Genomic DNA, 141,228 nt, shown 5'->3' with positions numbered 1-141,228 from the left:
CTCACTCCGTCACCCGGCGGCTCCCGTCCTCTCATCAGCAAAGAAACAAACGAGCCGACGGCCCGGCGCTCGAAGAAGAGGGCAAGAAAAAAAAAAAAAAACCCAAAAGGAAACAAAGTCAATTGCGGTTGCGCAGAAAACGTCCAGGCTGTGGCAGAGGGAAGAGTGCTGCTTCCTGTTACCATGGAAACAATGTAAGGTGTTCTGTTGGCGGCGGGGGACTAAAGTGAGTCTCTCTTCTCTCCAGGCGTCCATCAGAGCGGTGGTCGTGTGTGTGTGTGTGGTGGTGGTGGGGGGAGGGGGAGTGCCTCTGCGACCGTTGATGGGTTTTAAATGTCAGAGGTCTGAAGTTAAGTTAAGTTAGCTGCCCCCCACCCAAAAAAAACACAACTGAAAACTCCTTCCTCCTCCAACTGGCTGTGCGGCGGCCACCTCGACCAATTTTGGCCCGTTGGGTTTTAGGTCAGATTGTCACAGAGGAAATGAGTCAAAGCTGGGAAAGGCACATTAGGGCTGCTTGCTCCCTCTTCCTCCTCCCTCTCTCATCGTTTGCCAACCAAATATTGCTGTCCGCGTTGAAACAGCAGCCACCCGAGATCAGGATCGCCCGACCGTGTTGGTTTCCTGCATGACTCAGGTTCTGGCAACAGTAAACACAGGGCATGGTGCAGGGAGCATGTTTCTTTTTAAACAAAAGGATCATCGGCAAATGAATGTTTGCTAATGCTCGGCCCTGTGTGAACGCTAATGGGTGATTTCGAGTATGTAAAAACACACAGACTAGGTTTTTCGGAGCAACAGCTGTCACGACGTTGGAGTCATTCTGAGTCAACAATAACAAGACCAAAGGCAGATCGGCGTTTGCCTATTTTGGCATGAAAATGGAATATTAAGCTGAGCCAAATCATTACTTATTGGTGTCTTTCTTTTCCACCAACACACCCGGGTCACATCAGTTCTCATCAGGAGGCTCCACAGCAAGGTGATTATCCCCATCATTCCATCTACTCTTCTACTTTCCTATACTGACAATTCACCAACCTGTGCGCCCACACCGCCACCTTTGAAATGCACAAATTGGCTTTTGTTCATCTTTCCTTTCCCCGTGGTGCTGAGATATGACTTCTGCTACTGTGCTGGTCACGTGAGTGTCAGTGTGAAGCCGGTCCGACCTAATCAGATCTCCCCGACTTCCAGCTCTTCCATGTTTCATATGTGTCCGAGGCAGGCAGGTTCAAATCAGCTTTTCTTATCGATTCTGATGTGCATCGGTCCGTTTTGATTATCACATTGGAGCAGACTGACGCCGCGCTGTTGGTTATAGTCCACCGATCGTCCATTTTGCTTTGCTGTCTTCATGTTTTTGTCCTTCTAATGTAACTTTTTAAGAGAAAAGCTAAAGCAAAAACAACAAGGATGCATAAAGGATGCATAAAGGATGCAAGGATGGATAACATCGATACCTGATTGCAAGCACGCCATCACGTAGCTCTCACGATACCCCACTGTGGTGTTCGTTAAGGAGGTGAAGCCCATTGTTGCTCATTCCAGCATTCCAGGCACCTGACTGTGTGTGTGTGTGTGTGTGTGTGTGTGTGTGTGTGTGTGTGTGTGTGTGTGTGTGTGTGTTTTGCATGCACGTTGCACCTAGCGACACAAAGTATGAAGTAGGGCAGCAGTCTGCAGCTTTAGAAACACACTCAGGTTTTGCCTGTGCTGAAAATGGATCAACTCTCCTCATCGGTCTACATTCCCTTCGTTGGACTCACAGCTGTTGGCTTGACTGTCAGTTGCATAGTTCTGTGAAAAAACACAAAAGCAAAAGAAAAGAAAACCAAACCTTGAAGACAATGAAATTAAAATGGAAACAGATTCTAACAGCTGGCTTGCCACCCTCAAGCAATCTCCAAAGACTTCAAAATAGTGAAAAGATTTAATTGCGTCTTACAGTGAATATTTATCGATCGTATTACAGTCAAACATATTCCGATAATAAATTTGTGAATAAATGCTTGCAGAGCAGAGTGCAGGCAGAATATTTAACAGTGTGTGAAAAACGTTGCTAATGCTGGAAGCATAAAAAAAAAGAACAGTGTAGAAATCAAATCCTCCGCCTTTTGCGCATAATTTTCAATAATTTGTAAAAGCTATGACAACTTTATTTTGTAAAGCTAAATATTCTTTTACGCCGTGTTTATTGCCTGTTTTGGTGAGTTAGGTCTGATATGTTGCCTTTTGTTTCCTCCTTATTTTCTTTGAGTTAGAATTCGGAACAGACATTTGTGTGTTATGTTTGGCATCACTCTGTTCCGATGGCTTTGTGTACTTGGGAACGGGAAGAGTGGAGGACAAATCATGTTGTGCTGAGGTTTCCCCCAGACCGAGGACATGATGATGATGATGATATGTTTTGTTCCAGTGCACATAGTAACTGTAATTGCAGGGTCTTGTGGCTGTGTGACATCAAAGACAACTTTTATCGTCAACTCGCCGTGCAGAGAACATAAATAAGCACGCACACAAACAAATATATATATATATTTAATATTGTAAGAAAAATAAGGAATGCTTCACGGCAGGGGCCGTGCTAATCTTCTCTGTATGTATATACATATGGCTGTCAGTGTTAACACATTAATTACCCAATCCATAAAGCGTTTTTTTTCCATTCTTTTTGTCCGTTTTACCAACCCGTTGTCAGCCCATCTGGCCAATTTCTGGTATGAAATACTTTACATTATGGGCTTAAAACTGCCTTGAAATGCAAAATAACAGAATTTTACACATGCAACTCAAACTGCAATTCATCGCAGTTAACTATGAACACTCTGCGATTAATCGCAATGAAAATATTTATTGTTTGACAGCCCTAATTCAGATCTCTCTCTCTCTCTCTCTCTCTCTCTCTCTCTCTCTATGTATATATATATATATATATATATATATATATATATATATATATATACATATGTATATATATATACATATATATATACATATATATATACATATATATATATATATATATATATATATATGTATGTATGAAGAGGAGCCCCGGGTATCAACAACTCCTATTTTTAATAGCTTCGGACTTGGTCAAAGCCTGCCGCTACATCAAAAGAGGAAAAATTCTTTTCATGTGCATCCGTGAGCGCACACAGGGCTGACGCAGGTTTACGCTCGCCGCGCACACGTTTTTAACGGACACTGTGGGAACTCACGGCCCGTAAATCAGAGGAGGTGTCTGAGGGATTACGTGGCGGGCGCAATCGCTGCTGAATGCGCGCCTCTGACGCCGAGTGCTGCACACACGGCCCATTTGGAACTAACAACTACGTCCTTTTACTGAACACTATCGAGTTCTGCTCCAAGGCGGCAGCGCCGACTCCGGCTGCACCCCCCCCCCCCCCCTCCCTCTGAACTCGCTGGACCGTTCCGCAGGGGCGATTTATGCCCCTCGCCCACTCTACCAGCAGCGTGTTTGTCTGTACGTAGCATCGCACACATCCTGCTCTCACCTCTCCACCAGGCTGCAAACACTTGAAGAATTTTCGCCCCCCCGTGACCTTCTGCTGAATAGCCAGGGGAGCAGGGGGACGGCGGAGGAGCTCAATAACTGCCACCCGACGGCGGATTTTATGGCGCCGTTAACTCTGTTTGTATTAGATTTCTGCCAAAGTCACCCGACACAAAGTGCGCCACGACACTGTGCTCGGAGGCCGACCTTTGCCCCCGCCCCCGCCCTCACGGGGTCTCAATAAAGGCCTATCAGTTGGTAATAACCATTAATTGATCCTCTTCCTTGTTTACTAAAAATCCACCGTGCAAGGGCGAAGCGCTGGCTTGCATCTGGCGGTTCTGCTTTTACTGCCTCGTATTTGGAGATAATTACCTGGGAGAGAGACTAACGAGAAGCAATAAGGCTGAGCGTTTGTGTGTTTTCAGCGGCCAACTCCTCAACCTCGATTAGAGACGCCTCCAGAAATGTACACGAATGCACTGAGCATGCGTAAGGAAAACAGGCTGTGCCGAGCTTACAAAGGGCCACAAAAGCTTTGAAATGCTATAGAAATACTCACAATCCAGAGACGGAGATTAGGCGGTGAGGATTTGAACTTGCCTCTGTCTGATTAGATGAGTTGAGATGAGATGAGATGAGACGGCCGTGTGTGTTTTCACAGGGACGAGGGATTCTTTGCTCCTTCGTCAAGGAGAAATCAAGGCAAGTCCGACTCTTGATTCGAGACAGGCGCAGTTTAATATTTCTCCCTTCGACACGGATGACATTTCTCACGCTTTCATTTTGTTTGTCGTTTGAAGACGCGATTTGCCACCGAGGCGGCTCACCGGAACCACCACTTCACGTCTTTGTTGCTCCTCCAAGCATGGCGTCAATCATTAAATATCCTGCAAAACTTTGATGGGCCATAAACAGAAGGGAACAACGACAAGGCAAAAAAAAAAAAAAACTTTTTGGGACAAACTGAGAGTTCAAGGCCTCAACAATCCCCCTTTTAAGCTCCATTAGAGCTTAAAAGGGTATCCAAGACTCTTCAAAACCTTTCTGTTGCACATTTGGAAAACCATTAGGCAAGCGTTAGTTTTTATTTTGTTTTTTGTATGTTTTTTTTGGTGCCCCGTTTAGAGCTTTTTTTACGAAACCAGCTAAATAATCTACTGGTCTGTAGCGTTGCCACTGTCTTTGCTCCTTTGAGTTCGTTCTTTTCACCCAAGCAGCTGAGCGGCTTCTCTGCATAGTCCAGCTTCCACCTCGTTATTACTAGAGTTTGTGTTTGTGTGGCCGTAGACTTTATTGATCTCCCCTCGTCGTCTTCAGCCGGTCAAACCAGCAGCGCTGCACCGGGTCGCCTCTGATTAATACAGGCGAATATCTCCATCGACAGGTACTCGGCTGGAACCTTGGTAGGCTGCTGGGCGGCAGGTGAGTCGATTCTGCGAGAACAGTGATCTGTCTTTGAAAGTGACCGAACCAATCAGCATCCGGTGAAACTACGTGTCGGCCTGCAACTATTTACATGCACATTTTGCAGCCCTTCTGCACTCAGAGTGACAGCGGGTTGGTGGGTGGAGCCTATACTACACTACCTTGGGTCGAAGGTGAGGTGCAGCCTGGACCTGCTGCCACCTTGTTTTGCATTACCGACCAAGCTGGAGGCAACTGCGGCGCCGATACCTCAGCGGCTCCTCCTGAGTGCCTCCACTGCTCACGTGCGTCTGCTTTAGAAACACTTCTAGTCGTGCCTGGACTCTTGATGAGCTCACATCAAGCTGATGGGGGGGGGGGGGGGGGAGGTTTAACACCTCAGTTGTCATGAAAAGCTGAACACTCTGGTGACAGGTTGCTAAAAGATCAGTCGGCTCTTGTTCCGAGTAGAGTGTTGAACTGTCACTCTGTTCTTTGTCTTGTGATATGTACACAAGGGAAGGTATAAAGAAGGTGGCTGTGAAGATCAGCAGCACATTGCCCGGATGATTTTCTTTTCTTTTTCATCTGACAGCTCAGAGCGCAGGCACCTGACGGAGGTTCGAGTCTCTGATTAGTGTGTGATTTTTTTTTTTTTTTTTCCTGTGCAGCTGTCATAGTCGATACTGCCAGCACTCATCCACGTCATAGTCTTACTCTGAGGAAACTATTAAGGGCCGAGCCGTTTATTTCCTGGCTGCACGGACTCAAGCTATCACGCCTAAATATTAAAGCAGAGTTTTTTTGTGCAGCTTCCTGTTTCTTCCTGGCTTTGAATTATGGACCCTTCCTTTTAAAACGTCTCATGTAATTGCCGGTGAAAGTTTAGAGACAGCGAGTGCTTATGATTTGCTGGCTGAGACAGTCTGAAAAAAGTCTGAACATCTAAAAATGATTTAATAAATATTAACTAAAAATAATTATGATCCTTTAACTCACTGCTTTTATGACCCATTGTACAGCACTTTGGCTACCCCTGTGTTTTTTTTTATATGTGCTATATAAATAAAGTTGATGATGATGATGATGATGATGATGATGATGATGATGATCCTCACAGCAAAATATTTTCTTTAATTACCGGTTGCTAGTGGTAACCTACAGTACATAATTGCGTAATCTGAATCCAGCTTTGTGCTCTCAGGCATTTGTTTTTATTTTACACCAGCTGTACCTGCTGGTTTTCGCATACATCACATAGAGATGTGTTGTTGGATTACAACTTGTCTTGTATCTTTATCAACGATTTATCATTACACCACGTGTATTAAAGGACCAATGTGCAGCTTTTAAACGAAATGATTTGGGTGAAGTGGAAAGCAGAATACGTCTTTGTGTATTTAATGACAAATTAATGAATCAACAAAACCACTAATATAAGAACACTCATATTGCTGTTACCAAATGTCACATATTACTAAAAATATATTCATTGAAGGGCCAGTGTGTCACATATGAAAGTGGAAGTGGAAGTGCAAATGTATGTTCTTAGCTATTGGTCACTAATTAACTCATAATAAGCATTTAGTATCCAATAGGAGCGGCCATGTTGCCCCACCACAGCTCCAGAACATGGATCTGCCATGTGGGTTTTGTCAAAACTTGTGAGACCAAGTGGAACCTCAGAAAACAGGAATTGTGACCTTTTCCCCTGATGGAATCTGCTGCAGAGAGTCTGAGAGAGGCTGAAGTCACCTGTTTATTCTCAAGGCACGTTCATTTATTTATCCGACTGCTGCAGCTTACGTAATGACATAGCCATGCATGACAAATTAAATTACCCGTATTCGTTTGCAGTACACTTCCTTAGCACTAGATGCTGCTAAATCTCACATGATGAGGCTTTAATTTGTTGTCCAAAAAGAGAGTTTTGCGCTATAGACCCTTCACGTCGGGCTCTTCTGCGATCCTGCCGACAGAAAGGTTCAAATGCGGTGCGATGTGAGGCCTGATGTTTCCTGCATGTCTCATTAACTAAATGCATGTGCTATTAAATGACTTGCTTTATGAAATGACCCTAAAAGCGGTGGCATGCTGCGAGATCCATCACCGGCCAGTTGGTTAAATGATGCCATGCTGGGTAAAGTTGCAATTGACTGACTGACTGGTGAAGCCCTCCTGAGCTGAGCCAAATCAGGGCAAGAGTCTGCTTGATGACTCCATCATGAAAACAGACGCGTTGACATTCAAATCCAAATAGCTTTGGAGGGAATCTTGGATCGTGGCTGTAAATTGCACATGAAATGAGTTTTTTTGGGGGTGATTTTGAGGTTCAAAAGATCATTCAAACGCTCAGGCCCGGCAGTCATGAGGCGTACGGGCCCGACACGTCGCGCACCTCCATCCATCATGCTCCTCGCTTCCTGCACGGCGCGTGATGCTACTGCGAGCCAGCGGCGGCGTACAGACAGCTGTTCATATGAGCAGTGGCGGCTCCTGCAAGTGCGACTTGATGGTTTATCTGCAGCCAGTAACAGCTCATAATTCACACACACACGCACACAGGCATGCACATGCACGATCATGATGAACAGTGTTTTAGTTTTCTTTGCAGTGAGAAAATTAATCAGCCTTGTCTAAAAACTGGTGACCACGAGTGCGCAGGCTACGTTCCATCTGGACGACTGTTAAAATGAAAAATTAGATAAAATACTTCAACGTTTGGCATAGATTCGCACCAGGCTTGTCCCAAAGATACACAAAGTGAATGTCGTATACATTCGCCGCTGCTCACACTGGTCCAGTCGTGTCTGTTTGCGTTCCGTTATCTGCTTAATGCGTGAAATGCGGCACGATGCAGCAGCAACCTGGTGGGAATGTTTACTTGGGCGAGTGAGTGGGGCTTAGTGGAGCTAATAAAGCCTAATCTGCTTTCATTCTAATTAACAATTTTTCTTCATCCTCTGCAAAGCCTGTTGTGCTGACCAGCCTCATCTCACCTTTCCAGCATCCACTTTTTTTTGTTGTGTAAAGGCTGTTATTCAACTGAGCAGAAAGCAGATAGCACCTTGACCGCATATAAATATGAACGCAGCCAAAAACCTGCATTCTCTTGTTTGACCAGCAGGGCCTGCCAAAAATGGTTGCGAAAAGACAAAAAAATGGAAAATGCTCACTGTTAACACAGAAAGTCGCACTAAGTTCAAAACTTCACAAACTGGTTAATTCAAAAAAATGGGTATAAAGTTGTGGGCATGGCTCCAGTTTAGTTGCCAAGTTTAATTGGCGACACCTAGCTTCTAGCCCATGAGGAACCCCGAAACCCTAACCCTAATTCCAGCAGTAACCCTAACCCTAATTCCAGCAGTAACCCTAACCCTAACCCTAATTCCAGCCTTATCTCTAACCCTAATGCCATGCAAGTCTATGGGGTCAAAAGTCAACTTTGTCCTAGAGACATGGGGCCACTTGCAGGTTCATCGGGATCCCTCAAGACACAGCCACGTCAAATTTGGGGCTTCTAGCCCATGAGGAACCCCGAAACCCTAATCCTAATTCCAGCAGGGAGGGGAGGGGGTCGGTATGGGGGAGAGGGACATGAAAAATTTTCTTCCTCCAAGGTGGGGCGTGACGGAGAAAGTTTGAGAACCACTGGCCTAAGACAATAAAAAGTTGAGATAAAGGGAAGAAAAATAAGCAACTAAAGTTTGAACAAATGCAGTGATCAAATCAGTCTCTTTTGTTCAGTTTGTGATTCTGCCGATGCTAATTTTCTGAACTAACACAAAAACAGACACACACACACACAAAGTCCTCACACGCAGCGACAAACTGCAGGTCAACGAGCACGTGCACGTGTGACAGTTGTTCCTTTAGTCGGCCGTGATGGACGCTATTGGGTGGCGGTATTAAAGGGGTCAACCTTTTCTTACTGAAGTCGGCCCGCTGCAGCCTAATTACGCCGTGTAACGTTGCACATGCAAAAATCTGCCCGCACAGCTGGCGACCCGCCGCCGTTCTGAGCTGCGCTGCCGCCATTGTGGCCGAGTCTCTCTGAAAATGACTTTTAGCGTCAGCCAGACAATGGGCTGCTCAGTCGGACGCTTTTGTGGCGTTTAATATACGTGCCGCTGTTGTTTGCATTTCAAGGTTGCCTTGTCTACAACACAACAGCAGGATTCCAATTTTAAATCCAGTTAGGGACGTTCAAACAGCCGTAATCTCCTGGTCTGTCCCGCAAAGGAACACCTTGAGCGGTGATTGGAGCTCCCATTGAAAAACTGCCGTGCGTCACATGCGACGTGTCGCATTTAACTGATGGGCAAATTTATACCATCAGTGAGGCAAAAATCATTCAGTCTGTTTGATGTGCCTCCACGTGTGTCCAGAGTGCTTTTGCAGTGTTTTGATTTTCGTGTGCGTCCACCTGTTGCTTGTCTGCCCTCCTCCGCTCCGATTGGTTCTCGTCAAGCTGCCCTACCACCGCACACCTGCGCTTGATGAGTCTTGCCTGCTTTGCGCGCACACCCTGTAACTGGTTCGGGTCTTCAGCTCAGTTTGTATATATATATATACATATATATATATATATATATATAGCTTTCTGTCATCGTTAGGAAAGCAACATAAAGGATGTGTGTCAATTTGCATGTGTGCAGTGTGTCATTCACTCGCTGCTGTCGCTCCCTGATAGTGACATTAACATTCAGCAACCATCAAAGGACAAAAGGGAAAAACGTTCCCGCTCAAAGGAAAATGCGGCTCGCATTGTGGTTACGTCACGGGTTCGGGGGCCTCGATCGGAAGCCGCCTCTGCTCCAAGTGCAATTTGACTGTGAATAATTGAATAATCTGTCACATGCTTGTGTGTGTGTGTGTGTGTGAGGGGGGTGAAAGCAGAGCGTTTCATCACGCCTACAAATCGAGGCCCCGTTCCGTGGGTGAAAACACTCCAATCATGTGCGCCGCCTCCAGTTCTAAGAGCGTTTACATGTTTTCCCCCCCGCATAACGGGAGGCGTGAACATTGTGTTTTGCTGCGTCCAAAGTGGTTTGCGCGGCTGAATAATGCATGCTGGGGGACAGCCGGCGAACCCTGACACGCCTGCTCCTCACACACGTCCCCTGGCCAACCGTTTTCCTTCATTATCCGAAACGCGTGAAGAAAAGAGGAGGAATTAAATGACGACTTCTCACCCCCAGGTGGTTAATGCATCACGGGCTCTCAATTGCACACGAGGAGTGTTTCGGGTATTTGAAGGTTCGTGACTTCACATCTATCTGCTGCTTTTTTTTTATCAGTTGCAGACCAAAAAAACGAAACAGAACAAAAATCTCTGAAAGAACTCAGTTTCACCGTTACCTTTTCTTAAATTCATACTTAGTTTCCACCCATGGTTTTATTTCTGCTTTCTCTTCTGACAAGAAATACGTTTCTTTCATCCCCCCCCCCAACATCCTATTACAGAGCGCTGTTCTCCGTCTTTATGAGCCAGAACTGTTCCTCGGTCTCTTTGTCTAATATTCCCTATCATTCAGAGAAACCATCTGCAGATCTCTGTCATCTTTATGGTGATACTTATCAAAGTGCTGCCGCCGCCTTCTTGACAACTCATTCTGCAGTTTATAAAATAATAATGGACCTGGTTCGCTGCGGGAATATCCAGTTTTTCAGTGCAGTAAATCTCTGCAACACTGCCGTGGCTGAAACAAAAACCCGATGAAAAGGGGATGGCCTTGCATATGTTACATTTATTAAACAATAATAAAGAGTGAGAACAGGTGCATATATTTTACATATACATCCTTCCTTGGGTTGTATTTAATGTATTGGAAGGATGAATAATTGAAGAAATGCAGAAGTCGCGCGCACACACACACGACATAAAATGACATTTACATTTTTCATCCTGCACAAATACTATAGCTCCTCCCTTATGTGAAAACAATGAATTATCCTCAGTGCCTGGACAAAAAATCTGTTCTAGCTTGCAGATTCTCCCTTTCGCCCCTTCAGCTATCGCTGATTGTCAAATATTTCATTAACTAAACTTAACTGGAACATCAAGTCCCTGCGGGAGTTCATTACACAAACCGCACAAAGCCCTGAATTAGTCATGAACCCATCGTATTGCCAGCTTTCTATTCCCTTAAAGTCTATGTCGGCAGGCTCAGAGCACTTCTTGGATCTTCTGACCGGGGCAAACAGAGCTGGAAGATCCTTTCATCCAAGTTCCGGCAGCACGGTGCTCAGTGACAGAAGCCTCAGGCCTCGACAAATATATCAGAGCATATCAGAGCGGCTGAACGTGAGGTTGGTCAGTCCTGTGCAGTCCCCTGATGTGCCAACGCCTTTATGTACATAAAGGCAGAAGCGAGCGGTGCTGCGCTCTGCAGCTTCATCACAAGGTGCCTGCTGGGAATCACACCTCCATCCCCAGAATCAGCGCGTGGCAGCGGCGGCTGCTCTCGCTTCATCTCGAGATGCCGTGTCAGTCCCCGTGCAAATAAAGCCTGGAGGTAACAAATGCTCTCTGTGTTGGAGCTAATCACGGTTTAATGGTCTAACTGTCATCCCCTGAATCCCGGGCGGATTCGGGGATAATCGAGGACGCTTTCCTAACAAAAACAGGAGGAAATTAGCCGCCAGGCCGGATAGAATGGGGTTTAATAAAGAGAGGGACGGGAGATGGGAGCGGGCGGGGGAGGTCGTCAATCACCATCCTCTCTGTGTATCCACATTAATTAAATTCGTACAGCAGCAGCAGTCTGGATCACACTGCGATCGATTGAACGTACAGGGAGTGGAAATACTCGCTTGGGGGCCACTACATTAGGTACGCCTGTTGGGCCGCTACGTAACGCAAGTAGCTAATCCAATTGGCCGATTGCGTGGCAGCAGCTCGGTGCCTTACAGTCAGGATGATCCGACGGGTGATCATGGTGAGGACCAGAATGGGGGGGGGGGGGGGCGGGATCAAAGGCGATCAAAGTGACTTTGATGGCGCGGTTGTCGTAGTTGGAAGTTTAGAAGCGAGGGTTTGCAGAGAATGGGCCGAGACAAGGTTCCGTCTGAATTTGATCCCTTTTTTCTGCTTCTCTACTGCCACTTTCAAATAAAAACACAGTGCATTTCTCCGTATATAATAATAATAGCCGAGCCCGGTCCTCCATTTATCCATCCATCCATCCATCCATCCTCAGACTGCTGCCCATTCATATGGTCTTTGAACTGGCACATTTTCCAGCCTGCTGTAAATGACAAAAAGGACATTCAGCTCCAAAAGACCTCGTCCTTGAAACCCTTTTGAATCCCCTTCAATAAAGAGGCAAATAGCCGCTGGGGAGCGATTCCATTTAGCGGGGATGCAGAATCACGGTCCTCCAACCGTTTCTGCGCAAAATGTGTTTTCCTGCACAAGTGTATTTGTTCAATAAAGGAAGAGTTCAATTGCTACTCTTCAGAATATGGTAGCAGCTAGATGTGGTTATTCGGTCAGTTAGTGTTGCCAACTTTCATTCGCCAGTAGTGGTAAATCATAACTTAAAATAGGGTTTCAAAAATTATATGGTTCACACAGTTTGAACTGCTTTGTTACCAATAGACATTAGAAATAAGCCAATGTTTAAATTCTATTGAAATATATACATATATATATATATATTTTTTTTTTTAATTGAACATGTTTTTACACAACAATCAATAAAGTGAAGGATGGATGACTTTTACAAAGGAACCAAATAAATAAAGCAAATACAAATAAAAAATATTAAGTACAACCCAGGATAGTGATGCTCCTTGTGCCATCGCGCATGACTTCATGTATTATAAGGGACGGTTGGCCACTCTATGGTCAGTAGCACCTCACAAAGGCCAGAGCTTTGCCCTCTTCTCAACCAGAGGTCTGTCTCTCACCATGTATGTCCATGCTTCTCACACAGATACACCAAAATGAAGACGGCCACCAACATCTACATATTCAACCTGGCCCTGGCCGACGCCCTGGTCACCAGCACGCTGCCCTTCCAGAGCGTCAACTACCTGATGGGGACGTGGCCCTTCGGCGACGCACTGTGCAAGATGGTGATGTCCATCGACTACTACAACATGTTCACCTCCATCTTCACGCTCACCACCATGAGTGTGGACCGCTACGTGGCCGTGTGCCACCCGGTCAAAGCGCTGGACTTCCGCACGCCGCACAACGCCAAGATAGTCAACGTCTGCAACTGGATCCTGTCCTCGGCCATCGGGCTGCCCGTCATGGTCATGGCGTCCACCACCGCCACCTGTAAGCACGCAACACGCTTTCTGCAGTTTGTGACTAACCAAAACAAAACAGTGACAGCACCAATTCCCTCAGCAGCCAGGAGCTTCGTGGACTGCCAGCTCATCTTCCCCCACCCCTCCTGGTACTGGGAGACTCTGCTGAAGATCTGCGTCTTCATCTTCGCCTTCATCCTGCCCGTCCTCATCATCACCGTCTGCTACGGCCTCATGATCCTGCGGCTCAAGAGCGTGCGCATGCTCTCCGGTTCCCAGGTGAGCCGTGGAAAAGTAACACAGGAAATTGTTTTTGTGGCCAGAGGGACAGTGACACTGAGTAAAAGACATTTGTAAGAAATTCTAATAGAAAGAGAAATTGAACGAAATTGGAAAAGCTACTCTGCTGCTTCTCTTTCTTCTGATATATATATAAATTTCTCCGCAAACAGGAAAAGGACAGGAACCTGCGTCGGATCACCCGCATGGTCCTGGTGGTGGTGGCTGTCTTCATCGTGTGCTGGACGCCCATCCACATCTATGTGCTCATCACAGCGCTGGTCAACATTCCCGTCAACACGCTGCAGACCATCACCTGGCACTTCTGCATCGCCCTGGGCTACACCAACAGGTAAGATCATCAGCATATTTCAATCACTTTGGTCAGACGGACCATCTGGTTGTTTGCGAAAAACTGAGGGTCAAATACCGATTCTTCGTCTGCAGCAGTCTGAACCCGGTCCTTTACGGCTACCTGGACGAGAACTTCAAGCGCTGCTTCCGGGAGTTCTGCACGCCGAGTCAGTCGGTGCTGGAGATACCAAACTCGTCCCGGACGGGAGCCACCATCCGCAAGCTGCCGCAGCACGAGCACCTCAGCGCAAACTTGGGAGACAGATCCAACCAGCAGGTAGGCACCCACATGTGGGCTTGTTAGAGGCCCATTGTGTGAGATCTAGCGCCACACAGTGGTGAGGAGGCTTCGTGCAGAGCCGTGTTGATTGAATCCCTGTTTTCTGATACCTGCTGAGGTCTCTGTCTATCATGAGGAAACAAAGACTATGTTCCAGGTAATTGAAAAAAATGGTTCTCATTTTGGAGCCTTTATGTGAATACATAATTATTTAATTAATTACTTATGAGGGGATGAGAACACAACAGCTACTAGTTACTATGACTCACGAAAACCTTGTATTTGCATTTCCTGTTGTTTTGAATGCCAGTAGATCCCTTTGAAAAATGACATCTTTGCCCTTTAAACTGTCTTTTAGCTCAGTCTCAGACCATGTGACCAAAAAATAATGATAACATTTTTTTGTGTGTGTGTCAGGTATGACTAGGCGTGGAGGGGTCGTCGCTGGAGTCTCGCGCATGTGCCAACGACGATCCCAACTCGGAGATCACCCAGGTCACAACAGGGCTCTGACCAAACGCACACACACACACACATCCACACACACACACACACACACGCACGCTAAGGGAAGTTCTGTGAAAGAGCACACACACACACACACACACACACACACACACACACACACACAGACACACACACACACACGCACACACACACAAATCACACAGGCAGAGAGTTAATAGAGGAAGTGGGTGATCCATTGAGCAGCATGGACCATTTGGGTGATGTGCTGCATCCTGTTTGAATCGACGGCTCGACTGCATGGCTGTGCGAAGCTTTAAACCCTGAGAGGAAGACGACGGTCAAGTCGTTCCAAGTCCAAGGTCCAAGTGAAGAACTCTGAACGCAACAACCTGTGGGCATTTGAACTTCAAAAATGTATTACACTAAGCTGTGCATTAATGTATTGATGACTTAAAATGATAATGACATGTTATTAATATATGACGATATTATATTATATTATTTCACCGTCTCCCTCGTTTTTTACGCGGCAAACCAAGAGAGATTTATTTATCTGAGATTCTCAGATCTCACATGAAATGCTAATAATCTATTTTTTAATGGCTCTCTTTGCTGTACCCGACGGTGCCTCACTGCCCTCTGTCATAACTCTCATCTTATCCTTGAATGTATATATAAATGTATATATGTGCATGTGTGTGTGTGTTTATATTTTATATATAAATGCATATGTATGGATACATATGCTTGTGTGAATATACATATATATATATATGGGTGTGTATATATATATATTTACACACACATATATATGTATATACATACACACACACACACACACACACACACACACACACACACACACATACACAATATATATATATTTATACCTGTATATAGTTTCAAAGATGTCTTTTTCAAAGGTTTGTGTTTGCAGGCTTGAAATAAATGGATGCCAGTTGTACAGTAAATATTTCTCCGGCCTGTGACAAACCTGCAAATGTACTTGAGGGAGAGCAGACGTGTTTATCCAGCGGATCCTGGCAAAGAGCAGCGGATCCGCTGCGACCAGCACAAGTCGGCCTGTTTGCACTGCTAATGCGGATGCGCCGCAAACGTATGGCTCCGCGCGGCGGTGTATCATTAACCAGCGCCGCTTGCATTAAGCATCGGGCCGGGCGTCTGAGTGGGGTCCCTCGGGAGCCGCGAGTCGGACTGTGCATCCGTCGTAGCCTTCTAGAAAATTTGCTTGTGCATTTTGAACGTGCCGTGCTGCCGCTTGCCTTTCGCCGAAGCGCCACTCGATGTACTGTGTGCCATTATTTCATCGGCTGCGAAGATGATTGTCATGATCGCACAATGTGAAAATACTGTAAAAAGTGTTGTGTTGTGACACACCATCCGCTTCTCCCCCAATGCCAAATCATGATTTTGACAGACCTTGATGGTGATGTGCTATTAAACATGTTGTTGGTCATATTTGATATTTTGAGTTGAAACTGTGTTAACCAAAAAAAAAAAAAAAACAATGTGTGTAAACGCTTGTATTTGTGGTTTCAAAAAAAACTGAATGTAGGATCTCACTTTTTGAATCACTGAAGGTTTCATATTTAGCCCATTGTTTACAGCCCCCTGTGAAAATGAGACTCCAGGTTAGCTGAAGCTCCTCAAAACAATGTTTTGTTGGACCTTTCACTTGTTTGGAAGGATTTTAACAGAATATCTCAATCGGCCAGCACCTGGCTGGTAGTGGACTTCGAGAGGCATAATTGCCCTTTGTGACATCACAATGGGCCCAATTCCAGAATCAAGTGTTGGTTTGCACACACTGTCTGAGTAGTAGAGGAAGCAAAACAAGTACAGGATAGATTTGTATTTATGTCGTGACAGACTGTATAGACCTATTTATTGAAAACAATAGCCATTGAGTTTATTTTGTGAAACAAAACAGCAGGGTGGCAGCCATGTCAAGCCATAATCACTGTCATTCAAATTTCAGGTACAAATCTGAAAAAATTAAAAATAAAAAAACCCCCAGCAGATTGTCAAGAGTTTAGCTTTCAGCTGTTCAGGCCATCGGCCAACATAGGAAGCAAGAGTTACATGTCTTGTGAGATCTGGATTTTTAGGTGACGTTCACCTGAAGGTGCATGTTGCTGTGGACAACATGATGTGCGTCAACCCAAGTTCCAGAAATGGCTCTTTTCTTGTGTAACCGTGACTCAGTCATTACCTAACCAGCTAATCCAAAGTACAGATGACCTTTTTTTTTTTTACCTAATGGATCCGGCAGCCTTGACTTCGTCGTTCGTCAGTGCAGTGTATTGAATTGTGGTCTTCAATCTTTCTGAATGCAAACATTTTTTTTTCTTTGCATCTGAATAAAGCGTCCTCTTACTGGTGGCTGGCCTTCTTCAATGATGTGCACATGGTCATTAGTTGGTAGTTTGGCTGCGGGGCAGCTGGGCAAGAAGACATCATCCTCTGCACCTGTTTGCCGAGATATGCAGCCATCGTGCACTCTCCTAATGGAATCCCTGTAAATCCTGTAATCGCAGTTGAAAAGCAGAGTCAAGCTCGGCGCAGATGGACGTGGGTGTTCTGGATAAGGAGGCGGCCGTCGCACCTGAAGGCGGAAAATTAGAGAGGCATCAGTGTAAAGAAAGAGTGTTTGACACCGAAGTCAAGTTATGTCACAGCCACACTGACGTTTTTTATTTTACACCGCAGGCTACAGCCGAGCCACGTTACATCATTAATTGTTTAAATAAATATTGATAGAACAACGCAGATCTCCAGGTATCCAGGTAACAGCACATTTAGCCCTCTGTTTACAGCCTGGCTTCCGCCTAAAACTGATTGGTTTGTTGGACCTTTCACGTCATTGTAAGGAGAGAAAAAAGAAAGCTATCTCAGGAGGTGGAGCCAACGCCGGTCAGAGCAGAGTGTTGTCACTAACCTGGGAGGAGATAGTAGTCGAGCGACGGTGCCCTTTGTGACATCACAAAGGTAGGATTTCCAGAGCCGTTGAGCAAGCAAAAGGAGTAAAGGATTGACTTTTCTCATTTTCTGATGAGTTCACTTGCTCAACAGAGACACATATTAATTACATGTCTAATAGCTAATTATTGCACATGTAATATATAGGACCCTTTAAATGTTTCCTCAATTTGGCTCGGCAGTTCTTTGCAGAACGAGCAATTCTCAGTTGTGAGACTTGAGGAGCAGCTCAGGACCTCTGCTTCCTCCCCCTCACTCAGCGAGTGGTTGCTCGCCAACATATGGCGCGCCATATACGTGTTACTGAGTGTGTTATGAACAGTTCATTAAGAAGGCGTAAACATGTTCCATAACCTTTTTTCACCTCACACAGGCTGGCAGGAGGATTTTTTTCCACCTCCTGCGGGAAGCTACTCTGCTGGTCTGCTACGCTGCACATAAAGAATACGCAGGTCGCTGCTGCTCGCGTCATTCATCCTCCTGCTGTTTGACCAATGGATGCGTTTAATCATAGTTAATGTGCACAGGCTGTTGGTGTGCTGCCTGGGTAGGATAAGGCGTGATCACGTCAATTACCCCGTGAGGATGCATGCGGATAATCGCTCTGCACGCATTTTCTTGCTGCAAGTCCAGGTGCACGCCTGGTACATCGTGTGTGATTGTACGGCGGTTTGGTTCAGTGGCTCGCTGTGCAGAGCTGCTGGGCTCTGAGGAAGGACGGATGGAGTTTTTTCATCTATTCCACACCATGTGTTTTCATTACAGCCCCCCCAAAAAGGCTTGTGCCTCAAGGAATATGATTATGAATTTCTGAAACATACACAAAATGCAGAGCGGTCCATTTCAGATTGCATTTGCACAGATCTGACGAATGCGGTTAGAATGCTAAAGTGTCTGATGCAGCGACTTGATTTGGAGCTCAAGCTCAACCTCAAGCTGCTCCAAACCCAGACAGGAAAAGAATCTCGTCATTAGAATTTTGGATGGCGCTGCTGTGAGTGACAGGTAATCCGAGGGGGCGGGCGGACTGACGGTGGAGAAACAATATCAGGAGCAGAGGTGAAAGTAAATCTGCCAAAGAAGAGGAAAAAATTGAAAGATGATTGGGCAAACCATCTGTCTCATTCAACTTTTCTTTTTCTTTTTTTTTTTACCACCTGTAGAGTCGGCTTTAGTCTTTCTGTTCCCCTTTTGAAGCCAAAGTCACATGAATTACCGTGGTTTCATCTTCCTTGCCCACATCGCCACAGCCTAAAATCCCTCAGGGCTTCTCTCTGAGAACCTGCTTGGATATGGAATTACTGGGAAACTAAAAGACTGCCTTGAAAGCGCACCCAGTTGGAGGCTGTCACGACGGATGAGTGAGGCTATGTTGGGCATGAAGTCTCCCGTCTTGCTGGTATTAAACTTTTATCCTTGGAGGACTGCGGGCTTCTGCTTTATCTTTTTGAATTTTTCTCCGCTGTCCGTCAATTTGGGGACGTGCGCTAATTTTTTTTATCCCTTGTAACAAGTTTCGGAGCTGCAATCAAAGTGAGCCGGATGCTGCGCAGGGTTGTGGACAGAGAGGAAACCAATCGAACACAACCAGCCAGGCGGTAAATCTAAAGCTTCGGCAGAGCCATTGAGTTTGACGGACCGCTGCCATTCATCTCATCGCCCTGCTCCAGAACCAACCGGCTGCCATAGCAGCCCTGCAGGGCGCTGTTTGGTTTTATGTCCCTCGCTCCGTGCACCTCAAACTTCACTGAATGAATGCGGCTCCGTCTGGGCCTCGCGGCTTTAAATCACATGACACATTGCTGACTCCACCTCAGCTTTTTTTTCTCCCCTCAATGAGGCAATAGCTCAGTGAGGAACAGGAGCCATCCAGTCAGGCGATATTCCCATCCGTCTCCCTGATTTCATTACCTTTTCCTCCTGCCAGCGCTTTGCTCTGCAGTCCACTGGCCGGCGTGCCTGAAAAAAATTGGCCATCAAAGTTTGATTATTGCGTGACTGAGAGCTTTATGGTAGCACTGCAGAGGAACAGTGAGAGGAGACTGCAGGGCGGATGCACTGAGGGCAGGCAGATGTGCGCCAAATGTACGGTAAATAATATTAAAAAAGAGAGAAGGAGTCACAGCTGTGCATGAGTGAGCCTTCAATGAGCCGTGCAAGCATGTCCCACAGACCTGGGAGCTTTTACACACCTAAGTGCCTCGCTGAGAAGCTTCGAAATGAAAAAAGGTACAAAGGGCAAAGAAAGGCAAACGGGGTGTTTGGAAGGTGATGTAACTGTACCAGCTACTGCTGCGGCGAGGGAAAAGTGTCGCCCCTCATCTCAAACCCTTCATGAGAAGCTTCTGAAAACACACTGTGACAAACACACAGATTAGACCTCTCGGGAGCAAGGTATCATATCGAAGAGGGGGATTGGAGAGTAGCTAGACTTATCAAAATGGATTTCTGGGTGCACTAGACTGTGTGTGAGGAGGGATTTTTGGCCCGGCCGGTAAACTGCAGAGATTAAACGTCAGTATTCCTCTTCAATGACGTCCGCAAAGATTGCAAACGCTTCACACTTTGGGCTTGCAGGCATGGGAACCTATAAAGGGCCGCCGAAAGATCTTCAGGGCACGCAGGATTCCCATCTCTTCTGCCGGGATCGCTGAGGCAATCTGTTTCCTTGCGAGGACTCTTGGCGCAGTGTGATTAGTGGTTAACTGGATCATCTCAGTCTCATCAGGTTACCTTTTTTTTTTTTTTTATAACACAAAAAGAGACCGCTTCACCCGACAACTAGTTTTTGCCCTTGCAGTGCTGTTCATCGGGCGTATGAAATCAGGAGGAAACGAGACGCGTTCCCTTTCTGAAATAATGAAGAAAAAAGTATTTTTTTTAATCCAAAATAATATGTGTTCAGCAGTATTTTTTTTAATTTAATGCACACAATGTTGCTTCTGCTCTGTTTTCTTCTGCTAAATAGCCTTTATGTACCACTTTGTTGCATTAACCTCACATTGCCTGTGAGAGTAATTCTACACAGTAAAATGTCAACGCATAATGGATGAAAGAAAAAGCTGCTGGAACTCGTACGCGCCAATCACTGCATGCTCCACTAATGGCACTTATTTTTCAAATTATGCAATATCAGTATAAGCAGAACCAATAATTACGAAAACGCCGACTGATTGCATCTCAAGATACCCGTGTTTATGAATGCGTAGGTAATTTCCTTCTGGTGTTGCTTATGGGCACACAAGCCAAAGTCAATTATCCATGCCCACATTTCCAGATCAGAGTGCCAATAAATCGTTGGGAGAGTTCTTAGAAAGGCAGAAAATTACCAGCGGGAGTGAATGCAGTAATGTAGTCACCCAGACAACCGTATCTCTGGGAACTATCTATTTGTCTGCCAGTGAGGGGCTGAACGGCACTGCTGTTACTAGGAGTGCAGCTTTTGTGCTTCCAGAGAGATAAGTCAAGGTTCAAAATCATTCCAATAAGGAAGGAAAACAGCAAAGGTCAAGTAATCATGCAAATAGAGAAAGTAGAATGTTCTCTGAAGGATGCTAAAGTAATATTATCTTTGGCCATTAAAAAAAGACACAAAATGAGACACTGTTAGTTTTGTATTTCCCATGTGACTAGCTAATACCACGGTCGTGCATTTTATTTTTCATAGAAGAAATAAAAAAAATGTAACATCATTATGAGCCAGATATGTCTGATTTGAATGGAGACCACGAAGCTCTTAGTGTGTGTCACTGGAGGCCTTGAGAGACATCATGGCCAGCTTTGTGACGCTAATGCCATGCAAGTCTATGGGGTGAAAAGTCAAGCTTGTCCTGGAGACATGGGGCTACTTGCAGGTTCATCGGGATCTCTCAAGACACAGCCACGTCAAATTTGGGGCTTCTAGCCCATGAGGAACCCTGAAACCCTAACCCTAATTCCAGCAGTAACCCTAACCCTAACCCTAATTCCAGACTTATCGCTAACCCTAATGCCATGCAAGTCTATGGGGTGAAAAGTCAACTTTGTCCTAGAGACATGGGGCTACTTGCAGGTTCATCGGGATCCCTCAAGACACAGCCACGTCAAATTTGGGGCTTCTAGCCCATGTGGAACCCTGAAACCCTAACCCTAATTCCAGCAGTAACCCTAACCCTAACCCTAATTCCAGCCTTATCGCTAACCCTAATGCCATGCAAGTCTATGGAGTGAAACGTCACGTTTGTCCTAGAGACATGGGGCCACTTGCAGGTTCATCGGGATCCCTCAAGACATAGCCACGTCAAATTTGGGGCTTCTAGCCCATGAGGAACCCTGAAACCCTAACCCTAATTCCAGCAGTAACCCTAACCCTAATTCCAGCAGTAACCCTAACCCTAACCTTCTAGCCCCAAATTTGGGGGAGAGGGACATGAAAAATGTTCTTCCTCCAAGGTGGGGCGTGACGGAGAAAGTTTGAGAACCACTGGCCTAAGACAATAAAAAGTTGAGATAAAGGGAAGAAAAATAAGCAACTAAAGTTTGAACAAATGCAGTGATCAAATCAGTCTCTATTGTTCAGTTTGTGATTCCTCTGATGCTAATTTTCTGAACTAAAACAAAAACAGACACACACACACAAATGTTTTCTGATTAGCTTTTTTGTTGGCTCCGCTTTCTGACGCAGGGGTGGGAGGTTGGGGGGCAGCATGGGGGAGAGGGGCATGAAAAATTGTCTTCCTCCAAGGTGGGGCGTGACAGAGAAAGTTTGAGAACCACTGCGCTAGTCCTTGTTTTCTGATGACTCACGTTATCTTATTTATTTCTTATACCAACTGTGTTTTCCACTGTCACTGAACTCTGTGCAGACCCACACTTGAGACTACTGTTCAAAATTAGTGGTGCCATAAGGCCACCTCTGCTGCTCTTAAAGTAAATATAAAAAGCTGCTCTTAAAGTAAATATAACATTTTATTGTTGTTATTGTGAAAACACAAATATTTATTTTAGTGACTTTGTTTTACTAAGATGAACATTTGCATATATTTGATTCCATTCTACACGATAGATAATCTTTAAATGTTACACATTCCGAGGCATTGTCCCAAGAGCAACATTTATTTATAGCCCCTCAAATTTTTTTAAATAACGCCCAGTTAACAGCGTATATTACAAAGTCGATTACTGGCATCAAAATAATTTATATATTACTAATTATTGCTTATTTAGAATTTGTTGTTCTTTTTATATTATATTTCTGATGGGAACGTTACTACATTTTGTGTTTCTCCTCGGCTGGTTTAGCCGACGGAACTTACCGGAAGTCAACAGAACACCATCTGCGAAGACTCGCAAGCGGTTCTCTTTAAAGTCTATATCGGGTAAATATCCACTCAGACTGTATTCATTGTGGTTTACGGGATGTTCTTGTTTATTCAACGCCACTAGGAAGTTGTCTGAGCTGCTTTCGTTTGACTTGTGTGAAAAGGTTTCGGTGAATAGTAGCTACGGAGCTAGGGAGCTACATGTTAGCATGCTACACTATCCCCTAGCGAGCGAAGTGTTTCATTGTGATGGTTACATGGTCGCTGATCCTAGGAGTAACGCGGGGGAGTACTCAGTGAATTAAGAAATTGCCGAGGTGAACTGAGGCTGCTTTAAAGTTTATACCTTGTCCGTAATGCGTTTTTTTTTAAATATATATATATATACCGTACCCGAATCGTCTCTAACCGAGCGCCATTTTTGAATTCGCTGTTTTCCCTGCCGCCGATTTCAGAGTTTGAAGAACCCTCATCTCGCCCAGGATGACGGACAGATACAACATCCACAGTCAGCTGGAGCATCTGCAGTCCAAGTACATCGGCACGGGACATGCTGACACCAGCAAGTGGGAATGGCTGGTCAACCAGCACAGGGACTCCTACTGCTCCTACATGGGACATTTTGACCTGCTCAACTACTTCGCTGTGGCCGAGAATGAGAGCAAAGCGCGTGTCCGCTTCAACCTGATGGAGAAGATGCTGCAGCCGTGCGGACCTCCTGCGGACAAACCCGATGATGCCTAGATCAGAAGGCACCCTCAGGCCTTTGGTTGTGAATCTCTGAATATGTTTTTGTCTCTTTCTTATTGCCCTATTACAAAATTCTTGGTTCAACTGTCTGAAAACTCTGGCCATAAATCCGAGCTGCTCAACGGCTTTCCACAAACCCTGTCTGAAAAGAGGAGCCTGGGCACCTTTTTCTTTGGAGAAGGACTTTGCAGAAATGAACTTACACCTAATAGAAAAGGACTCAAACATTCATTTTCCAGAGAAGATGCGTCATTCTGTCACGTGTGAAGTGATTTTTTTTTTGGAGTAACTTTTAAAACATGTTGATTTGATTTTCACTTTGAATAAACCACCTTTTTCTACTTTGCCAAGATAAAACGAGGACTGTGTAATGAGCGTAATCTAATCAGCTAAAATATGGTTTGGCTTCAAGTGCGCCTGCCAGCAGTAATGAGTGCGACTGTTAAGCTACGGCAGCCGCCCACCTCAGTCAGACTCAGTCTGCACTGTGTGGCACAACTGCGAGTTGAAACACTTCATTTCTGTAGTCAGGTTGGAAAGGCACTGATTCATCTGGTGTAGAATTTAAATCACTGCGTGCCAGGAGCGCTGTGACTGTTTTTGAAAATACTGCAATAAAAACTCCACTGTAGTAAGATGAGGTGTCTTAGGATACAGTTGGAACAAAGCTCATCGATTGGTCGGACTGATAAGCTGCCAAACAGTTGGGACCCGACTGGCCGGAAGTGAGCAGCAGGTTCTGTTCTTTGACTATGCTGACTTTAGGTGGTTTAATGCGGCCGCATTTAAAACAATCGTGGGGTGGCGGAGGACGCTGAGCGTGACTCATTTGTTGGGACGAGAGCCGCCAGCGGAGTCAGGCCGAGGCGCTCTGCCTTGCTGCACATCACGTCAGTGTGTGTGTGTGGGAAGGTTTCTTGGTGGGGCAAGTCCTCGCCATCTGCTCCTGCCGCGAGAGTCGTGGAGGCGCTTTGCTGCCAAGTCTGCCGAGGAAGCGTTCAGCTCGGTTCTGCTTGTCTCTCACGCACACACAGAGGCACGTTCACATAATCGCCTCCACTCGTTTTCTCAGACACAACAACTGCGTAAAAATAGACGCCTGCTCCTCAGCGTGTGGTGTGCACATGCACCTGCATCTCCTTGTGCACGTGCACACCATAAATACAGCTGCAGTACCAATTTATACATGGTGCTTTAAAAAAAAAAAAAAGTCTTTGTATTAAATAATGTTGTAGATGAAACAGGCTTCAAACAAAGATCAAAAGATTTGATAACTTGGACTGGAAAATCCCTGTTTGCGAAACTGAGCGACGTTCTAGTGGTAAGAAAGAGAATTGCCAAAAAAAAAAGGGTGGGGGTTAATGTTGATCCACCTTTTCTTGTTTTTTTGTGACTGCATCTATTATTTATCTGCTAACATCAGGTAAAAACCCAATATCATTTCTGTTCCGCCTCATGCCAACGGGTTGCTTAAGTAGTCATGGTTGAACATGGCAGAACTTTGGCTTCACAGCTTCTATTCGCATCCTGCTGCAGACACACCAGTCATAAGTGAAACCAGCTCCGCTGCTGAACACCAGGCTGCTCTGGCGGCTTGTTGCCATGGCAGGAGGTGCAACATCACAGTGAGAGTCTAAATCTGCCCGTCAGAGATGCTGCTCTGCTTTTATTTTTTTATTTATTTACTTTGTCACTGCCTAAAAACAGCAACAAAACAAACCTCTTCACTCTGGATTCAAGGCTCCTGCGACCGGCGGAGCTTCTTCTTCTTTTTATCTTCATTCCATCCTCTTATTTTTCCCCTGGCCACCGACCGCCACCCCGCTGACACCGCCGTCCTTTTTCCAACACATTTCTCTGCTCAATAATTTGATCTGTGTTTATGAGCGGCGGCCGAGACGGCGTCCACCTTTTTTCCTCCGCCTTTGCTTTGTGCTGCGACCTCGACTTCACCTCTCGTCAGATGCTCCCGCCGGACATTTGGCCTCCGCCGTCTGTGTTGCTCGTCTGTTTCAGCCATCCATCAAGCCACTGGCTCTGTTCTCTCTCTCTCTCTCTCTCTCTCTCTCTCCCTCTCTCTCTCTCTCTCCCCCTCCACCCACAGCCTCTCCTCCACCAACTCGTCCATCCATCCATCCATCTCTCCATTACTGCTTCTCCAGCTGTTTTCTCCCCTCTTCCGCGGGCTGTGGGTGTGAAAACCTCTCAGATTGATCGGAAAACTCACGCCGCGACTCGGCGGGGGAGGCACATGTTTCCTTTGAAAAGAGAGCAGCAGTTTTATTTTTCATGAAATCGCAAAGAGAAACAATGACTCTCAGCGGGGGGAACTTTTGAAGAGGCGTTTGATCCGGTTTTAAAGGATTTGAAAGGTCCCGCCTTCTAGTGTTGTAGTCATGTAGGCACCATCTGAGGCCGAGACAAGACCCAGACTGCACATGTCAAAGAAAAATCACAACAAAACACAACAAATTACCTTTTTCAAGTTCAAGTTTGCTTCTACATAAATGGAACAGCAACATTTCTTTTCAGCAAGGTATCTTTTCATCATTTTTTCTTTAACATTTTGCCGCTTTGGCAGCCAATTTGAACCATTTTCACAAAAAACCAACTGTGCTCCATAAAATAAAATAAAAAAAATTAACTAGGAATAATTGAAGTGAAAATGATGGCACGCCAAGCACAAACAAAAACCTTGACTGTCTGAGCTCAACACTAAAAATACGCTCATCAATCTCACCCACGGTGGTTGTGAAAGACCTCAAGTTCTGCATGGCTCTGGGGATGAGGAGGTGGAACAAAAACTTCCTTATCTGTTACTGTCTGTCATTGCAGTGTTGGCTGAGTCTCGACCGGTCTTGATCAAAAATCCGCCCAGTCCGAGACCGAGACAAGATCCAGTAAAAATGTCTCCGGGTCCGAGACGAGATCGATAACCTTAAAAAGACTGCGACACTACCGCCTTCTCAGTCCGCAGCCTATCAGTCAGCACTGATGGCTGTTTCGGCTTGGACACAGCACCAGCCAGGCGGTTGCTCTGACATTTTGTCTTGTTACCTTCCAAACGTGTGGAAGGTCCAAAGCATTTTAATTAGTAGAAAGTTATTTGTGTTTTTTAATTGGGTTTTGTTGTTTGGCAGAGGGTTGCAGAAATACTAGCACTCAATATTATGCTCTTTTCTCGGGTTGTGCGACGTGCCACAAGAACAGCAAAAGCCCGTTTCCTTTCTCCTGCACTCGATTGATCTTACACGCCGTCTCGCACAAACTGTGGGAGGAATTTCAGACTGGCAGGCTGGAATTAAAGCTTCCAAGAATAAGACTGTGAGTATGGTCGCAGGGCGTTTGACTGATGATTAACGTCGTCCTCTTCTTCCAGCTCAGCAGCAGACCAGTGCTGCAGCCCAGAGAGCTCCAGGCAGCGGGCCAGAGAACTAACTGCCTCCCTAACACGGACTGGAATTTAATTATGGGGCGGGAGGCAGGGAGCGACTTTTAGGGCTGAAAGATTGATTTTTTTTTTTTTTTTTGGAGGGGATTCAAATGAAGGTTTTGAGAGATGAAAAATGACCTGAGTGAATTTTTGGAGACGATGATGATGATAAAGATGATGACGAAGAGGAGGATAGATGGATGGATTGATGGATAGATAGATAGAAACTTTATTGATTTCCAGGAGAAATTTGCAAATGAGGATAAAGAAGAGAGAGAGGAGGAGGAGGAGGAGGAGGAGTAGAATTCCTGACATAACTAACTGTCAGGCTGGTGTTAAGTATGTGTGCATGCAGTGTTACTCAGATGGTCTTCTCTTAGATAAAGACGTTGACTGCTGCTGTTTTCTGGTCCCTTCATCAAACTCTTCGTTTGCTCCTTAAATTATGAGATATAAAAAACAAAGAACATCCATCCGTCCATCCATTTCTTTTCTCAAGCTCGGGTCACGGGGGTCTGCTGGAGCCTCAGTCATCGGGCGAAGGCAGGGTGACACCCTGGACAAGTGGCCAGTTCGATAAGAACAGCAGATTACTTTGGTGGCTTTAAATATTACATGCCTTCTTGCTTTTAAGTCCCTGATCTCCAGGTCTGAGTTCTGATGCCACCTTGGGGTCACGCTCGCCTCTGCTTCTGTTTGAACGCCTCAAGAGTTCAAGAGGAGAGAAAAAAAAAAAAGTCATTCGAAACTCACGGCATCGTCACAGGACAATCCGTTCAGTCTCGGCGAGCAGCAGAAAACGTCACTTTCAGTGTAAACCGGCCTCTGGGTGTCACTGAGGAACCTGATGTAAAACACTTGGCTCTCACGGCACATGCACTCTTAGAGCTGCGATGTGCTTTTGATACAAGGCAGGCACATCTGGAGATCAAAACGTCACACTCGCTGAATAACTCCCCATTTTTTAATGGGAACATTTGGTGTATTATGTAGACGCAGAGTGGCGCCACTTCACTTTTCAGACACTAAACAAGACCGAGTTCCGCCGGCTGGTAGGCAGTCGATTCTTGTATTAAATTTTCAAAGTGTCAAGTGTTAATTGAAAGAAGAAAATTGCGGTGAAAGACTTGCATACACTCAGAGTGTTTTGTGCAAAAAGCCCGAGTATGAATGTGAAAATGCAACGCCTGACTAAATGTAGCACTGCAAAATAACACGTTTTCAGAGTTGAGTTCAGAGCTTGGTGTTCTCGTTTGAACGATTTTGTTCCATCTCTCAAACGCTGCTTTCATTTTGAAGACGGAGCAGCGGCTCGATTGTCCGAGTTTGCTGGGAAACCTTCAGTTCTGCCAAATCTCCTGCATCACTATGTTCAAAATCAATTTCATGTCCTAATAAGCATCGGACCAGTTGAATGCTACGTCACATGTTTTTTTTATAAGAGAAGAAAAGTGTCTGAAAAGAATAACAGAACTTTTAATGCTGTTATTTCATTTCAAATGTAACCATGTTTAGTCTGGATCGATCTCGCACGTGCAGTTGCATGCCCATGGCTGGTGCGTGTGTTGCAGTGTAGCTATGTAATGATGATGTGCGAATGTTTATGGTCGATACCTGTGCAAGAATGTAGGCTTAGTTATTATGTGTGAATGTTTATGGACTTTTTACATCAGTTGTTTTCATCAATATGCCCTGTCCCGTCTGAACAAACTTAAAAAAAAAAAAAATGTCAAAAGGCTTTTTGTGGCTCCAAGTGGCTGTTAAGGTGGCAAAGGTTGCAGGGCCCCTGAGCCAGCAGGGGTGACTGAGACAGAAATCACAGAGCTGGGATCAGTTTCATGCATGTTACCAACTGGAACCCTGTCTGTCCTCACAGGTCCGGCTCTAGATCCACATTATCAAAGCATAAACACAGACAGACACAGTTTCATTGTAACCGTTTCTGCGGTGACAGAAAAAACAAACAGACACAACAGTTTTCCCACAATTTCCTTTATCTACAAAACAAATATACACCATTTGAAGGTTATAGTAGCCGTTGTTGGATGGGATCTAACACATGATCGGATGACGAGTTTGACAGTCAACTTATTAAGTGAAAAAGAAGAGAAAAAAGAAGAAGAAGAAAGAAGCCGTGTGAAATGGACAGTTTGACTCCTGAGCGCAAAGGTTAAAGGCCCAGTGTGAGCGACTGGAGTGGATCCATGTTCCAATAGAGCCGCCACTGTGTGTGGATACAAATGGTGGTCGTTAAAGGATGAAAACACACCGGTTATGTAATTTTATTCTGCTTTTATCCAGCCACACACGTAACTCGCCCTGATGGGTCGCTCTGTCCATGTCACACTGGGCCTCTCAAAGTTCAAACACTTCATATAAAAAAAAGAAATGTCGGTGTTTTATCACCAGCCGGAGTTTGATTACAGGCATTTTGTTGGGAGATTTTTGGGGAAGTTATAAAGGCGAGCATGAAGCGCTGATACACAACAGCAGGCAATCCTTCAAATGTAAACGTTTACATGAGCCGCCGGCGTGACGAGAAACCTTTTCAATCAAGACTTTTATTCTTTGGAGTCTTTTTCCAGCGATGGCATTTCCTGCACGGCGCGCTTCGCTTCGCTTGCGAAGGTGGAACGCGGCGCAAGAATCCCGAGATAGAGTTACGGCTGCCGTCACGACTGTCCGATCAGGAGACGAGGGAGCGCCGTCACGGCGTTATTACACGGCTGCGCCTCTGATATGTCGTCCGGGGAATAAAAAGCCATCATCCGCCGCATTAAAAGTGACCTCTGGCCATGCGCGAGCGGGTTTTATTGGCTGAAGAGCGTCCGCGCGGGTGACAGGGACCTCGCGGCGGACCAGGCGTGGCCAAACTATGGTCCGGGGCCCATACGCAGCCAGTTAAGGTTTTGAATCCGGCCCGCAGACACTGAACAAATGATATTGATCGTAAGAAAGTCGTAAAAAAGATGAATTCCATTCATTTTTCTCAGTGTTTTAGGAGTCATTTCAATAAAGAGCTAAATACCGAGGGGCTTCAAAGACTCAGAATTTGTTCATTTTCAATTGATATTAAAGCATGTTTTCTACATATCCCATGATATATTTTTCTCTCCTATATGGTGGGTCACCAAAACACTCCATCCGCTCCTGCTCCGGCCCCCTATGTCATATTTTACAACCCCATTGTGGCCCCACCAGTCAAGCAGTTTGCCCGCCTCCTGGTTGTGGACTCATCCAACAGGCATTTGGGATCATTTGAAAAGGCAACATGAAAGTCAGAGTGAAACACAGTCAACTAAGTCAAATCAGCTCCACCGTCAGAGTCATTTCACTTGTATGCACATGCTCGATATACATTCTGTACAAAATATTCACTATATAACAACACACACGCTGACATGGTGGAATACTGTTGGAATTCAGGGTCTCCGCCGCCGTTCAGTTCAGTTCCTTTGGTTTCCAGAAGACACGGAGCAGCTCGCAAGCTCCTCCGACAACCCCCCTTCGCTCCCACATCGCTGTCACTAATCGGAATTTGATGCCCAGACAGTTAAAAAACAATTCACGGTTGAGGAGCAGCAGCAAATTTTCAGCACGACTATTTGAGGAGGATCAAAAAATAAAAAAAATAAAAAAAAATAGAATCACACAAAATACAAAAAAAAAAAGAGTGTTCAGCTTCGAAAAAGAACTTAAGATGTAATCAAAGTCTTAGTAACGACTAAAAACATTTGGCTGTGTGATGACAACGTGGGACTTGTTCCGTTACATTGAGCTTAAACGTTTTCAGTTGGTCAGTGCAAATACAATTCATAGAGTGCATGCAAAAAGCTCCCACAGCTGGCAACCTGCTGGCACCTTTACATACAGGAGCTCATCATGGATCCTTCAGAGAAATTTACAATTGATTGATTTAGTGACCTAACTTTTGATCTCCAGCTGACAGCCTGTCTGCAAAAATAAGGGGCACCAGGGGTTGAGAGGCTTCAGCTGAGCAACATTGCACTGCAAAATATATATATATACATATATATATATATACTGTATATGTATACACATATTTTAATCTGTAATCTCTCCAAGAAAATCCATTACTTACATAAAATTCCGAGGAAAGAATTTGAGCGAAGAAATTTTCAAACCAAATGCAATTGTTGAGAGAGCCATCATCTGAACTTGGCTTACAGGTAGTTTCCAAACTGTGGCACTATAACATGAATTAATCCTGCAGCTCTACATCATTTCTGATATTTAAGAAACATTTCAAAATCTGACGTGAGAACCGCATCCAGCTCTGCACATCAGCAAATACGATGCAGGTTGGGAATTTTAAATCCGTCTTCTGATTGAATGCCATTAACAACCGAAAGTGTCCTAAAAGCTTAAGAGCTGCATTTGCTGCTAATATATCCTGATTAAGACCTTGTAATAAAAACACGCAGCTTTAGATAAAACACAACTCTGTATTCAGGCTGACGACCTGCAGCTGCAGGCTAATGAACGGCCAGGTTGCGACTGAATTGAAATGTTTGTCTGCAAATAAATCGCTGCCTTGATGAGGCTCTTTCAGCGAGGTGTCCTTTGACAAAAAGCTCCACAAAGGGAGCTTTCGGTGGGTCAAACCTTTTAGAACTTTCAATAAAAAAAAAAAAATGAGATAGCAACAAAGAAAATCAAGCAATTTCAGATGCCCTACTCTGACAAATTACAGAGTAATGGCAGAGGCTCAGACATAATTACTCTGAGTCCAGGTAGAAGCACATCCGAGTGCAATCTGAGTTCATCTCCTTCCTCACGTCTTGATGAAAGCTGCAGAGCCGCTTATGCTCAGGATCTATTTCCAGAGTTTTTCCATTTAAATATGACTGGGCTCCTTGTGTGTCGAGGGACCTGGTGGCCCAGCTTCTATTTCTGAGCATGTTGGAAAAAAAAAAAAAAAAAGGGGGGGGGGGGGGAGGAGGGGGCTGAAATTTGAATTGTAAATTTAAAATCTTTACCGGAGCGAGTTAAGATGCCTCAGAGGAAGAAGTTCCTTAAATCAAATCAGAATTTTTTTAAAAGCATAATTGAACTACATATCGACGCTGAGAAATAAAAAGAACATTCGAAGCCCTCTGAGCAGCTCCAGCACTTTGTGAAAGGATTCTGCACCCAATGACACCACGGAGTTGAGAGTAAATGATGCCAAAATATAATCAACAAGGAATTAAATGGGCTTGACCTGAATCGTGCTGAAGGGTCCACCGGCAGTTCCCCCCCCCCCCCATCTCTTTTCTAAATCCCCGGGCGTTACATTCTGTAACCTTTATGGTGCGAGGCCCCCTAGTGGCAACACGCGTAAACTATATCTGGTGCGTCTCCAGGAGGCGCATCAGAGCGGAACAAAAGGCCTCTTCCTCCCGTCTGATCTGTGACACAGGCACTGACATCAGCAGCAGAAACACCCAATCGAGCCTGCCTTCCGCTTCCTGGGGCATGCCCATATATGGTCACCGGGCTGTTTATCTCAAGGCATAGCTTGGCAAGTGCACAAACACTTCTCTTCAGCATTATTTAGCTGTTTCTAGGAGGTGGGGCCTGGTAGGGGGCCTCTTTAAGCCCTGTGTTTGACTGCTAGGAATCCTCCTGTTACCACTGAGAGGAAAATAAAAATAAAAATGTACAGGATTCGGTTCTGGCCATACACAATAAATAAATGAAGTACTTTACAAAACACTGTTCTGACTATACTCAATATGTGCAAATGCTCCACCGTTGTCCGTGGATGAGGCCGAGGCCTTAAGATGCACCTGCGGCTGCCACGACAGACGGACTGACTGACAGACAGACAGACAGACACGACAGGTGGTGAACGAGGAGCCCACAGACAAGGTGGACTGGAGTGGCGAGATGACGGTACTGATGGCATTGGGAGCAGAGGCGGAGCTCGCGTTGCTAAGGTCCAGCGGAGAGCGAGCGGACTCAAGGTCGATGGAACCTGCACACACACACACACACACACACACACACAGAAACAGGACGTGATCAATAACGACGACTGTGGATTTCTTAGCAGATTGAAATAGCAGCGATTCGGACTGTGGTTTTATAAAAATAAGGTGAGTTTAAATACTCTCGTTGAGGATGTCAAATGATTAAAGTTACTCAAGACGTTGGAGAGACTAAGTGCCAAATTAGAAGGAAATCACAACACTTTTATGGACCCCTTTTTCATGCAACCTCTAATGCCATGCAGGTCTATGGGGTGAAAAGTCAACTTTGTCCTAGAGACATGGGACCACTTGCAGGTTCATCGGGATCCCTCAAGACACAGCCACGTCAAATTTGGGGCTTCTAGCCCATGAGGAACCCTGAAACCCTAACCCTGATTTCAGCAGTAACCCTAACCCTAACCCTAATTCCAGCCTTATCGCGAACCCTAATGCCATGCAAGTCTATGGGGTCAAAAGTCAAGTTTGTCCTAGAGACATGGGGCCACTTGCAGGTTTATCGGGATCCCTCAAGACACAGCCACGTCAAATTTGGGGCTTCTAGCCCATGAGGAATCCTGAAACCCTAACCCTAATTCCAGCAGTAACCCTAACCCTAACCCTAATTCCAGCCTTATCGCAAACCCTAATGCCATGCAAGTCTATGGGGTCAATAGTCAAGTTTGTCCTAGAGACATGGGACCACTTGCAGGTTCATCGGGATCCCTTAAGACACAGCCACGTCAAATTTGGGGCTTCTAGCCCATGAGGAACTCCGAAACCCTAACCCTAATTCCAGCAGTAACCCTAACCCTAATTCCAGCCTTATCGCTAACCCTAATGCCATGCAAGTCTATGGGGTCAAAAGTCAACTTTGTCCTAGAGACATGGGACCACTTGCAGGTTCATCGGGATCCCTCAAGACACAGCCACGTCAAATTTGGGGCTTCTAGCCCAAGGAAAGTTTTCTTCCTCCAAGGTGGAGTGTGACAGAGAAAGTTTGAGAACCACTGCCCTAATAGATGAACTGCTTAAGGATCTAAGTGAAATTATACAGAGGGGAAATATTGGCTTGGAAGATTCCAAAGTGAAAGAACCAGCAGCAATAATACTCCCAGTGAAATTCCACAGACATGAAAAAAGCCCAAATTCTAACAGCAGATGTTCACTACCAGACAAAGGTTTGGACATATACTTCTGATTTTGTGGTTTTTCTTTCATTTTCATGACTCTCTACACTGTAGATTGTCACTCAAGGCATCAAAACTGTGAATGAACACGTATTGAATATGTATTAAACAAAAAAGTGTGAACTAACTGAAACAAGTTTTACATTTTAGATGATAGCCACCTTTCAAATAAAATATATATAACATAACACATTTCTGTATTTTTTCCTTTGCCACATTAATCCACGTATCTTGGCCATATATTTGATGTCTTCAGTCTGTACAGTGTAGAAAGTAGTAAAGATAAAGAAGAAGTCCAAACTTTTGACTGGTAGTCTAGCGGAATTTTCTTTTTGTTGTTGTTGTTGTTTATCTCTATCGACAGTCAGGGTCAAATATCAGCCAACGCCAGTGAATGTGAAGCCTCTGACTGCCTCCTAAATGTGCAGCCTGTGTGCTTACAATAAACACACACACACACACACACACACACACACACACACACACACACACACACACACACACACACACACACACACACACACACACACACACCAAAGAGTTGGGCTGCAGGGCATCAACACATCACAAATATCCAATAACACCCGAGCGAGTAAACCTGAACTTTATTGGCCGGATGCTAACGAACTGGAGTCCTGCCAGGTGTATATCACGTCTTCAACTTGCCTGGGAAATGGCTTCGGGGGAGCCGGTGTAATGTAAATATTGATCACTGTGATCTAATAAAGAGTGGCGATAAAGCACTAATGAAGGCTAAGTTATAGCCGGAGTCCAGCTGAGTGGTGGAGGCTTATTGACCGCTTGCCAGTCAGTACCTGGTGAAATGTTTGCTGTCTACGTGGACCTCCATCTCCCGGCTCTTGAACTCGTTCAGCTCCTTGCGGATGGCGGCCTGAGGACGGACACACGCAGGGCGATTAAATAAATACACACCTCATCTGAAACGTGCACGGTTTTTAATCGGGTCTCAGGGCCTCCATGATGTATTCCGAGCTCCTCGTGAGCTGAAACGTGAATTGAATGTGAAGTGGAATGTATTGCAGCGGCTTGGAGCAATACCACATTGAAATAAAATATATTGTTAAACCTGCTGCAGTTTGTACGAACTGTAATGAGCGACTGAATTGATGCCCTCAGGGTGGAGCTAACAGATTTTCAAGAAAGAGTGGAGGTTGTTTGTGTTGTTTGTTGTCTGGTGCCCTTTTTGTTGTACTTATGACTCGAGGCTGTAAACTGAACTGGCCTTCGGGGATTAATAAAGTTGTTTGAATTGAATTGAATTGAATGGAATTGAATTGAAAATGTATGCAAGTGAGTTATTGAAATCATAACTGAACTTGGAGCATTTATCTTTAGGAAACATTTGGAATTTCAAACCCAAACAAAACATTGCGTGTGCATCTATACAGAATGTGTTGTGCTGTGCAGTTCCACAGATGGACAGCAGAGGGCAGCCGAACGTGGAAACTTCTCCCCGCCAGCGTCATCAGCGGCAGAGGCACTTTCCGTTTCCACATCTTACTTATCACAGCCAGTTTTTATTGCCCAACCGAGCTAAAGCTCTGGAGGCTAAATATGAGCCAACACTTGTGTTCAAGCCATTAGAGCGCCTGATTAATCCCCCCCCCCAGGTTTGGGAAATAAGCCTTTAACAATAACACAGTGTAACGCTGAGACGTTCACGTGCTCCTTGTTCTTTGGGCGACACCGTTTAACCGCCTCAGAGTTCTTTCACGGAGCCACATTTCAGCAAAAAGCACCTTGTCGGCCGGCGTTAAGCGGGTCCACGGCTTGTCCGCTCGCCGGTCGTAGTCCTTGGCGTCGGTCACCTCCACGTACTCGTTGAAACGCAGGATCCTGCGAGCCACCAGCTCCGCCACCGTAGGCCTCACGCTCAACTAGAAGAAACACAAAGTTCTTGATTCTAAAAAACTACCACTGAAGTGTTTTTTTCTTTTTAATAAAAATAATAAAAACACAAACTTCAACCACTTCCTCGCTTTCTTTTTCGGTTAAGAGGTGAGATTTCTGAGACTTCTGCGTGACTTTGTTTCAGTATGAGACCGTGTGTCATTAATATCACTGTCAAATCACTGTTTCCTTTTATTAGTGTTGCCTGTTGAATCGTTTTTGATCACAGTCTAAAACAGGACTTGAAGTTACAGATCTGTAACACATTAAGAAGAAGAAAAAAACAACAAGACAAGAAATGAGAGAAAAAGCCACATTTCTATCTGTGTCCACTTGGTGGCCTAATCTATCGGACAGAGCATCTTTCTGCCTTCAAGCATTGCTAAATATAGATTCACTGTGTCCTGTTCTCTATCTGTGTGTGTGTGTGTGTGTGTGTTGGTGGGTCGGTGTTTACAGAACCTTTCTTGAGAGTCTCCTCTTAATCTCTTGCTTCTCTTCCTGCTCCTCTGCTTCATTCCTTTCTGCACAACGGAGAAGAAAAAAAGGGTTACTTCCAAATCCAAAATTGTAAAACTAAAGATTTGAGCGAGCGTGTTGGTTCCACTTGGGGACAGCGCCCGGGGACACTCGTCCACCCCCTTAACCTTTAGTGACCGTGGCCGAGAATGAAACAGCAGTTTGGCCAGCGCAGCGAACCAGTTCCCTTTTTTTGTCCCACAAGACAAACCAAACTTCCAGGATCCACTTTGCTCAGTCTAGTTACATCATTTTATGAGCATCAGTCAGTAATAAGAGTAAAGGTATACACTCACAGTATAAATATTTAATCACGGTCACAAACAATACAGTGTCCCCCTTCCAGGAAGACATTACTGAGAGAGCGCCAGTTTGATCTGGCAGCCTTTTGCAGAGGAACTGGGGGTTTTTATTGACTCTCGCGATTCTGCCGCATGAGATGTTAAAAGCGTTATTGGACTGAGGTGGTCAATTCAGGAAAATATAAAAATAAAGTTGTAGTGACATAAAAGGAGAAATTTCACAGGAGCACGTGACTCTGTCACCACCTCGGGAGAAACATCACACACACTCACGTTTGAGGATGTTCCTCTGCTCCAGCTCCTCCTTGTTGGGTCTTTGGCTGAGACGCCTGGGAAAGAAAAAACAGTCCAAAAAATCAGTCCGTCTCCTCCTCCGTCCAAACACAACGTGCCATTTCCACTCGAAGTGAACTGGTCATGTGACCCTGTACGTGTTTCCATGGCACTTTTGCAATACACCTCTATGTCGATACGTCGGAAAAACACCTTTTTTTCCCGAAGTTTAGGTGTTTCCACTGCCAGTTTTTTATCGCAATATTACGGTTTCTGTGCAATTGTAGGGGGTCATGGAAACGCACCTATCCTTGTATTCAAGAATTTGGTTCTCGTGTAGCTTTAGAAAACATCCAGGTTTAAGAAGAAAAGCGGTGAGACTCGGAAGGGGACATTCTGGCACGTCGGGTGTAAGAAAAATCATGAGGAGAAAAAAAAAAGACAGATCTTTATTGCGATATTCAGCTGTTGTGCAATTCTACGGGTAATGGAACCGCAGGCCGTCACAAGGTCTGCAGAGGGGATTCATTTCATTATTTCTACGATTCTGGATGGAAGTGCAAACCAACAAGAGCTCTCAGTTGTGAAAAAGTCGTTTTATAATTTACACCTTTTTTTTCTTGGTGCTCACCCAGGAGGCTTTTTGCCGCCAGCATCTCTGCATCTTCTCGTGCGAAAAAAAAAACCCCAAACTAAAACTTCAGCACAGACCAATCATGATTAATCTGTCCTGGAACACCACCCACAACTACACCTAAGAAATCACCCCGATTCTTTCACACCTAAAGCAACATTTTCACAACTCGTCGACTGTTTGGGTGTGTGTGTGTCTGTGTGTGTGTGTGTGTGTGTGCAGTCACAGCACCTGACGAGTTTGGAGCCTATCTGCTGGCGGAGCTCGTGCCTCTCCGTTTCCGAGCTCCGCGGCAGAATGTTCTTGTCCTCCAGCTCCCTCATACTGGGCCGGTTCCTCAGTTTGATGTTGAGGGTGTCCCGTCGACGGATCTTATTGGCCAGGGAGCCTTCCAAAGAGGAGACGCCGGTCAAAGTGTAGCGAGAACAAGAACCGACTTCTCCTGCGCCGATCGTATACGTACTGTTGGTGTACTCATCTTCTTCCTCGTCCTCCTCCTCCAGGTACAGGATTGGTCCGTCAGAGTCCGAGTCGCTCGTCTGGCTGTCTCTGGGCCTGTCGGGGATCACCGTCACCTGGGCCTGCTCCGTGTTCACGCTGGGACGCTGCGGCTTTTCGGTCGGACCCTCCGCCGAGCTGCAGGAGAATAAACAGATTGAATAGAGGCGTTTGATCGGAAGGAGTACATTCTGGGATTAGTAATTGTTTGCTCAACTGAATGAAATGAATGAATGAAATGAAATACATAATTATGGATCTTAAATAAGTTTTGCAATATATTCTTAAAAATAGCTCAAAACATTAAATTTAGTCAAGGAAAGGAATTACAAAAGAAGTTATTGGAATTTCCAGAAACAATATTTTTCTAGCGCAAGGAAAAAATAGATTTTTTTTCCCTCACCTTTGTTTAGTCTCCTGCGCAGACTGATCTTCTCCTTTCTTGACTTCTTCTGCCTCCTCCCCACTACTTCCCTCCTGCTTCTGCTCCTTTGAACAACCGTCCAATTGTCCTTGTGTGATGGAGCCGTCTTCTGCAGCCTTGTCATCGCTATGGAGGGACTGGTCTGCAGGAGCCGCAGCTCTGCTGGTCTCCTCACCTGCAGCAGAGGCCTTGGGGACACTTTTCGAGCCCTGACCCGGTTGAGAAGCAGCCTGAGGCTCCTCTGTCCTAACCCTTGAAGCAGACTTGGTGTCTGAGGAGGCCGGAGAGGACTTGAGGTCCCCGGGCTGACTCTGAGTCTCTGCGGAGGAATTCTCCGGGACGGAAGAGGAGGCGGCTGTGTCCGATTTCCGGTTGGTCCTGGCACCGTCTGTCGCACCGTTCCGCGGCGCACCTCGAGCGTCCTTGGCTGAGCGAGCCGGAAGAGTGGAGGAGGGAGCGGCGGCTTTGGTGGGGCCTCCAGTTTTCTTTGGATGGGTTGATTTAGCTGAAGAGGAGGAGGAGAAGGAGTTGAGAGAACAAAAATAACAGACAAAAACGACGATGGCAGATGAGGTTTTCCTCTAATTCCAAGCATGCTTGCGGTGGATAATCTCAACCTGTCAAATACTTTTGCTTTTCTTTTAAGTGAACATCTTGGGGTTGCATGCATCTTTTTGCTGTCAGCTACAAATTTAGGTGACAAAGGAGCAGTTTCAGAAAAAGCCGGACGCCTGTGGTGAAGTTTTAAAATCTTTCCGCTCTTCTGCAAACCAATCGTGTGCGGAACTGTGCTAAAATTGCAGTAGAAATCTAGAGTGAAGACCACATCAGCCCTCACAGTCACCCAGGCAGCATCTTCAGCCAAGCCGGAGTTTGTCACAAATTCTTGGCAAATGGTTAAATACATACATACATACACATACTGTAGATATATATGTGTGTGTGTATATGTATATATATATATATGTACACACACACACACACACACACACACACACACACACACACACATATACACATATATATATATATATACACATATATACATATACAGGTACACATATATATATATACATATACAGGTATATACATGTGTGTGCGCGTGTGTGTGCTTGACTCCACTGAAAACACTTCTTACAGATAAGACCTAATACTTTTGGTTATGCAGTATAACAGTGGAATAATGTGCGTTTTCTTCACGCTGTGTGCATTGCATTGCTCGTGCAGTTGGGAGCAGAGAAACACTTTTCCCATTGAGCCCACAAGTGCTGTGTATTTTAAATATCCATCTGCATCTTTAAAACAGACGCCCGAGGTGACGCCGAGCGGCATGATTCAAGCTTCAGCTTGTGAATTGTTCCTGTGTGCTGTTGAAAACTCGTGACCGCAAAATATCCATCCAAACACAATGAAGTGACTTCTTTCTTTTTCACTTCCCGAGCGCCTTTGCATAAAACCTCGATGAGAGAGGGAGAGAAGAGAGAAAAAAAAAAGAAGCCCTTCATGAACATCACATGCAACGTTCAGGGCCGTTAAACAGAGACAAGTAAGCTCTGGTGGATCATGCTTGAACAAACATGCCATCATGAAAAAAAAAAAGAAAAAAAAAATCATATGAGCCCGTCAGGGTTGATGGAAGCCATGTGGCTTGACTCGAGGGTGCTCTCTTTCTGTCTTTACACTGCGTGCACGCTGAGGCACTTGAACACGCTGCAAGCTTTTTCTAGAGCGCCAAACAAGGAGGTTTTCACTTCTGCTTTTGCATGGGGGCACTTCCACCTGGTCTCGAGTAGGGAAACCTCCACAGAAAAAGAAAACGCAACATTGAAGAGAAGCCAGGATAAAATAACACAACTGCGTGCGGCTGACGATTCCGACGGGTTCATGCTGGGTCTTCTTTGGCTTCCGTGACCTTGGCTCAAGCAAGGCGGCGCATGCAGGGCAGCAGGCGGCCACGGCGGGCAGGCTCCCGCCCCCGTCCAGCCACACTTACCGATCACACGACTGGAGTTGTAGGCGCCCCGCGGGCTAGCTTTCGCTTGAGCGGACGTGGCCGCCTTGCTGGCGGCTTTACTGGCCTTTTTAGTCCCCGTGGCACCATCTCTGTGCCTAACCGTAGCGCCGGTGCCACCTGCAGGTTTAGAGGAGGCGGGCAGGGTAGCACTTTGCTGCTTTTTAGCTTGCGCTTCTCGAGGACGCACCTGATTGGTCCGGGCGACTGGTTTAGTATCGGGTCTCTCTGAGCAGAGCAGGTGGAAGCAGGGAAGAAAAGAGACGCCGTTTAGAAGACGTGGAAGAGGGACAGAGGGACAGAGGGACAGAGGCACAGAGGCTAGGGTACAGACGGACATGCAGACAAGCAGAGGAGGGAAGACTGACAGAGACGGGCTGGGTTGATACAGTGTTGTAACACTCGAGATTGGGCTTGGTCTCGAGACCACTTTTAAAGGGTCTCAGTCTCCTCTCGGACTCGGAGGCATTTTTACTCAGTCTTGTCTCGGTCTCAGACTGGGCGGACTCGGGATTTTTGATCTAAAACCAGTTGAGACTCAGCCAACACTGCGATGACAGATCATTTTTTTCATCGCATTTCGTAACGCAACGCAAGCCCTTTTGTCCATTTCACTAAACCCGTAGTCGGCCCACCTGGCCGATTTCTGGTAAGAAATACTTTACATTATGGGCTTAAAACTACCTTAAAATGCAAAATAACAGACTTTCACACGCATGCAATTCAAACCGCGATTCTCACACACACACACACACACACACACACACACACACACACACACACACACACACACACACACACACACACACACACACACACACACACACACACACACACACACACACACAGTCTTGGTCTCGGTTGGCGCGGTCTCGACTACAACTCTAGGTTGATAACTGGAACGCACGATGTTTCACTTATGGCCCCTGAGCAGCTACTGTCCATGCGGTAGCGATCTAATAAAATCCCTCCATTAACCTTCCTGACCTTGCTTGTGAAGGTATGTGTGTGTGTGTGTGTGTGTGTTCCTCTGAGGATGAGATCTTCCAGATTATTGGCAAAGAAACAAATGGGCCTGAGCTCAATGCTAACAGGGTTCAGAGATGAAAACAGCACAACACTTTAGCAGCATCAGACAGAGCAACGTCAGGCCGTCTCCAGAGGGAGAGAGGGGAAAGACATTAGCAGATGGCTGCCTGCAGCGAGTGCCCGCCTGCCCTGCAGCAGGCTGATGGGCTGGAAGAGAGGGAATAGCGACTGGAGCACATTAGCACTCAGTCGGAGACGCCGCAGAGGATTCAGTGACGGCCGGAAAACTGATCCCGATAACCGTTCACCGGATTGACCAGGAAAAGACTCAGAGCTTAAAATAAAGCACACGAAAGCCAGAGTGTGAGGGTTCTAAAATTCTACTGTGAGAGTAACATGAGACATTTCATCACATTGCGTTTGGCGATATACCTCCATATCCATACGTCTCAACAACCACCTCACGAGAGCGTAGAATTGTCCGTATTTCCATGACCACTTTTTTTTTTTGCGAGATTTAGGTTTTTGCGCAATTCTAGGGTTAATGGAAACGACTGTAGCCACCGAAAACATCCAAGTTGCAGAAGAAAAGCGGTGAGACTTGGAAGGGAACATTCTGGCACATTGGGTGTAAAAAAAAATTAATCATGTTAAACAGGAGAAAAAGCGTGCATGTGAAAAAGATGAGATATGTAGTGGTCACCTGTTTTATCCTCAGTGCCATCGGGCCCGCTTTCTTCTTCCTTCTCCTGCTCCTGATTTGGACTCTCTGGAGATTCGATGTGAACTTTGACCTCCTCTGACGTCACGCCGGATGTGGCATGGCCGTTCAAATTCTCTCTGCTGATAGTTTCATCTGGGAGGCAGGCAGGGGCGTGGTTGATTTATACACACGTAAATATATATTACTCATCACATAAAAAACAAAACAAACCAACAGGGTTTTGTTTTGTTTTTTTTTTTAAATAAAGAAATGAAGCGGCGAACGCAAAGCCTGAGACGAACCTTGGTCGGGGACGAGAACTCCTTTCTTGATGAGCTCCTCCCTCGTTTGCCTTGTGGAGATTTTCCTCTCGAGCACTAGAAGTCAAACGGCCCAGAACAATCAGGAACGACTAGTGCCGCCACTCACACAGAAGCCTACACACGCACGGCACAACCGCAGGCACACTCTTCCCCTTATTGCGAAAGCCGTGGCTGCAACTCTCACCACTCGCTGCGCGAAAACGGCCTCGCGGATGCCGCCAGGGACGCATCTCATTCTGCGAGTAAATCGATTTCTATCGGACACTTAGTCTATTTGAAATATCCAAGGAATGCTCTGGTTGTTCCTGGCCTGCGACCCCGATGGGTGGAAACTAAATAAACCGATAATAAACGGCAGACGCGCAGCCAGGAAAGGAATGGGAGGAACAGAGGAGCTTTGAAAGAGAAGTTTCTTTCTAAAATTGTATTTCAGAAATTATATAATTGTATTTTTCTTAATACAATACTATAATTAGATTGATTCGTTTTGTTCCCCTCCAGGCAATCACTTTGGCAATGAATCAGGGAAAAGCAGGAACAGAGTGTTCATTCTCTTCGCTTTAAAACACTTCTAGGAGCCTCCTGTTAACGCTGAAGCTGCACCAAAAAAAAAAACAACCACAAGCCACCATGTTGACCGAGGAGAGCACACACACACACACACACACACACACACACACACACACACACACACACACACACACACACACAGATGTCATAAAATGCCACCAACCCTTGGATAGATCCTGGAACTTGTCGCTGGTCTTCTTCTTCCTCCACTTCCAGGGCTTGAACAGTTTTCCCAGCGAGGAGAGCTTGCCGCGCTGCTGCCGGGACGCGTGGGAATTCTGGGTGTTGGCGGCGCTGCTGTCCACCACCACGTCGCAGCTGGCCAAAGACGAGGACTTCTCAAGGCCATCGACTGCGAGGCGACAGCAGGAAAGCAGAGTTGAAACCTCGGCCTGTTAAATCATGACCGTATCTCGGGATTTGACTTATTGTGACGAGCATTGCTGTGAAAATATAGCACACCAGCGTGCAACAAGGGCAGAGTAGAGATGTTAACAACTGATTATTATTGATTAAGAATTTAATCAATTAAATTAAATTAGTCGCAGTTTTTTGAAAATATTTTACAATGTTTTTTTTTGTTAAATTCATTGTAAAATCTAGGTTCTCAAGAAAAATTGCTTCTCATCAATTAATCATTAATTGATCAATAAGGTCAATCAACTAACGATTAATGAATTCATTGATAATTTGCATCCCTATTTTCAAGTATCCGTTACTTGTTTCCCCGACGACTGTGCACTATTTGCTGAGTGCGGCAGTTCCACCGCTCCACCTCCTCTTCCTGTTGAAAGATTAGAAGTGCGGTGAACTCTCTGGAATACAGTGTGTTTGTGTCCTGAGAGGACTTTACAGAGGAAAGAGAGGCGGTACGTGATCCTTCAGATTCAGGCCAGAGGGAAGGATTTGGTTTGCTCACTGAAATCTCACGAGTGCTGGGAGCACCGCAGGGTCCCTGTATTTCCCAATGTTACGTTTTCGTCGCGAATGAACTACAGCCGACGCAGTGACGGTGCTTGCCAGTGAAGGGGCTCCACCATGACTACTATTTAAATCAGCAGTTTAAATTTTGAGAACAGGGCCAAAGAAAGTTGTCGATGTTTGCCAAACCAAGGCTACGATTAGGGCAAATCAAGTAAACAAAATGATAATGAAGCCTGTTTATTCCTTTTTAATTAACATAATCACAATTTTTTTTTATTGTATTGTTGCTATAGTTATGCAAATTTCCCCAAAGTCGGATTAATAAAAGGTTTCTTCTTTTTTAAATTTTCCGAATCTAAATGCTAATAAATTAAATCGAAAAAGTTTTGATCTTTTACATTGGTTATTCATTTTAAATAAATGTATATCGTCCAGAGGACAAAAGTTCTAATTGCCCCCTGGGGAAGTTTTTTCTTTTCTGAGTCTGAATAACAATAACATTTAGCTGACCTGCCAAAACCCATTGTGGTCGAGTCCTAATTCCTTGCAGGACTTCAGGAGTTCAGTGGTCAATAATCAGATCTTTTGTCAGCTTTTACTTCTCATAAACCTCATAAATGAGCACACGGCGTCAGCTAGAAGTGAAAGAATAGGACGGCAGGGTGGAGGGGGTCACAACGTGGACAGTGAGCGGTTCACAACAGGGTCTTTCCAGATAGCGATTACATGCTCTCCCACACAAACACATACACGCAGCCAACACGCTTATTTCCTGTTCCTGTGAGATATCAAATCACAACAATAGCAGTGTTTAAACAGCTAACGATGGGGGGGAAAGTAGAAAGAGGGAAGAAGAAAAAAAAAACAGCAACAGCAATAACCGTCACCATTATGTTCATTATAAAAGCTCAGGGTGGAACAACAAGCACCAAATGATTGTGTGGCTCCACACAGGACAGAAGGAAGAAGAAGAAAGCAAGAAAAAATATGTCAACTTCTCGCTGGGAAAAAAAAAAAAACTTTCTTTAAAAGTAGCGATTTACATTTGTAGGATTTCAGTCTTATTGTATGAAAAAAAAATACACACAGTGCAGTTGGCAGTACATCTGGAGAGGATGTGACTATTCCCCAGAGTCCTGGGGTGAAACAGCACAATGGTTCATTTTCTGGCACGTAGCATTCTGAAGGCAGTTAAAACCACAGGCTAAATAAACCTGGACAGTTTTAGGCGCGAAATGTGTCACCACACGCATTCATCTCAAGAATGACATTTCGCATCACAACTGTGTAACACCGCCAATCCATTCGTCACACTGGTGTTTTTTTTTTTTATTATTATTATTCTCCCCTTTGGCAGAGATGCATTTTTATTTCCAGAGTGATGACGTTTGACATTTTGCTGAGAAGGTGAGTCAGGACGAGGGAAGATGTATAGCAGCTGTGGGGATGGAACGCATCTCTCTCGGGGCTGCTTCTGCGCTATATTAAACTGCTTTGGACCGCGTCCATTTCTCTTCAGACAGTATAGCGGGAACACTTGTGGAGGAGGCAGAGGTGGTGGAGGAGGAGGAGGAGGAGGAGGAGGAGGGGAAAGGGAGAGGCTTCCTTTCCTTCCCTGACTGCGAGTGACCGGGGAGGGAGGAACCGGGAACCGAGGGATGGAGGTGGTGAGAGGACAGAGGAAAGAGGGAAGAAGTGAGAAAAAAATAAAGAGAAGGGAGGAGGGTTTTAAAAAAACGAAGAATGAGCGCAAAAGTGGGAAGAAAGAAAAAACAGAAGCAGCAAAGTGAGGGGAGGCAGGGCGGCGACCGCTCTGGGCACAGGCTGGAGTTTTAGCACTTGGGTCATATCTTCCAAAGCTTTCTAAATGTAGGCCAGAAAAACACAGTTGTGCTTAACCCATGACACTCACAGGGCCTGAGAACTTGCAAAGTCAGAGTGTAAAGCAAAAAAAAAAAACAACAACACGGACTGAGAAAATCAAAACAGGAAATGATGTACTAATGGTTCTCAGTGTCAGAGTTCGTTCAACCTTGGTGTTGTGTTCATGATCTTTCAGTGTGAGCTTGACAGCCCTGCTTCCCCTCCAGTTGCCCGACACCCATAAACCCCCCCTCCCCTTTCAAATCGATTAATTTATACATCCATGCAAGCAGGAGGTTCGATGCCTGCTGCACAAGAGGCCCAGTGTTGTTGTGTGTCACCTGGAGTCCTTCGTGGCTTCCTGTACCCCACTAACTTTACAGCTCATAAAGATGTTTACTTTTACGGCTGAAATCCAGACTCAAGAGCACAGATGACAACAAAAAAGTATTTTTAAGTCTGGAGGTACGGAACATTCCGGCTGTTTGGCTGTTTTGTTGGGCTCTTACTGGAAACCCTGGGGCCAATCCAGGTGAAGATTTTACTGGCCTTTCTGGGATTCTTGACTCTCCCTCGCTTGGATGCATGCAAACCATTGGAAAGTTGGCCAGCGAGAGTTTGTGCAACACATCTCACTCAGCGGCAGGAGTCGTGTATATGGAGCTCGGCTTGCAGAGGAGGGTTGTGTAACACGATCAATAGCAACAGGGAGAATTTGTGGTTTTTTTCCCCCCACATCTGGCAATGTAACGACTGAAACCAGGCGAAAGAAGGCAAACAAGACGAAAGATTCACCGTCAGGCTACTAAAACAGGACTCGCTGAATCGCTTTTGATAGGCAAACTATATGAATCATGCCATTTACAAAAACAAAAAAACAAGCCTTGGGGTTGTTGTTTTTTTTCTTCCCTCAACTTGATTTAGTCAAGGGGCATTTTGACGATGAGAGCTTTGAAGCCCCCCCCCCTGTGTGCTCGCTGAGCGTTGCAACTGTCAAACCTCCACCACTACGGCGGCCGAGATTTCCTGTTTAGCCCGACAAAAGATAAACACCAAACACGCCAACCTACTGACGCAGAGCATTCTCAGCTAGCCGTCCTTGACGTAAACCAAGTCAAATGCAAAATGTTCGGAGCCCCGAAATAGAACCTCCGTCCTCGAACCTGCGGGTAAACGAAGCAGTGAACCGCTTCCCCTCAGTTCATTCTGGACCGACTGGTTTAAAATCAACGGCCACCCGACGATTCAGCCTGCGTACACACTCAGACAGGAACAGCTCTCACTCCATCACTGGCAGCCCTTTCGAATGTTGTGTTTCGAAACCAACAAGATTAAAAAAAAAAAAAAAAAAAAAAAAAAAAGAAGAAGAAGAAGAAGATGAAAAATAAAATTCGAAGTGGAGACGATGGAAAGCGAAGAAATAACGGTCAAGTTTGAGTTTACTTGACTGTTGGCTAACTTTGTGTTAGCGCGTCGATTCTTCTTCATCTTCTTCTTTTTTTTAAATGCTGCCGTTACGCTTCAAACTGAGGAAGGAGTTTCGAGTACACGGCGAGGATAAGACGAGCAGACAAACCCAGTAATGAAGATAACGGTGTGTGTGTGTGTGTGTGTGTGTGTGTGTGTGTGTGTGTGTGTGTGTCGGACAAGAGAGGAGGGGACTACACACACTCACCGCTCGCCGTCTGAGACACGGCAGACACGGCAGTCTGACCCATATCCACCGGGCCGAGCCGAGCCGAACCGAACCGAGCCGGTGGGGCTGGACCGGACCGAGCAGTCCAAGTGAATGAAGCCCCGCGCTACCACGACGTCCTGGCGGGCAAATCCCGCCCGAAGCCTCGGCCGAGTGCGGCGTTCATCTTCCAGACACGAGGAGAACAAAAGTTGCAGTTGAGTGCGTGAGTGTGTGGAAAGTCCGGCAGCGACTGAGAGTGTGTCTCTACTACAGCGCAACTTCCCCTCCCTCCCTCCCCGTCTTCCTGCTGCGAGCCGCCGCCAGTTTGCCTCTCATTCCGCCGGCCAGATTAAGCGCGCTGTTTTTGGGGTCAAAGGGTGGCACCTACCGGCACCTCCAGCCGCCATTTGACACGGGGGTGGGTGGGTGGGTGGGGTAGATAAGGGTAATAATAGGCTGTCGATGAAAAATAGAAACAAATGCAGCGAGAGAGAGAGAGGGAAAATACGAGCAGCCACTCGTGTTAAAGAATTTGTTTGTTTCCTGAGGGACCACCTCCACCAATTACCGTGACATTTAAGAAAAGAAAGAAAAAAAAAAATAGACCATTTTAAAAGAAAACGTAATTTCCATGCAGTCAACTGAGAAGTCGTGTCACATCCACGATGTAAGATATGCTTTGCTGCCCACTTCAAATTCACTGGTTATGCACTATTTTAAGCATTATGTGTGGGTGCCATTCTATTATTTTTCTTAGAATGAGCACTTAAATGATATTTAAAAATAAACGTTAATATCTTGCTCATGCAACCAGGTTATGATAAACCAACTCCCAGTTGTTTAAATTCATCTGAAAGACCAGAGAAAGGCTGGTGGATTTATGTTTTAATTCAGTTGGTCCCAGCATTGAAAGTGACAGGGATCAGGAACCTATAACAGCCGACCGGCTGTTTCAGACAGGAAGACTGTTGCAGGCCTGTCAGGAGTTATGTGCGTATGCTGTGTTTTGGGGTCATATCACATATAAGAGGAGATACTTCAGCGCATAATGATAACACTTTTATTCCCATATCAGTGGACGTCCTAAACTTAGCCTGCAAGGCAGGAGTGTGATGAGGGGGAGGGGTGTTTGGCACTGCCTTCTTTTACTTGCGGCATTTTGGTTTGAAAAATAAATTAATTTTGAGTCTTGAATTTGGAGCTGAAATGGTGAATTTTTCTTCTTCCAAGGTGGGGTGTGACAGAGAAAGTTTGAGAACCACTGCCCTGATACCATTGCAAGTCTATGGGGTCAAAAGTCAAGTTTGTCCGAGAGACATGGGGCCACTTGCAAGTTCATCGGGATCCCTCAAGACACAGCCACGTCAAATTTGGGGCTTCTAGCCCACAAGGAACCCTGAAACCCTAACCCTAATTCCAGCAGTAACCCTAACCCTAACCCTAATTCCAGCCTTATCGCTAACCCTAATGCCATTCAAGTCTATGGGGTCAAGTTTGTCCTAGAGACACGGGGCCACTTGCAGGTTCATCAGGATCCCTCAAGACACAGCCACGTCAAATTTGGGGCTTCTAAAAAAATTTTTTAAAAATTGATCAAAAATATGAAGAATTTTCTTCCTCCAAGGTGGAGCGTGACAGAGAAAGTTTGAGAACCACTGGCTTAGACTGTCATAACAGGTGTTGCTTCTGCACAATGGTGTGGTTCTGCTGAGTTGTTCAGTGCTGCACCATAAGAGTTGCCTCGTCATTACAATGGTACCATGTGCTGTGTTCTTGTACTATCTGTATTAATTGTGGGCTATTTCTTGTACTGCTCATCGCTGAAAAAAAGCGAAAGCTGGTTTGCATGATAAAGCTCAATGTGTCCATTGAATATGGAGTAGCACAAGCAGTAAAATCCTATCAGAGGAGCGTCATTGTCCAGTGTGCCGCACTGTAAATCTCTCAGCTGGGTAAAAGGGGGCTTTAGGACTGAGAAAACTAAGTAATCACAAGGTTTGGTTGTTTGATATGTCTCCATAGCCATTGCTGTAAAAAATATTATTCGGGGTCAGCTACAGTTAAGTTATGGTGTTATTTATGTGTGTATTCATGGGGCGTGGTGTGTGTGTGTGTAGGAGGGGGGGTTATCTGTAAGAAGAGTCAACAAACTGCCCGTCGCTTAGTTTCAGATAACCCCTTACCAATGTTCACACACATACATTCGCAGTGAGAGTCAGGTCTCATCAAAATTTCCTGATCCTGAAATGAAATAATTTTGCTTTAAAGCCAAGACTGCCATCTAGTGTTTGATTTAACAAGTGAGAAAGATACTCATCCGTTTTGACAGTTGACTAATAAACATCCTGTATGCAGCCCACTTTACCTTTAACGTGAACTGCAAAATTAAAAATCTGAGAAATTCTTCATTTCTATTTTTTTTTTAAAGGTCTACCTCTTCACACCTCGCTTCTCTCTCAAGACTGCTCGTACAGTGAAGCTGTTAGCCAATGAGATCGGAACAGATAATTGGCACAGGAAGACAGAGCAGAAGGTGGAAGCGCTTAGTTCAATTAACAGAGGAAAATGACAGTGTTAGCATCACAAGGGCGGTAATGTCATTACCATGATGCATCATGAACATATGCTGAATGTATGTAAGAGACGCATTGAGCCGACCCTGCAGTTAACATGCGAAATGAAAGTCAAGGAAGAAAATTCAAGCCAGTGTTTAACCCCCTGCTTCCAGACTTTACTGTGCCCAAAGCCCAACGCATAACATGATTGTGCATTTCGAGCCTTGAGAAAACCGAAAACTACAGATATCTGTTTTCAGGTGAATATGAAAGTCAGATGCTATACCAAGAGGTTGAGACTCTCAAAGAAAAATGCATGGCTTTTAATCTCTGTCTTTACATGCATGTGTTGTGCTTTTGATTCTTGCAAAGACAGTAACACTAACTTTTGTTTTTTTTTTCTGTTTTCTAATTTCGCTTTCATTCGTTGTACATAGAACCAAGAGTCGATGGGCAAATTCAGCAAAAAAGAGGTGAAATGAAGAATGTCAAAGCTCATCTACAGGAAACTGTTCAAGGGACTGGTTATTGACTCATCTCTACTTCAGATTATATCCTCCATATGAATTAATAATTACTGACTGTCTTGAGTGACGTGGAGGACTGAAGTTTCTAATGTGAGGTTTTACAAGAGTGTATTGACCTTAAATGAAAGTCTTTTCTTTCCGACAAAGGAATGTGTTTCAAATGAATTCTCACGTCTGTGTTGATGACCCGAGACTTTTCTCAAAACTACGCCTGTTTTTCCCTGACCTCAACTAACAGGGATCATCAGAGGGAGACCTGACCTTTTCACTGACCGGAACTGCCAAAGGAAAAACAAGAGAGGCGAAAGGAAGGGAGTCATCAAATATTAAGTAGTAACCTCAGCAGGACAAGAGGTAATAATTGTTTAAGTGCTCCTTTTTGAGCCTCTCAATCCTCCGTGCGATCAAGTCATACCAGGTGCTGTCCCATGATGCTGTCATAACCACACGGCAGGGAAGCAAATTTGCATGCGAGCGCAAAAAGGTAGGCCCTTCGATTTTGCATGAGACGAAGTAACAAACCTTTTTTTTTTAAATATCTGGGATGACAGTCTGAACAACAAAAAGCAGGTGTGAAAACAGACGAGCTGTGACTCAGTGAGGAACAGGCTCAGTTGTAGAGGCAAGACGAGCTGAAGAAGACTTAAAAAAAAGGACTTCAGCATCTATCTCTCATTTTGGACAAATTCGAGGTGTTCGAGTGTTCCAAATAATTGGTGATAAGTGAAACACTAAAGTAGAGACCGTCCATTGTACAGTGGAATTAGGGGTTCGGGGTGTCAGAGTCGAACAAAGGCTGGCATTAATTCTGCAGTGGGGTGCAATCAAACTGCTAGAGGAGAATTGTACAGATACAAATTAATAAGCACTTGTCAGGCCCTTTAACAAAGAATTCCCTGTTTAAAAATAAACTCCATTCAGCTCTGCTTTAAAAGAGTGCATGATTTTGTCTTTACGTCTTAATTCCCCACAGAAAAAAAACTAGATTGCTCAATCAACGACATATCATCTTGCCTCGGCACCTTTATAGGCCCACCTTAAATTTAAGATTTAACTTAATTTAGCTCCCCTGATATTAACTTTACACTCTCTAATTGCAGCAGTACAGTATTGCCTCATCTCCTCCTCCTCCTACGTGCTCGTCAGCCGGTCTGTAACCCGATCCCTTGTTTGTTGTATTCTATTCGGCACAAGCCATAAGCCAGCATCACTGCTAAAATGTTGCTCGTATAAATCAATAGCTGACATCCTGCCAGACCGGCGGCCAGAAAGCCTGAGAAGAGACAGGGCGAGAGGCGGAGAGAGGGTGGAGGGAGGGAGGGAGGGAGACGAGGCGAGTAGCGACGTGAGCGGCAGTCGTGTAATAACCACATGATTAAGGCTGCAGGAGGAGGGAGGTATAATGGCAACATCAGTCTGCAGAGAGCAGTTTTCTAAGGGAAACAAAAGCCATTGTGTGTTTTGAAGAGGATCTCTTGTGAGGAGAGTAAATGCTTAGCGTAAACAGACCTTCACACCTTCCCATCTGGCCCACAGGAGGCCCTACGAGCACATATTTACTGTAGAGTTGCGGTCGTGTGTCATTTAAAAAAAAAAGAAGAAAATACAGCAGCTGTCAGTCATGTCTGCTGAGTCGTGTCAGCCGTTAAAACAACTTGTTTTTTTTGTTGTTTATTTCAAATGCACAGAGCCACCGGTTGACGATGGTTTCTCTGACCAGCCTCTGTCTTTTACAGATGCGCTGAGGTCTGTTACCACACTGTGGCTTCAGGGGTCTGGCTTTTGGCTAATTAATAAAATGCACACGATTGCCCTCTAATCACTGGCTGTAAAATTCACATAGTCAAGTACAAACCATGGCGGTTTAGCTGTGCAACTTTAATATGTGAACATCTTCAGGTCTTGCAAGAAGGAATAGATTTAAAAAAAAAAAATGGGAACAGCAACAAAATGTCTCCTCAAAAACGGCAACAGAATGTGTCACTTTGAGATTGTCGAAGTTGCAAATAAACTCTCATTTTTTCTCTATTAAGATGACAGAGTGTGAACGGAGCCTGTCGCCATGGAGCACCGACCGCACTTTGCAATCCTCAAGTGAAATTTCCACATGCAAATGTGCACCTAGAGCCCCACCTGGCAACGTCTCTTTCTTACCCTTTTGAACCCTGCTCTATTCTGCAGGTCCCTTTTCTCCTATTGAACAAAATAACATGACGCGACGACCTCTGTAAACAGCAATTATGCTATATTAGATAACATGGGCCTAATATAGCCTCGCCGCTTCCACTAGGCAGCGTGGCAACGCACTGTCACAGCCGTTTAGTCTGAGTTGGCCAGCGGCCGGGCCCACCTAGAAGCACAGGTGCTGTGTTACCTCAGAGGTAAAACTCACATCATCGGGTCGAGGAAACTGTGACGCGATGCCGCAAACCGTGGGCGCGATGATTCGCGTCTGCTTTTCAAAGACAAATACGCAAAATGTGTCAGAGCCAAAAGTGGACCTCGCAGTCCACCAGGAACTTAGTTAAGTGAAAATATAGACACTCATAATCTTATTAAGTGTTTCACTCGCAGCATTAGCATCTTATTAATATTGCACGGTGCAGTCGCTTGCACCTCCGAAAGTAGTGATCATGCACATAATGCATACTTTGCTGCTGCAGCTGATTTATTTTGGATTAGAGGAAGTACAGGAAAAAAAAAAATACCCCTCTGGTCAGCACAAGAGGCTACAGCGGACGAGCCAGATCATCTGTGACAACAATGGTCAGATGCCCATACAAATACTGACTCATGTGCATGATTCAGTGGGACACATGAGTCTCTCTCCTTTAAGTGAGTGGTCATCGCAAATATTTCAAGAAGTCACCAAACGGGCTCGAAATCCATATGACAAACAATCTGCTGGAGATCTATAAGCTGGTGCGCCTGGCTGACCACCAAGAGGCAAATTCCGACAAGATCATTAAAGAGCTCATGGTTGGAAGATTTCCTGAGCGCGAAACAAGCTTTCTGTTCTGTGAAGACGGTCAGGCAGGCGAGACGCTGGGACAACACGCACCAAGACAAGGAGAGAGATGCGCCGGCGAGCGCAGTGTGTTCCGGAGGAGGAGGAGGAAAACTCACCGTCATGTTCCATGACTTGACCCAGGCGGCGGTATCGGCAGTGTGAGTTGATCCTTGCCTCTTCCCGACACACCGCCTCACTGCATCCCTCCCTCGTCGCCGCTTCACCCTCCCTCCTTTCCCCCTCCTTCTCCCCCTCCATTTGTCTCTGTTCCTCCCTCCCGCAGCCCTCCCCGCTCCACTACAGAGCATTAAAAGTTAATGTTTGTTTCCATCTCAGCGACTCTTTCTCCACATCCACATGTGTCTCTCCCCCTTGCATCCATCCATCTCAATTCCTCTCCACCTGTCAATGTTTATTTTCTATTTTTTTTATGGTCCTCTCACAGCTGTCTGCCTCCCTAGCCTCCACATCTCCCTCCTGCGCTGAGGTCCCACAGTGACGCAGGGAAGAAGAGATCAAGGAGAGGAGGGGAAAGAGCGATGGAAGAGGTGAGGGGGTCACATCAGGTTTGGAGGGAGGAAAGAAACAGCAGGTGCTGCCGTGTGTTTGCTGTTTGTTGTCTGTGTGCTTTCTCAGACCCCCTATTTTTTACTGCACTTACTCTTCAAGCAAATGCAAATTGACCTTTCAAGAAACATAATTGCATAATATGCTCTAGAGGTGGATGCAGTAAGTGCTTTATGCAACATGCTGATGGGCAGGTGGAGGCTCTTGCAGACAGTGCCACCTCGAGGCAGATCAGGGTCATATTTTTGGAGGGGTTGGAATGGAGGTGTGTTTTTCACTGGTGGTGCCAAGGCTCAATGTGTACGGTGGCCGACAAGGGCCAAACACAATACAATTTCCTAATGCGCCTTAGTCGGCGAAAACAGCTGCAGGTATGGAAACAAGGCAAATTCGCATGGCAACACATGGTGGCAGGATCATGGCGCGGAACGGAAAAAAAAAAGAAACGTGCTGCAAGACATAAAAACATATATTTAATCATCAAATGCGCTGCAAACAGAGAAGCGACGCAAAACACAACGGATGCAAACCAAGGAAACACATGCAAACGGGAAAAAAAAGAAATAAAGGCTGCATAAACCAGTCACTGCAACGGAAGGGCTCCAAACCTGCAGGGGGCGCTTTTAGCGGAACAGCTCAATGGAGAGAGACACAGATAGATCAGGTAGATGATGATTTTTAAGTCAGGCCACCATCACAAATGAGGCTATATTCATTGCTGCTTTGATAAACCAACTCAGAGAATACAGTGCAGATACTTCAGAGAGTGAAAAGAATGGCCCAGTGTGCTGATTAGGGAAGCACCAATACTTACAGATACCGAGTACTTGAGAAAGCCATTACAATTATACAATTACTTAGATTTTTTTATATATACAGATGTTCTTTTATTTGAACAACATTCCTCTTCCTGTTTTGCTGCACTACGACGGAAGCAAAGTGTGCAGGCAAGTTAAAAATAACGTCCTGTGCATTTTTCCGTTGACGTGTTTCAACATTAAAGTTAAAGGATTATCAAGTAACTGCAGCGGGTTAATGCTGGAGAAGGAGGGAGGAGGGTGCAGTCCAGAGAAACGATTGGCTCATCAGTTCGAGCAACTCTCCCCCACACACACACCCACGTTTGATCACGCACAAGTGAAATACAGGCGTTGAGGAACGTGCACATTGCCACAGTCCTTAAGAGGTAAACCGGGGTTTGAGGCGCATGGCCGTCCACGACGGCCCCTTTCTCACCAGCGAAGGTGAGAACAGTGACACGATTCGGCAAGAACCAGACTGAAGCTATGACAGCAACGACCACATTAGACTGTGACCACAGCAAAGAGAGAGGAGGGCGAAAGGTGTTAAAGACGTATTCGGAAACAATAGTGACAACTTCATATTTATATCGGAAATGCAAAAAAGAAAAAAAGAACATTAACGTATATATTCAACTGGAGGACGGAGCCGATCAGCATTCTTCACATTTTGTTGCCTGACTTCAGTGGACAACTGAAACGACTAAATAAATCCCCATGACGACGCTTGAAAACACAAATATAAATAAAGAACAATTGCACACCATTGTCGTCATTCTCAGCGTGTTAGCACGCTGACATTTAGCTTCTGTGCCTAATGACTCCCCGAGGCCTCCTCCTCCTTTTCCTCCTCCCTCTCCTATTTGCACATGCAGAACAAGGGACTTTCTGCACAAAAGATGACCTCTTGAAAAGTCACGACGTCGGGGCACAGTAACGAGCGACTCCCTCTTTTGAAGGTGCAACATCGATGTGAAAACGATGTCACTTAAAAATAAATCGCTAAAATAATCATTACCCAACCGACTAAATGACCAGGTCGCAGATGGAGCCGCTGATTACTGGAGAAGCAGCGCAAACCTCAAGGCTCCGTCAGCAACAGGAGAGACTGTGTGTGAGCTCAGCTCCGGCATTACAGTGCATTGTAACAAGTACTCATTGCAGGCTAAAAGGGTCTGTAATCAATGTTATTCGAGGAGAGTAGCTAACCCACAAACAGCAGACAGCAAGCCGACTCTCCTCTCTCCTCCTCTGCAGCGTTTCTATTTCTCCTCTCTTCCTTCTTAATCATCATGTTCTCTCCTCTCCTCTCTCCCTCTTTCACTTGCATCTGCTCCCACCCCCCTGTGATTCTCCTCTGGCCCTCTTTTGCATTTCTGTCTTAAAATAGCTCTCCTTGGCCTTCCCACCATTGTGCACCTCTTCATCCAACCCTTATTTTCACGACGTTTTCCCTCATTTGCTGTCTCCCCCCTCAACTCTTCTGCCTGCGTAATTACATAAAGACCAATAGAGTGGCAGTGTGAAGGAGACAACACTATTTACAATGACCAGCAGCGACTGACTCAGCCAACATATGCTCTTTCTGCCACATATACACAAAAATATTTTTGCTATTTTACACATGTAAATATATATGTATATCTATAATAAGTTAAATTGGAGGCATAGGGGTATGTGTGTTTAGTGACCCTTTACATTCTTCATCACCATCAGTGTATTTTCCATTGTCTCTTTTAGTGCTGCACATGACGTTCTTCCCTTTCACCATTCATTCTCATAATGTCACCCATTGGGGCAATAAAGCTTGGCCAAGAAAAAAAACAAACGAAACAAAAACTCCCATTACTTAAAATAAACTCAAATAAAGTCCTGTAAATTATACATATATCAATGAGATGGATGTCACTACTTCTGTCCCTTGGAGAGCGCACGGCTGCCTTTGAAGAATATTCCCGGAGAACTGATGGGAAGTAGGATCATTACGTAAAGTGAGGGGATTTTTAGGTTCTTCGGGCTCCAGCCCAATTTGATATGAGAAATATAGATGATATATGACATGAAAAATGAATATGATATGTGGTGATGTGAATATGATATGTTGTGATATCAAATGGATGGTTTTAATCGCTTCTGTGCCTGCATCTGTGTAAAAAGGGTGATTAGCTCCCTCTGTTGTCAGATATACAGCCTATCAACACATAAACTATTTTCTTTAATAGTATGATTGTGTGTACAGGCAAAAGGAGCATAAATACTAAAGAAACATTGCTCTGATATTATATTGTAGATGCTGTTTTATGGGGAAAGCCTGAGTACACCACCAAGGTACTCCTCACAAGCCACGGTTTAAATTTCAAACCGGCAGCAGCAGTTCATAATCATTTCCTGTGATTAGAACCAACCTATAAACAGAGAGCACTCCCTGTGTGGTGGCCCATAGTCAAGCACGATATCTGCGACTCCTAAAATAAACACCACTTAGATGTTGCAGTTAATCAAACGATTAAACTGCAAAAGAAATTGCCCAATGGTGAAAAAGCAGCACATCAGTTGTGCAAGCGTGTGTCTGCAGAGAGAACATGCAGCTTTGCACAGGTTCAAGGCTCAAACCCTGGAGATAACTGATAGGAAGTGGTTCTAACCACTGACAAGGCAGAGACGATCCTTTCGGTCTTAACAGCTCAAGGCCTCAGGAAGGGCAAAACGCTCGCGTTACATTTACTTTAAACACGGTTGGTTAAAGTCGTGGCCAAGGCTTGACACCGTGCCGCGCAAAAGTGTGAACCCCCCACACTGTCTATCGAATTTATGAATTATTTATTTAAGTAGATTTTGTCAATGACTTTAATTTCAAATCAAAGTTTAATGTTTTAAGATCAAGCTTGTATAAAATGTTGCTTTTTGTTGCACAGCAAATGATACAAAAAAAATCTAAAAGGAGAAGTCATGCATAATTAGATTAGTAGAAATGAATAGAAAGAACATGCAAATAGCCGTTCATGTGTTTTTTGTTTTTTTTTTTGCAGTGAAGAGGAAAGCGAGAAAAGGAAGAGTGAAGACTTTCTTTGCTCCCTTCATGAAGTAGAAGCGGGGAGCTAGCAAAGGTTTGAGTCTCACTGAGATGCTGTCAAGTCAGGAGCAAGAAAGAGACAAGATAAGATAAGATAAGCACGACACTACACTTTTGCTGCAGAACGACAGATGCTGTTAATTCCCCTCCAGTCAACCACCTGAAACATTTTCACCATGATGAAAAAAAAAAAATGCAAAGCAAGGAAGCTGAAGCTTAGTTTTGTGTGTTAGCGGAGTGCCAAGGTTCCGCGGTTAGGTTTTTATATCCATCTACCTGAACGAGCCCCCTGGAGCCTGCACAGCACCCTAGCACGGAATCCAGAAGCGTCGCTCTTGGATCGGGTCCTTTGGAGAGGCCACAGCCGAGGGACCTGCCTCAGCTCCAGGTAAGTGTCCCCTTCCTCCTCCTCCGCCATGGGGATCGGTGACTCGCAGTGAGTGTACAGAGTAGGAAACATCAGATAGACCACATCAGCAAATGCCAGCCAGCCCCCGCCTCGCTCACTGTGTGTGTTTGTGTGTGTGTGTGTGTGAGTGAGTGTGAGTGAGTGAGTGAGTGAGTGTGTGTGTGTGTGTGTGTGTGTGTGTGTTTGACAGCTCCTCAGTAATGACACTTTGAAATGTGACAAATGTGACCAGGCAACTGTGTTAAACATATCAGGAAGTTACAGTATGGCCACACACACTTTTTCCCCCGTGACTTAATGCTTAACCTGTTTTAGTCTCCTTTACATTTAGTTGCACAAACAAAATATAAGATATAGTGGATATTTTTTTTCCTACTGGCCTGGTCGATGTTCGAGTGTGTTTGGGGAATTTATGTGGGTGCAGTGAGTGTTAGTTTTGTGGAGTTCATGTTGGAATAATTTGCGGTCTAAACTGGTTAAAACAAACTAATTATTTAATTAAGTAATTAGTCAAATAAACCACAGTGCGGGAATAGCCAAGCTACATTCTCAAAGTGGTGAACACAATATCCAGCTGTCAACAGTTTTAAAGTAGCTGCCAGTCATGACCGTTAGACGTCGCCAAATCACCTATGCGGTATTATTTTTATTGCTTCGAGTGTGTTGACGCTTGTTTCGTACAGTTTTAGGCTGAGAGAGGTGAGCAAGGTCTCACTCCGATGTTATTTTCGAATACCGGAAGTAGATTTGTCCCGTTCACTTATAGACATTTTAATACATTCAATATTCTTTTTGTTGATGTTTTTGTCTTGTGATCATTTTGAAAAGTGAGTCACTCAGACAAATATGTTTATTAAATAATGTTAATCCAAATTTAGTATTTCATTGCCTGTTATTGGTACTAATCTTATAACATACCATCTTTTTTCATATTGTACATTAATATTATTACAAGTCAGTCAAACATTGGATTAAAAAAAAAAAAAACTTTTTTCTGATTGATAAACGACAATGTGCTGCTGTAATGTTGTCCTTATTTCGGCAGCGACCCACACCAAACGACAGATGTCTATTTTTTTTCTGCCGAGTGATCATCTGTACAACACACGATCTATTTTGCACTGTGGAGCGGCGTCGGCAGGCAGAGCTCTCCTAAATCAGTGGCGATGGGCTGAAGGCAGAGAGGAGGACCGAACCAAAAAAAAAAACACCGTGACTAACAGCCGTGTGCCGTGTTTGTGTGTGTGGCCGCCCGCAGAAGGGGAGACAAGGGTGAGTTGACTCGGGGGGGAACTAAAAGGGGTTCGTAATTAGTGGGGGGTAAAGTACGCGCACTTGTTCCAAACGTCAAATTTCAGGCGACGGTTCTCGGACGAGTCGAAGAGCGTTAGCTTGCCGAGTCCAACTTCTTTGAAACCAGCAGATATGACAGTTAGCTCGTAGGGAGCTGGTCGGTAGCTAGGCCCCGGATGTGCGAATGGGAGTTTTTAAGGTGGTGAACTAACATATTTTGACGATACGCCGTTTAACTTTGAGGAATAAGAATACCTGTGCAGTGAGGTGGTTGCTAATAGCGGGCTAGCCTGACACATATCTCCCCGTTCACTTCAGGCCGAGCCAGCTTCACTGTTAGCCGAGGCTGCTCAACACCAATGTTGGGGTTCGTCAGGCGTTTGCTGACGTTAATATACAGATGTATATGCACACTACCAGTCAAAGGTTTGGACACACCCTATGCATTTAATGCCTTTCCTTTCATTCGTCATGACTATTGACGTTGCAGTTTCTCACCGAAGGCATCAAAAGTACGTATGAACACACATGGATTTAAGTAGGAAACACTAAAAGTGTAAAATAACTCAGACGCGTTTTTATATTTCAATTCTTCAAAATAGCCGCCTTTCATATAAAGCATATTTAGAGTTATTTAACGTGTTTTCCCCTTTGCTGCATAATTACATATATCTCGCTCACATAGTGGCTGTCTTCACTATCTATCTGCAGTGTAGAAAGTTGTAAAGATAAAAAACAAAGATGGCATGAGAAGGTGTGTCCCAACTTTTGACTGGTCGTGTATATATATACACGTTTTGTATTCTATTCTCAGTTGTGTTAGCTTTGGAAACCATCCTGCTCGTTAGCTGTCTTGTTGTTGGTGGTGGTGGTGTGTGTGTGTGTGTGTGTGTGTGTGTGTGTGTGTGTGTGTGTGTGTGTGTGTGTGTGTGTGTGTGTGTGTGTGTGTGTGTGTTCTCTCTGTCTCTCTGTCTCTCTCTCTCTCTCTCTCTCTCTCTCTCTCTCTCTCTCTCTCTCTCTCTCTCTCCTGAGTTAGATTCGGTGCATTATCCTTGCTGACATTTTAGGTAGCATCCTCATTTTGTCCCGCCAGGAAAACACTTTGAGCATTACCCCCCCATCTTCACTGCGGTGGTAAAAAATGGGACCCTGTTTGGGTTGCTGTGAATTCTGAAGCCTGCCAAACCTGTCGGGCCTCTTGTGTTTCTGTTAGAGATTTAGAACTTTGACCAGGTGTTGCTCTTTGCAGGTGAGCCTGGACAGTTGGCCTGCTCACAGCCAATTCATATTGCATTGCACCGGTTTCCTAAGATTCATTCCGTTGTTCTTACGATTTTTTCGACTTGTGGCTACTTGCAAAGTGCCCCCCCACCCCCGCTCCACATTGAGTTGAGTTTGAAAGAACATTTTTCTGTTTTTACATGGAATGCAGTGAGTTTTACATTGGTTACAGGCAGTATTCTTTGCGTCTCTAGTTTCTGTTTATCTTCAGTTTCACTTTCTTTCCTGACTGTAAAATTTTAACAGTGTCATGATACGTGATCTCCTCGAATGAGGAAGGGAGAAGAAATGCTTTAGTTTCAGTAACCCTCTGAAATATAGTAGGAGTAACATTTGTGGCGTCCGTGACATTGGTGACTTTTACCCCAGCCAGCATTAGTTTCCTGGTTATTTTGCAAAGCTCGTATCCTTGTTCCTGAAACCTAGTTGTATGCACGTGTTAGCCGGGCATTTGACTCATGCTGGGCAAAAATGCTTTGTCAATTAATGTAGTTATAGTAAGAGAAACGAACTGCCTAACAGGATTTAAAAAAAAATCTCCCAATATTCAACATTATTTGCAAAGGGAAAGAAAAAAAATATATAAGAATTATCATATGGAAATACTGTGTATGATATCTCCTATGTGTTGCTGATAAATTAGCCATTTTTATAGCGGTTTTACGAGCTGACTGTTAGATGTAGGTCAAGGGTTCAGTTTCCCTTTGCCCTGTTTTTCGAATCCGCTATCCTCAGCAGCTGTCCAGTGATTCACCATATTTATTACACGGTCATTGACTGTCGCTCGCGCTCCTCGCTGTTGCTATGCAAGTTCTGCATGGTGGACGGTTAATGACTATTTCCTGCAGACTCACAGAAAGGGATTAGATTGAGCCGAGATGATGACACTGAGTGATAATGCAAAGCCGCTGTCCATTCGGTGACCTTTGGCCGCTCGTTTATTGTTAAAAAATAAATAAATAAAAAAAATTGAAATTTATGTTAGAAGCTGCTGGATGTGTCCTTCTCAGTAACTGTTATTCAATCTCACGGACTCAGAAAAAACTGAATACAGAAAAAGAACTATTTGCAGTGCACACTATCTGGAACATCTATTCTGCGTCGCTGAATGCGAGAGCATGCATGTGGAAAAAAGTTGTGCGCTGCGCCTAATTTACTTGTACACGATCACTCAGCTGAACGGAGATGCCTCCAACTTCCACATTACAGTCGCCACTAATGTCGTGTTTGGACGGGCGTCTGTCACAGTCGTCTCCTTTCTGCTGCCTTTGTGTCACACGGGATGACTCGGGGTCGGTGCGGGCCGGACCGCGCCGCTCTCCCGCTCCTAGTGTGTGTGTGTGTGCACAACAAGCGGGCCTTTTGTCCCTGCGTCGCCCGCCCCCCCGTCCACCCACGCAGGCCTCGTAACGTCCCGGTAGAAAGAGCGTCTTTATCTCTGCTTTCCAAAGACTAATCTCGAACACATATTTCAGGCTCAGCCCCCGAAAGGACGGCAGCTTAAACAGGCAAACACGGCAGCGTGCCCTCGGTGAGGCTGCGCCCACCCACACAGGTTTTGACACACAGGGACGTGTCTGCGTCGCCGATCCTTCAAATTACAGCACATAATGATTTACTTTTTTTTTGTTTTTTTTCCCCCAAAGTATATTTTCTTTGACTTGTAGGAACCCACTTGACGGTGGCAGTTTTTCGTAATGCACGTTTTCTCGTGCGCGGGCCTTCCTGTGCCTTTTGGTGTTTTTTATCGTCATGTTAAATTTAGCAAGCGCAGTGGCTTTCTGTCTTCTCGCATATACTTTAACCGTGCAGAAGTGGGTGCTCCGTGCTGAAGGGAGGGGAGGGGGAAGAAGCTGCTTTGCCAAATCACGGTTGAAAGACTGGATGGGAGGAGATGGGAGAAGAAGAAACCAGAAGAAGAAGAAGAAGAAGGGGAGAAATAACCTGAGTCAGTGGGTGGAGGAGGAAAAAGAGAGTGACGGTGTGTTTCAGGGGAGCGAGAGTGGGCGAGGCCGATGAAAAAAAAACGGAAAAGGCGGAGTTGTGGTGTGTCACATGAACCCCCCCCCTCCCCCCCACTGGTTGGCTGCAGCCTAGTGAGCTCCAGGTGGCCCAGAGACCAAAGACACAGCGGGTCGGAGATACGGAGGGAGCGGGAAGACGACCACAGAGACGACTCAACTTTCCCTCCCTCACTGCTCTCTCTCTCTGCCTCTTATAGGTTCCACCGCGCCCCCGTCCCCTTCCCCTCCACTGGTGTCCCCTCCCGGCCCCAGCAGGCCGGGGAATGTCCCGTCGGCACCATGCCTTACGTGGACCGTCAGAACCGCATCTGCGGTTTTTTAGATATAGAGGAGAACGAGAGCAGCGGCAAGTTCCTGCGGCGCTACTTCATCCTGGACACGCAGCAGGGCAGCCTGGTGTGGTACATGGACAACCCGCAGGTAAGTGGCCACGCGTGCACGTCTCCCTTATTCATTGAATTTTTCACTCATTTATTTATTTATTTAGCACACGCCAAAAACAATCAACGGTGCAGGGACGAAACGAAGCCCAATGGGCTCGTACAGGAGTTCCACCCCTTCCAATAATTACAGTCAACTTAACTTCATGAAGCTAACAAATAAACTTTGGAAAAACAAAAAGGTGACACAGTGCAAATAATCAAAGTTGGATCAGAAAAAAAGAGACAAATTACAGATTATTACTTGGCGAGTACTGGACAATGTAAACATAATTCATTAGAAATAAAGATATATGAGGATGGAAGTAAAGGCATGAAGGAATGAAGATGTGAGGCCAAGGAAGAGGACAGGAAGTGACTCGCGTGATGAAGATGTTTTTTTTAAGCTGCTTTTTTAAAGAGTGAGTGGGAAGATATGGATCTTAAAGGCAGAGGTAAAGTGTTCCAGAGCATAGACAAGTTAAATTGATGATGGGCAGTACGAGTAAAGGGTAAATATAGATTATTAATACCACTGTGTCTGGTACTGTAAGAGTGCACGTTCAAGCGCGTCTTATTCAAGGCAGAGAGAGTCTTCGGGTTAACGGCGCGAGCCAATGTTTAAACAGTCGGGCGGTTTACAGACAACAGACTGTCGGCTCACGGTAGTTAATGATCAGTGGGGATGGAGGGGAGGCCTGGGGGTGTTACGCAAGAGCGTGTTATTGTTTTCATTCATTACGGACGCGGCACAAAGCTCAGACCAGAGCTGACCGCCCTCCACCCCCCCACCCCTCCCGCCCCGCCGGCTGGCCGGCGTAACGCCCGCGTTCAGCACATCGCTGGCAGGAGCCATGTTTGTAAGTACTCCGTTACATCAAGTATTCATAAAGCATGTAGCGCAGAAGAGGCGTGTGAATAATTCAGGGCAGTCCCTTTTCTTTTTATAGATTGAAAATGGTTAAAATTTAATGCTTTAAGTCTGGATCTGGGAGTTTCAGCAACAGAGAGGATGTGAGATGAACTCGCATTGAGCAAAGTATGCAGAGATTTGCTGAGTTTTAACTCGTGGAGCTGTCGCCTCGCTCTTGTGCCAATGATATGGGTTGCTGTGGTTCTGAACTGTTGGAGTCTCAGGACCCACTTTTTTTTAATTTTTCTTATTAAGTTGCGACCCAAATTTATTCCACAAAAATAAAAATGCTTTCTGTCATGTCTCGTAAATAAATTATTGAAATTACTGTCCTGCAAAATAAACGCCCAACAGTGTCTCAATGAATATATATATTTTTAAATCCTTTTTTTTTTTTTTTTTTTTTAACCTACATTCAGGTCGCAACCCACCAGTTGAGAAACGCCACCTTAGACCAATTTAAAATTGCTAATTGCTTGGTTGTCTAATTGGTTTCCTTGTTTTTTTTTGGCTTTGTTTTTCCTCTTCTGTTCCTCTCACAGAATCTTCCTATTGGTGCAGACTGCGTTGGCTCCCTCAAGCTCACCTACATTTCTAAGGCAAGCACAATCGACGGAGCCTGATTTCAAACTGAATTCAAACTATCAGCCGCTCTGTTGAGCCGGGAAACTTACACTTGTGACGTCTGTCCACCTCCAGGTCAGCGATGCCACGAAGCTCAGGCCCAAGGCGGAGTTCTGCTTCGGTGAGACATTCTCGTTTATGTTACTCATTCTCCACCACTGACAAACTTTTAAAGATATTGAGTTTTTCCCCCCCTGCTGCGTTCGGTAAACCTCAGCATCACATGTTGACAAAGCTGAGTGCACCGATTATGACCTGAGCCTGAGGGAGGAGCCGTTTTGCCGCCGTCCTTCTCTGCCCTCTAAACGTGGTCTAGCGTTGCGCCGCACATACGTCGTCCACCAGTGCAACACCGTCTGTTTAGCCAACACACGGCACGCTGCAGGCAGGAGGACGGAGCTGTTGCCTGTTCCTGGAGAGAAACACTGATATTTTTGTGTTTTGCGATTAACATGTTGTATACAATACAAACTGACACACACACACTCGTACATTTGCTGTAATATAGACTTTTAAGGGAAGAGAAATAAACCAGGCATGATCAGAACATATTTGTTGATAACCGTTTTAAACGTAAGATGAGTCAAAATGAATGATTTGCTCTCTGAAATATTTCTTCTGTGCCCCAAACTCTAATGCCCCTGACTAGTTCATGCAAAAAATAGAACCGGCCAGAATGTTTCAACCTCGCTGCACTTTGCAAAGTGATTCAAACCGCTTGCGATGGTGATGCGAGGGATACAAACAAAACCTTGTTTATTGTTGGGAAGTAGACCACCAACATTTATTGATTAAAACCTTAAAATGACCATAATAGTCTCCCTTTGAAGAAGCGTCCTGCTGGCAACTAATAAGAGAACAGCCCTTGTGTTGAAGATTAGACTCTGTTCTCTGGGTTTCTCAACTTTGCTTTGTCAGGACGGGATTGAAAAAAAAAAATGTGTTGCATAAATAGGAGCCATCGTCAGGGTGTTGCATATTAGGCTCCTTGTTGTGGTCTTGTTTCCAGTGAAGCCTCTCAAAATTCTTGAAAGTCGCCGTTGCCTAGTTCCCACACGGCTGTGTCATCAGGAATGCTTCCCGGTGGAAAGTCGGAATTTGTAGGTCTGAAGATGCAACACACCATTAGTGTGTGTGTGTGTGTGTGTGTGTGTGTGTGTGTGTGTGTGTGTGTGTGTGTGTGTGTGTGTGTGTGTGTGTGTGTGTGTGTGTGTGTGTGTGTGTGTTGCACAAAACTGAAATATCGCCATAAAAAAATTGTCCCACGAGATTTTAGGAGAATTGCGGCTCCTGCGCTCCACTTCATTCAGTGGAAACGCTTGCAAATCGCATTTGTGCTTTAAAATTTTAGATGTATGGTTTTCATTTTGTGAAAAACCTTAATAGAGATGCAGCTGTTGTGCCACAGAGTTTGAGCCGAGTGCCTTTTCACATCTCTGTCCCCACCAGATTTGCCAGCCCAGCGCAAATTGTTGTTGATTTGCGGTGTAAAATGAAGGAAACTTTGGTTGCAGAATTCAAGGACTCATAGCAGGTGGAGAAAAACAGTGCGTGACGACCCAAATCGTTGAGAAAGGAGTGAAAACCAGGCTTGCACTTCTCCAGCGTTTGTGCCTTCTGCACAAATATTTGGTAGTGGCACTTTGCCGCAGGCCGCCCTCCCCCCCCTTCCACTCCTGTGGTGGTTAGAAGTGGGTAGACGGTGGCAGAGCGAGGCAGCTGGATCTGACTGGGTAATGATCCGCAAGGAGCCAGTGTGTGGGAGTGTCCCTGGGCTCGCTTGTTTTCAACTTCCACAGAAATCTGTGGCAGCAGATCTGTTCTCTGCACGCACGCACGCACGCACGCACGCACGCACGCACGCACGCACGCACGCACGCACGCACGCACGCACACACACGCGTTGGTGCTGCTGTCTTTCTGAGGACCTCACAGTGACTTCCACTCCATTTTCCCTTCTTTTTTTTTTTTACAGCCTAACATTTACTTAACCTCAGTTCATACTCTGTCCTTTAAGCCTTTATCCACATTTGTTTCAGTGGAATTCTTTTTTTTTTTTTTTTTCTTTCATTGTATTCCAGCAGAAACGCCGTCCAATCAAGAGTCGGTCCACACCAGAATAGAAAGGCAAATGACTTGAACACGCTCAGCTATTATATTTTATGTAACAGGCTCCTAATTTAACACCAGCTGCGTTGCACATGTTGCACTGTACTTAGTGCCCAGCGATGATTCACATTCAGCCCAGTGAATGGGATGAGTAACGCCACACTTTCCCTTCAGACTGTTTCCACTCAGTTCCTCTGCTCTGTCCGTTCTGGCCACACAGTCATCAACGCCGGGATGAGGAAGTTCTTCCTGCAGGCCAACGACCAGCAGGATCTCGTCGACTGGGTCACCGCTCTCAACAAAGCCACCAAAATCACTGTGAGAACTCAAAGAAACACACAAGAGCGTAAAACGACTGCTGGATTTGGTTTTAATTATTCCTTCTCAAAACAAGATTTGAACTTGTATTTTATTTTATTTTTTTTAATAATTTAGAAGAAAAAAAAACTTTTTGTGAGAACTGAGTGGGCTTCTCGGTAATGAGATAGGGGTGAGTCACAGCGTGACTAACAGGATGCTGTACAGAGCCCTGAGATAAAAGGCTGTTTCCATTGTTCTCCGTCGAGCTTCAAACATCCACAGAGGAAATGGATTTTACATATGTTCGACCGCTGAGCTTCTGCGTGCATGATTATTAAGTCATTTACGCCTTTCATTGAAATATAAACTGCTGGGCAGGTCATAAATTGAGAGTGAAACATTGTTTTTTTTAATGATTAAGGACACGTAATTCTGATCACCAGGTGCCGAAGTTGTCAGACGGGCAGCACAACGCAGAGAACCAGCGGTCTTTGCCAGACGTCGTTGGAACCAAGAAGCAAGTCTCCTACAAGACGGAAATAATCGGAGGAGTTCCCATCGTCACCCAGACGCAGGTAAAACTGATTCATTGCAGGTAGAATAGAATAGATGCACTTTTTTGATCCCTGATTGGGAAACTACACTGTTGCAGCACTAAAAACAATATAAAAAATAAACTATTCAGTAATTGCACTAATAACAAGAGTCACTCAGGTCAGTCTGTATAAAACACTGAGTCTTCACAGAACTTTGGTCCTTCAGAAGCACTTTATTTGGATTGCTACTCAATCAGAGTCACATTCTTTATCAGCCTCTTTATTTCACAAACTTCTTTACATTAATATATTTCAAATATTGGTTTTAAGATATTTTCAAATGAAGGACATGTTCCTAAATATTTCAAGACTTATTTTAAAGAAAATTCAAAGTTTCATTCTTACTCGATGGCCCAATCTGTAAATCTTCATCCCCCTGAACTTCTTACCAGCAGTGGCCAATTCTCTATTAGATATACAGGTACTAAGCTATATTTGTTTCTCCCATTTAGCCAAAAAAATTGTCCTCTATGAAAGATTTAAAAAAATGTTTATAAGATCATTTTACTGCTATATCTGTCACACAGCGGGGGAAAAACAGCAATCTCAGATCCACTGTGCCACCCTTGAACCAACACCATAAACTTGTCCTGCCGCCGCCGCCGTCGCTATGCAAACTCTGCTTTTATGGCGTCTGCTAATCCTGCCAATCGTCCTTTTACCCTCCAGCAAGAGGGTGGAGATGGCGCCGACCGAATGGAGCGCGAGGCGATGCAGCGCTCCCACAGCCAGCTGCCGTACTTCCTGGGAAAGCCGGCCCAGGAACACACGGTTATCAAGTCGGGCTACTGTGTCAAGCAGGGAGCCGTGGTGAGTTCCCAGCCCAGTGCTCCTAGCCCTCACCGAGGGTCACGAACCAGTAAAAGAAGGAAGTTTAGGGGCCGTTTACATGGGAGACAATAACACACGGTGCTGGTGGATCGATCGTGGATTTTGTGCAAAGTGAAAATAAACAGGACAGACAATTTTGCAAACCTCCTATTCTAATTTATTTTCCAGCGTATCCGTGTAAACAGGATTTTTTTTTTTTTTTTAATGCGGCTTTGTTTAAACATTGTTTTTAAAAATGCTGTTATTACCCCTTAGAGTGGTAGAAACAGTGTGTGAAGTACAAGGACGTCGGCGAGGCCACCTGAAAGCCTCAGGGCGAAATTTAAGGGGGTCTCAAATTTTTTCAAAAGGCTAAAAAATATTATTTATAAAGAAGCAAGTGGCAGGAGGAATGATTTCCCGTTGATGGTTGCCCTGGAAGGCTTCTTCTCCTTCACCTCTTCCTACATTCAGACATCAGGAAATTGAGAAAAATATGATTCCTTGAAAATGAAAATGTCTCTTTCATCACTGAGAAATGAGAAACTGTGGCTGATGGCGTTTTTTTGTGTTCTTTCCTGTCTCAGATGAGGAACTGGAAGCGGCGATATTTCCTGCTGGAAGAAAATGCCATGAGCTACTTCAAGTCGGATTTGGTAATTAAGTGTGTTTTGTAAATATTGGCCTGTCAGGAGTGTTTGTGTTGACGTGGTGCGTGTGGACGGGATTCGCCCCCGCAGTCCTGAGAGCGTAATGGCAAACCCATGCTACCAAGTCCTGACACGTGTTATCCGCAGTCTGTGGAATTCAACGCCTTAGCTTCACATGCTCCGTCTTGCCTTTTTTTTCTCCCACACACACACACACACACACACACGCTTGCATACACTCTGTAGCGTAAAACTGCTTGGCCCTGAGCGGCTTCTGGTCCAGAGCTGCTTTATCTGTCTGCCCATCAAGGAACACGGAGGACATAAGAGACATTCAGTCTGTTTTGATTGGGAAACAAAAAAAGAGCACAAGAACATTTGCTACCGGTTCAGTGCTTATTTATCTCCATGTATTTGAAAGGAAAAATCACTGTACATGCACTACCAGTCAGAAGTTTGGAGTCATACTTCTGATTTAATGGTTTTTCTTTCATTTTCACGACTGTTTATATTGTAGATTGTCACTAAAGGCATCAAAACTATGAATGAACACGTATGGATTAGGTGTGGAATAAGTCAAACATGTTTTATATTTTAGATGATCTAGAATAGCCAACCTTTGTAGAAAATATATATAACATAACATATTTAGGTATTTAACATTTTTTTTCTTTTGCCACATTAATCCACATATCTCGGTCATCTGGTTGATGTCTTCAGTGTTTATCTACAGTGTAGAAAGTTGTAAAATGCATGAGAAGGTGTGTCCAAACTTTTGACTGGAAGTGTACGTGTGTATATATAAGTCAAAGGCTTCCTCATATCTGCCAGCAGAGCTATGCACTAAATGCATGCTAACCGGCTAGCTCAGGCAAAACACCGCTTGGCTCTGCTCCCCGTGTGTCTTGAGCTAGTCGATGGTAGGTGTGCAGGCAGTGATTCAAAAACTCTGGTAAACTAAAGTTTGGATTGAGTCCAATAAGTAAATATTACGCAAGTTAATGATAAACGAGCAACCGCTCAAACCAAAGCAGCCGTGAACCAAATGTTTAAGGTTGCGTCGGCGGCGGCACAGTAGTCCCGCCGCATCTGGTTTGGAGTCATTAGCATGCGCTATCTTTTGGCTCCAACGCCAGCAGAGTCAACACACACCAAAGAGGATGAACAGAGGGGGGGGTGACATCATCACAACATGGTTGCGATTAAGAAACGCGAAGTGAAGAGTTGGCCCTCGGGACGCTCGCACAGACACTCCACTCCAGAGGATTGTGCTGCAATATGGGAAATGTTTTCTACCATTAAATATTTGGTGGAAAACGCCAAAAAAGGTCCAATATTGCATGTTGAATGTCCATGAAAATGGCACATTTAGCTCTCTGTTTACAGCCTCCCACAAAACACCAAGTGCGCGCATTCTCTGAATCATCTTTGGTTTTCAGTTTGGCCTCCTTTTAATGTTTCCTTTTGACCCGTTAGGAGAAAGAGCCACTGAGAATGATCCCTCTGAAGGAGGTTCACAAAGTCCAGGAGTGCAAACAGAGGTGAGTGATGATATATTATAGATGATGTCCGGCACATGAGATAAATGTGACCTGACCTCCTTTCTGCCCGCCCCCCCCCCCCCCCACTTCCTCATAGTGACATTATGATGCGAGACAATCTGTTCGAAGTCGTCACAACATCGAGGACATTTTATATACAGGTAGGAGGGTTTCCAGCACTCAAACAAATATTCAACCCCTGCCAACTGACTTCCTGTTTGTTTACAAAAAAAACATCATGTTTCCTGACTTTTCGTGTGTGTGTGTGTGTGTGTGTGTGTGTGTGTGTGTGTGTGTGTGTGTGTGTGTGTGTGTGTGTGTGTGTGTGTGTGTGTGTGTGTGTGTGTGTGTGTGAGAGAGACTTTTATTGTGTTTTACTGTTTTGGGAATTAGTTTTTATTGTATTTATACTGTGATTTTACTGGTGCTGCTCCTACTGGAACCCAAATTTCCCTGAGGGAGTTCCCTCGAGGGATTAATAAAAGTATCTCTTTATCTCTATCTCTATATCTCTGTACATCTATCTCTATATCTGTCTATCTCTATATCTGTTTATCTCTATATCTGTCTCTGTCTCTCTCTCTCTCTCTCTCTCTCTAATGCGTGCAACAGGCGGACAGTCCTGAGGAGATGCACAGCTGGATCAAAGCCGTGTCGGGGGCCATCGTGGCTCAGCGTGGGCCCGGCAGGTCGGCTGCAACAGTACGTATCTCCGCCTCGCAGTGCAGCACGGTACCGCCCCGAGCCCCGTTCGACCGGACTCGAGTCGAGACTCGGTCTGAAGCGGCTGAATTGGCCCGAGAACCGACACACTTCCTGTTTGACACGCACACACTTTAGCTCTTCAGTGTGATTTCAGTCCGGCCACTGTTCCGGTCCCTGGTTGCATTCCTGCTCGCTGCAGAAAATGCGGCGCGTGCTTGTCGCAGATCAGCTGCAACCAGCACGGCCCCTCAGAATGTGTGTGTGTGTGTGTTTTGTTTCTCTCTATTCTGAACCACCACCATAACCACCGTCAGCTCGGACCTGACGCCCCCAGCTGGACATCATGACGCGTTAACAGTCGTCACCACGCAGCCTGTAGCCCTTGAAGAAAACTAGTGTGGTGTGATCAGTCACTGGTGTTTACAGGAGAGTTTGGTATCTTGGGGGGGAGGGGAGGTGGGTCTCAGTCTTGCACCCGGTGCTCTGGTACTAATTGTGACGGAGCTATGTGTGACGTGCGCACATAGACGGACGGACCTGCGCATGTAGGTGGTGACGCCTGAGTTTGAATTAATATCCGTGCAACTCCTCCGTTGCAGTCGGTCTCCTCCTGCGAGACCCGACTCTCCACCTCTCTCTCTCTCTCTCTCTCTCTCTCTCTCTTTCAGCCTCTGTGTATTTTTTTTCATCCTCTCCTCTCTTCTCCTCCTCCTCCGCCTCTCTGTCTCTTTCCCCTTCTTTTCTCTCTTTCTCCTCCTCTTCCTGCTCCTCCTGTCCTCGCCGACAGACGGCCCATCTGCTCTAATGCTGCTTTGCACTGTGTTGTTGCAGATGCGGCAGGCCAGACGGCTGTCGAACCCCTGTATACAGAGGTATACGTCCCGAATCGGGGAGTGCAGCAGCACGTACGTCAGCTCGTCCCAGTCCTCCCCCCAATCCCCCTTTTAAACTATAAGTTCACCTTTCACAAACCTGTTTTCCCACTCACCTGCTGACCCTTGGCGGTTTATTACATTATGGAAGCAGATCCGTTCTGACAGCAACTCTGATGCTCCTCCCCCTGCCCCCCCCCCACTCTCAGAACCAACCACATCCTCAGTATGGCTGTGATAACCCAAAAAAAAGTGCTTCTCCGCCCTCTCACACCCTCGTCCTCGCTGCTTCTCTCATCCACTTCTCCCTTTATCCCCCCCCCCCTTTATTTTCTTTGCCACACTGCTACAACTATGGAATCACAGGAGTGCCAAAATTAAAAATAAATGAATAAATGAATATAAAGATGAATAAAAAAAGTAAATAACTGCATGTGTAAATACATTTATAAAGGTACATTTTGTATTTTCCCTTTTGCCGTTGTAAAAGACAAATGGAAAAAACAATGACAAAAGCAAAGGCAGTCAGATGGTTGTGGGTGGGGCTTTCCGACCAGGATTAGTAGTCGATACCCGATCGCTCCATGGTCCTTGGGTGCATTGTTATGCCTTCCGTGTCCCCGGATTAATGTGTTTTACTTTTTTTTGGATTGATCATGGTTCTTTTGGGGTTGTTGTTTTTTTTTTTTTTTCCCGAAACATTTTCAATTGGGTTTAAAATCTTTTGTTCAATACTATTGACTTGTATCAAATCACTGTCCTGGCTGAGAAAATGAGGACTCTGAAACGACCACTCGAGTCATGAAATCTTTCATGTTTAAACAAGGATATCTGCGCAATTTAAGTCAGCGCAAAGCACTAAACAGTAACGGCTTCATTCAACAGATGTTGACACACGTGCGTTAAAGTGGCTCTTGTATTTATTATTCATTCATTCATTCATTCATTTATTTATTTATTTATTCCTTTTTATATTTATTTATTTAGTTATTCATTCATTTTCTTTTAATTTTGGCACTCATGTGATTCCATACACAACAAGCATTAACATTTTTTTTATTTTATGATCAAGGGGTGCGCTGCCAAGCATGAATTTCAACCGGCTCTCTTTGCTGCAGCTTGTCGTGTCATGGCGGTGACTGTTGCTACAAGTGGCGCTATTTCAAGTCACCTCAAGTTGTCCTTGTAAATAAATAAACAGACAATAATAACAGAATAAATCATTTAAAAAATAATACAGATTCATCCTGGGTTGACTCGACTCTAAACCGCTGGAAGTGTAAAACCTGCCGTTCCGCTCTCCTTCCTTCCTTCCTTCTTTCCTTCCCTCCCTCTCCCTCAACTCTCTCCTGTCCTACTGTCCCCAAACGCATCTTGCACAAGCTCATCTGCATCGCGGTGCCCGCTCACTGCATGAAGCCGCCGCCACGCGAGCCGCTCGGGAGCCCTCGTCCGTATGACCGACTGTATGAACCTGAGTCTTTCACACCTCTTTTTGTTTCTCTCCCCCCCTCCATGCTGTGACCTCTGCAGCCTGCTGCAGCTGTGCACCTGTCTTAGATGTGTGACATCCTGCTTGTCTCTCCTCCTCCCTCCTGTCCGCTGCCTGTATGTGTTCCTCTCTCTCCTCTTTCTCATAAAGAAATGATGACCATGTAATTGTTTCCACGGTTGTACTGAACTTTAGATGGCAGATGGCGCTCGTTTGCTAATTGCTTGCACAATAAGGCCTTAACCCCCCACCCCCTGTGGGAGTGTTTCAAGCGCTGCTAACAGAGAATACCGGTGCTTCAACAGTGGTCTAACAGGGGCCTAACGGGACCGCAAGCTTTTCATTCCTTAGGAGGAAAGTGGGATAACCACGCTCTGTGCTTATTTGATTGGTTGCTGCGTAGTCTCTCATTTTCAGCTCACTGTTAGTTCATTTGAACAGTTGGATTCTCCGAGTTCCCCGTTGATTTCTACTCTTTAGTTTTACAAGTTCACAAGAAAACTTTACCTGAGAGCATTTGATTTAGTCTGTGCCGTTTCTCTCGCTAATGTGGGGGGCCGGGAGGGGGGGGGGCTTTCACTACCTCTGCTTTCTCTCTTCCCTCCTCCCATGCTTGTCTTCTGTGTTTCAGAGATTGAAATCTGAGAGTGAAAAGCTGTGAAACAATGAGCAGCAGCAGCAGCAGCAGCAACTCCGACAGCAACTACTCCTACTACTACTGCTACTGCTACTGCTACAACTGCTACCGCTGCTCCTCAAAGCATCTGCTCTTCTGCTGACTACCAAAACTAAAACCTGCTGACACTACTTCCACCGCTCCTGCTACCTCTACTCCTCCTCCTCCTCCTCCTGCTACTACTACTACTACTACTACTACTACTACTACTACTGCTACTACTGCTGTCTTCACGCTCTCGCACACCTGTTCATCCTCCAGCACCCACTCTTCTCCAGCCGCATCAGGCCCCACACGCTGCCGCTCACGTCCACGTCCGTAACTCACTTACTCTCAAAACAAACACAAAAAAAAACGTCAGGAGTTTTTTTTCATGTATTTTTTTTTTTTTTTTTTTTTGTCTTTTGCTACTTTTTTCCTCGCTGTCCACTCATGGCGACCTCCCTGTGTCCTCCCCTCTCCTCCGCTGCAGGACCACGGCGGCCGCGCTTTCTACCGCAGCCCCTCGGGGCCCCCCGCCCCTCGCTCGCCCATTTCCGGCGTGCCCCCACGCTACCCCGAGTGCGGCGGCGCTGCTGTCGCGAGCGACGCACTCGGCCCGCAGCCTGGCGTGGGACAGCGAGCACTTCATGAGCCTGCTGCCGCGGCCCGCCCACGGCCACCCGGCGCCGGCACGCCTCTCCCTGCAGGAGGCGCACCTGGCAAAGTGAGCCGCGAGTCGCCCGCCGCCGCCGCCGTCGTCGACAACCCCGACGAGTCGCCGTGGCGCCGGCGCAGCAACTTCGAGCCGCAGGTACTGGAGCCGCCGGCGGACCTGGACGACGCCGAGCTCCCCGTCAGCCAGGTGTGAGCCTCCTGTCTGGGGGAGCTGACGCGTCTGTGTCCCCCTCCTGCACCCCACCCACCCACCCGCCCGGTTGGATCGGAGGAGACGTGGCGGATCTGGAAAAAAGCAAAATGCGCGACAGGCGTCCCCTAAAGGGCCGGCGTCGGGTTTAAAGAGAAGCAGCGTGTCGGTGAAGGACGCCGCGGAGAGGTCACGGACTCACGTGTTGAGCTCAACTTGACGGACGCGTCGGTGTGTGCGTGCGTGCGTGTGTGTGTCTGCGTGCGTGCGTGTGTGTGAGAATGGGAAAGTTCCGCCGTCGCCAAACTGCACTGACGCACCAAAACTCCAAGCAGTCTTCACCTCCCTCTCCCCGCCCCCTCTTCACCCGCCTGCTGTTGCTTTACCAAACCTGTATTTATTGACTAAGAGTTGATGTTGTCAGATTATTAATAACCTAGTTAAAAAAAAATATATACTTTTCACGCACTGATGGAAATTCAGTGAGAGAGGTTTTATTTCTTCAAGTCACGTGGGTGCAGCAACAGTCTTTTCGTGCCAAGGGAGCGCAAGACGACTCTGACTCTCGTCTGAAATGAGTCTTTAGCTAAAAACAATTTTTTTTTTTTTTTTTTTTTTTTTTCCCCCAACGGCAATCTGATCCACCACTCTCAAGCTTTGCGGTGCATTCAGAGTCGTTAGTAACTCAGTGGATTTGTCCCGGCAGCCTTGTGTGTGGCCACCTGGATCAAATCCTCTCGTACAAAGTAATGATTAGGACTAGCTCAAGAGCAGACGCTGAATGTTTTGAAATGTTAGGTGTGTTATTAAAAGACCAAATCCGTTTCAGCCACATTCTTCTTCGTCTTCTTTTTAAGCCGCTGCCAATTGGTCAATTGTTTTCTCTGTTAGTGGAGAGGATTAACCTGCTGAGTCGTCTGACGATGTCTTCACCGCAACCAACCACAAGATGAAGCAGATTACTTGTAGATGTACAGTGAATATATATATATACATATATATATTTTTTTTAATAGTTGATCCGATTCCTCTTGGAATTAAAAAAAGAAAAAAAAAAGACAAATTTTTTGGAGAGTGAACTCTTTCACCGTTAACTTAATTTCAACACACCAGCCTTTGTGGACCCAGCATTTGTGATATTAATATGACCAGGCGCAGGAGCAACAAGTTTCTGAATGATCGAGCAGTGTGAGTGTGGCTGTACTGAAATTGTTTTTTTGGCGGGGGGGGGGCGGTCAGCTGTCACATTCTTGTCCTGGCCTGTTGTTCTTAGGTAACTACTGTAGAACACCATGCAAAACATTTTGGATCATTGTTTTAAGGCGACAAAAAAAAAAAAAAAAAAAAAAATTAAAAAAAGATGCGCGCTCATGTCTAACAATTCCTTTTGCATGTTAACATTTTAAAGTTTCTTCAGGTTATATTTCTGGGTTCTTAGTTTTTGTTGATCTCTGGCCATCCAGTGTGTCGTGTGTTTGCAGAATAGAGCCGTGCAGCAGGTTTATTTTTCTAAGCTTTTCGATGTTTTTCCCCTGATTGTGTTCCTTGTTCCTGTGTTCTTGACCCAGCAGGAGGGAGCTGCCTTGTTGTTTGTTTGTTTTTTAAGGCCCATTGTTGTCCTGCAAATAATAATAATGACATTGATAATAATAACAACAATAATAATAACAATACACTAATCCGTTTTTTTTGTTTTTTTTTTTTAAGTGCCTGCTTCATTTTAGTCCAACAAATTCAACAAGCTAGTTCACTTTGTTTCAGTCTGGTGTTTCTGGTTTGAATTGTGTCTATTTATTATGTGGAAAAATTCAAAGAAATAAACACTAAAATAAAATAAAGTCCTAATTGAGGGAATGTGTCTTCCTGTCTGCAGTGTCATTCTGCCCTCTTGTGGTGAAAAAACAAAACTGCTGCGGCTCGCCTTGAGCCCCCCCACAGATGAGAGAAAAAAGGAGTTGCTTAAAACTCATTGCGAATTGGATAATTTAGTGATCAGACGGCCTCAAATTACACACGCGGTAATTGAGTAAATGCAGTCTGCGCGCGGCCACCTCACCACAATATATATACAGTCTGCCTCGTCTTTCCAGACGACTGCGGGAGTCCCAGGCTTTTTAATAAGACGTCTGCGACACAGTGAGATTTAGTAACATCTAATGGTCGGACGACATGGTGAGAAACAATGATGGTGTCCTCTCTTCTTCTTCTTTCCTGCTTGTCATACTTGATCTCACATCTGTCCCGTTTGGTGTTCTGAAGCACACGCTTCCCTACGAACGGACCTGCTCTTAATATACGATACATCTCACTGACAAAAAAAAAATCAGCGGAGGAGTTACTCATTGCAATGGCCTTTATCTCGCGATGAACATATTTGATCTGTTCCATTCCCCGCTAGCTGATTCCTTCAACATGTTTCACGTTGGTCATTTAAAGCATACAGAAGAGAAGTAGGGCCACAAGAGAATTTCTTCTTTTTTTTAAGTTTCCATTTTAGTGAATTAAGTTGAAATTTCTAGAATAAAGTCGAAACTTTGTGATTAAATGTAGTCAATGTAGATAAATCGCAATTTCCAGATTAGGCAAATCGTAATGCCAAGAATAAAGTCGAAAGGCTCTGCCACAAGCCTAGTGGAGTGCTTCCGGTTTTTGCTTGTTTCCTGTTTACTTCGACTTTATTCATGAAATTTCAACTTAAAATTCGAAATGGAAACAAAACAAAATAACTCCTTCCTGTGATATTTGTTCTTCTTCTTCTGGCCCTAATCCTCTTTCATAAAAAAGCATGAGCCTCTGCGAAACTGGGAATTGGGGAAACACTTCCTGATAAAGAGCCACCGCAGGTCCTCTTGGTATGGATCCTACATACATCGCGGATGCATCGAGAAGCGTAGCTCCCTTCCTCACGTCCTCACTGGGAGCACGCAAGATGTATATTTTTTTCCTCCCGTCGTTCTTTTCTTTCCCTCTGTGGCTTCATCCCCATGTAGGATTGTGAGGGGCCTCGCTCTCAGCCCAGACATCAGCGCGGCCGGGAGATCACACAGACCTCAGCGGCGCCCATCTGCGGCCTCGCTCCGAGGTTGGGTGTTCCCGAGGTTCTTTTCATCTGCTTATTTTCCCACCATTGCTCCCATACGTTCTCCGGGCTCCTCGCGAGCACCGCCACAAAATTGGCCCTGATGTCAGCGCGAGGCTGTGTGTGAGGTCACCCGGCGCTCGCTCACGTGGCTGCAGCCCCGCAGCAGCGGGAGGGAGCTACCTGGAGACCCCCAGCAGCAGGCCCGTGTCGTGCGTCGGTTCCGGTCCTTGAACTTGTCCTAATTGGGCTTCTGGTCAACAAAACAACAAATCTTGTGTTGCCCTGAGCTCAGGTGCACCGCAGGGGGCAGAGCACTGGCGCTGTGTTGTTGTCTCCATGCAGCCACGTCATTAAACCGTTAATGCCCTGTGAGCTTCATCAATAGCGCTGTGTTTTGTGTGTGGAGCTGAAATTTAAAGCAGATAATGTTAATATGTCACTCTCTTCCATGTTGAAACCACTTGTGAAAAGAAAAACAGATCAATAATTGAACATTTTGATCATTTTATGCCCCCTTGTCCTTGTTTTCGCTTCCCCTCCTCGCACAGCTGCACCTCCTGCAACTTATTCATTCCTATTAAATTTCCCAAGTGGAACATTTGAAGCATCTGTGTCCACATTTACATCCAAGACCTGGCATCTCCACTACACACACACACACATACACAGCTATGTAGGGCTCATGCGGCTGCCAGCAATGTGACTGTTTCACGATGAGGGGGGGAGCGGTTAAAAGCAACGCACAGGAAGTCAGCCTGCTGGATGTGTGTGTGTGAGAGAGAGAGAGTGTGTGTTTGCTGTGCTACGCTGCACGTAAAACATGTGCACGGTGCCCCAGAACTAAGATGTGCATCTGTTGTTGTGAACTGCACCAGAATCAACAACAAAACATTCAGTGTGGTTTATAGTTTAATAGTCTACATGACACTCGTGAAAACCCAATCTGCCTTAGTCTGCCTATGATCGGACAACTGAAGTGCGTTAGTCCAACTAAGATTGGAGCACGAAACACCGGACACCAAGTCTATGGGGTCAAAAGTCAAGTTTGTCCTAGAGACATGGGGCCACTTGCAGGTTCATCGGGATCCCTCAAGACACAGCCACGTCAAATTTGGGGCTTCTAGCCCATGAGGAACCCCGAAACTCTAACCCTAATTCCAGCAGTAACCCTAACCCTAACCCTAATTCCAGCCTTATTGCTAACCCTAATGCCATGCAAGTCTATGGGGTCAAAAGTCAACTTTGTCCTAGAGACATGGGGCCACTTGCAGGTTCATCGGGATCCCTCAAGACACAGCCACATCAAATTTGGGGCTTCTAGCCCATGAGGAACCCCGAAACCCTAACCCTAATTCCAACAGTAACCCTAACCCTAACCCTAATTCCAGCCTTATTGCTAACCCTAATGCCATGCAAGTCTATGGGGTCAAAAGTCAAGTTTGTCGTAGAGACATGGGGCCACTTGCAGGTTCATCGGGATCCCTCAAGACACAGCCATGTCAAATTTGGTGGGGCATCCACTTCCTCTGAGGTGGGGCGTGACAGAGAAAGTTTGAGAACCACTGGGTTAACCGGAAGTTCACACGCTGAGAAGTGTCATATCGCCCCCTAGTGTGGGGGAGGAGGACGAGTTCCCATCAATAATTCGAATGATGAGCTTAGTCCGATTAAGCTCTGCATGTAAACATACAGCCTGATTTAGTAACCCAGAGACTCTGTGGTTGTTGCTGTTGTTGTGTTGTTGCAAGGTGGTCAGTTCAACCCCAGAGGTCATGTGTTGGTGACCTCGACCTTTTTGTGAACAATGTGAACAGGCTTGGAAAACTTTGCAACATTTCAGCAACATTTATGTAAAAGTCATGTATGACACTTTGCTGGCTGATCTCTCTCTCTCTCTCTCTCTCTCTCTCTCTCTCTCTCTCTCTCTCACTCTCTCTCTCTCTCTCTCTCTCTCTCTCTCTCTTTCTCCCCTACACGTCACGCAGCTGTAATTACCCGGCGAGTGACTGCATCAATTTTTATGAAGCTCTGCCAGCCAAGAGGAGGGAAGAAAAAAAACCAAAAAAAAAAAAAACGAAGCCGCGTAATTGGCCGCGCACTGGAGTTCCTTTTTAAATGGCCGTCCAGCTGAGGAGCCTCCCCTCTCTGCCGCGCTGCCGAGCTCTCGCTCTCACCGCCCCGAACACTGCAGGCACACAGTGACTGGCCTCCTCCTCTTTCACCTCCACGTCCTAGGAGCTCCTTCAAAACTATCTTTTCCAAACTTCTTCCTCCAAAGCTTCCCCCCCCCCACTCTCCCGACCAAACATGCTGTGGCCTCTCGCTCTGTGCGTCATCGCCGCGCTGGCACCGGCGCCCGGGGACGCGCAGTCCGGCCGGTATGTCATCGGATGCCCTGCCCGCTGCGACAAGTCCATGTGCCCGCGGCAGCCGAGCGACTGCCCGGCGGGTCAGTCGCTGGACGTGTGCCGCTGCTGCCTGGTGTGCGCGTCCGGCGAGGGCGAGGCGTGCGGCGGCGGCGGCAAGCTCGGCGACCCGGTGTGCGGCGAGGGGCTGGACTGCACGGTGCCCGGCGGCGGCGGCGCGCCCTACTCTGTGACCGTGAGGAGGAGAAGCAAGAGCGGCGTGTGCGTGTGCAAAGCCTCGGAGCCGGTGTGCGGCAGCGACGGCGTCTCGTACCGGAACATCTGCGAGCTGAAGCGGGTGAGCCGGCGCGCGCAGAAGCTGCAGCAGCCACCTGTTCTCTTCATCCAGCGAGGAGCGTGCGGGAAAGGTAGGAACCCCGACCGACTGAAAAAAAAAGGGTGATGACGATTGTTTAGGGTGATGATCACTGGGAAATCAGTGTGTACTGGGTAGAGACCGGTGTAGTGTGAAGAAAGAGAACTTTAAAACCCTCGTTAGATTCTCCACACGCGCTCAGTTCCAAACTCATAAGACAGCTGCAGGGTGACTGCTGCATTCATTGTTTATTTTTAGTTTATTTTTTGTACTGTTTCTTAGTGCTGCAACAATGTAGTTTCCCAATTTGGGATCAATAAAGTACATCTATCTATCTATCTATCTATCTATCTATCTATCTATCTATCGACCGACTAAAACACCACCCAACCGCAGTGTTTGCAGACAACAAGAGCCACTATTCTAGTGGTGTTTGCATGTGTGTTTTACCACTTGCAGTCCAATTAGGTGTGAGCTGAGCGAGCAGCTGTTTTTACTTGTTCTTCCTCCCCCTTTAGAAGAAAAGAAAGCCACGACTCCCCCACCCAACCCAGCCCCCCCCCCATTAATGTTGCCAAAGTCTTGATTTTACCCATAAAAATGGACTCTGGCAGAACCGCACGTTGCTCGCATGTGCCTCCTGCACATCCTGCACAATCTGGACTGAAACTTGCCCCTGCGTGCAAACTTCTGCAGATCGGATCCCATGTGAAAAAGCGACCCCCACCCTCTACGCCCCCACCCGCCTCCCCTCGCCCTAATCAGAGTGAACTCAATACCAACCGGACGTCACTCATCGCTTCCACTGCAGACAAAAACCAAACACAGCCAGCGCTCGTTTAATCAGTGACTCATTCCTCATCATTAAGGCGGAAAAGAAAGAAATGGCTGGAATTCAACCCACTTTCCCCTCTCCCACATGCGAGGCGGCAGGTGGTGAAGACATCACCGCCGCCCGCCCGTGACGCATGTCTGTAAAATAAATGCACCCAGAATGAACTTTCTTAAAAAAAAAATTAAATAAATAAATAAATAAATAACTCCCGAATGAGGCAGTTGGACACCTGTCACCTCGAGGTCCCGTAACGCCCTGAACGACTGGAAAACTTTCTGCTGCTCTGCATCCACCCGGAGGTCCCTCCTCTGTCTGTCCGTCTGTCTGTCTGTCTGTCTGTCTGTCTCCCGCTCGGAGCTTCTGTTGTGGCTCATAAATCACGTTCAGCCGTCACATGATGGAATGCTCTGGCGTGGATTCAAAAGCCGTAATTCCTGCTCCCGTCGAAGACCTTCTGCAAAAAGGAAAAGAAAAAAAATACAGCAAGCGGGAGACTATCGAGACAAACATCAAATTAGCAGGCGGTATTTTCAGCCAAGAAAAAAAAAAAAAAGGTTTACATGCACATCAAAGGGCGCGCGGGCCGCGGCGGCGGCGCAGACTGTACATCCACATTTGTTTGCCAGTCATGTAAGCAGCCTTAATGGTTAAGTCATCCGCAGGCGGGCGGCCAGCCGACCGAGGCTGCGGTGGCTGCCACCGATTTTTCCAGACTGGATTTCCAGAGCTGCAGAGAGAAAGACGGGCCGCATGTCCTCCAGCGCGTCGCATGCCTCTGCGCCTCAGCTGGCCCCCGGCCGCAGCACTTACAGTCAACTCCGGCAGAGCCGTTTTATGAAACGTCGTAACGAAAGAGCAGCGTTTGTTGACCACTGTGCTCTTCTCTGCCACTTCAGTTCGAGCCACTTGACGGAGCTGCACCTGTTTGGCTGTCAGCGACGTCACAGGAACACACTTCGATCGATCGGCTCGGTCAGCTTTTATTTGTTCGCTTAAAATCGCATCCAAAGGCGTCTAACAGTAAAGAGCTTTGTACAATCAGAAGAAAACCAACTGAGCCCCCACAGAGCGAGCAAGAGGCGTCCGTGGCCAGGAAAAACTCCCCTGTGGGAAGAAACCTGGGGCAGATCCGGACTCCAGGGGGTCAGAGGTCATCTGCTTTGACTGGTTGGGGTGAAAAGGAAAAAATGAGATAGAATAAGTCAGAGTATTTTGTAACTTTGACTTATAAAACATGTATTAATGCAGGCGTGGGCTAACTATGGCCTTGGGGCCCATATGAGGCCCGTTGAGCTTTTTAATTCGGCCCACCGAACTTGAAGAAATTATATTAATAGTAAGTAAGTCATAAAATAGCTCTATTTCATCCACTTGCTCAGTTTTGCATTAGCGCGCTTGCCTTTCCTCTGCACGCACCAAGGCTGCTTGCAGACGAGTGTTTCCTCACGCTTTGGCCCGCCGCTGCCTCTGAACGCAGTAAAAGTCTGGAGCGCTTTTCTTTCCAGGCCCCGCCGGCCCGAGAAAGAGAAACTGGGCCCTGCAGAGCGCCGTGAACTCCCCTGCAACCCGGCCCCACGTTAAGAAAACATATGCGAGCATGATGTCATTTAATGCCCCGCACGCTAAAGAGGTGGATGACAGCTCTGGCAAGGCAAATTAGGTCAAAAAAATATAACCGTGACTTCACGAGGACCATATGGGTTTATGGAACAGTGTGTTTTCCAGTAATGAGGATGGCGCTGGGGGGGGGGGGGGGGGGGGGGGGGGGACGACGAGATGTTGAGGTATTCGGTGGAGTTCTGCCCTCCGTCTCGGTTACCGGCGGACGCGGCGCTGCAGAAACAGCCATTTCTTCTCTTCAGTTTTTCCGTTTCAACGGGCTGATTTACAGCCTCGCCATCATTACGCTGATGAGGTTTCACCGGCCGTTAACACTCTGCTCATGCTTTAATGCAATCAAGGCGGGGAGAATGATTTGTGGCCGTGCCGCTCGCTGATGCTGCAGAATGTTGCACCCCGTGACTCGGCAGAGTGGCGTGCTGAGCGCGCACATTCTTGGGCCCCCCAACTCCTCGCGACCGCTCACAGTGCGGGGGGGGGGCCTTTGCATTGTGCGCTTCTCGCCTCTTGCACATCCGCCGCCTCGCCTCTCGTGCATTGTCTCTTTTCCACGTCGCATCTCACTCTCCCTCTCTCCCTCTCTCCCTCTCTCCCTCTGCGTTTTCGTTTTCCTCGCTCCCCTCTTTTTGCTCTTTCTGCAGTTCTGCCAACACCAACATGGAACTATTACATCATCGTTGCGATTTTCCAAGTCTCTCATACCTCATTGGTGCAAAAGCACAGGATTTTCACATTCGGTTCGGCGTGATCTAAAGGTGATCGGATGAGTGTGATTTGTCCATCTGTTCGCAACAGAATGTGAAGTAACTTAAAGGGGCCCTATTATGGCCGTTTCAGCAAATAAATGGCCATGAGTGTGTTTGGCCCGCTGGAACCTCAGAGGCTTAATATTCACTCAAATGCCAGTCAAGGCCAAAGGGGAAAACAGCGTGACTCCTGTTTTCATTTCTTTGTCTATATGAGCAGAAAAACGATTTTCCTTGCTCGGCTCATTGTTTCGCCCCAAAGGCAGAAAGTCCAGCTTGTGTACAAAACGGCCGAGCTTTGTGTATTCACATCCCGTGTTTTATTTAGTGTGGCGGGGCTGGTGGTGGTGGTGGTGGTGGGGAGCAGGAAAATCTGCCACCGCCTGCAGCCGCCAGTAGCGCAGCAGGTCCTGCGTGTGGGAAAAGTGGAAAAGAAAAGAGGGTGAGATGTGGCGCGGGGCCCCCATGTGGTGAAGGTCAATGTGCGGCGAGGGTAATGAAAATATGGGGTGGCCATGGGTTGTGAGGCTTTGGGTGTGCGTTGCGTTGCTTGTATATATGTATGTGTGTGTTTGTGTGTGTGTGTGTGAGAGAGAGAGAGCGAGAGAGAGAGAGAGAGAGAGAGAGAGAGAGAGAGAGAGACTGTGGGGGAAAAGAGAGGCTTTTGTATGATTTTACTGCAAGTTGTGTTTAGACGGTTTCCTCCGGCCGAGTCCAAAAAGTGGCCCGCTGACATCCGACACTGACATCTGCTGCACTGTATTAACATTTTTAATATTACTGAAGGTCATTTCTCATGCTTGTCTCACTGGTGACACTCGCACCCCAGTGAAACCTCACATTCCACCCTTTACTTTCCATCCTCGCACAATTATCTGTCCAAAAAAAACGTGTTTAGCTCTCTGTTTGCAGTCTCCTGCTAAAAAAAAAACAAACCCATTGCTTAACTTTATATTTTTGCGAAGAGGTGGTCGAGCAGTGTTTGACATTAACCTGGCCGCGTTACTAGTGTGGCGTCAGGTCCCTTTGTGACATCACAAAGAGCTGTTTCTTTCCCATCCCTTGCATGTGTGTTCGAATACAGTGTAGAAAAATCAGTTGTCTTCCCACCATATTATGATGCATCCAAAAATTATGCTTTTTCAGCTGCAGGGAAAATGTTACGGAAATAACTTTGAGGCCGAGTGGCTCGGCGGAAAGTTTCGCATCCCGCTCTTATTTTTATACATCGGAAACTTCAAAGTTTGGGCTCAAAATTGCTGTTTGTTTAGCGTCGAATAAAGGGCAGGGTGAAAGGGCTCTGGTTTGCAAATCAAACACGGCAGTAAAACCTTCTGGAAGCACCCAGAGAGCGAAACAACCTGCGGCGTTACACATCAGCAGCTCCGTCTCTGTGTGGGAGCCGGAGAAGCAGCAGTCAGTCAGTCAGTCACTCCCCTGCGCTCAAACCATGACGTCACGGAGACCGGGAGCCCGTGTGGACCATCCAGAAATAACACAGAGTTTTAGACACTTGGCCGGCGCTACCTGACTTTAATCCTATCAGGGCCGACCGCAGAACCCTCCTGGGTGAGAAGCCAGCGTAGCGGGACTCCAATCTTTCCATCACCCCTCTGGCTCGCTGTGGATAGAAACTCCTTTCACATTAATCATCCATCTATCCATTTCTTTAATCAATGCTTCTCCTGCACTCGGGGTCATAGGGAGGTGCTGGAGCCTCTCCTGGGGGGGAGGTTACACCCTGGACAAGTCTGCAGTTCATCGCAGGGCCTCATGCAGAGAAAGACGTCCATTCGCACTCGCACCTAAGGCCGATTCAGGGTTCTCAGTTCGCCTCACGTGCACGTCTTTGGACTTTGAAAGAAGAAGGAAGAGAACTCATGCAGACATGGGGGCAAACTCGTGCAAACCCAGAGAGGCCTTGGGGTCAAACCCGCATCCTTCTTGCTGTGAGGTGACTCTAAGCTGACCCACATTTATCAAAGATTTGATATTTAAGTTCCGCAAAGACAATGGAACAAGTCAGATGCAGTGGGATAATGACTCGGTTTTCAATAGCGAGACCACAAGATGACAAAGCCATCCAACTTTGCATCATTTCATATCTTTAGATTGATGTTCGATTGTCGCAACACTTTTAGAGCTGAGGAAAATCTTGATTCACGTCCTTGGCACTGCACCTGCGTCGCTCACATTTCAACTCGTCTGTCTTGCCAGAGCTCCTACAGAGCTGCTTTTTCCACGGCCCTGATACATTTCAGTAGATTCCATAAGGAGTCGGCTTCCCCTCGCAATGTAAAGTGGTGAGGGGGTCGACTGACTGATAAGTGGCTGCGCTCCAAACTGCTGGATAAAAAAAAAAACACAGAAGAAGACCGTGAAGAGGAAACTATAAGAGGTTGAAACAGAAAAGAGGCTAGCCTGGACGCTGCTAGCCTGGACACTGCTAGCCTACACGCTGCTAGCCTGGGCGCTGCTCGCCTGGACGCTGCTCGCCTGGACGCTGCTAGCCTACACGCTGCTAGCCTGGGCGCTGCTCGCCTGGGCGCTGCTCGCCTGGGCGCTGCTCGCCTGGACGCTGCTAGCCTGGGCGCAGCCAGCCTTGGCCGCCTTTCTTCAAACAGTCTCGCTCCCCCAGGATGTGCAGCGTGATCAGAGAGGAAAGAAACGTAGAGCCGGGAACGCCATTTAAAGTACATGGTCTTGGAGACCTTTGGTGAATGTAGGGATGAAGAGCTGCAGAGCTTTGGATAGACTGCCTTGTGGCTACGACTTAATTAGCAGGTAAGTCACTCGGCGTTTCCTGACTTGCCCGGAACGCTGGAACGGCGGCGGCGCGACGGATGATTCAGGGAATTTTGGTCATCCGGGACTCACCGTCAGACGGCGGAGCGGGAACCTTCGAGTGAGGTCGGGACGATGTTGGGCAAGCTCAGGGTGAGCTCAGAGTGAAGGTCAGGGTGAGGGGGAGAGGTGTACTATTCAGTGTGTGTGTGTCCTGCATTAACTACAGCCTCAACCACAGCTCAAGTGCCACCTTCTATTTCCTGTGTTATGCTGTGTTTAAAAACGTTTTTTTTTTTCACTTGTTACATCACACAGTATTTTTGGCATCAAATGTTTGTTTCTGTGTTTCTGACATCCCACGCATCTCTCTCTCTCTCTCTCTCTCTCTCTCTCTCTGTCTGTGTATGTGCGTGCTTGCGTGTTTCAGGTACAACTCAGAAGAACCCAGACAGCCCGAGACACAAATACAACTTCATCGCTGACGTGGTGGAGAGAATCGCCCCGTCTGTGGTTCACATTGAACTTTTCCGCAAGTCAGTGTCACGCACCTGCCCCTGCCCCTGCCCCTGCCCCTGCACCTGCACCTGCTGACTGCTGAGTGTTGTGCCTGTGTCCGTGTGTTAAACTTTACAGCCCACCTGTGCACTTTTACCAGACCACACTGGTCAGCAGAGCGGCCGAATCTTCTCCTCCGTCTCTTCTTCTTCCTCTTCACGGCTTCACTCGACTCATCCGTCTTTGACGACTCACTCCTGTCTCTGCTCCGTCTGCCTCCGTGGCTTCTAATTTGTATCTGTGTGTGTGTGTGTGTGTGTGTGTGTGTGTGTGTGTGTGTGTGTCTGTCTGTCTGTCTGTCTGTCTCTACATTTTGCCCCCACTCATTTGTGTCCCTTGTCTTTAGACTGTTGGAACCACAAGTCTACTTAAAAGCCTCTATTTCACTCAGTATAATAATGATGTGCTGTGTTTCTTCCTCCTGCTCCCTTTATATAGGGATGCGCAGATACCGATACCAGTATATATATGTCAGTGTCAGTGAGTACCAAAAAGACGATTACTGGTACTCTACTTGTTCTGTAAAAAAGTGCTATAGCTCTCCACAGCGCCCCCTAGAAGATACCAAGGCTGCACTGAATCATGCCATGTGGCACGACGCATTGCCACCTCCTCCTCTCAAAGTTTGTTCTCTGACTCTCGACCCTCCGGCAGGATGACCTACTCCAAGCGGGAGGTGGCGGTGGCCAGCGGCTCCGGGTTCGTGGTGTCGGAGGACGGCCAGATTGTGACCAACGCGCACGTGGTGGCCAACAAACACCGCGTGACGGTGGAGCTGAAGAACGGCGGCTCCTACGACGCCAAGATCAAAGACGTGGACGAGAGGTCGGACATCGCCCTCATCAAGATCGAAGCCCCGGTCAGTGGGAATTCACTCGGTTGGACAAAACATCCTTCACGCTTTTAACAAAGTCGCTGAATTGTAGAGCTGAATTTGACAGGCACAGAATTCGAATTTGTCTCCGTCACTGGCAGGCCGTGCATTTCACGTCTAGGCCATCAGTGCCCTTGGCATCGCAGAATCGAGATCTGCAATCAAGTGGATATTATATAACGTGAAAAAAACAGGCTATGGAGAATAACTTTATGATCATGTTTATGGGAAAGTGTACTTTTCTAAGTATGTTTAGGCCAACAGAGAAGGCCCTGCTGGCCCTGATAGCCCACCACTGGCCTCTTTGTAGACTAGCAAAGAAGACGTGTGTCTGTAGAACACCAAATATATAATTCTACAATTCCACAGTGAGACACAGCTTCACTGGTGCTTCACCTTTTTTCTGTTTCGGAGATGCTACAAGCTAATTGCCTTCTGGCTCCAGTTCTGTAATTACAAAGGGCAGAGACATGAGTATAGTGATGAACGTTTCATCGAACTAGGGGTTAAATCTGGGGATTCCCCAAAATGTCAATGTGCTTTTTTTTTTTTTCCAAGACCAAGAAATTTTAATGACAATTTCCCCAGGTGCTAAGTTTCTTTCATATTTCCCTTCAAAGTTGCCTTCCACTGAAGTCCCAACCCGCCCCAATCTGATGCTAAAGAAAAAGTGCTCGGTTTCAACTATTAATTTCCACCATCTGCATGCAGAATCTCATTTAACGAGCCAGCAAAGTCATTCCGTCGACCGTAAAACTGCCTCGCGAGTCAAACGGGGCAAATTTCACAGAGGAGCTTCGTGCTGCAGAGTAGCTGCAAGCGAGAAAGCAGGAAGTGGTGTTAATTTTTCCGCACTTTCAGCTCGTGCAGGGCCGGAAATTTCAAGTCCGGCGGGGATTTAAAAAAGCGTTTGCGTGGAAGCTCAATTCAAAGCGCGAGCAGAGGTAAAGTGAGAATGTTGCTGCGGCCAAATGGGTCTTTTAAGAGACCAGCTGGCTGGCGGTTCAGGGGCCCCCCGGGGGGCCCTGCCGCGCTTCGCACTCAACCAGCCTGCAAAAGCAACTGAGAGATAGACACTTGACGGGTTATGAGCGACTTTAGGAGCCTCTTACCGGCAGGTGGAAATGTGAAGAGTCGAAACCACTGTTTACATTCAGGGGAATAATGGGAAAACATCTGCTGGCTGAAGCACGCCGAAGGAATGCCGGCCGCATTCTGGTGGCCTATTGTGCTGAGTGGCAGCCGAGCGGCAATCACGGCTGAATAGATGCTCATGACAGCGACACAAGGTGGACGACAACAAAGGGTCTCTGCCGAGGGGTGGCAGACGTCCAGAATGTCGTTTTTTTCCCCCCTCTTTTTCTTTTCTTTGTGAGACAAGTGTAGAGGAGAGGAGCAGCGACGGCTGCTTTGTTTTTGCTGCATTCCATAATAAGAGCTGTTGTGTCTGCGACTTGACGAACCGGCTGATGTTCGGCTCGGGCCTGCCAGGGTTCTGTTGACACCACACTGGTGACGGCGCGTCGGTAGTTGCAGATACAAACGCGTGTTTCCTTGTTGTGAAGACAGAAACACAAGATTTGTTTCTCGAGCCTCTGACAATTTTTGCAACATCCCACTGCAGGGTCAAACCGTTTTTTTTTTTTTAGCTTGTTTGCCAACAATAAAAAAGATCAAAACGTGCAATAACCTTACGCCAGATTTGTATCCGCAAAACAAACATGTTGCAATTTTAACTGAATCTTTCATTTGAACTCAGTGCTGTTGTGGGACTGACTGACTGACAGACAGACTGACTCAGGAAAACCACGAGTCAGTGACGGAGCTCAGTTGGCTTGTTGACACGTTGGGAAGGCCTCGTGACATATAGGAAGCTAGTATTTCTGTTAATGAGGGCAGTGCGCGCGCGTGTGTACGTGTGTGTGTGTGTGTGTCAATACGAGGAGGAAATTAGAGGATAGCTTGACTTGTAATAAGAGGGCTGGAGGGTGAGGAAGGTTGTCATTGCGGCGTGCATTAGGAGAGGTGGGGAAACGTCTCGGCTGAACCTATAGCCTACAGCCGCAGGGTGTCTGGGTTCACTTGTTGACGGGCAGAAAATTCCCACTTGGAGATATTTTTTCCTCAAAAAAAACAAAAAAAACATTAAACATTATTACAAGGACAAAGTCAACCATGTTAGTTTCAGCGCAGTAGTGCAGTTTTGGCCATTCAAAAATGGTTCGAAAGTCAAACAAGTCAAGTGTGGCAAGAGGTAACCATTGGTTTGACAAACACAAAAACAGACAGACTGACAGACAGATAACAATCAGGAACTTCAGAATAAGAGGACGCTTCAGGACTTTTAGAAGATACGACTTCCTGGCACTCAAAATCAAATATGCTGATGACTGACTGATGATCGTTGTCCTCTCCCAGTTGTGCTGTGACAAGGAAATACAGATTTCCTCCTCAGATCTACTTCAAAATAGAACACAGGGAGGAGCATCTTTGCACTGACCGAGGAGTGCCTTCAAAAACAAAAAGGGGATGTGGTGTTATTCTAAAAATGTTATAAAAGAATTGCACGTCACTGTTTCACCCTGTCACCGTGCAGAGGTTCAGCTTCAGTCTCCGATAGAACAAGACGGTCCTCAGACGAAACCGCATGCTGCCCACATATTTGTGGCTCGTCCAACCTCAGTCAAGTATTTAATACCTCGAATAGCTTCTGGACCTTCAAGAGGGTTACGGACATCGACTGAGAATAGAAGAGAAACCAAAACATAAAAGTCGACTCAACTTGTTTTTTACAGCGGTGAAGATAATCTCAGAGATTTCGCTGCAAAAACACTTTTTGTTTTCCAGTTCAGGTTTCTAGTGGACTGTTTCCATCAACAAACTTGGATTCCAATTTGTTATTTGTGTCTTTTTTTCTTTTTTTTTTAAAACGTATAAACCATATTTTCACACATACGTTTTGAAACTGGTATACTGGCTGCTGCAGAACATTTTTTCCAGTCATCCTTCGCTCCTTTTCAGCGGCCGCTAATTGATACGACGACAATTAAACCAGTCTTCTTGCTTCTCCTCTCCTGCACCGAGCTGCAGTTTATAGGTAGCGAGACTCAACTCCATTCCTGGGGTTGTGGTCTTCCCCTCAGCTCCTGGAGAACACATTAGTCTGAGTGCAGCAGCTGGAAGCTTGGAGGATAAGGGCAAATCAGGGGGAAGGATGGCTTGACTCACATATTCCTGCGCAGAAAGCTAAAGATAAATAGATTGAGGCCTGGAAAAGTGGATGTTCTTGTCTGGAGGAATATATGAGCTGAAGGCCGACACTCGACGTGGCACAGTGAGGATGTAGCCTGTCGTGAAGAACGCAGCCGTGCTCCACGTCGTCTTGACTCGACTTACAATACATTGATTTGAGATGCGTTGGAAGGAAGGATTATTTAATAATTCTCGACTCCAGATGCACTCAAGCTGTTGGGGACAACGCGCAGTCTTTTTCGATGTCCGCATTGCGTGGAGCCACAAGTCATTAGTGGGATTTTATGCTGAAAAGGCTTTTTTACAGGGTCAAAGACTGAATGACTATGAGAGACGTGTTAATAACTTTGGTCTTGGCTCTCAAAGTAAAAGTGTTCCGGCTTCGCGGTAAGCCGAGACAGGGTGGCCGCTAGCACGATATTGCGACCAACAGTGAAATCTTTAGCTCCCCTTGCTGCTGAGACCTTCGCCAATCCTTTCAAACTTCCTCGTCTACAACAACTTGTTCTCTGACTCTGACTGGACGAGTCCAGAAATTGGCCCGGAATCGTTTTTATTTTTAAACACGGCTCCTGTTTTCAAGACTATAAACCACCTTCCTCTGTCGTCTGTAACGAGAAACCAATGTTTACTCCCTCGCATGTTCCCATAATGAACACACGGCATCGTCCTCGGCCTCGCTGATATAATACGGAACGTCATTAAATGTGGCAGGAAAAAGACCTCATTTGGTCTCCGCCCACTGATGTGGCACATATGGCACCTGGCAGCGTTCTCTCTCCTGGGCCGCCTGCCGCTAGTTTGGAACCAGGCCGTTGCTGGAATGTGTGCGTGTATGTGTTTTTGTGAGTCTTTGTTTATGTGCATAAAGGAAACAGAGGAATGTGGCTCCATGCTGACATGTGCTCCTGCATTTATGTTTATCTCTTTATCTGGGGATGGGGAATGTTTGTCCCAGGAAGTCAGAGACGTTTCTCTCTCCCAGTGTTTACGTGTGTGTGTGTGTGTGTGTGTGTGTGTGTGTGTGGGATCCATTATGCTGGGAAAGTGTTCTGTTTTTCAGAGAAAAGATGCTACATGTTGTCCTTGACAGACGGGTCAGGTGGGGGAAATGATTCAAATTTCCTCCTCTTCCTCCTGACAGCTCGTCTTCTTCTACTCCAGTCTGAGTCCCTTCCTTGTTGTTTTTTCAGCCCTGCAGAAGGAGCAGAGCACAGTTGGTCGGGACACACAGTCAAGTAAAATCCCTTGGCCCTCCGGGTCCTGGTGCCTATTTTTGCCTGTGTAATAATTGTTTTCCCGGACCACTTGAAAGGAGACATGTTTTCCCCCAGAACTGTTTGAGGCGGCGACGTCATGAAGGATGCATATGAGGCCTTTTCAAAGTAGTATTTTGTCTCGGGGAGTAGTGATGGTGGGAGACTTGTTTAGGCTTTTTTTTGACTTGCTTCACCAAGGAGGTAATTGGACAGTCGATGTCTGTGACATCATCAGTGTAAATATCCCTGGATTAAAGGTCCATATTACAGACGTTTTCAGATCTTTATTTTTCGTCCTGAACACAAACACACACAAATGATTGTTGAAAAACAAATGTCATTCAAATGCAATTTGCTCACTATCCATATCATTGTATCTTTCTTCTCAATCTCCTCCTTGTTGCTCTGCTATCTACATGCACAGTCGCTAAAAAGTGTCAAATGGCGCACACAAGCAGACGGGACCAAAGCCCTGTGGTTCCTCGTCTGGGAACCGGGAACCCACTAAATCACTTTGTGGGGCGACACTTGGGGTCTATGCTGCAGTCTAACTGCTGCGGACACATTGGAGCCGCAGGAATCAGCCTAACATGACATGTTTTACTCTTGTGGCCGTCGTCTCTGCTCCTTATTAAACATCTATCCGTTTTATGAAACCTCTTTTTCTGCTGGAGGTCACGGCCGAACCAAATCGCTAAGACGAGACAGAGTAGATGCGAAACACATACATATCGAATGGAAAGTTTGTGATAATGCCGCTTGGACTGTGAACTCTGTGTTGTGGTGATGATCGCAGACCTTCTCCTCGCTTGTCATCATTGTGATCCGTCCCGTACAAAAGGTTCTGTGGGGTTTTTGCGGGCTGAGGCGGAGGCGCCCTTGGGTCCTCCCGAGTTCTCATGCAACCCATGATGACGCGCGGGCGGACCGTCTATGCATGCAAATGCACACGGACATGTGTTTGCTCTTATAGGCGCTCCCTAGTGACATATGGAAACCATAGCGGTTTCCCCAAACGGGTGTCAGCCAGTATATGGTTGAAGCCGACGTGACTCAAACACACTGATGCCATGCAAGTCTATGGGGTCAAAAGTCAAGTTTGTCCTAGAAACATGGGACCACTTGCAGGTTCATCGGGATCCCTCAAGACACAGCCATGTCAAATTTGGGGCTTCTAGCCCATGAGGAACCCCGAAACCCTAACCCTAATTCCAGCAGTAACCCTAACCCTAACCCTAATTCCAGCCTTATTGCTAACCCTAATGCCATGCAAGTCTATGGGGTTGAAAGTCAAGTTTGTCCTAGAGACATGGGACCACTTGCAGGTTCATCGGGATCCCTCAAGACACAGCCACGTCAAATTTGGGGCTTCTGGGGGGGTGCGGTAGGGGGGGGCATGAAAAATTTTCTTCCTCCAAGGTAGGGCGTGACAAAGAAAGTTTGAGAACCACTGCGCTGATGTAACCCTGTCAGAAGGTTTGAAGTTTTCCCCCCTTTGTATGAGCGCCTCGATGCTCTGCGGCAGCGTGCTGAGTCCTGCTCCCCCCGCCTGTTAATCTGCGATGAGCCCACCCTAAAGACGACATACCCGCACATCTGCAGTAAAATCCTGTGCATCAAGTGTACCTGGAAATATTCAAGTATAGCGAAAACGAGGCTCTCTTGCTTTGAAGACAGTAATTGTTGCCTTGAGTAGGGAAGAACCCATGGAAAGTGTTTGCAAAAGGAAGGAAATGAACAGCTTTGTGCGTCGTTGGCGGATAATTTAGAATTTAGCACGACATCAGACGCTTGTGGGAAAAGCAAGGATATGTTTTCCACTTTGTTGTTCCTTCGAGCCGAAAAGGCTACGCTACTGCATCGTCCTTGCTAATCTCTTTAACATCAACAAGGCTCACACTCACTTCCTGTATCTCCCGTACACTGCTTTGTCATCATCTTCTTCCGCAGCCTCTTCCAGCTTTTGCAACGGTGCAAAATTACACTCGGTCGTCACGGAATTGTGACATTTGGGGAAATCACGTGATGCACGTGCAAAATTGCAGGCTTAGAATCTCAGCGACAGACGCAGTTGGAGGAGGAGCTTGGAGAGAGGAAGGGAGAGGAAATACCGCTAATGCAACAGTTTGGATTCTAGCTGTTTTTACACCTTATAGTTTCTGGGTCACGTGCTCACCATAGTAAAGCATCCTCTCTGATCGTCTTGTCAGTATTTGTTGTGGTGTTTTTTTGTGTGTTTTTCTCAGACAAACAGAACTCATGAGGATTCAGGCCAGGGAAGCGTCGCCTTTAATCTCCCCTCTGCGCTTGCGTTCGCCCCACAGGAGCCATTAAGCCACAGCCCGTCCCTGCTTGACAGGAGTTTAACGTTTGCACCTGGTCCCTGAGCCATAAAACGCTAGTTAGCTAAATGACTTTTAAATGAGCCTCCAAAATGACCCGGGCCGTAACATTAAACAATGACACATCTCTATAGCAACTCGGCCGCTATTTTCAAAGCTGTCAGCCCGTCACGCCAGCTTATCTGTCCCTTTTCATCGCCGGGCCTCCGCTGCCCCGGCAGTGACAACATCGCTGGTGTTTTATGTGCTGAAAACAAACACCCCAAAAAAAAAATAGATGGAAAAGCAAGGAATTTATCACATGCAACTTGCAGCTACCCTACGCCTCAGTATCTGATGCACCGTTTGGCTTCCTTATCTGAAGCCAGAGGAAGTTGGAAAACATTGTTTCCTGAGTGAAATCTATAGCAACATGACCATCAGTTTCTGTAATGCCTGCCTTAAAAAAAACAAGAAACCCTTTGTTGTTCAAGGTTGGATTTCATGGGTCGTTATATCCTTTTGTTGTCTCTTAATAATGATAATAATGATGATCATATTAATAATAATTAGCAGTCTCTTAGAGTTGCTGTGTGTTTGCGGTCTGACTATCCGTCCAGATCCCTCGAGTCCGCTGCCTCAAAGACATTTTCTACAAAAAGCGAGATGTGAGCCGATTAGAGTTCGGGGTCAAAAAGTCACTCACTCTTGAGGGACTCAATCATAGTGTGATCTGAGGGCTTGACAAGCTTATCAAGACAAACTCCACATGAGCATCCAGTGGGATAAAAAGACTCTCAAACTCAGAAAGGTATAAAGACTAGCACTTTGTCAGAACTTTTCATTGTTCTAGCATACCAACCGTACAGGGTGAGGAAGCAACACATTTATTTTCTTTTGCTACAACAGCACCAAATCTTCATCCTCCCGTCGCAGCTCCTGCACCATGTGACTGAGCTCCCTAAACATCCCGCGGGTGACAAACACCCTCCGCTCCGCCTGCCGGCGTGGACTTAATATCTGAGCGGCATGCCGTTGACTCACTCCCCTCACATTCCCAGACTCTCCTGCTGTGGTTTGTGGTGTTTGTAGTTCCCTTCCCTTCACCTTGGACCTCCCTTGCTCAAAAGTGACGGTTTTTTTGCGTCTTCCGTGAACCTTCATCTGAAACGGCAACGTGACTCACTTGGGTGGTCAGTCAGTCCAGGTCGGACTCACCCGGCGGGAGGATTTTCCGCACGTCGTTCCAGGTTTGCCGACTCCACACCGTTAGTAACTGATATGTAGACAAGGGTCTTCCCCAGTGCGTGATACCATCTGAATCTCTGTGCGTGAACACGGTGTTGATGGACCCTGGCAATGTTTTCAGGTGTATAGTTGCTGCGTTTCCATTGCAGTTTTTCATAAAATAAAAGCGATGTTTCTAAAATGCGGGAAAAAAAAAGTGTTTCCATGACACTTTTGTGAGATACCTCTATATCGATACGTCTGAAAAACCACCTCATGAGAGCGTCTAAACCTTTTAGCCATATTGACGAGGTCTTTCTAAGTTTAGGCGTTTCCATTCCGAGTTTCTTTTATTGCGATATTTAGGTTTTGCGCAATTCTAGGGGTAATGGAAACGCAGCTAGAGACAAACGGTGGAGATCAGCTGAAGTTCGGACGTTCAGGAGCGGAACACTGTCACCAACACAGATTGCCGCCACGGCAACCGGCCTCTTGGCGTCGACTCACAACCACCTGACCTCTCTCTGCACCCCCTGCCAATCCCCGCGACACACACACACACACACACACACATACACACACACACGCACCTTCCATCTGCTTACACGCTCATCTCACACAGAGTGTAAAGAGAGAAGGTGAAGGAGAGAGGCGATTATATAGACTGGCCTCGTCTGTGTCAGGTGCACACACACACACACACACACACACACACACACACATACACGTGCACTCACACAACACCGCAATGGTTCCTCCGTGTTAAACACACACCTCAGCAGTCTCAGTTTTTTTAAGGTCCCCACAGCGCGCACATGAAAAACCCGCAGGAATCCCAGACATTTTCTCTTCCTGTGTCAGTTGTGTTTTCTGCGCCCGTGTGGCCCGTGGGAGCCGAGCAGGCGCAAAAGGAGGGCTAGGAGGTCGCCTTCCCCAGTTACCGGCTATCGCTGTCTTTCTTGACGTCTAAAAATACCCTCACGTCAGGGCTTTGCCATCTTTCTCGGCAGCAGATGCGCCGATGCTGGATTTGTTTTTTGTGTCATGGTTTCCTGCAATAAGCAATAAAAGCGCGTGGCAACACACTCATGACGATGACGAGGTTGGACGGTTTCGGATCGCCCCGCTCAGACCCGCGACCACGTTCCACCGTCGACCAGAGCGCTATTGATTTCCCTCTAAATGTCATTTGTGGTTGTTGTTTTTTAGATACATGTCAATTTGAAGCTTTACGAGGAGCCTTGAGGTGGAAACGTCCCAGTTTCTGGGAAATGTTTCCTTAAAGAGAAGCAGGAAAAATATTTTTTTTTGCTTTGCAGAACAGAACCAGCAGCGTCATGACATCTAGAGTCATGCATGTCTGTAAGACTGTATTTAGATTTATTCAAACCCTTATCAAGAAATCGCTGTCTTTCTAAATGGTGTCATTTTGATTATACAGTCCGAAGTTATCCACTAATCCTACCGCTAAAGACTTGATGAATTAATAAAAGGCTTGAGTGTGTCACTCTCTATTGCAACACATTTTATTCAAGTATGATGGTGAGGGCGTTGGGTGCAGACTCAGAGTGACGTGGCGGCTCGTGGCTTTGACTGCATGCCCGAGACTGAGGTGATTTCATTCCCGAAAAGAAATTGTCACGGCGGATGGATAAATATATCCTTTTAGTCTGAAGGAGCGCCCTCCCCCCTCTGCAGCCAGAGCCCTGGGTACTCATTATTTAGTGTATATCACTCCATTTTCCAGTGTCTGTGGTCAGTTGGCTCGCACTTGTCATTAGGAGAGAGTTTTCTTTTCCCCCTTTTTTTTCTTTTTTCTTTTACAGGGCAGTGCTTTTGGTCCAGCGGCTCAGCGTTTCATCTCAACCATTAGCATTTTGATTCGTGCTATTTGGCACATGTGGTGTTTCTCCCCGCGGCGGAACAGGAGTAATTGTCTTCTTAGTGTGAGTGAGAAAAACCAAATGCAAGGCATTTGGGCTTTGTGTGTTTGTGTGTTTGCGAGTCACCAGTCACCAGTTTTTTTACTGCAAATGTTTCTTTATTCTACACCGTTGCCCTGTAAAAACAAATGAGCGTGAGAAGTCCTCCAAGCAAAAGCACACAGTTTGTACTTTTCCTCCCCCAAGCAGAAACAAATTCACAACGTTTTTCTTCCAGAAAATAAAAAAAAGATTAGCCGACAATTAACTTAGTGCAGGTCCAAACTCAGCCTATTTACTCCCTGTCTGACCCTTCACTGGCTTCCAGTCTGGAGCCAAAACACTTTAGTCGTCCCCTGGTGTTTGGCTGCTGTGGGTTTTATAGCCGCCTCCTGAGTGAGTTCATGCAGGACACGTAGAGAACAAAAAGCATCATGTCGGTGCCTGTTTGGGTGTCGAGCTGCGGTGCTCTTACCTGAATATTAACTGAACTGCGAATCCATCGAAACACAGTTCACTATTAAAGTAAACAATGAGAACCATTGTCTGCAGGGCAGCAGCGACTGTGTTTTTCACAACCAAACACGACGCCTTGTTTTGCCTCGCTTGCAGACGAAGCTTCCCGTCCTGCTGCTGGGCCGCTCGTCAGACCTGCGGCCGGGCGAGTTCGTGGTGGCCATCGGCAGCCCCTTCTCCCTGCAGAACACGGTGACCACGGGGATCGTCAGCACCACCCAGCGAGGAGGCCGCGAGCTGGGCCTCCGCAACTCGGATATGGACTACATCCAGACCGACGCCATCATCAACGTAAGAGACCGGACGCCTTGTTGTCTTCCCTCAAAGTCCAGTGTGTAAAATTTGACCAGATTTATAATGTATATATTGCGATGTCAGGTGGGCTCCTTTAAATGTCATACACACACTGGATCTTCAATGCAAACTTTTGACAATATGGATTTTTTTTTCTCCCCACAGTACGGAAACTCAGGAGGGCCTCTGATAAATCTGGTGAGCCATTCTTCCCTCATTTTGACGCTCTAGTGACACGATACCACAAATACTCAAACGCATCGCTATCTCCAGCCATGACATTGACCTTTCTTCTTCCAAGGACGGCGAGGTGATCGGCATCAACACGCTGAAGGTGACGGCCGGCATCTCCTTCGCCATCCCCTCGGACAAGATCCGCGAGTTCCTGGCGGAGTCCTACGACCGGCAGAGCCGAGGTATCGCGAAACACCCGTCGTTATCCGCAGCCAGTCAGTCACTGGGACAAAGTGCAGCAGCCGTCACAGGTCCCTCCAGCTCGTAAAGTTAAGGAGAATATAATTGTGCATCTCCAGCGGCTGTTTTCTCTCGACTCGGCTCCACATTTTAGAGCCTGACAGGATTCTAAAGACTGAAAATGAAGTCCCGACTGCTCGGCAGCCTGACTCGATTATTTCTCTATCAGCCGACTTCCCCAGATACATAACGTACATCGTGTGCAAGTTCACATCGTGGACACTTAAAGTGAGAGATCCAGTGTCTGATCCGACGCAATACTTCTGCGATTCACATACAGTAGAGGGGGAGGGATGGTAAAAACGCCCCGGAGGATCTTTATTTCTCCCCCGAGGACGACAAACACTCATAAAAGCTAAAAGCTTGCAGCGTTTGAGGTGAGCAGGTGACTCATTGTGTTTGTGTTGTCTATTGTTGTCCGTCCCCCAGGGAGAACAGTTGCCAAGAAGAAGTACATCGGCGTGCGGATGATGACTCTCACCCCAGCGTAAGCAGCCGGCTCAGCCCAGTCATTAGTTGATTTGTTTTCATTGCGCTCGAGATGATGAGACGTCGCGGCTGATGTTTGTCGACGGAGCGGTGATTGATTACTGTGTAAACTCTCCGTCCCTGTCGCTGCTAAACCCCCAGGCTTGCCAAAGAGCTGAAGACTCAACACCGCGACTTCCCCGACATCACGTCCGGAGCCTACGTCATGGAGGTCATCGCGAAGACGCCGGCTGCAACGTAAGGACGACGCACACCGAATAGCCTCGACGTTGAGTTGCGTGTCATTGTATGAAAGGTGCTATACAAATAAAATTTGATTTGATTTTGATTTGACTTAAAGCTGTCGTTGTAGGAAAAGCTCGTAACTCTGCTGGATTGCTATTTCCAATTTCCAACCCCAAAATCTTCTTTATCCGTCTTGTCAATGAGTAACAGAAAGCGTTTTCAACTTGTTGTAAAATTTCCTTGGATTCTTTAACAAATTAGCTTCTTTTCATGGAGCAACTGCATCTAGCTAGCCTTAAAAATCCCAGAGAAAGGCAAACAGGAAGTGACTGTGAGCCTTGCTAAAGAGATGAGCATGGGTGCTGCAGTCATGGCAGTTTTTTTTCTTTTTTTATCGGGATATGATAGTATTTTCACATTAAAAGAAGAGCTACAAATGGTGCTGAAGGTTTGTCCCATCACCTCCTCCTTTCCAAACACTTTGTCTGAGCTCTTCACCGGATGGATCTGGAGATAAATACTTAGGATTTAGGAAACTACCCAACCGGCGTACCATGTTAGAGGCGTCTCTGGGTTTTAGAACAAACGTTAGCGTCTCCGGCTCTTTTCCCCCAGCGTTGTGGGATATTGCCTCTGGCGCCTTTTTCACTTATTTCACACACTCATTTCCTGTCGCTCAGTGCCCGGCCTCTCGCAAAAGCAAATATACAGTGTATTTCCCCCTTCGTCCTCCATCGCTCGCCGCTAATCGTAGGACGGATTCGCGGTCGCACGTCCACCAACTCAATTTTCAGTGAACCCAACTCCACGGTTCACTACCGCATGCTTGGAGCGCCTGGCACTCGGAAATATCCCCGTCCTCCCACAATGGCAGCCCACTCCAATCAGAAAGTGGAGTCGGGAGGTGGGGGCGGGGGGCTCGGGAGACGCTGAGCTCAGCTAGTTCTTTCAATTCTCCTGTGGTTTTCCAGCTCCTGGTCTTAGTCCTACTGGGCCTGGTCAGAAGTCGCTTGCTGTCTCACTTTCTCCTCTCCCCCCCTCTCTCTCTTTTTTTTTTTTTTCGTGTGAAAACATTTCCGTGGGTCCTTTAATGCCCCATAATTTTCTTGGCTTTCACGCCGTCGATCACTTTGGGAATGTGGACGCCCGCCGCGGAGAACCGTGCACTGGGTGTAGCAACGGGGAAAGTGAGCATCTGTAGACGGACGTGGCCGCAAGTGAAGGTTCTCCGCCGTTTACACGTCGCCACAATTTAAAGCGGCCGCGTTGAGAGATCTGCTCTCGACACCGCCGCTGGTGCGTGGGATTCTTTTTAACTCCAGCTGACTCCTTCATTTGTTTCTTTCATTTTCCACGTTGCTGTTTTCCTTTATTTTATTTGTTCTGCAGTGCGCTGTTGTTAAAAGTCAAGATGACAGATGGTTTTATTTATGCAGGCTGCGCCACTGTCGCGATGCGCTCGGATGGAACCCCCCCGAAAACACACACGCGCGCACACAAACACACACACACACACATTTCGCTGCCTTCGACGACTGACACGAGGGGGAGCAATTACATCTGTCAGCCATTAGAGTCAATGGCTGCTTTAATTATCTGCGATGAAATTTAAAGGGGGAGTAACAACAACAGTTACACTTCATAAATTCCCGCATCCAACTCGTTTTTATTGAATTTATGACCGTTTGAAATGTGTGTTTGTCTTTTTCTTATGAAATCTCCTGACAAGATCAAAGCTGTACGTTCGTCATGCTGTCCACTTCCGCCAACGCCCACAACTTCTTGGTTTAAAAAAAAAAGCCACACACACGTGTGTTTATTTAAAACGGAAAGAAAAAAAGTCTCTCAGCCACTTCCTTTTTTTTTTTTTTTACATCAACATCACTCCATTTGTCGCAAGCAGTTTCCTTGTTGGGGGCTATTTTTAGTGGTAAACTATTTCATATATTGTCATTTTTTTGCAACTATTTTGAGCACAATGAGTGGGCTAACTTAAAAAATAAACAATTTCCGCTTTTTTTCTTACACGCACTTCACTCACCGACTATTTCGAACCACTAAATATGTTTTTAGATCTTGGCAGAGTTGCCGGAGTAATTCACCATAATAACGTTATTAAATATAACGTTTAACAAGGCTTTTGAAATCAGATTTAGCTGGGGTTTTTTTCCGTGTAGCGTGTATCAACAGTTGACACGCGGCCTCACATCCGCTTCTCTCCTCTTCCTCCGTCCAGCGGCGGCCTCAAAGAGCACGACGTCATCATCTCCATCAACGGCCAGCGGATCGCCACGGCGACCGACGTCAGCGCCGCCATCAAGAAGGAGGGCAACTTGAGCATAGTGGTTCGCCGGGGGAACGAGGACGTGATCCTCACCGTCGTCCCCATGGAGATTGACCCTTGACCTCCCGGCACGGAGCTCTGGAGCTGCCTTTATCTCGTCCCCACCCGGCAGGACCTTGTTTCCAGAGGAGGAGGAGGAGGAGGAGGAGGAAGAGGAGCTTGGGGCTCTGAGCAACGCCCCCGAAACTGACCTCGTGGCCGAAGGGCCGGCGAAGGCAAACTTCCAGGAAAAACAAAGACTTCAAAGAAAAAGACTTTGCTGGAGCTCTGAAGCCAGCCCGTGCTTCCAACGTGTTTTTCACCTGTAGCCATTGATGCTTTGATCGATTCTACTACTGTGTCGTGACAAACATAACAAGTCAGTATTTTGTTTTTTTTATGATATTTTTTTAACACAGACTTTTTGATTTTAGGATTTTTTTTTTAACATGGACTTTTGCTCAGACAGGCTTCCCACTGCAGTACTCAGCGACTTAGAGTCTCACTGTGCAAATCGGATTTGTGTATTCTAGCGTTTTCTAAACTCCCTTTTTTTTAAAAAAAAAAAAGAAAGAAAAGAAAAGTACTGTAGAATGTTGATGTTTATTTTGTGATGTATACTGAGAAAAAAATAAAGGATTTTTCATCCTTTTGATTTTTTTAACACATGCCACTTTTCCCTCTGCTTCTTTTTCTCCGTGTCACATCAGCTCAGACTCAGGCTCACACGTGAAACAACACGCAGACAAAAATGGCCTGAGGAAAATTACATGATTATGTTTTGTGTGTATGTGTGTGTGTATGGGGGTTGAGGGGTGTGTGTAGTAGTTGTCCCAACCGTTGCCCCCTTGCTTATAAACATACACAAAACAGGACGGTGAATCAGGATCTGGTTTCTGTCTGAATTTATTGCTTTCATGTGATCTCGATAGCGGTTCGATGCCAATTGTCGGTCCCGCGGCTCTGCTGCCTGACCTCAGAAGCAGATGTGTGAGCCAAACAAAGATGTGACCCATGATGCTCCGACCGCAAGTCCGCTTGCTCACATGGACTTGCATAATGATTGGTGGCGATCCTTGATGAGCTCGACCTCATGAGAACTGCAGAAACAAACACCGTCAAGATTAACATGAAGGCCTCTGACCAAACTAGTTTTCTGAAAGTGAAATATGGCAGTGGAAGAAAGAAAAAAAGGGGCAGTACAAAGGCCGTTTCCCTCTGTAATCTAACCTACTGCAGCTCAAATGACCGGTCTCCTGCATTCCACTGTTTGCTGCAGAACGACACAGAGCTTTGCAAATAAATTCAAGAGACACAAACATGTTTCTCTTAAAAAAAAAAAGAAAAAAAAAAGTATTTCTGTGGATGCCAAATCTTTCAGTCCCATGTGTTTATCCTTTGCAGACATAATAACCATCTTCTTTGATGAACCACCTAAATGCAGCTTTTGCCAATTGTGATGAGTCTAGTGTGACTTTGTTTATTACACAATTCTTTTTCTTTTAAATATGTCATTCACAGACGAATGCATGTTGATCAAAGACCATTGGTGCGTTTCAATAAACATCTGGGACAGATGCACGATAGACAGTGTTGCTGCCATCTCATGGTCCAAAGCTAGTGCTGCACCTACTTAATGTTAGTAATAGAAATACAATTACTATTTATTTTTATTTTTTTTTGTGAAAATTGGAAATAAATGAATTAATTAAAAGTATAAATCCACACCGCTAAGTCTGAGAGGTTCTTCTTTAAAAGAAGAGTTTCCCCTCAGGGATATTGCTCCAAAGAACAGGAGATATATCTAAATACCTGACCTAATCTCACATCTTCTTGGATATCAGCAGATGTGTACACGGATGCAAGTCCTGACTGTTAAAACTTATCAGTAAGATCACAGAGTCAGATTTACCAGAAGCTGTGGGGGCAAAAGCTAAAACTAGATCGATGCAGTCTTCTTTTTTTCTTTTCTGGGGTTTTGATGAATAGTCTGCCTGCTATTTTCAGGACAAGCTGTAATTTATATACAGGCAGTTGGTTCAAACGTGCAGCGTGAGTTACAATAGTCCAGTGTGGTGGCAATGAAAGCATGCACGGCGTGCCTGCCTGCCTGACCGAGAAACAAGACTGGACAGCTGTGTTAACTTGCTTATTCAAGATGGTTGTCAACAATGACTCTGATATCACTCTAATAAAACACGAAAGTTACACTCGGGGGATGAGACACAATTATCCGCTGACATCTCTCATGCAAAGCTGCTGTCATTCATTTTAATAATATTTTCAATGTTGATATAGTTAGGACCACAAGACTCTGCAAATCCAGGCTGTCTTCAACAGTGCTGCTGCTGCTGCTGCTGCTGCTGCTGCTGATGTGTTTATTTCTGCAACCTGCGTGTCTTTACACATGGTGAGGCCTAGTTTTTTTTTTTTTTTTTTCATATTTACATAACGGGACATTTCTTCACCAGTCACTGATTAAACAGCTCCAATTTGAGAAAAAAAAAAAAACAAAGAAAAAAAAACATATTATTTGTATTCGAAGAGGCCATTTGAAATTCTAAAGGGGAGTTCTGACCCTGACTTGAGCCTAAATTTTTATTTTATTTTTTTTTTTATCGTAGAAATTGCACATGCGAGTCAGTGACTTGGAGGAGGGGACACCGTTCGCGCTGCCCTGCCTTTGGCGACTCCTCAAGTTTGAACCAACTTTACTATGGTCCTCCGGCGCCCCCTATCGAGTATTATGGTTTCCGCTTTGAACCAATCAGAGCCGTGTTTACTGACCGAATATGAGGGCACCGCGAGTCCACGCTCACAGCTGATTGGTCGCTTGAAATTGCTCGGTGTAATGCATAGCAGTTTTGCCAGGGAACGCGAAGGGAGGGGATATTTTAATGGCCGTCAGTTGCGCTACAGAATGCAAAAAGTCTGGCTTATCTGCCGCATATAGACGAAAATAACAGGCGGCTGGTTTTGTCGGGTTCCTCTCCGGAACGAGCATTGCTTCGGGGACACATCCGGGCCGGAAGTGTGCTTCTAGTGTTGTTTCTATCCCCAGCAGACCGGACTTTAGCCGTTTGGTTGGTAAGCGACTTGGAAGAGCAGGCCTAGCCGGCTGGCTAAGAAAACAAGCGGACGTTTCGCCCGTCGTCAGAGTTAAAAGGTAACCGATGCCACTACGCACGGCGGGTTTTCTATAAAAACAAAATTGACGCAGTCACTTGTGATTCTCGAATTCCCCACACGTGTTTAAAACCTGACATTTCCCCCAATTTTGCATTGCCAAGTAAGAAATGTAAACAGCGGACTAAGTTGCCGCTAGCACAGTTTAGCGGCTAATGGCTAACTTCTCAGTAACTTTATAAGCCAGGGCAGGCCCGGCAAGAGCCAATCGGCATAAGTGACTGAACTGCTCCGACAGTTTGGCTACAAAAAACAGAATTGACACCAGTTGCTTCTGAAGTCAAACCATATCGTTGTAGCCATCTGTGTTATTGCACAGTCAATCGGTGACACCAGAAGCGCGGTTTCCGAAGCTACCGGGCTAGCCGCGCTAACTCGAGGTGCCACCAGCCAACTGTTCACTCCGATCACAACCCAGACCAAACGCTCACGCTAGAGCAAACACTAACAACACCCGAAACCTTCTACTAAGATGATGCAAATGGGACGCGTCACGCTTGCTGTTCACATCATATTTCATTAGACGTAGACGTGGCTCGTTTCAAAGTTGAACGTCCTCTGCGTGTGTTTTGACAGGTAATGTGTAACACACAGCAGCCGGCATGACATCGAGATTCGGTAAAACGTACAACCGCAAGGGGGGAGAGGCCAACTCCAAATTCGAAGAGGTCTTCTCCAATAGGAAGCCCACCCTGACCACCAGATGGGGGGAGACCACGTACAAGGCTAAGCTGGGGACCAAAAGGTCTCTCGTAAAAGCGGACGTCTCCGAGCTGTCCAAGAGGCCGAGGCTGGAGGACAGCGACAGCGAGGAGGACCCTTTTGGCTTTGACAGCGACGAAGAGAGCGCGTCCCCGATGAAAGTCGGTGAGAGTGACAAGACGCAAATAAGTGCACAGCAAGCAAGCAAGACAACAGCCACAGCTGCTACCGCAGTGACTCCTGCACCGAGTGCTGCAAGCTCAGCAGCCAAGCCTGCAAGTAAGTTGGCATTTTTTTATTTATGCCTGGTTGAATTGATTCTGGTGAAATGAGTTCACGTTGTTTGTTAAATTGTGTTTGTGAGGCCATAACACCCCCCAAACCACCATCAACTGCCAGAAGAACAGTCTACCTCTGACCACCTTTGACCTCTCAGTACCTTAAAGAAAATTTATCCTAATTTCCCTGAAGGAGTCATCCCAAAGGGATCAATAAAGTCTCTATCTATCTATCTATCTTATAAATGGACGCTTTAGTAGAAACGATGGACAAACCTGGCACACTGTCACTTTTTAAGCATTTCCTTATATTTATTACATCGTTTTTAACTGACTGTATACCTTTCATATCTCCTTGAGATCAGTGATCTTTTTTTTAACGAGGGTGCAATATAGCTCAAAACCGCAATTTTGTTGTAACTACTTGTAGTGCGATGACAATAAAGGCTATTTTATTCTATTCTAACCCATTCTGGCCTTTCGCAGCAAGTCTGTTTGGTTTCTTCCGCTTTGTTTGGTTTTCTCATTTAAAGGTGCCATTGAAGTGCTAATTACTCTTTAGATTAGTAAAATTACCATTATTTACTAACACCAACCGTGATACTAGTTATTGCCTACCATCTAATGTAAAATTTCTTTCCCGTTCATAGGTAAGCAAACATCGGAAGTTAAGGATGCTAAAGATAATCGGTCCTGGTTCAAGAGTTCATCAGACAGCAACCAGAAACCTGAATATGGTGCATCTTTATCAAACACACTTCCTTCAGTTAACCAGAGCGCCTCAGCGTCCCACAGGACGGCGTCCGTTACTCCCAACATAGACATTAAACTGTCCTCCAACTCACCAAGCGGCAGTAGAGACTTTCACGCGTTTTCCTCTGACGGCTTGCTATCAGCGGAGGAGGCAAAGAACGCCGAGTCAGAGGCTCCACCTGAGCCGGTTGACAACATCCCCCCTTCCCCATTTACCCTCAGGGCCTCCAACTGCAAAAAATACCAGCGGCCCAGCAAGCCTGACAAAATGTCCCCTGAGCCCGTTGAGAACAGCAACAAGTCCGCTGAAGCGAGTGCCCACAATAAACCCAACAGTGCCCTTCCTGCTGGTGCGGGTAATACTGCAGCCGCTGCTAAGCCGGCGACCAAGCCGGCGGCCAAGCCTGCTGGCAGAGGCGGCGGGAGGGTGCGGGACTACACGGTTCTGCATCCGTCCTGCGTGTCAGTGTGCAACGTCACCATCCACGACTCCGTAGAGCGGAGCATCGACGAGCTGGTCCCTGCGGCCGCCCCGGCCGACATCGGAGATGCTGGTCAGATGAAGAAGAAATCAGACGCTCTTCCTCCCAAACCTACAAGGTAAGGGGTTTTTCTCCTCGTGATCTGTAACCGTGAGCATAGCGTCAACCTGCTTTAAGGTGAAATGTGCAAAATATTCCAGAGAAGAAAATAGTTGATTTTGACACAAGCTTTATACTAGAGGGATAGAATGAAATAAAATGTACATTACTGCTGTTTTTGTTTTTCACTAAACTGTTGACAGGGCCATTCAGCTTATTAAAATTTGTAATTGGCCTTTCTTGTCCTCAGTAATGCAAAAGCACTTTCCTCTAGAGATGAAACGCTTCCCTGCCAAGAAATTGTGGAATTGGTTTAACTTTTAGTTTGTTGTGAAAAAAAAATGTCTTTGGTAGTTATTGCTGGCTTCTTTTCTATTTTAAACAAACGGGCAAGACTGGAAAATCTCATGCAGAAATTGTCTTTCCTTAATTAAAAGCAATGGTACAATTAAATAAAAGTTAGATTCTTTCTTTTAAATCTAAATTTTTCTTTCATATGCTCGATGTAAAATTTATAGTCTCCCTCTCAACCATTTATAACCTCCAGTGTAAAAACTAGTATTTAATTACTTCACTCACCCCGTTGCCCCCTGGCGCCCAAAAGTAATCATATTTACAGAACTGCTTGCTTTTGTTTCACCCAGTCCACTGTATTTGGATGTGCTCTTTCAGCGGAGGTCCAAGTCGTTGCTTGATGATAACTTGAAATGAAATTGGTTTTGGGATCTGCGCACTTTGCTTCTTAAATCAGTGTGAAATATTGCAGGAATAGAGAGACCCATTTGCAGATTGGGAACGCAGCACTGCGGGCTGAACAAATTGGTTAAAAGCTGCAGGGCTGCGATACAGTGGGGGGAATATTAACTCGTGGACGTGAAACTTAATTCTGAAACACAAAAGACGGAGTGCAGAGATGGCACGTCTTACCAAATCTACATCAGCATCACAATCAATCTCTGCTAACTCAGTGTGACATCAGCCATTCTGCCATAACTCACTGTAATTGTGAAAGATATATTTAAAAAAAAATCATTCTAGTTTGAATGTCTGGACGGCTCTTTGCAGCCTCTGCTCTCTTGGCTTCTTCAGAAAAATCTACTGATGTTCAGAAAATTTGAACACCTACTTTTGCATATTTCAGTGCTGCTAACAAACAGAGAACCAAGCGTCTTTAATCCTCCCCGCTAGGTACCGAGCCCCGCAGGCAAAGTCCAAGAAGTCCAAGGCCGAGACCAAGCTGGAGTTCTTTGGCTTCGAAGACAAGGAGGAGCAGGAGGGCGACGAACGCCCTGAGAGTGGCATGGCGGGCAAGAGCAGCTACAAGATCAAATACTTTGGCTTCGACGACTTGAGCGAGAGCGACAGCGACGATGAGAGCTCGCAGGCCCGGGAGAAGAAGGCCAAGAAGGCGGCGGCGGCGCTGGCGGCGCTGAGCTCCGGCGTGGACAGCCCCCACACCAGCGACTCCCAGGACAGCCAGGCCAGCAGCAACACTGGTGAGAACCTCCTCCTAATGTAGTCCACATGCTTGTTCATAGGCTTCTCTCACCACCAGGTGGAGATGGAACTGGAAAGGTCCTCCCACACTGGATGCAAATTCGCAAGGCGAATAATTCTTTTTTTTTTTTTCTTTTTTTTTAAAAACCTCTTCAAGTCAATGGAATCTTCCACACCGACACCCATTGTTTCTCCTTCACCGCGAAAGAGAGCGCCAAACTTTAGTCGCTGGGCGAATTTTATACACGTATCCGTTGCGCTAGGTGTGTACAGAAAAAAAAAACGTTGCTAAAATTCGCATTTTCAAGTCGCTTTGCCTTTTGCCCGGTGTGGAAGGACCTGAAGACTGTGGGACTGCAGAGAAAATCTAATTGGTTCAGTCTCCCCTCCACTGCTCCTGCCCACCACCACCTTAGATCCCGCACCACTTGTGTGACTGCAGGAAGATTAATCTGACTGCGTTGTTAAGTCGGTGCTCTGGAGCAGAGGGTGGCAGTAATGCGCAAACAGCTTCATGCCAACTGCATCGAAACAGAAACAAGTGAAAGGGAAAGGGAAAAAAAACAAAAAAAAAACAACGCCCCACCGCCACCATCAGTGGTGTGAGTGCCACAGGCCTGCGAACCACACAATGGATTTGTTTGAGATCCTGATTTCAGTTGCCCAATATTGCATGGCTTTATCATCCAGGACGTGTTTGTGAAACGTTGAATATAAAATGTGATGCCGTCTGCTTTGCTTGTGTAAACTTTTACCCTCAACGAAACCTCTTGCAGCATCGAGTGAATATCCTGTCGTTTAATTCACTCAAGGAATTTTTTTTGGTGCACCCACACACAGTGATTTTATTATTGTTATTTTTTTAACACCTGCCATCAACAATCCGTTTCCTCCACAAGATGCTTTTGACTACTCTGATGACTGCAGTCCTGGTGGCACCGAGGGCCAGAAGGGAAGCAAAGTGGGTGACAAATCCAAGGACCCGGTCACAGGATTCAAAAAGATTTTCAGCGGACCCAAAAAGGTACGACAATCTTGTCAAGTTCTTTTGTGTTCACGACGCACTGAAGTGACAATTTATGTCCGATTTATTTTAGGAGAAAATATTTTGCACTTTGGTTTCCCAAAATTGATTCTACAGACCTCCAACTTGTGATGGCAGGCGGGTGAGGCAGGACGCAGCCTGTGGCGTGCACCTTGCGTGAAGGCTCACCGTTGTTGTTGTGTTGCCCTGCAGGGAGGCTCATTTTGATCCACAAAAACACCTATTTCGCTATTGTTGTGTAACGCAGACACTTTCTCTACTTTTCACAATCAGGCTTTGCTCCAGGCTTTGTTCGTGATCTGTCTCCCTTATGCTCCGTGTTTACCGTTTCCACATCCATGACACAGCGTCTCTGTAGCGTGGAGTCACGCAAGGGGCCGCGTGTCGTTTTGACTCCTTTCATTGTGCCGCTCGGGGGACTCCAAGTTTTCACTTTTCTCTCAGTCTGTCACTGTGATTGCAGCACACAGTGTGTTTCCTCGGTGCCGTTCTTTGTTAGGTGTCATTTAAAAAAAAAAAATTCAACCTTCAACCTGACGCCTGTATGGCATTCATGCATCGATTGGTAGCAACCATTGTTAGCTACGATGCCAAAGGCTTTCTATGCAACTGATTCCTCTTGACGCTCTTGCCCTGGATTGCAGTCGCCTGCTAAAGCCGTGTACAACGCTCGCCACTGGAACCAGCCCGAACCTGAAGAGATTCCGACGCCCACGCTGTCTCGCTCCCAAACCGCTCCGGTAGGATATTTGCTTCTGGTTGGGTTGTGTTTCAGCTCTGTTAAGGTTATTAGCATGCCAGTGGTGCAAATTGCCGATTCGGTATTTGTGAAAAGATTGTGTTTGTGATATTTTATTTTGAAGCGTATCTATAGATTTTATTTTATTTTTTGATTAACGATTTGGAGACGATCGCATCTGAGTGCGGCAACTGGGATTTTAAAGTAGCTCTCGACTTTGCACTACCTCATTTGACATCTGTTAACAAAGCCTAATAGGGGCTTGTGCGTTTAGCAGGGTATTGGGCTGTGTAGAATCTTGTGGACGTGTCATTAAGCAGATTTTGTTGCCTCGGTATGAGCCCCATTCTTTTCTTTTCTTTTTTTTTTTTTTTTTTGGTCCGCCTCTCTTTGTCCTCAGGCTATTTTATCAAGCAGCAAGGACAGCAATTCCCATAAAGATGACGGCTTGTTCAAAGCTCCGCCGCCGCCGCCCAAAGTCATCAAGTCAGAGACCATCCCCACGCGGCTCAACCAGGATATTGTCACGGCGCTCAAGTGCAGGAAGGAGCACAAGGAGGTGAGTCGGGAACAGTTTCATTCTCTCCTTCAGCATCTGTGCAAACGCAGGCAAAACTTCATTCCGTTTGTGTCCACTTTCCTCATCGGTTTGCCGCCTGCAAGGAGGGGGGGAGGGGGGGGGGTAGAATCATTACGATTCATGCGACTGCTCTCACCCCCACCGCGTACAGCAGAGGGATTAAATTCATTTGATGCTTGTCAAACACGCCGTTTGTTGATTTGATGGCCAACGCGGTTTGTCAGCGGCAACGAGGCCCCGGCGCCGCTCATCGAAGCTCCCCCGCGGCTCCTGGCATTTACGGATTGGCGAGGGCACCGCGGCTCAGCCAGTCAGCCACTGATCTCCCGAGGTTAAGTGGTTTCAGCTGCAGCCACGCCACCCTCACCCCCCGGCCCCCCCGACGCCTGTCGGTGTCACCCGCCAGACCCTCCTCCCTGTGCCACGCTGAGCGCACAAACAGCACGTCCGGCGATGGGAGCAAACACACAGCGTCGCCTCCCAATCGGGGAGCCGCTGCCCACGCTGAGCTCTTATTGACCAGCGTATTAGCGCAGTCAGCTATTGCCGCTAATGGATTTTTACACAGAGAAATGTAACAATGCCAGCAGGTTTTTTGGTTTTACTGGTGGTGTCGGGTGCTCCCGTTTCCCCATGAACCCGATGAACCCCTTATTTTATTTTGTTACGACAAATAAATTCGGATGTAAAGGTTTTACCTGCTTGACAGTTTCGACTGTGCTGAGGAAGACTGGAGTCACAGTCGAAACATCTTTACGTCCCAATTTATTTGTCTGAACAAAGGAAATAAAAGTAATCTATCAATGAAGACAAAATGAACATTTTTAGTGAAATTAACCCTCATCCTCCACCCCCCGCCTCCGCCAGCTCTACACGGTGGTGCAGCACGTGAAGCACTTCAACGACGTGGTGGAGTTCGGCGAGAATCAGGAGTTCACCGACGACTTTGAGTACCTGGAGACGGGGCTGAAGAGCAGCCAGCCGCTCAACACGCGGTGCCTTAGGTAAGCAGAACGGCGGCGCGTGGACGGCTATCGACGGTTTTTACCAGGTTAACAGAGCGAGTTCATCCAGTTTTACAAACGCCTGTGGTCAGACAGTTGGTCAGACGGCAAATGAGTCTATTTTAAAGGAACAAGAGAAACAGGTGCTTTGATTAAATGGAGGCACATAAAGCTGAACACAGCAGAGTAAAACAAGTCTTTTTTTTTTTGCAGTCGAGCAGATTGCAGTGTGCGTAAGTAGATGGCGGGGGGGGGATCAGAAATGAAAACATGCCTTCAGTTTGTCTTACACTTACAAATGCAACGCAAACATTCTCGGCTTTGATAAAAGGTGTCCGTGCATCTGGATTTATACTCTTTATGCTTTTATTAGCGTTTAAACCATCACACAAATCAGCATATTGGTTCTAGGGGGAGCGTTTGTAACTTCTGTTTAGTTTTCTCCTCGTCTGTCCCTCTTCTGATTGCTCGTCTTCAGATTTTCACCATCTGTTGGGTTGATTTTCCAACTGTGTGTGTATTCTTTTTTTTTTCTCCCCCCCCCCCGCCCTCTAATAAAACATGTTTTAAAAAGTTGCGTCCAAACGAGACAGACAACTTGAGATTGAGAGGAAAATGCAGCCGGCGGGAGAGGATTGGCGGCGCCGGTGCAAACGCAAACTTGACTATTTTGCTTCTTCGCTGTGCAGCATAATCAGCCTGGCCACACGCTGCGCCATGCCAGGCTTCAGAATGCACCTGAGAGCCAGAGGGAAGGTGGCACAAGTCTTCAAAATACTCAGCGACGCTCCACAAAACCCGGTCAGTAACCGCAAACTCATCGTGTCGACCGTTCCTGTTATGTTTGGTCGCGCTTGATCCCATTCAGGACAAAGCGTTCGCTCAAGGTTCAGCTTGAAGGGCCCTCGTTTATCAAAAGCGTCCGGTAGGAACTGGCGCTGGTTCAGGTGTAAACATCGGCTGACGGCGGAGGCCGCAGGAGATTCATGAACCAGCACCAGGGTGCAAACGAGAGTCGTTATTGTAATAGCACTGTGCCGGTTATTCATGGTTTAGCCCGCTTGACGCCAAGGCTTTACAGCCTGCAGCGGTGAAATACAGCAGAAAGGCACTCCTGAGGTAGAAACTGACACTGGAGCAAGGCAAAAAAATAAAAAATAAAAAAAATCGAACAGTGCTGTTAGAAAGTTTGTTTAGTGAGAGCTAGAAGCAGCAGGTCTGCAGTGAGCAGCGACCCATCCTCAACCGATGGAGAAATATCTCATTGGAACATCCACACACAAGTATCTTCAGCAGCCTGGGCTTTAATTGAGCATTTTTCTATTTCTGTTTAGTTTAAAAGACAAAAACAAACCGCAACAATAGATGGTCAGACCTTTGGAGAAGATGAAGGTGCCAACTGAATGCTTTTCAACCCCTAACCGTCTCAAGTTGCGTTTCCATTAACCCTGGATTTGCGCAAAGCCTAAATATCGCAATAAAAAACTGGTAACTGGTAAACGTCGAAAACCTCTCAAATATTGCTTAAAAAAAAAAAAAAAAGAAATGTAACAACTATTCTTGGCCCAACCATTCAATGGAAACGCTTGCAAATCGCAATTGTACGTTGTCAAATTTTTTTGAATTATCGCTTTTATTTTGCAAAAAAACTGTCATGGAAACGCAGCTTCTGTCTCCGGTGATAACAACAGTGGGTTTTCTGCTGCAGCCTTTCATGATACAACTTAACTGCTTTATATGTGAACTAAAGACGAAAAAGCTCATTCATCTAATACAACACACACCCACACACAAATGGTCACATCAAGGCTCGTGCTAAAAAGCATTTAAAGCAATGATCCAGGGACTAGTGGACGGACTTTGTGATGCAAAATGTTTATATATTTATTTTTGAAGCCATATCAAAAAACCTCTAATGATGTGAATGTAAGTCCCTGAACATATGTCTGGTTTGATTGATAATCTGGTATTTCTCCCAGCTACGCTGCAGCTCTAATCCACCGTGATTTTCAAACTTTTAGTCTGAAGTTTGTATTTTTTCCACCTCCTGTCTTCTGACTCGACCGCGTTCGCCGTGCACGACGTGCTCGGCATCACTGTACACCTCCCAGTAACGGCCGCCCGCTCACGCTCTCCCACTCCCTCAGAACCTGGCTCTGTGCACGGCCGCCCTCATGTACATCCTGAGTCGGGACCGTCTCAACATGGACCTGGACCGGGCCTGCCTGGAGCTGATGATCAAGCTGCTGGAGCTGGACCAGGATCACTTGGCTCACCAGGATCAGCTCACGGAGAAGGAGGTGGAGAAGGAAAAGGAGAAAATCAGGAAGCTGTGTGCGACCGTGCACAACAAGCACCTGGACTTGGAGAACATCACGGTGGGTGGTGCGCAAAAATGAACATGGAACCTTTCCCCACAGAAATGTGGATTTGAACAGTTTCAGGGCTCGCAAAAGGTAATAAGCTCCTCCCTGGTAGCCCACTGCGGTAGCAGGCACTGCTCAGTGTTTAGTAAACTAAAATGACTTGAACCAGCGTGAAGGAAAAAGGAGGCTTTAAGAAGGTCGCTGTTGCTTGTCGCTTCACAATTTGAATAGTTTCACAATTTCAAAAAAAAGGGGCCTGAATTCCAAAATCAAACTGGAAACTGCTATGCAATTACAAATTGTGCATATCAGGAAGTGGAGCCCTGCATATGTCTGGAAATGGAGCTCATTGAATGATGTAATACAAAAGTATTTTCTCAATGCCAAGTATCTTGATGTTAAACCGTCACTTTTTTTGGTTGATTTTGGACAAAAATAAAATCCTGCCTTTTTTTCTCTGAAAACTTGATTTTCGATTTTGATTTTTTCTTTTTGGTAAAACTACAAAAGATATCAAATAAATTATTTCAAATATTTGATCTTTATTTTTCAAGAAAAATAGCAAACATATTTCCCGATCGATTTTACGTTTTTCCTTTTATTTTATTTTTTTAACATTGTCTTGATTAATAAATTTGATTTTGATTTAAAATCGATTAATCGATTCAACTCATCGATTGGGGAGCTTAATATTGTGCCTTCACGACTTGTGCGCTGCAGACGGGACACCTGGCCATGGAGACGCTGCTCTCTCTCACCTCCAAGAGGGCCGGCGACTGGTTCAAGGAAGAGCTGCGGCTGCTTGGGGGTTTGGACCACATCGTAGACAAAGGTAGGCGCACGAGAAGCAGCTTGCGGACACGCACCTGCTATCCCGAGGGGACCGGAGCTGCAGCAGTCGACTTTGACGCAGCTCCAAGGACATCAGAAAGTCACGCGCTGTGCTGCCTGTGTGTCTGTGTGTGTGTGACGTTCCAGTGAAGGAGTGTGTGCAGAACCTGGGTCAAGAAGACGACAAGGAGAACCTGGTGGCGTCCTTATGGGGCGCCGAGAGGTGTCTGAGGGTGCTCGAAAGTGTGAGTAGCCCCTCGTGGGCAAAGTCCTCGGGAAGCGCTCGAAAACACCTCGTCGCCTCTTCTGAAGTTTAAAAAAAAAAAAAAAAAAAGATCACTCGTTAAAAGAGTCGAGTCTTATTGATTCCGCTCTGCTTTCATCCGCCCCCCCACCCCTCCCACAGGTGACGGTGCAGAACCCTGAAAACCAGGGTTACCTGATCGCCTACAAAGACTCGCAGCTCATCATCTCCAGTGCCAGGTGAGCAGCAGCAGCAGCAGCAGCACGGTGCTCTATCGACTGGAGAGCCAGCGCTCTTCTCACAACTTTACTTTTAAACACCAATTTTTGTTTTCGGTGTGTGTGTGTGTTTGTGCACAAACGTAAGCATTTTTATTTTAGAACAGACACATGACTCTTTTGAGATGTTCTCTTCGTACGTTGACGTTTTCGGACGGTGGTAGCTCCCATCTTCCTCAGAAGGTCACATGGGTAGTTTTGTATGACGGGTAGACACCACCGCTGGATCAGGGAGGCGATTGAGATCAGAAAGCGAAGGATGATGGATTAGGACGATGAAGAGAGACGGGGGGGCGTACAAGCTCTCCCAGACCTCGAGCTCCGTCCTGGGGATCATGGGGAAGGGCGGTGAAAAGCATGCGGTGAGAGTGCTGTCAACATCTGACAGGTGCGTTACGCCTCCGTGATAGCAGCTGATATAAACGCAGTCACACAACACCACCCAGGTGAGCTTCTGAGGAAGACGCAAGCTTCCTTCCAAACGTGCCGAGGTACGAAGATAACATCTGAAATATTTCATTTGACCGTCACAGAAGAAAAATGTTTAATTTTAGGATCTTACGAAAACACACTAGCTGCGTTTCCATTACCCAGAGAATTGCATAAACCCTAAATATCATAATAAAAAAACTGGTAATGAAAAAAATGGAATGGAAATTTTTAGAAAAATCGCTTTTATTTTGCAATAAACTGTCATGGAAACTGCGGCTACTGAGCCTCATTCAGTTGTGTGTTGTGTCTCATCAGTTTTTCTCTCCCCCCCCCGATGCTCCGCAGGGCCCTGTGGCACTGTGAGGACATGATCCAGCGCTACAGCCGGGCGCTCAACAACAGCTCCGTGCTGTCGTCGGGCGCGCTGCTGCCCCACTGCAGCTTCAGCAACGTGGGCAAGGCGGTGGAGGACTGCATGCGGGCCGTCATCGGGGTGCTGCTCAACCTGACCCACGACAACGGTAACCACCACCCCCCCCCCCCTCCTCTACCGCTCTCATCCCCAGCCTCCCCTCCCCCATCTACCGCTCTCATCCACCCCCCCAACCCCCCTCTAATCACGACGCTCTGCCGCGTTTTGCGTCGCGCTGCTTGGATAATGAGGCGACGCCGGTTGTTGTTTCTCCTCGGCAGAGTGGGGGAGCACAAAGACGGGCGAGCAGGACCAGCTCATCACGACGGCTCTAAACTGCGTCCTGCGAGTTCCCCGCTACATCCCCCAGGAGCAGCGCTTTGATGTGCGAGTGCTGGTGAGGCTCCTCTCCTTTCCTCTCACGGTGCAACAACAAAAGGACGCCGCTCCACTGTCAAATAGACCCCCCCCCCCTCGCCCCAACTCCCCTCCCTCCTCCTTTGTGACTTGCATCTTGTTTTTCTTTCCCCTCGCTCACCAGGGTCTGGGTCTGCTCATTAACCTGGTGGAGTACAGCGCCAGGAACCGCCACTGTCTGGTAGACATGGAGTACATCCTGGACAACAGTTGTCTGGAGGACAGCCTGATGCAGCCCGCTGACCCGGCGCAGGCCGACGCTGCAGCAGCAGCAGCAGCACCAGCGGCAGCGGCGGCGGAGGAGTCGGCGGCGAGCACAGCTGAGACTCAGGGAGACGCGTCTGACAGGCCCAGAGTCAGCGGAGCTCTGCCTGCACTGGTCCAGGTAGGATGGGAGCCCTGCCAGGACTCCATCACTAGCTGAGTTTTCATTGCGTAATTCTCGTAAAACCTCGTCCCGCGAGACCTCCGTCCTCCTCAAAGCGTTGAGGAGGACGGAGGTGCAAAGTTGTCCGAACGTCTGAAAATAAGCGTCGGAGATTAATTTGGAGACGCACTCCGACCTCGCTGCCAGCAGCGTCTTCGTCATTCACGACCACTTTCTCCTCAACTGGCGCTTAATGATTGACTTCACTGTGTATTCGTAAAAGTCCCAGCGTGTTGATATACTCTGCGTGTGCGTCGTGATCCAGCTCTTCCTGGAGAGGGAGCGCGCCGCCATCCTGGCCGAGGCCAAGACGGACGACCTGATCAGCGAGGCGCCCAAGCCGGCGCTGGACCAGAGCGGCGAGTGGAAGGAGACGTCGGGCGAGATCCAGTGGGTGGCGGCTGAGCCCAACGACAGCCAGCCGGAGACGAAGGAGGCCGAGAAGAAGGAGGAGGAGGACGAAGAGCTGGACCTCAACAAAGGTGATTGGCCGGAGTGGGGGGGGGGCTCAGTGACGCAGAGACAAAGCCCAATTTTAGTGGAAAATAAAATTATTTAATTTACTTTAATTAAGTTTAATTATAATTAAATGTATGAATAATTACACATTTATATATATATATATATATGTACATATACAGTTTAAGTAATATTTATGATTTCATTTAACTTACCGCTTTGCTGATATTTTTTTTCTCAATTTTCGAAACAAATAAATTATTCATAAATAATTAGTAATTTATGTAATTGCTTATTTTTCTGCTCAGCGGCTCAACGGTACCACGGAGAACGATTTATTTATTTCTCCGTTCATTTTTAAATCCGCGGAAGTCGCCCGGCTTTAAATTCTGCCCGCCGCCGACATTGTGTTTGTGTGTGTTTTGTCTGCTCGTTAAGTGCCTTTTGTGCTCATTGTACAAGAAGTTGAGCGTCTGAAAAGGGGGGGGGGGGATTAACGTTGTTTGCCGTGCGTTTTTTTCCCCCATCTTATCATTAGATGTTGCTTAATCTTCCACGCTGAGCCTTTTAAAGTGGAACTCGCGTCGCCCGCGGCTCTTTCTGTTCAGACGATAAAACATCGACTCGGCTCGGCGCTCATCCGCGGCGCAGCAGCCTGTTGTGGGAGCGACGTTTCTATCGGTTCTGAAGTTGCCCTACGCTTCCTTTTTTTCTTTTTTTTTTATCCCCCCCAGCGTGCACGTGTCTGTGCGGCTGTGACTCTGAATTTTCTCCACTTATTTCGGATAGGCCCTTCAGAGGTCCCACGTACAAATTACACAGACGTGCGTTACAATGACGCACAAAACGCACTGGCGTTCAACGCCCACATTCCGAAATCAAACAGAAGTCCAAAACAGGTAGTGAAAATAAAGACGATAATCGTGACTAATCAAAAAAAAAAAAAATGGATAGCTTAGTCAACAACAATAATAGTCGTTGGTCGCAGCTCTAGAATAAAGCAAGAAATTACACCAAAATCAAGAACAGCCTGGGAAGATCAAAGAGTTGACGGACTTGTGGTTCTCTCCTTGTGTGTACTGCAGCTCTGCAGCACGCGGGGAAACACATGGAGGACAGCATCGTGGCCTCCTACACGGCTCTGCTGCTGGGATGCCTCTGCCAAGGCAGCCAGGTGAGAGAGTCGCACCGCGTTTGTGCAACAATTCCACCCCCCACCCCCCCACCCCCCAAACCCAACCCAACCCACTGCCACCCTCACACTGACCCTCCGTCCGCCGCAGGTAAATGTGACCTGCGTGCGGGAGCATCTACCCAAGGGGGATTTCTCCATCATGACGGAAATGCTGAAGAAGTTCCTGAGTTTCATGAACCTCACGGTGAGTATTGACGACGCACAAAACGCACGAGGCTCAGGTGTTACGTTGTTTTCAGTCGTTTCTGGCGAACGTGTTTTTTTTTTTTTTTTTAATGTGTGTTAAAAAAAATCTGTCTCCGTGTAAACGTAGTCTCTCCGCGTTAAGGTTGGGTCACTGTGTGAACGTGGCCGGAGGCTTCTCGGTGAATGTCGGCGTCAGTCTGCACGGCTTGAGGTTTTTGCTCAAGGAATTTGTTTTGAAGTTTATAAGGGAGGAAGAAGAAAAAAACAAACAGCTAAGCTGGCGTAACCGATGTTTGTTCAGCGTTCGGCCCCGGTGTTTAATGGCCATTTTGCAGCCCAGTGATTCTTGTGCGGCCGATTTCTCTCCGCTTTCGCTTGTAATTGCAGTTTTGGCCGCCCTCTGCCCCGCTCTCCCCGCTGCTCTCGGAGATTACGTTGCGTTTTGTCGGGGAAAAAACTGAAACTTTCTCCTTCTGTTTACCTAATTAACGCGCCGCTTTTTGCCGAGGAAGCGTAATGTGTGTGTGTGTGTGTGCGAGGAGGTTGCAAAGATCAATATGTGAAATTGCCCCCCGTCCTCCACCCACCAAATCAGACTGGTATCACTCGCACAGCCTGGCTGGCATTTCATTAATTCCGTGCCGTCATTAATCAAGCGGTGATCAGACTCGTTTGCGGATGCGAGTGCTATAATTAGTGTTGCCATCGTGAATGAAAAATTTAGAAACGCGCGCGCGCGCGCACACACACACACACACACACACACACACACACACACACACACGGGCAACAATAAAAAAAAAGAAAACAACCCTCAAATGAACCTTCATTTGCTCCCAGATGTGAGTGTTTTCGCAGCAGGTGACTCATCCTGTCAGCAGCCACATGTCTGCGGCGAGGGAGGGAGCGCTCGCTTTGTGCACCTGCTCGCCCCGGGCCCCCGTTTTCAGCCGTGCTCACGCACTCTTCCTCTTCTTTGTCTTTGTCCCTGTCTGCTCTCAGTGTGCGATGGGCACCACGGGACAGAAGTCCATCACCCGGGTCATCGAGTACCTGGAGCGCTGTTAGCGGACGGCCACGCGGTGAACTCTCTCTCTCTCTGTCTCTCTCACACACACACACACACACACACACACACACACACACACACACACACACACACACACACACGAAAAGGGGAGGAGGAGTCACCAGAAGACTCGTCGTCGTCGTCGTCATCATCATCATTCCCTCGACCTCTCCGCTGCTGTGATCTCTCTGAATTCCCCCCCACCCACCCATGACGAGGCGTACGTAGGCGTGTAGGTGTGTTGATGCAATACACACACATTGAAAAAAAAAAAACAACAGCAAAAAGCAGAAGGAATGAGAAGAGTTCCACTCCCTCTCCTCTCCGGAGCACAGCCTGAACCAAAGCCCTGGGAGCTGGCGAGACGCGCGGGTGGAGCTTCCTCCTCGGGTGCAGACAGAAGTGTGTGGTGGGGGAGGGGGAACCCACGGTTCGAGGACACTTGATACAGGAAGTCCCTCCCCCTCTCCAACAGAGATGAGGCTGAGCCTCTTATCTGTTCAGTTGCAACTCCCTCCCCCATCCCACCCCCACACCCCCCGCCTCCGAATGATATTTTACGGCTCGTTTTACCCTCCGACCTCCTCCAACCATCGACGGCGAGGGTGAAGTGGATTCGCATGTGAAACGACCCCCCCTCCCCCCTCCCAGTGAGTCATCCGTAAGACTTGTTGTGGAATGATTTTATCGTTTATTGCATATATCCCTTTATGTGTTTGCGGTTGGCTTGAATGTCCAAGGGAAAGGTTGGGTTACTTTAGAATTTTTGTTTTATTTTATTTTTTTTTCCGGGATTTTAATGTTCTCATCGTGCCCGTTAATTTAGCAAACTGTGTGTGAGTTAGGGAGCTGTGTAAGCGTTCTTAGTTTTTCTTTTCCATTTAAATTCTTCTTTGAGGGCATTTTTTTATTGACACATGACATCTGAATATGAATTTTGTTGTTGTTGTTTTTTTTTTCTTTTCTTTTCTTTTCTTAAAAATTCAGGACTGCGTGACAATGGTTATTTGGAGATGCCTGGAAATGATTTTGTTGAATCTTCCAATGTGCCCCCCGTTATCTTTTGCGTTTTGTTCTTCTTAGATAATTTAAACATTTCCAATTATTCAACCATGACAAATGAATTATGCATTTAACCGGATTGTTATAAAGGGTGTGAATAATTGCGTACAAAAAGACAACTGATGGCCGTGCTTCCCTCTGGAGTTTTTAATGATAATATTGTTTTTAAATGTATTTAATTTAACGTTTTTAATTCCTGCTTTGTAATTGCAGCACATTTTACACAGTGAGACGCCCATCATCTAACATTCACATCTCTTCAAAAAAATACATCCCATGTGAGGCGCTTCAGTGACTGGACATAAAGCACATTAAAAGAATTTAATTTCAAATCTTTTTTTATTGAAAAACAATACCAATTCTGTCTGATTCTTGGAATTTTCCCGCTCCTGCCCATCACGACGTCACGTGTCTCATGTCCGACCACGCGAAGCTTCACGTTTTAGACCTTTCTTGGCGAAAGTCACGCTTTTATTTATTCTTCGGTGTCGTTTTTAGATGGAATGATGCGCACACGAATGCGTCGCCGCCGCCGCCTCCTACTGCTCATGTGTGATCACTGATTTGAATGACAGCCATACCTGTATAGGCAGATTAGCTTAATCTGGTTTGTAGGGCCGCGGCGTCACAGCCGCAACTGTGTTTACTGTTAATTATTTTGCAAATTTCTGGTCTGAATGGAATTTTAGAATGTAAATACACCTGTACATAGCGATTAATGGACAAATGCTTAGACTACTTTGTTTTTTTTTGTTTTGTTTTGTTTTGTTTTTTTTTTCTCCCTGAAGCTGATATTTTAATTTTATACAATATTTCTGAGTTGTTTTGAAAATTGCCAGAAGAGGAAAACAATACTGTTTGTACCTGTTTCAAGGACATTGTCTTTGGTTACATGTAAATAGTTGTATCCAAAAAACAAAAAAAAAAAACAACAAAAACTTGATACTTTTGAGTTTGCTCCTTTGTGTCTTTTGTTTCTTTCCTTTCCCTTTTTCCCTTAAACGTCTTCAATAGGAAGTTCTCTTGTGGAGGTTTTCACTCAATTTGATCCATTAATTGATTCCGTGTCATTGTTGGTGAGGAGGCTGCTTGCAAGCGTCGTCACCGTTTCATACAAGACAGCCACGAGACAACATGAACATGTTGCTGCAGTCGCTGCACCAAGGTATTCATATTATAGATTGCAGATGATAAACCTTTATATTCTCCTTCAGCTGTTGTTGGTTCATCGTGCTGGCAACTGGAACTCCGGGTTGAGTTCAGTCTTAAAGGCTCACAGTGCTTATCCAATCACAGGACGTGTGAAATCCATTGAAAAGCCAGCGAGCTGGAGCAGGTGGACAAGCTGATGGACGTACTCCGGTGGCTGCAGGAAGTAGTCGGTCCGACTCACTTGATTCTCACGAGCCGAGTCCCTCCTGGTGAGCCATAATGCTGCGGCTCGCTCATTCGCAGAAAAGCTCTCTTCATTCAGATCAGGTGGATTTGAGAGACTTTTGTTGGGCCAATACCTCAGTGCCTAACAGGAAGTTTCACCTATTCTCATGTCCAACCAATATGGCATTTTAGGTTGGCTCATAAAGACCTTTGTGGCACATTTGATTCACCTAAAAATAATTTAATAAATAAATGAAATTAATTTAGTTTATTTCGAATAAGTAAAATGAAAATAAAAAATACATATTTTAATTGCGAAAACGTGAAAATTGTCTATTGCATTAAAAATGAGCTGTCTATCGAAAGTAACTAGTAAGGAACTTTTTACATGTAAGAAATCGTTTCATATTTGCACGTGTCGACTGGTATAAACCCTCAACTAATGAAATAAATCGTCGCTAACACAAAGTTCCAAGCGTTTATACTTGAGACGACGCCGAAGTTGGCACCACATTCGCCGCGGTGCTTCTTAGGTTTCAATTCCACCTTAAAAAAAGAAAATTCTGCAATTTGACCGCTAGATGTGTCTATGTGGGTCAAAAGTCAACTTTATCCTAGAGACGTGGGGCCACTTGCTTTGTCATCAGGATCCCCTAAGAAGCGCCCACGGCAAATTTGGGGCTTCTAGCACGTGAGGAACCCCGAAAACCTAACCCTAATTTCAGCCTCAACACAAACCCTAATGCCATACAAGTCTATGGGGGTCAAAAGTCAACTTTGTCCTAGAGACGTGGGGCCACTTGCTTTGTCATCAGGATCCCTAAAGAAGCGCCCACGCCAAATTTGGGGCTTCTAGCGCGTGAGGAACCCAAAAACCCTAACCCTAATTCCAGCCTTAACGCTAACCGTGAAATATATCATAATAATAATAATAATAATAATAATAAACTTTTATTTGTACAGCGCTAAATCACAACCAAAGGCGTCTCAAAGCGCTTTATACAATCAGAGAGAACCAACTGGGCCCCCGGAGCAAGCAAGATGCGACAGTGGCTGGGAAAAACTCCCCTGTGGGAAGAAACCTAGGGCAGAACCAGACTCCAGAGGGCCATCATCTGCCTATGAGTAGTTGGGGTGAAGTAGAAAGATAGAGGAGAGACAGAGAAAGAGAGAAAGGAGCAGAGTGAGCCAGGGTGGCAGACAGGACAGAGTGAAAAACAGATACACCAACCAGGCAAAACGGATATAAACACAAAGAATAGGAAATAATTCAAGGCTGCTGTCCATGTGGAGTGTAAGTGTCCATGCTTTGGAAGGCAAGAGCCTAGCTCGATGGACAATCTGCCGATAGGACAGATAAGTCCGATAAGTCCAGGTCTTAGGCGTGGTGGTGGGATGAAGCGATATATCAACTGATTGTGATAGTAGAGCGCCCATGCTTTACAGTGATACCTCACGTGTCCATTTCAAATACCGCGATGTCAATGGCAAAGTTGTCAAATCTGGAGCTCCCCAAAAACGACGGCCTCGACTGATACGTTTCTGTTCTAGTTCGATGTGATCTTGTCATCGCTATAGATTCCCGAGGGGCGTTTTTGTCATTATTAATAATCATAGAGTTCCTCACGCGAGTGAACGATTCCCTGAACGGTGTTTGCCTGCCGTGGACGTGTTTTTATCTCCCCTCGAGCGGCGCTCGGTGGAACTCGACTTGATGCGCTTCCGTCTTGTTATTCACCGACGTGCGAGTGGCGCCTTGACAAGCAGGCCAGTGGGGGCGGGGGGTGAGGGGGAGGGGCGGAGTGGCGGTCCGTAGCTCGCGCTATACTTAGCTGCACTCAGCGCTGACACTTTGTGGACGCGCCACCCTCGGCTTTGATTGACCGCTGCATTATGGGAACAAAAGAGAGGGCGGGGGGGGGAGAGAGAGAGAGAGAGAGAGAGAGAGGGAGTTACAGACTTCCAAATGGCCGTAAGGTGGAACGCGTTGGAGAAGAAGCGTCTGGCAGCGGTGATTTCACACGGGCGGCGGCTGCGTCTGCTGCGATACAACATTGTCAGTGAACAACACGCACAACAAAAAGGAAAGAAATTCACTGCGGCCTTTCCGTCTAAGGTGACGTTTCTCAACTGGTGGCTTGCGACCCAAAAGAGAAACGAGAAATGGGACCTGTGTGTGATAGATATTTATAGACAGAGTGCGAGAGAGGGATAGAGAAAAAAAATAGGTCGGGTATTTATTTTGTAGGACACAAAATTCAATAATTTCAATAATTTAATGACTTCACTTTTATTTTTGTGGAATAAATTGGAGTCGCGACTCCGTGATGAGGAAAATAATGTGGGTCCTGAAACTCCACCAGCCGAGCACCGCTGGTCTGAAGTCGAATGCTGCGGCAAGAACTCATCCACAATAAAAAGACGTATAGAAATATGTGCTCACGGTGGCCGCATGCAAATACGTAATTCGTGCCGTGGAGGAAGTGCTGTGGAACCCCAGAAGGGTGACGTGTCTTAGAGAGAGAGAGTGAGTCATGTTTCACAACTGACAGTCAGAAGACTTCTGTCAAAACATCTGCCAACGACTTGAATTCTCCATCCTTCCGTCTCCAGAAGGTTCCACGATGCCTCCAGAGTTTGTCCAGTTGTTTGTTTTTTTTGTTGACCTCTGTCAGACCTGGAGATGCTGCAAAGGAACTGGAGATCAGCCCACAGGTGTTGATGAGCTGATTGGTTTGGATGAACGGACCCCCAACCTCACAATGTTGATGGCTGTAGTGCAGCAACACAACCCCGGACCATGAGGCAGAAACCCCGCCCCTTCCCTGCTGCGTCACCGCCTCCTCCTCCTCCTCCTCCTTCTCTCTTCACCACCTGTTGCTCCTCCGGCTCCACCGACCTGTCAACATCTGCCCGAAGTCCACGTGGCGCCACCATGAGGAGGTTGTGTCCCCCCCCCCCTCCCCCGCTCTGCTGCGGAGACGCTGCGGCTGATTGGACGGAAGCGGCGCTCGGTCGGCAGGTGGGCCAGCAGCCACCCGCCGCCTCTCGGCTTTCATCCTTCACTTCGCTGAGGGCCCCTGTGCCACTAGGTGGCGTGAGCACGCAGCTTCTGACCACAGCACGGCCCTGAGGGTTCCACGTGACCGACACACACACACACACACACACATCCACATGTGTTTCTTTTTCCTGTGTACTGGCAAGTACACACACACTGATTCCCCCTCCAGCTCTGAGCTCTGCCTTCTTCCCAGAGTCGGACCGGCTCACCGCTCGCTGACTGGCTCGGCGGCGGCCAGCAGGAGTGTTGCAGGGAAGTCGATAGACGCTCCGCAGGCCATCCACACCCTCATTCGCTTCGGTTCAATCGAGCTCTTCTTACATGTCAGACATTTGCTGAGACATTGCACCCCGCCGCCTTCAGCAGCGGGTGAAACGCGGGGCGGCTCGTCCCTTGTTTCTGCTGTGGCGGGCGGGCTGAAGGCGGCGTGGCGGCACATGTGGGCTCTCAGAGGGGACACATGAGAGGATGAGCTCAGCCCTTTGAGGCCTTTTTTTTTTTTTTTTTTTAAAGACGGATGCGACGCGTTTCCTTATAGAAGTGGTGGAAATGGAGCGCTCGCCTTGCGTCAGCCGGGTGATGAAGTCAAAGCGTTGCGGGAGTTCAGGTTGTGTGAAAGAGTTGCGTCTTGGATTGTTCTTTGGATTGCTGTTGGTTATTACACCCATCGCCTTTAAAATACAGCAGCGATAGAGACGCCGGCCACGTTCCATTCTGTTGTTCCTGATCCTGGCACCGAGGAGAAGGAACCTCTGAGTGTCGAGACCCCCTGTCTCTCTCGCAGACCTGGCTTCACAATTCCAAGCGACCTCGGCAGGTTCACACTCAACACTGTTGCCTCAGTGTGGTTTGCTGGTAATATTTTTGGGGCATTTTCATTTCCAGTTCCTGTTTGCCACTGGTCACTGGAACCTTTTCACATCCACGCACCGCGGTGCTGTCCACATCGATGAAGCTCTTCGTGTCGCGTCGAGAGGATTTAGCGAATGACCTCGCGGGCTGTTTGCGGCCCCCCCACACCACCCCGTCGCAGCAACACCTCGACGGCTGCTTCCTCTCAGCTGCGAGGCGCCCCCCCTACCTCCCACTGCCCCCCCCTCCTCCCCGCCCCCTCCCCCTCCTCCTCCGCCTCCACCTCCTCTCTCCCCTCGGCTGGCCACTCTTCACTTTGCACGTCCGGCCGTATTAAGTCAGAGGGTAAACACTCGGAGCCGAACGGAGCGCATTATCTGCGAGCTGCAGGAGAGACCACCTCCACCTCCACCGCCCGCCTCCCCCTCCAACTCCACCCCACCGACCCGGCCAGCGTCACACTGACAAGCGAATTGGGGAACTTTACTCTTGACCACACTCGCGGCTCTCACATCATTTTGCCGGGATTTATTCACTTTGTCCGCCGCCGCCGCTTCATTCTGCTGCCGCAGCGCAGCTCCCCGAATGGATTTCTTTGCTTGTTTACACACACACACACACACACACACACACATTTGTAAGCGTACACAGAGTCACCCAGGTGTACAGTCTGGGGGTGGGAATCCAGGGGCCTTCAAGCAGATCGCCAAATAAATAAATAAGTGAATAAGAAAACCACAGCGGTGGTGGTGGTGGTGGTTTGCACGTGCGGCGCATGGAAATGTGCGAACACGCAGGGGGCGCGGAGGTGAAGCCAGTGCGTGCGCGTGCACGTGCTGGCGGCGCGGCGGCAACAACGCGTGCAGGGAGCTGCTCTTGTTTAATCTCGTCCCTTTAAATCATTGAGTGGCCGTGGCCTCTCACTCCCTCACTCACTCCCTCACTCACTCACTCCCTCGGCCGTCTGTGTTCCTGCCGCTGCGTGACCTGCACTCCAAACCTGCGGCCGGGCTTCTGTCCACGGGCGAGTCGTCACATCACGAGCTTCAGCAGAGCAGAGTCCTTGTGCTGCTGCTGCTGCCGCTGCTGCTGCCGCTGCTGCTGCTGCTGCTGCCGCTGCTGCTGCCGCTGCTGCTGCTGCTGCTGCCGCTGCCGCTCAGCCATCCCCACCCTCAGGCTCAGTCGTCTGTCTGTGTGTGTGTGTGTGTGTGTGAGGGGTGGAGGCGCCACTGTCTGCTCACCCGTGTGTGTGTGTGTGTGTGTGTGTGTGTGTGCATCTTTCAGCGGATCCTGCTCATTTGCTCGTTGGGAGTCGACGGTGATTGCGCCGCCCGGTAGGAGCTCCCGGGTCAACTGATTGTTTCGTTGTGCATGTGCAACATGAATCACCCGCACGTACAACAACATCAGCACCTCTGATGCCTCAGACATCAAGCGGCGGCGGCAGCTCCCCTCAGACTCCCAGCAGCGGGGAGCCCAGATCTATATCTGAATCTTTTTTCTCAATCTCTTTCCTTCCCTGTGTTTGACTTTGTGTTTTTTGCTGTGAAGGTATAAGTAGAGAGTCTAGTGGACTGGACGATGGGTGGGGTCGTCTTTTTGTGGGGAAGCTGTGAACAGCGGGTTAAGTGTTTTCTGTAGATTTACAGACAGGGGGGCTGTTAGGTCTTTTCCATATTTCGTGGTTTAAATTGCCGCGTTTACGCAGGATCTTAAATCAGGCCTCATTGTCTCGACGACGCGCCGCTTCCAGTGTTGGAACAATCTTCAAATTTATCCCACCTTGTTGATTTTTTTTTTGTTTTTTTTGTTTTTTAGTGAAACACATGAAAAACATTTATTTCCACTGCAGACAGAAGATAAGGCGGCCCAGCCGAGTCCCAGGTTATCTCCGGTGCTGCTGCTGCTGATTATCTGAAGACGTTCTTGCAGCTATCGCTTTTTTTCCTCAGCAATATACGCAATATTTGGTCGCAGGATATTTATATGAAAAAAAAAGGAGAGATAAAAAAATTGACTCCGCCGAAACTCTGGTGTTACTGACCTGTAGATCCAAGAGCTCCGTAAACGGGGAAGATCCCGTCCGGTTGTTGAATGATGTAACGAACAAAAGCAAGAAAATCAGTGTCTTTGAAGCCCCACCGTATTTTGCTCTTTATTGAAATGGAAAAAAAAAAAAAAAAACACTGAAAAAATGGATGAAATACAGCAATTTTATGACTTACTGACTATTAATATCATTTTTTCAAGTTTGGGTCAGTCAGATTAAAAAGCTTAACGGGCCATGTTTGGCCCCACCGGCCGTAGTTTGCCCACGCCTGGTTTCAGATCTCACTCGGGGTTGTACTGTCCTTTTAAATTCTCCCGGAGTGCCGCCCGCCCCCCCACTCCCCACCTGCCTGGCGGAGGTCGCGGTCATTGCCGTCGTCATTACTGAGTCATTACTTCCAGCGTGGCGGCGGCGCCAGGGGACGGACGCTCTGCTTTTTACTCGGCCGCCGCAATTTCCAGGTTGTCACTAAACAAGCCGTCAGCCTGGATGTCACTGTCACTTTTTTATCCACCCCTCTCTGCTGTGTGTGTGTGTGTGTGTGTGTGTGTGTGTGTGTGTGTGTGTGTGTGTGTAATAGCAGGCTGTTTGCAGCGATCTGTCCCTCCGTCTCCCGGGTAACTGTCCTCCGACGTGATGGTTGTTTTCTTGCTCGCATCAAGGCGTCGGTGGAAAATAATAAATGGCAATATTTCCTCAGGTCTTACTCTCTGTTCTCACCCCCCTCTTCTTATTATTCTTCTCTTTCTTCTTCCAGTCGTTCCCTGGCCGACTGACGGCCTCCTCCACGGAGTCTCTCGCTGCTCCTACACACACTCGCACTACTTCCTTGCTTTTTTTTCCTTGGCCCGACCGGCTTTTGTAGCCAGAGATCTGAGTGATTAGTTGCCAGTGTGAGACATTGGAGGGCATCGCCGGGCTCCTGTGAACAAAAAGAACCCCCGCGGCCTCAGAGAAGCAGAGTGAGACGGCAGCTCGGGCATCGAAAAACCGAGCCTAATGGCCCCTTTGATTCTCCCCTGGAGGCCGGCGTTCAGCCCCGGCCACGGGACTGTCAATGCCACGACGCCGGATGACAGGGCGAGAAAGACTTTTTAGCATGGCGAGCTGCCTTTGATGGCACGGGGTTGTATTATTCATTAGCAGTGACAATGTCTTCCAGATGTCAGCGCCCTGAAGCCTGAGATCTCTCACGGAGACAAATTCTGAGGGAAGCTCCTCAGTGGGGACGAGACAAAACAGCTGCGTCAGACACTACTGACCCAATTGGAGTAGTGTTGTCTTTTTTAGTTGTGTGTGTGTGTGTGTGTGTGTGTGAGAGAGAGAGAGAGAGAGAGAGGGAGAAAGACTAGTTTGGATTAAAACCTTACCTGAAGGACTTTGGTTTTTGCATTATCTTGCATAATTGAATCTCTGAGTAATTTTGAAAAAAGAAAAAAAGAATATTAATCCTTTCCACGATGCAAGATTGTAACGCCGGAGGGACACACACACACACACACACACACACACACACACACACACACACACACACACAGCAGCATCCTGCTCATGTGGAATATTCAGCACAGGAAGTTTTAAGTAGTGATTTGAATGCTGACAGGTGGCTGCTGTCAGAGATGATAGTCGGGAGTTCTGAGAAACGGCTCTTGCTTCCGATACCAGCCGGCTGCCTTGAAACAGAACCACGGAGGCAACATTGTCTCGTTACAAGAGGAACGTCGCTGGAAATGGAGAACATTTTTTTTTTTTTTTTTTTATTGTTGCACGCTCAGCTCAGTTTGGCAGGACTCACAGCGGAAGCCTTTTACTCGTTTTGTCTGGAACTGTTTCAAAGCGGAGCTTCTCAAGACGGATGCATGAGAATTTTAGACCCTGAAATCTCAGCGGCCCTGCTGGTTGAGCAGCGAGCTGGAGAGGCTCATCTGCTCCGTGCGGCACTCATCACCGAAATCACAAAGTGGCACTTTCACTAAACCTGCAAAAAAAAAAAAAAAAAAAATCATTTCAGAGTGTCGATGTGTGACGGGACTGAGAGGAAGCAATTAGAGGCTCAAATGTGTTGTTTTTTTCTATCAGTTTTACACCAATCAGCAGCAGCAGCATGCACCGTTGAGGCTGCTGACCCGAGGAGGAGAGGATGAGTCAGCGGGAAGCTCTGGACTCTTGCCTTCATGTTCTCACGTCCTCACTCTCCAGGCCCCTTCAACCTTCTAAACCGGGTTCGTGTAAGAAAAAAAAAAAAAGAAAAAAAGCAAAGCTCGCTCCTGAAGCTGGAACGGAGGCTACTGTTTCACCTCAGCTGCGGGTGTCTGACAGCCGAGGCCGATACTTTCAACCCTCCGCGGCGTGAAGTTGCTGCTGGGTCCAGAGAGCCGAGACCTTTACAAGCTGCCCCGCTGCTGGGCAGAGAGGAAGGCGGCGCTGCAAAATAAAAATAAATAATAAAAAACCTGCGAATTTGGCCTCAGCAGGCCATCGGCGGTGTTGTTGTTGTTGTTGTTGCTGCTGTTGTTCCAAGCTGAGAGTTTGATTTTCCAAATTGAAGTATTTTCAGCTCTTCTCATGCCCCGACAAATCAAGTGTGGACGGATGCCGAGACCTTTGTGTTCAAACCTACTGTGGATGGCTGTGTGAGATTATAATCAGTTTTGTGGAAACCCATCAGAATAAGAGTAAGAATAAAAATGCCTTTATTCGTCCCACTTTGGGGAAATTTGTGTAGTTACGGCAGCAAACACAGTGCAAAGAGAAAAATTAAAAACAGTGCAAAGAGTGGATTCAAAAGAACTCACTCCTTTAATTTGACGGGGCGTTGAGTCTCCAATGAATCCGCAGGAGTCCATTGGAAGGGGATGCGTCGCTTGTCCGTGACCTCTGAGCTTATCTGGGAATCAGATCAGAAACACCTTGTAGAAAAAAAATATATATATAGATCCCGGTTGAAATAGTGATGAAAATGCAGGATCACACCTGGGTTCTGTGTGAGAACCGCGGCATGGAAATCTTAAGTAGATGGATTACTGGGTGGTGAAGGACGCCAGCACTCCTGAGAGGCATCTTATTGGCTCCAAAAAGTCAAGAGGAGTAAGTCAACTGAGCAGGAAAATGAGCCGTGAAAACTTTATTATTATTTTTTTTAAATATCATACTTTTGGGATGAACTGCTGCGAAGCCCCCCAGGGGAGGGGGGAGGAGGTGGCTGGTGAACAAAAGTTTGTGCTTCTGCTGTTCACAAAGAAAAAGGGATCGACCAGGGAGTGTTTCACCTCCTTTGGTGCTCAGCGAAAAAGTGTTTTGCATTTTATTTTTGCATGAATAAGACGCGCCGTGGCCGGACCGCTTAGGATTTTCTTTTTCCAACACGGAGAACAGAACTAACCTGCTTAGAGCTTTTTATTCAGGGGATTTTATCTCCTCTCTTAAATTTTAGAAAGCCGCTTCCACCCCGCCCATCTCCTCCCCCGTCTTCATCTTCCTCCTTTAAGCTGATAGCATTTGCACACAAGCAGCTAAAATCCCTCGGAGAGTGTTAGCCGCTGAGTGCGAGAGGCAAAACTTGCAGGCCGGTGTCTCCCGAGTGCGACGCTTTCGCTCGCGGCCTCGGCCGGTTTCCGACTCCTCATCGCTGCATTAGAGCTCATATTTTCTACATGTCTCATGACACTCCATCCATCTGCTCCTGCTCCGGCCCCCTCTGTCAAATTTTAGAACTCACTGTGGCCCCGACAGTCAAATAGTTTGCCCTCCCCTGTGCTGGTCTAACCTGCCTTTATAGTGCAAGCGCAGCTAGCAGACAATCAAACAACAACAGCAACAAAAAAAAAAAAAACCCAGCCTGCTGTTCGCTGGCTGGGATTGATCGGCGCTACTGTGAACAACACAAAACAAGGGAATAATAACAATGATGATCGGCTGTCGGAATTGCTTCCTCAGCAGAAAACTGCTTCCCGCCTTCTGTGGCGGCAGACAAGCGTTTGAGCTGCCGTTTGCTGAAATATGCGCGTTTGACTCATTTGTCGAGCGGCGGGCTGACGCTGCAGTATTTTAAGCCCCCAGTGTGCGCAGAGATCGGAGACAGTATGCAAGTCCTTGTTTGTATAAAGCGTAGAAGTACACAGCTGCTGAAGATGTCTGCGATTTTCTTCAGTCCCTGAAATTAACCAAGCACTCGTTCTTACGTTTCAAATCGCGGCTTTGCGATTTTGCGTCGGCTTTGCGATTTTGCGTCGGCTTCGCCCCGGCCGCAAGTGAAAACAATTCAAGGGTTGGAAATTCTCTCCATGTGTTTTTGTTGCTTTTTTTCCCCGCAGCTCTTGAGCCCTGTCTCTACCCCCCCCCCTCACCCCCCGCTCTCTCCATCGCCGCTGAACTCTGAGCTTCTGCTTCAGCTAACAAATGTTTGAGGGCTGTTTAAGCAGCGCTTTCCGTTCCAGACTCGACACTTATCACTGGGAGTTAACAACCATGCAGAGAGATATCTATCACAACAGCGCACTGTTTATAATAGATCACCGCCGACGCCCAGAGACGCCTGAATCTCCTGCAGCAGCAGCAGCAGCAGCAGCGATTAAATAGACCATGATGCAATTGAGAAGATATGCTGCATTAAAATACAACATGCCTCCTCCTCCCTCTTCATCCCCCCCCCCCCCTCATCGTCTTAAAAATGCACCACCGTATCACGGTTGTTCTGGATCCTGTTTTTTTTTTTTGTCTGATGTCACGGCTGTTTGCTGTCGTTTCCTGCAGCTACATTCCTAAATTTGACACATTTGTCCTACGTGTTCAGGCAAATAAATTGCTTTTATTTTCAGAAGAAGAAGAAGAAGAAGAAGAAGAAGAAGAAGAAAAAGAAGAAGAATACATTTTTACAATTACATTTTATTGTACATTTTACTGGGTACATTTGCACAGTAAAAAAAAAGACATCCACATTCTAAAAGTGCCTTAAATAAATCCAGGTTTTCCTGTGATGTGATGTACAAAATGCGATGTACAGTATCTATATAAATACATCCAGGTGTGGTGAATGGTCATCGTCTGCAGTCGGTGAGCAAAAGAAGAGCTGTTCCGTTGTCCAGTCGTGAAATCCGTCTTGCCGAGCTCCAGTGGAGCACGTTTTTACGGCAGGTTGGTGAGCAAAACAGGAAGTGGCTCCTGGTGGCAGCTTGCGAGCGCAGCAGCGGGAGACAAAGAAGAAAAGCAGGAAGCGACCTCATTGGCCAAACTGGCAGCGTAAGAAATCTGATTGGTTGCCCATAACTGTGAGGCATGCATGTTTGTCCAATCACCTTCCGACTTTGTTTATGATCCTGATTAGTTTCGTCAAATGTCTTCGGACGGCAGAGCCTTGGCCAGCAGAGCTCTTTGAAGACAGTCTGTCTCGTTCCCTATTGGCCCCGGGGATTTTCCAGCAGTACTGTGTCAGACCACTAGGTGTCCATCGCCCGCGTGACGGTAACGCCTGCTGACATCCCGGTGGTCCTTCGGGTGTCCAGCTGAGGAGGGTCTGCTAGGGATAAAGGGGAAAAGGCTGCCTGTGTAAGAGTGTTGAGAGTGTGAAAGTGGCTTTGGTGGTGCATGACTAAAAACATTTGAATGGTAAATGTGGAACAACAATGTGCTCCTCCCTCCGCGGCTGTCCTGCGCGTGCCCACCGAGACTTTTTGCAAGTTCACTTAGAGTTTTCTCCATCTCGGCTTTGATTATCCTCACTTTTTCAGGCCGGCTTCCACTTGAACAAAAAGTCCCAAAAATAATAATAAAAAAAAAAAATAGACTAGTGCTCATTTTCCTTCAGACGCGGCTCTCCCCTCTCACTCAGCCCTGCTGTTTCTGATTCCCTCACTCATTCTTATTCATTCATACAATCACGCCGTCCGCTGCATTTCCAATTTCTTTCTCCCTTCTCGCCCTCTTTCTCCGGCTCTCTTTTTTTCTTGGAGGTATTCTGTTCCTGTCGGCCGTCTGCCGGCACTCTGAATGGCAGCAGAGAGAGATCGCCATGGGCTGCGGCTGACACAAGAACTCATGTCACATATTAAACAAAGACACCTGCCAGTGCACGCAACGGTGCGCGTGCACACACACACACACACACACACACACACACACACACACACACACACACACTCGCACTTCACTCCCGTCACAGGGTGTGTTTGCATTCTTGTCACGTCCTTGTTTTGAGGATCTTAATTAAAACAAAAGTGTTTCCTTTTGTTCTTCTCCTTCCTTCTTCTGCATCTATACATGTGCGATTGCATATGTGTATTTTGTTTTATCTCTATGCATGTAAAAAAAAAATAAGCACCTTGTTTTACTTTTATCTCGAGATATCACCTTTTTTTTTTTTATATATATTTAAAATAAAGAAAAACTTCTTCTTCTACTACTATTGACCCTGCCCCTAGCAGACATTGAGGCTTTGCCTTCAGTTTAAACACTGTGGCACACAGCGGGTTGCCAGGTTGAGGTGACAAGCTGCAAACGCGGCCTCTTGACGGGCGCCGCAGCCTTTATTTTTTTTGCTGTTGAACGTCTTTCAGCGACACATCAAGTAACACGTTCCTGCTTCAGAGCCAGACCTCCGTCACTACCTCCTGTCTATCTATGTACATCCTCCTCCTCCATCTCGTCCTCCTCCTCCTCCTCCACGGCCTCCTTGGTCGTCTTTTCCCGTCAGCCAGAGGACCCCTGTGTGACCTCCTGTTGAGATGCCGATTGTGATTTTTTTGGTCGAGCTGTGCGCCTTAGCGAGGACACGCACACACACACACACACACACACACACACACACACACACACACAGCAACAAGGACAGGCGCACGCTGTGGACTGGGCTCCGCTAGGACGTGAAGGGCAAAGACTGATTTGGATTGTAAACACGGGGGACGAACACCTGGGTGGGTTGTCACGCACCGCTTCTCTGCCTCGACGCAGCTGTCAGATTCAGGGAGAGCCTGGGTTTAAAAATAATAATAATAATAATAATTTTTTCTGATAAATAAAATTTGATTTGGCGTTTAACAACACAGCAGGGCAGAGAATGTCGCACTAAATTGTGCGAAGTTGCCCTTACAGTGGTTAATTTTCTGAATGTGGAGCGTCACGGTCACTGTTGGCATTAGCTGGAGGCGGAGGTAGGGCATGGATGTTTTCAAACACTTGGCAGGCTTCACTTAGAGCCGCCGTGGAGGCCAAACCGGATCAATAGACCTCTGTACATTCTTAATGTAGCAGGAGGCACAAACATCTCGGAGAGGAGCAGCGGTGCCTGTGAAGCTGCTCTTTCATTCACTTCCACTCCAACCACAAACACGGGGAGGCTTCGAGACACGATGTGAAATAGTTCAAATCAGCGCCCCTAGTAATATTTTAACAGGAAGTTTTGAGGACTGCTCCACAGTAGTTCACAAAACTTCAGAGTTTTTCCACACAAAAAGTCGCGCACACATCAACCTTAAAATCACGCGTCAATTTGCAGAGTTGTTGACGCTTGTTTGTTTGTTTTAGTTGTGAAACTTTTTTAAAATATATATGTATATATATTTTTTAAAACACGTGATTTACTGAAGTGTCAATTTATTATTTATTTCTTTTATTTCCAGTGTTTTTTTTTTTTTTTAAGCACCTCCGGAAGTGCACCTTTCACTTGCACGGTGACACTGAAGAAGAGAGTCCATCCACTTAGAGATCACGCGCCGCCCGCGTTGCACATTGAATGGCACGAATCAGCTAAATGGGTTTAAATGGACGCAGACTCGGCGGCGCAGCCTGTTAATGGAACGGGGCTCTAAAGTGAAGTAAAATGGACCGGTGGCGGAGGGAAAGTGGACTGGATGTGCTGCTCAGTTTTGTCCCCGAGGACGCAGAAACGACAGGACGGGTTCGTAACTCGAAGCGAGTCGGAGGAGGAACATTGTGGCCGACAATGCAGACAGACAGGTGAGCGAGTGCATCCGCCGGTCACGTGGCGACGTGCTGTTTCTGTTCACTTGCCACGCTTGTGTAAAACTGCTGTTCGGAGGGGGGGAAGAGAAACTATGCCCCTGTTGCGTTCTTTGCGACTCAGCTAAAGTTTTGCAGAGTTGTAACAATCGGTGTGTGTTTGTGCGCGCGCGCGCACTGCAGGACACAACAATTTAGGAAAGTATCAGGGCACCTGTTGCTAATCTCACTTACTTGGATGGGTCCTGGTTAAATTCCGCTAAAATGTTTATTCCTCCAAGGTGGGGCGTGACAGGGAAAGTTTGAGAACCACGGCGTTAACCATTCGTTAATGGTGTGTCTCGGATGGCGACAAAACACTAGCCTAGCATGCTAACTTGATATTGCTAGCTTGATACGTTGTTTTCACACAGTGCACACTAGCGAGCTGAGCTAGAAGTTTACAAATGGGTGAGGCAACTACTAGTAATGCCGATGTTTAGATGTACAGATTGTTTATGGCATTGCAAAGTTAACACAAAGACACAAAGAAAGGTTCATTTATACTAAATTACTGTTGCTGCTACAACCCTCTACCACTAGAGGGCTGTCGCTGTAGTTTTCTTACCTTTCACTTAAAGAAGTGGGTCACTTGGAAGAGTTTAGCCTGTGTGTACAGGTTGTTGTTGAGCTAATTTGTCATTTGCTGGCATCCGAGCAGATTCATTTAGTATCTGTGTGAATTAAGAGGCTTTAGAGGCTTAAGAGGAACTTTTATGTTTGGTGGTCTGAAGTCAAGTAACCTACTGCCACTATGCCATTATTATCAGACTGTCAGATGCAGTCTCCACCTACTGAGTGTTGCTGTTTGCTAAAAGCTTGGACGTACAGTGTAATCATAATAATAATAATGATGATAATAATAATGGTTATAAAATCATTTGCTTCTATGTAGAGCTGGTGTGAATACAGAAAAACTCACCTGAGCTGTTTTTTTTTTTCTTTTCTTTTCTTTTCTTTTTTAGTAGGCAAAGTTACACCAGACCTGCATCTGTGTGGGACTTTAGTTTGAGATTTTGTGGAGCATAAAAAGTGAACTTGTTCAGGCCGGATTCTGGGGACCGAGAAGAAGACCTTTACCGGATGACCCTTTGGCTCTGCAGAAGGCAGCAGTGGATATGAAATATATTTTTGCCATAAAAAACCAGTGGCTTTATAAACCAACAGCAGTATTTTAAAATCAATGCTTCGATATATATAAAAAACAAACAAACCGGGAAGCCAACACAATTTTTTTTCCCCCGACGCTCAGTTCACTTTCTCAGCGCTAGCGATGTGGAAAGTTCCTCCAGATCATGCTGAGCCTCAACACCTCCAATTCTCAATGTGCTGTCCAGGTGATAAGGAGCCGCCTTTGATATCTGCTGCAAATAGAGTCCAAACCAAATTTTTTTTCTATCTTCCTTTTTTTTTTTTGGACTTGGGTTGTGGCGCCTCAATGAATCCAGTCCTTCTCCGCTTCACTTCTTGCTCCGTTACTTTATTGCAAATACAATATTGCTTGTTTTTTAATGTGCGACAAATCACAAGGCTGCTGGTGCTGCCGCCGCCGCCGTTATTTTCTCCGATGCGGCGGCCAGCTGGTCGCAGATAAATGATGAGCAGGGAGCCGCGGTGAGATTAAAGCAAAACAGTAAAAATAGTGGCCCATTAATCCAAATCGATGAGCAGAAAGACAATAAAATGCTCCACAGGGCTGAGAAGTGCAGAGCCGGGTGATATTTATTTATGGGTTCGTCGCCGCAGTGACCCTCTCTCGCCACACGGCGGCTTTTGATCTATGGTTTCCTTAGAGCTGCTGATTGCTCAAGGCGAATATTGATGAGTGTATTCATTCAACAACAATGACGACAACAAAGCCCAACACGACTCTGAATGATTCTCAGCAACGGCAGCGACAAAAAGCCTATTTTCTTTTAAAACCGTGTCATTGTCTCGCGGTGATTAGCGACGCAACACTTTTCAAAGCGCGTGCTAATAAAGTTGTTTGAAATCTTCCCAACGCCGCCACCGGTTTTACGAGCTAATTGCTTTTAATTAGCTCTGGAATCAGCCGCTAAATGGCGCCGAACGGTTAGCACATCACCGCTTCCCTATGAAGTGCAAATAACACATTTTATGTATTTATTTATTATTTATTTATTTATTCATATATTTCTTTTGCTGCCTCATCTAAAATAAACAAATGCGTCAGGCTGAGTTATGAGGAGACGCATCGCTGATTTACAGTTACCATTACAGCTGTGTGTGTGTGTGTGTGTGTGTGTGTGTGTGTGTGTGTGTGTGTGTGTGTGTGTGTGTGTGTGTGTGTGCGCTGTTTCTTTCTCTTCCCTGCGCCAGTGTGTCGTCCCTCTGAAGCCACTAATTAGTTTCACAGTCACCGTCTTTGTGGCAGAACCCCTTGCAGGATTCTCGCAGTTTGTTCATGGAGATGAATTACAACGGTTGCGTTCCCCTCATTTCTTCCTCCGTCCTCTGAGCCGTTCTCCCGTACGTTTTGCGTTGACGTTCGAAGCGGCCCATTTCGTCTTCCTCCCCTCCTGTTCTCATTTGCTGTCCCGTCCTCTGGGTTTGTCACTGTAGCCAAAAAAAAAAAAAATCGTTTCCGACCCCGTTGCACCTCCCGCCCTCTTTCTGTGATGAGAGACGCCCTTGCCT

At 46.5% G+C, this 141,228-nt stretch overlaps 6 protein-coding genes and 1 long non-coding RNA gene across 18 annotated transcripts in view; 6 read left to right on the top strand and 1 right to left on the bottom strand.

The window, feature by feature from the left end:
• Positions 1-15,304, top strand: part of oprm1 (opioid receptor, mu 1) — an 18,516-nt gene extending 3,212 nt beyond the window's left edge. The window contains exons 2-6 of one of the 3 annotated variants that reach the window (XM_076014094.1): positions 12,868-13,217; positions 13,293-13,468; positions 13,642-13,820; positions 13,916-14,099; positions 14,520-15,304. In XM_076014094.1, coding sequence (XP_075870209.1) covers positions 12,868-13,217; positions 13,293-13,468; positions 13,642-13,820; positions 13,916-14,099; positions 14,520-14,525 — 895 coding nt within the window. In that variant the 3' untranslated portion in view covers positions 14,526-15,304. Of the gene's footprint in view, positions 1-12,867; positions 13,469-13,641; positions 13,821-13,915; positions 14,100-14,519 lie in introns of all 3 variants that reach the window. The other 2 variants (XM_076014093.1, XM_076014092.1) reach the window with 2 other exon arrangements.
• A 7,519-nt stretch (positions 15,305-22,823) lies between these two features.
• On the top strand, positions 22,824-23,977 carry sf3b5 (splicing factor 3b, subunit 5). Its single transcript, XM_076014099.1, has 2 exons — positions 22,824-22,927; positions 23,326-23,977. Exon 2 carries the CDS (start codon positions 23,354-23,356, stop codon positions 23,612-23,614), a length of 261 nt encoding a protein of 86 aa, XP_075870214.1. The 5' UTR covers positions 22,824-22,927; positions 23,326-23,353; the 3' UTR covers positions 23,615-23,977.
• An 8,338-nt stretch (positions 23,978-32,315) lies between these two features.
• phactr2 (phosphatase and actin regulator 2) lies at positions 32,316-58,905 on the bottom strand. 6 transcript variants are annotated; one of them, XM_076014101.1, is made up of 13 exons: positions 58,686-58,905; positions 43,576-43,764; positions 42,822-42,896; positions 42,520-42,672; positions 40,770-41,015; positions 38,756-39,281; positions 38,318-38,490; positions 38,086-38,242; positions 37,221-37,276; positions 36,589-36,650; positions 35,976-36,113; positions 35,031-35,107; positions 32,316-33,033 (listed from the first exon to the last, which is right to left on the bottom strand). In XM_076014101.1, the coding sequence occupies exons 1-13, from the start codon at positions 58,867-58,869 to the stop codon at positions 33,018-33,020; spliced, it is 2,052 nt and encodes a 683-aa protein (XP_075870216.1). In that variant the 5' UTR covers positions 58,870-58,905; the 3' UTR covers positions 32,316-33,017. The 6 variants fall into 6 exon arrangements, with proteins under 6 accessions (XP_075870216.1, XP_075870217.1, XP_075870220.1 ...); XM_076014102.1 differs by having other exon boundaries at positions 40,770-40,907; positions 58,686-58,902; XM_076014105.1 differs by lacking the exon at positions 58,686-58,905 and adding an exon at positions 54,086-54,183.
• Positions 49,804-58,692, top strand: LOC142880300 (uncharacterized). The gene is made up of 4 exons (XR_012925418.1): positions 49,804-54,127; positions 54,415-54,517; positions 56,375-57,322; positions 58,366-58,692. It is a non-coding gene; the product is annotated as an uncharacterized LOC142880300 (long non-coding RNA).
• A 1,024-nt stretch (positions 58,906-59,929) lies between the features above and the next one.
• On the top strand, positions 59,930-77,804 carry LOC142880299 (pleckstrin homology domain-containing family A member 1-like). Of its 5 annotated transcripts, XR_012925416.1 has the most exons (15): positions 59,930-60,090; positions 63,614-63,836; positions 65,291-65,347; positions 65,448-65,493; positions 67,702-67,799; positions 68,225-68,356; positions 69,047-69,187; positions 69,775-69,843; positions 71,314-71,378; positions 71,476-71,539; positions 71,991-72,080; positions 72,915-72,988; positions 74,489-74,563; positions 75,079-75,437; positions 75,596-75,734. XR_012925416.1 is itself a non-coding variant. In XM_076014107.1 (14 exons), exons 2-14 carry the CDS (start codon positions 63,696-63,698, stop codon positions 75,831-75,833), a joined length of 1,290 nt encoding a protein of 429 aa, XP_075870222.1. In that variant the 5' UTR covers positions 59,930-60,090; positions 63,614-63,695; the 3' UTR covers positions 75,834-77,804. The 5 variants fall into 5 exon arrangements, 3 of the variants coding, with proteins under 3 accessions (XP_075870222.1, XP_075870225.1, XP_075870224.1); XM_076014107.1 differs by lacking the exon at positions 75,079-75,437 and having other exon boundaries at positions 75,596-77,804; XR_012925417.1 differs by lacking the exons at positions 72,915-72,988; positions 74,489-74,563.
• Positions 77,805-81,080: 3,276 nt separating this feature from the next.
• Positions 81,081-104,380, top strand: LOC142880288 (serine protease HTRA1A-like). Its single transcript, XM_076014091.1, has 9 exons — positions 81,081-81,825; positions 88,189-88,294; positions 88,971-89,175; positions 99,784-99,978; positions 100,147-100,179; positions 100,283-100,397; positions 100,885-100,942; positions 101,086-101,181; positions 103,406-104,380. The coding sequence occupies exons 1-9, from the start codon at positions 81,360-81,362 to the stop codon at positions 103,572-103,574; spliced, it is 1,443 nt and encodes a 480-aa protein (XP_075870206.1). The 5' UTR covers positions 81,081-81,359; the 3' UTR covers positions 103,575-104,380.
• Positions 104,381-106,346: 1,966 nt separating this feature from the next.
• Positions 106,347-124,184, top strand: wapla (WAPL cohesin release factor a). The gene is made up of 20 exons (XM_076014077.1): positions 106,347-106,658; positions 107,255-107,659; positions 108,309-109,011; positions 110,181-110,488; positions 111,389-111,513; positions 112,179-112,274; positions 112,674-112,832; positions 113,721-113,857; positions 114,547-114,658; positions 116,005-116,235; positions 116,944-117,055; positions 117,202-117,299; positions 117,461-117,537; positions 118,354-118,529; positions 118,702-118,817; positions 118,962-119,222; positions 119,530-119,746; positions 120,809-120,897; positions 121,007-121,102; positions 122,107-124,184. Exons 2-20 carry the CDS (start codon positions 107,281-107,283, stop codon positions 122,170-122,172), a joined length of 3,558 nt encoding a protein of 1,185 aa, XP_075870192.1. The 5' UTR covers positions 106,347-106,658; positions 107,255-107,280; the 3' UTR covers positions 122,173-124,184.
• Positions 124,185-141,228: the final 17,044 nt, after the last annotated feature.

The sequence above is a fragment of the Nelusetta ayraudi genome, unplaced genomic scaffold, assembly GCF_046127955.1.
Source record: "Nelusetta ayraudi isolate G7.1 ecotype Tasmania unplaced genomic scaffold, CSIRO-AGI_Nayr_v1 ptg000165l, whole genome shotgun sequence".
Lineage (NCBI taxonomy): Eukaryota > Metazoa > Chordata > Actinopteri > Tetraodontiformes > Monacanthidae > Nelusetta > Nelusetta ayraudi.
The sequence above is the reverse complement of the archived record's forward strand: the minus strand, read 5'-3'. Positions and strand labels throughout refer to the sequence as shown.

What these genes read in the sequence shown, in the direction of transcription:
- LOC142880299 (XM_076014107.1), top strand. Translation starts at nt 63,696, where the DNA reads ATGCCTTACGTGGACCGTCAGAACCGCATCTGCGGTTTTTTAGATATA. An exon ending in ACAAAGCCACCAAAATCACT is followed by an intron (nt 67,800 to 68,224) that starts GTGAGAACTCAA and finishes TCTGATCACCAG; the next exon opens with GTGCCGAAGTTGTCAGACGG. An exon ending in GTCCAGGAGTGCAAACAGAG is followed by an intron (nt 71,379 to 71,475) that starts GTGAGTGATGAT and finishes ACTTCCTCATAG; the next exon opens with TGACATTATGATGCGAGACA.
- wapla (XM_076014077.1), top strand. Translation starts at nt 107,281, where the DNA reads ATGACATCGAGATTCGGTAAAACGTACAACCGCAAGGGGGGAGAGGCC. An exon ending in CTCGCTCCCAAACCGCTCCG is followed by an intron (nt 112,275 to 112,673) that starts GTAGGATATTTG and finishes CTTTGTCCTCAG; the next exon opens with GCTATTTTATCAAGCAGCAA. An exon ending in GCCTCTGCCAAGGCAGCCAG is followed by an intron (nt 120,898 to 121,006) that starts GTGAGAGAGTCG and finishes CGTCCGCCGCAG; the next exon opens with GTAAATGTGACCTGCGTGCG.
- phactr2 (XM_076014101.1), bottom strand. Translation starts at nt 58,869, where the DNA reads ATGTTTCCTACTCTGTACACTCACTGCGAGTCACCGATCCCCATGGCG. An exon ending in AGTTCTCGTCCCCGACCAAG is followed by an intron (nt 42,673 to 42,821) that starts GTTCGTCTCAGG and finishes CCTGCCTCCCAG; the next exon opens with ATGAAACTATCAGCAGAGAG. An exon ending in AGAGGAGACTCTCAAGAAAG is followed by an intron (nt 36,114 to 36,588) that starts GTTCTGTAAACA and finishes TGTTTCTTCTAG; the next exon opens with TTGAGCGTGAGGCCTACGGT.
- sf3b5 (XM_076014099.1), top strand. Translation starts at nt 23,354, where the DNA reads ATGACGGACAGATACAACATCCACAGTCAGCTGGAGCATCTGCAGTCC.
- LOC142880288 (XM_076014091.1), top strand. Translation starts at nt 81,360, where the DNA reads ATGCTGTGGCCTCTCGCTCTGTGCGTCATCGCCGCGCTGGCACCGGCG. An exon ending in AGACCGACGCCATCATCAAC is followed by an intron (nt 99,979 to 100,146) that starts GTAAGAGACCGG and finishes TTCTCCCCACAG; the next exon opens with TACGGAAACTCAGGAGGGCC. An exon ending in ATGATGACTCTCACCCCAGC is followed by an intron (nt 100,943 to 101,085) that starts GTAAGCAGCCGG and finishes CTAAACCCCCAG; the next exon opens with GCTTGCCAAAGAGCTGAAGA.